Below are 121896 nucleotides of genomic sequence, written 5' to 3'. Positions count from 1 at the left end.
TCTGTATCAAAGTCAAGGTAGTGTGATCCAAATGCAGATTGGATTTCTGCCAAGTATTAAGTGGATGAAAACTGCTAATTCTTGGGAATAAGCTGATATTGTTTACGAGAAACAACAGTAAATAGTATATATATTGAGAGGTCAATGTCAGAATACCCAGACTAGTGAACAGGTGTCTACAAGAGGTTCGCGAACTTACACCACTTATCACACAAACTGCCCATTTCTGAGCCAAAAATATCCTTTGAAAATGGGAAGAGTTATCCCAAAATATAATACCATACGACATAAGCGAATGAAAATACGCAAAGTAGGCTACTTTATGTGTCGAACAATCACTTACTTCAAACATTATTAGAATAGTAAAAAATGGCAGCACTAAGTCTTTGAACAAGATCCAAAACGTAGGCTTTCCACTACAGTTTTCTATTTGAACACCTAGAAATTTGAACTGTTCAGTTTCACTAACCATACGCCCATTCTGTGAAATTAAAACGTCCAGTTTTGTTGAATTGTGTGTTAGAAACTGTAAAAACTGAGTCTTACTGTGATTTAGCATTAGTTTATTTTCTGCAAGCCATGAACTTGGGTCATGAACTGCACTATTTGAAACAGTGCCAATGTGGAACACAACATCTTTACTATCAGTCTTGTGTCAGCAGCAAACAGAAATATTTTGGAATTACATGTAACACTGGAGGGCATATCATTAGCATAAATAAAGAACAGGAGTGGCCCCAGCACTGATCCCTCTGGCACTCCCCCTCCCCCCCCCCCTCCCAGCCCATTTGACAGTGTCCTACTCAGACCCCACGTCACAGCTATACTCAACACTGTGAATAATTATCTTTTCCTGTCTGCTGTTAAAGTTAGAGGTGAACCAGTTGTGAGCTACTCCCTGTATTCCATAAAGGCCCAATTTCTGGAGCAATAATTTGTGATCAACACAATCAAATGCCCTAGTTAAATAAAAAATGCCTGGCGTTCGAAACCTTTTGTTTAATCCACCCAGTACCCCACAGAGAAAAGAGAAGATAGTATTTTCAGTCGTTAAACCACTTCTAAAGCCGAACTGTACATTTGATAGCAAATTATGGAATATTAAATGATCAATTATCTGTACATACAAAGACTTTTCAGTAACTGTAGCAAACACTGATGGCATAGAAATAGGTCTAAAATTGCCCGCATTATCCCTCTCTCCTTCTTATAAAGCAGATTTACTACTGAGTACTTTACTCGTTCAGGAAATTGACCCTTCCTAAAGGAAAAATTACAAATATGGCTAAGTACTGGACTATGATGAGCAGCACAGTACTTTGATATTCTGATAAGCATGCCATCATATCTATAAGAGTCCGTAGTCTTCAGTGATTTAATTATTGACTCAATCTCCCTCTTGTCACTATCACAAAGGAATATTTCAAGCAACAATCTTGGAAAGGCATTTTCTAGGGGAGTTATATGATTTCCTGTAGAAACTAAGTTTTTATTTAATTCAGCAGCAATGCTCAAAAATGATTGTTAAATATATCTGACTTATCAGTAACAGAAATATTTTTACTACAAATTGACTTTATATCATCGAACTTATGCTGCTTACAAGACACTTCCTTCAAAACTGATCATATGGTTTTAATTTTATCTGGTGAAGTATCTATGCTATTTGCGTACCTCATACCCTTTGCTTTCCTAATAATATTTTTAAACATCTTACAATACTGTTTGTAATGGGTTACTGTATGTTGATAGTGCCTACTTCTAACATTTTGATATAATTCCCACTTTGATCTACGTTATATCCTTATCTCATTAGTCAGCCACAGAGACAGCATTTTACTGCTAGTACCCTGTTTAGAACTTTCTAATGGAAAGCGACTCTTAAAGAGCATGAGAAATTTGTTAAGGAAAGCATTATCTTTGTCATCTATGTTATCGGTAATGTAAATAGCCTGCCATTTTGTTCACTATGTTCGGTGTGATGTAAGAGGAAGGAAACCATCCATAATGAAACTCAGGAGGTCTTCATAGTGCGACTACCATTTAAAGCCTTGATACTATTTGGATCCTAATTTTGGCCTCAGAGAGTTTTTAGAGGTTACTGCTAAGCTGACTTGTATGACACTTGGCTGTGAAAGTTGTGTCTCTTTAACAAAACTAGTCTCTGACAAAGCACTGTATTAGGTTTGTTTGAGCAGTTACCAGAAAACACCAGACAACAGGCTGTACTGCGCATGCGCAGCTACGATGAAGTAGGCAGCCTGTGCTTGGTGCTTGCTCTGCTCATACGCTTTTCGTCGTATTTCTGGTGGGGTATCACGTGACCATGTGTAGCCATGCCACCTATCTGGCATGTTGTTGAGAGGACATACCAACATACTGAGTTGTACTTGGAGCAATTGTTTCATCATATCCCACACGGATAAAGGATGCAAATAAGGAGGCAGTTCTTGGAAAAATGTCATTTCAAAATTAGACTCCACAGCTCAAAGTACCATAAAATTTTGCTAAGGGGTGACTGACAGATTTTCTTTTTAAATTCGTACTCTGCTATATTGTTATGTAGCATTTCCAACAGGTTTACATCTATACAGAACTGCAAAAAGCTACTAGGATGGAATACAAATTACTTGTAACAAAAAAAGAGACAGTTTGTTGTGTAGCTTACACCAGAATAAAGGACAATAAATTTCATGACTATTTCAAAATGTGAAAAAATTAACATGGTTCTCTGTGAGGCAAAGAAACTGTACAACTGACAGTTTATATTCTACTCTAGGAATAAATATGAAGCCCCATAGTGCTCAGAGCCACTTTTTTTTTAATAACTCAGATTGCTCTGCGCATGCGCAAATCTGGCAGCTTGGGCGCGCCAGGAAATTTTTTCCGGATAGCTTCTGGCTACTTGCTGCTACTGCTCTTACACCAAACAGCCACGTTCCAAGTAGCCAGAAGCGGGAGGAAGGCACTGCTCATACGGGAATTCGGCTCTGCGCATGCGCACGAGCCCGCTAGCAACTGCTCATACGAAGCTATTCTGTCGTTACATCGTAGCATCACTATCGATCACCAAAAGGCACGGAAAGTTACGTTGATGTTGGACACACTGAAGATACAATCCTACTGCTCATACCCGCAGTGAGCCTCGACCATTTATTCTTCGCCTGCTATTTGTCTTAAAATAGCTGGGTTTACAGTAGCAAGTCGCTTGCAGAAGTTGTTGCTGCAAGCTATTGCGAGCAGCTTGCAGCTGTGTTTACACATCAGCACAAGAATCAAGCAAGATTTTTCCGCAAGTTCTTTGGCAAGGAACTTGCGTCAACAACTTGCTGATTCTGTTTACATACGCTTTCAGTACCACTACGAGTGTCAGCCGAAGTATAAAATGACAAATAGGCGGGTGAGATACGCTGTAGCTCTTGTAATTGTAATGAAAAACGTAAAAACGAAAAAGAGAAGTATTTGGGTTAGAGAGTGGATAATGATAAGATCGCAAAATGATGCCTATAATAAACTTTTGCAAGAACTTACCACTGAGAGCATGGATAGTTTTGAAAACTCTTGCAGAATGTCCTCAAATGACGTGGAGTGTTTGTTGACGTTAATAGCGCCCGTCATATCAAAACGAGACACAAACTTCCGTACTGCTACTTCAACAAAGGAACGTTTGCTAGTCACTCTACGATATAGCTGTAGGTGAGCTACGAATAAAACAGGTCTTTTCATTTATTTATGTGAAACATACAACCAAAAAAATTTGAATTTTGAAATCTTTTCTTTGTAGGAGACTCATACACGTCCCTAATGTACTTGTTCCCTAATGTACTTGTTTTACATTCCCGTCAGCACGATTTCTCTGCCCATACCCGATGTATGTAGAGCCATTTTTGAGGTCTTTAAAAGGGAAAATTATTTGAAGGTATGTGAAAACACAACAATGAAATTAAATTTTTATTGAAATAAACTGCATTTTCCAGAATGATATGCTTATAAAAATGTTTTTTTTCTAATGCTCATAAAATGAAAAGTGACAAGCTAATTAAATAGAACATGTAATAATTACACATCGTCTTTTTCTAGACTCCTAAAACAACAAGCTAGTGGATGAAGGTGGCAAAGGGGATTTGTTTTCAAGTTATGCTACTTTCTCTGTACTTCTCTCACAGATGTGTTGAATGTCGACGTGATTTCATTTAGCGCTCATCTTCTTCACTCTGTCCTTTAAGCCCCAGTTATGCACTATCCATATTTCGGGATAGCTCTCCAAGGCTTCAATAAAATGTTCTGTATCCTACTTCATCCATTCCTGTTTCTCCTCCATTTCTGAAATTTGTTTGCATATAATACGTAAGATGGTTGCATAAAATTAAGTCACCACGTTAAGTAAAATGTTAAATATGAGTGTTATGCAGACGACATACTTACTATAACTTGCGCTTCCTACTTGCAGGAAATAGAAATAAATCCTAAAAGCTGCAAGTTACTTGTAGATACTTCTTTCGTGGTGTTCACACTGGAAGCGGAGATCGTACAGCAAGTCACTTCCGCAATAAATTGCTACTGTCGCAAGTCCACTTGGTGATATGTTTACACTAGCAACTCGCGCGGCAAGTTCCTCCACGGAAGTAAATTTAACTTGCTGGTGTAAACCGAGTATTATAGTACAATTTAAGGATTACTGATCGACTTATGAATCATCTAAAATGCAGCTAGGTGTTGTACTATACAGCTAAACTGGACGGCAACACTAATGAAGCTGCATAGCAATCAGTATCTGCTCCATGTAAAGATGACTGATCTTTACAATCCGCATTAGACTTCATTTCATTACTGAACCAGGTCTGACTTCCATGGTTCCCCAATGTTGCCATTATATAACAACATGGGACCTGAACACACACAACACTCGTGAAACCTCATCAGTCGTGCTTGTTCGGTCTGACTTGTTTATCCCTTCAGATATTATCATAAAACACGTCTTACATTACGACAATGAACATGTACTTGCTAGCCTGATGCCTCGCAAAGCGAGTTCGTGAAGTGTCCATACTATTGTGGACACATAGATTAATATCAGTGGGATCGAAAATCAAGTCAGTAGAACTCAGAAAGGTTCCAGGACTCGATAAAGCGTCTGCTAGGTTTTATACAAGAATTTGTTAATGAATCAGGTTTAGATCATAATGATTTGGTCAGTGTATACACAAACCACAATCACAAAAAGAATCGAGTAGTGGATACTACCGATGCCTGCTATAGGATATACGTTTTTACGGAACATCTATCGAAGTTTGAGATTGTACTGTGGTCAGCTTAATCGACAGAACGTTGCATGTAATACTGAACATAGAAGTAGTTTGAATGCTGGCGAAGAAACTGTGACATGGCCATTTCTGTTCATATCAAATATTTACTTAATGGATAATGTTATTTGTAAAGACTTTTCATGGAAACACTTTAGACTTTAGTGAGATATCTGATAGTTGACCAGCCACACCGATAGTTACCCATGGTTGGTACATACTGAAGAAGAGCAGATATGAAGTGGAATATCATGTAATCAACTTCGCGTCAGGTACCTGTGTGACACACGGTAGAAACACAAGACCAGATTTACGTGTGTGGAAAAGGGAATGGCGTACTTTGATTACTTGGTGGGGTACTGAGAAACAGCAGCAAGTCTACTGCAGAAAACGGCCCGTGGACAATGTCACCCAAAAAAAGGAGGGGGGTGGGGTGGGGTTACGGTATAATCTTCCGTCGACGATGAGGGAACGAGGGGATAAGCTGTACGAAAACAAGAACAGGGATGGAAATCTGTCGTGTGCTTTCCAAAGGCATCAAGGCGGCTTTAAAATGAGTGGTCGACGCTGGTGGATGCTCAAACTCTCCTCCCGAATGCCTAGGTCAACGAATACAATAAGATTCTAAAGCCGAGGAAGAGTGGCGTGTCTGCGGATGATATTTACATGCCAGCTGTTGGTTAGTTTGTAATAGCAGACAACATTTCTTCTTCGAACTTCGAGTATAATTTCTTCTGTAAATATGTTTATAGTCATTGATTTATTCCTGTGCGAAATCATTTTCGGGTGTAACCTTTGGGTTTCGTCTTCCTCGTATTTAACTCTTGTCGCAGCTCTATTGCCACAACCTGCATTATAATACTCACCCATAGGATTTCAGTTGACGCCACGATGAAATCTGTGGCGACATGTGCAAGGTGACACTACCGAAAGCCACCGTTAGCTGTAGCGTAAAGTTAGTTACGTGTGTGAACTCGGCTTAAAACAACAGCAACTGAAATTTAATGAACGACTGTTGCTCTATACAAAACCATTTTACTGGTAAGGTTCGAACGAAATTGATTACAGAGGAACAAATCTCTGCTTGTAGTTGGCTGTCTCCATAGATGATACGTGATACAAAGATGTTTATGTTTCCTTGAAGAATGGTGGTTTTATATGAAAGGATGATGCTATTGTGTATACACAAATTGATATAACACCAATAAATTTTTGGCGCGAAACCACGTGTTTTGTGACCAAGCTGCTTGAATTCAGGTTATCACTCTTTTTAGAAGACATGTAGCCGTAGCGCATAAACATTTAATCTATGTATGCATCTACGATCGGTTTAACGCGCTACACGTAGTCGGAGCTTTTTGATTTTTCTTGATTTTGTGTTAGCCTTTGTGTTTAATAAATGGCCGAAAACGTTACGGCCAATAAACTTTCATCGACAATGAAAGAAAACAACCCTGAAAATACCGATTGCCAGGCTAATAAGCCGACAAGCAGTTCAGATGTGACGGTATGTATAAAGAGAGTAACAAAATTTACAAGTCCTAAATTCCTTAATTGATGAGTTTATTCCATTATATAGCCTCCAAATGGGGGCGCAGGAGAGGCATCAAATGCAGCGTCGCCCTCAGATTTGTCGACTAAAGCCCGCGAAGCAGATGACAAGGGACATGGTTCTGTTGTAGCAGCTCATTACAATACACTTGAAGACAAGGGGCTTGAGGCTCGCTGCAAGAGCCGTATTTTCTACCTGCGTAACTTTAACAACTGGATCAAGAGCATGCTTATAAGTACGTACTCAGAAAGAAAATAAATGTATTTATCTACAAATGATTTAATTGGATAGTACATAATCCATGTAAGTGCATTTATTAAGCATCTTGTGGAGTGGTGCCTCCAGATTTTACTGTGTTCGCATCGGCTTGCGTTTCGTTTATTCCCACTTGTAAGAAATTTGTTTTTTTTCTGGTAACATATGGGAGAAATAACCCAGCAGTATGCTGGCCGCTATAGCACCTTGCGTAGTCATGTGATAATAATAATTAGGTAGATTTTCTGCTATTGGTGCTATGTTAGAGTAGAACATAGAAACGTATGCACTTCTACCTGCTGTTAAGTGTAAATTTTAATCACAAATTAATGATTTATATTTTGCTTTGTTGCTATTAGTATTTTTACTGGCATATCAAAGAATGAGACATGTGATCCTGCAAGGAAACATTAATTTAACTGGTGCAGTTAAAGGAAAATAGTCAAAAACGGTTATCCGGATGCATTCCATTTTATGTGCGTGTCACTAAATATACTGCTGTTCATGTGCAAGATTTGAGATAAAGAGGGATATTAGATACTAGTCGTTGGCTTTGACCAGTGATGTGGGAAACATATGAAAAACTTCGTAAACAATGTGGCAGTTATAGTGACATATCAGCACCATTTTTTCTTTATTTATTTTTTTTAGCTAGGGGCCTACACTTCAGTCTGTCATGAGAACTAGGTTTGTTGCTTTCACACTTAGTGGCATTGCCAACTAACATCCAAATCGGAAAAATGTGCACCAAAGGAGGAGTTTACAGTAGCTATTAACATTACATCACTGGTCAAAGCTACAACTAGTATCAAACATTCCCCTTGACACATTTAATGTAACACACATTACATTTTAATGTGATTGTAAGATATTTAGTTATGTATTCAAGATATCAATTTCATATATCATTGTTATTGTGGTTCAGAGGAATGCTTTCATTGTGACTTGTGCAAATGGGTGACCATAGCCATATAATAAGTATGTATTTAATATGGAGCTGTTTTGTGCATAAGCCACCATACTAAATAATCCATATACACTGCCATCACATTTAGTTCTACCAGCAGTTCGAAAAGCTGCTTGTTTTAAACTTTTTTGGAAATGCTCCTATAGAATCATTTTTAAAAATTTCCTACCCCCTGCCCCTCTTGAAGCTATTGGTTCATTTGCATAGGACATTTATTAAATACACTAGCCACAGTAATTCGTGAGCTTTAATGCTCAAACCAGCGTGGAAGCAATGCATGTAGAGAAACTATATATAATTGACACTAGAACCATTGTCTGCCTGAGGTAACTGCCACAAATCAGTGTTAATACTAAATCCTAGTGTATAGATGAAGGCATGCTGCTTACTTTCTCCCTTTGCTGTTTCAGTAGAGAAGGAGCAGGATCCCATGCAAAATTCACACAAAACACCATCCCTATTATTGAAATATACCAGTTTTAGATGAATTACTCCAGGCATTTTTGGATAAGTTATTCAAACATATTGCATTGGTTGACAAGAAATTAATTAGGTGATGTTGGCAGTGATAAAGACAAACACTGGAAACAGTATCCGAGGGATTTTATTCTTTGGCTCACAACAGTTTGACATTATCTCCACTTCAAGCAGTAATGAATGAAGAATTTTGTGGGATGGTTTGAGGATTCTATTTCTCTGCAAACATTTTAGCTGCGTTCAAAAATAAGAAGGAAACACTCATTTGTGCCCTTTTGTATCTCTTAACTTGCTGTAGAACCATTGATTCGGTAATCCATTCCCCTCCCCCAGCTACATTCCCCCCCCCCCCCCCAAAAAAAAAAAAAAAAAAAAAAAAAAAACCACTGTGAAGAATTATGATTGGTAAACAATCACATTTGAGACATAGTATTTTATTCATTCTGTAGATATCAAGATCTCAACCTTCTGGACCAAATCAGTGTGTATGTTAACAAAAGACAACAAACCCATATAAATTTAATCTGTGAACTATGTTGACGATAAACTACCACTGTACTGCTTAATAATAATAATTGTGCTTATGTCAGAAAATCTAACATATTTAATAAGAATGAAAGCTGCTACTTCAAGAAAATAGAGCTTCGTGCTGTTTCTTTTGTATTGGTAAATTAAGATTTGATTGGGCATTTAGGTGTATTTCAAAGAAAGTAGTCACCTACATCTGAAAAACGCAGAATTGCTAAGCAGGAATGGCTAGAAAACAAATATAAGACTACAAACATCCATGGTCAAGGCAAATATAGACAACACGTATAGGAAAATTTGAGACCTTGGAAGAAAAGAAAAGCAACTGTATGAATATCAAGAGCTAAAACAGTGGGTTAATACCAAACAAAGAACGTGGAAGGAATATATAGTGGGTCTGTATATGGGAAGCAAACTTAAGGCCATTATTATAGAAAGAGAAGAGTAAGTAGATGAGATGAGAGATATGCCACTGAAAGAATAATTTGACAAAGCATTGAAACACCTAAGTGGAAACAAGACTCGTGGAATAGATGACACTTCCTCAGAATTACTGAGTTCCTTGGGGGGAGCCAATCTTGGCAAAACATTTCCATCTGGTGTGTACGAGACTGGTGAAACACTGTGATATTGATACCAGGAAGGGCACCAGGCCACTCTACCAACAACATTGCAAAATGCAGATTAATGTGCTGACCTCATGAAGACATGGGACAAGGCCAGGAAACAAAACAAATACCATCATACTTCCGGAAGAAAGTAATAACTCTAATTTCAAAGAAGCTTATGATGTGTGTACTATGTAACCATCAGTTTAATGAGTCGTTGTTGTGAGATATTGACAAATTATTTGTAGGTGAAAGTATAAACTGATAGAAACCAACCTTGGAGTAGATCGGTTTGGATTCCGGAGAAATGTAGGAACGTGGGGCAATGCTGACGCAACAACGTACCTTAGAGGATAGGTTGAAGAAAGGTAAACCTACATTTATAGCATTTCCAGATTTACGGTAAGTTTTTCGCATTGTTGACTGGAATACAATCTTTGAAATTTTGAAGGTACCAGTGACAAAAGTACAGGGGGTGAAAGGTTATTTACAACTTGTACAGAAACCAGACTGCAGTTATGAGAGTCGAAACACATAAAAGGGAAGCTGCAATTAGAAGGGAGTGAGACATGGCTGTGGCCTATCGTTAACGTTATTTAATCTGTACATTGAGCTAGTGTATAGGAAGCTGAGGAGACATTTTCAAAGGAAATTAAAGTTTAGGGAGAAGAAATAAGAACTTTGAGGTTTGCTGATACCATTGCAATGTGGAAGAACAAGTGAATGAAATGGGTATTGTCATGAAAGGAGATTATAAAATGATCAGTAACAAGATGCATTTCGCTATTGATGATGGCCGAAGTAGATAGGAAATAAGAGAGAAGCATTGCTGGGGAATAAAAAGAAGAAAAAAAATTGTTAACACCTACCGTATTGGCCCAATAATAGGTCACCACTTCATATAAGCTGCACCTCTAAATTTGATGAAATAATATATAAAAAAATTATGCAAAAATAGGCCACACACTGATTTAGAGGGGAAAAGTTACCAGATATTTACTTTTAGTTACATATAAGACATAGGTATGTACTGCAAACATTTGTTCTGACATAATACATCGCATTCTGACATAATACATCGCATAGTCATCTAATGTACTGGTACCATATTCTGAGTTTGTCTTATTCACCCTCATTACTATCAGTACTGGTCTTCACTTCATATCTCTCTCTCCCTCTCCCTCTCCCTCCCTCTCCCCAGTAGATCATTCATGCTGCCCTCTAATGCATTCAATACAGAGCATTTCTTAAACTTCTTGATGATGGTCTCTGATAATATGGAGGCCCATGAAGCATGAATCCACTCACACACAAGGATGGCTGATGGTTTCTTAATCTTACCAAACATGTAAGAACATGGTCTACTTCCAGGAGTGGATCTGAATACAGTTTTAGGAGGTTGTCCTCAAAAAGCTTGTTTTTTTTTTTTTTCCACATCTAGCACCCGTAGCCTTAAAATCATTCATCTGGGTATTACGACAAGGTCTGTCTTTTGTGCAGCAAGTTTATCTTGTACTTCAGCAGTTAGATGTCCCTTAAAAGAATCCAAAATTAGCATGGCTCCATAGCAATTAATGCCCCAGGTCTTCAATTCCAAACAGTAAACAGCCAGCCAACAATCAATTGCATTGTCATCCAGCTTTATTCTTATCAGTGAATCACTAAGCCCTAGGGAAGATTTCCTTGGGTGGAGCTTTTCTCTTCAGAATGACATAAGGGATAACTTATCCTGGTGTTCCATTCCTGGTTTGTCTTTAAGAGAATACTCTTTGCCCCTTTTCATGTCTACTATTGTATTACTCAGTACGTCAAAAAAATACCGGTGTTACGTCAGCATTGCCAGTATGATGAAAAGGGTGCAAACGACACTTTAGCAACTGGATGACATACTGCTGGAAGTTAATTAGTTTTGATTCCATACAGAACCATTGTGCACAGCAACTGTGCATTATTATAAGGAAGAATAGGAGCACAACAGTCAGTTGCATCCCATTGTTTTTTATTTATTTTTTATTGGTCTTGCATATCCAGATTTCTGCTATAAATAGCCATCTTCAGTGCATTTTTAATCCAACAAACTCTCATATTATCTTACTGGATTACAGGCACAAGGAAACTGCCTTCCCCTTGTACATCAGTAAAGTCATATAATGATATGTACTGCTGGGAGTTTGTTGGATTATAACTCACTCTAATGCACTGCAGATTTATAACTGAAATCTGGATAGGCAAAAATAATGAAAGTGTACTGGGATTGTGATTGATTGCTGTGTTAACCAGTTTTTCCTCGAAACCTGCTTGAGGTCTCTGTGATCTACTGGCATTATCCATGTTAGTATAGTACTTTGTCATAGAACAAGGCCATTTCTCTGTGTAAACCAACAACACAAACCAATACTCACATGCAATTCTCCTTGTGGGCCTTTTTAAGACAGTTGCAATTTCCAGGACCTTCAGTTTCATTATTTCTTGTGAGATAGGCAACCCATCTGTCATCTTTATCTTGCACATAGGAAGTAGCCTTTGCTTCAGGTTCAGTACATTTGCCTTATTCCACTTTTTTCTTCGTGCGACCCAACATCACACATTAGATGCATCTAGTCCGTACTTCCTTGCGGCCTTATGGTCTTGTCATCACACACAACTGTAAGTTTTAGGAAGTATTTACCAAAGATATTTGTTTGGAGTGTAGCTATGTATGAAAGTGAAATGTGGTGATAACTAGCTCAGACAAGAGGTGAATGGAAGCTCTTATAATGCGGTCTTGTAGTAGATTGCTGAAGATTAGATGGGTAGATTAACAAATGAGGAGGTACTGAATGAAATTTGGCAAAACAAGAAATGTGTGGTACAACTTCACTAAAAGAAGGGATCAGGTGATAGGACGCATCCTGAGGTATTAATGAATAGTCAGTTTGGTAATGGTAATGAAGGGGGGGGGGGGATAATAATTTGCTGAGGTAGACCTTTGTTCGGCCATGACAAGTTGAGAATTCATGTAGTGGCAGTCGGGAATGTTTGGAGCTGTCCCTTGCCCTTGCCCTGCGGCAGAAGTGCCGAAGGTGTATGTATTTAATTCTCTATTTTATAAAGATTTTTAATATTGCTCTAAATGCCATTATTGGGGCTAGAATGTCTTTACAAAGGTGCAAATGTAGAGTGTCAGACTGGATTACTAAATATGAAGTCGTTGATGTCTGGTCAGATATCCAATTCATCCAAAACATCTTGGTGGGCATGAAGAACAGCCAAGTTGTTCAATTGTTTCTGTTCCATTGTTGATCGGAAATATGACTTAAGACATCTAAGGGCACTAAATGACACTTCTGCTGTTGCTGTTGTGATTGGAACTACTTGGAGAAGCTTAATGCACTTCACTACTTTACATAACTTTTCTCCAACTGTAGGTTCTTGTGTAATGTACTTTCTTACATCACACATGGTGTTATGACTACTTGGTTTTTATTATTAGTGATATCGGCTAACATATTCAAGTCTAAGTGCAGTCTCTCAATGTTTAGGTCATTTTTAAAAAACTCAGTTGATTTTTCGAAATTTGTTTCACCTCTGTTTACTAAAAGCAAGCACTCTTGTTCAACTGCAATGACCTGTGTGAGTCCAGTTGAAGTGAACCACTCAGTAATGCAAGATGTCACTGTTTCACAAACTTCAACGTAAATAACTGTGTAGTATTCCTTTAGAGTTCTGAAAGTGTGCGGTGAGCTGGGTTTGTAGTTTTCATACTTTTTGGCACACTTAGATTCCAAGCAAGTGCAGGATCATCAGCTTGTGAAGGTTTTTCTTTTAAACACAATTCCCAAAAGTGTTCAAAACTATCACTCCTTCCATTCAATATACAAATCAAGCCCTCAACAATTTTTGCCAGATCAGCAACACTTAGATGAGGACATTGAATGTTTTTCATTGACATCCTCTACTCGGTTCATTGCATGACAATAAAGATGTAAAAAGAAATAAGTCTTGGATTGTAACATTGGCTCAAGGTAGCCTGCAAATTTGTAACCTGTCTCTGTTTTGTCCTCTGCAGAAAATATTTCAAAATAACTCTAGAAGTTCTTCAAAGTTTTTCAATATTCTCAAGATACTAGAAGCTTGAATTGTCCATTGAGTTGGGCAAAGGGGTCGTAGACCAGCTCGCTCATTGGCGCTCTCACAGCATATGCTTTTGAAAAGTCCTATCCTTTTGTTGGATTCCCTTACAGTGTTTATTAAGTCCTTGGCTAAAGACATAATATCCCTCATAGATGTCTGCAACTGCCAAGTCTAAACTGTGAGCAGAGCAGTGCAAATAACGTGCTTTTTGATGTATATCCAAAACTAACTTTTTTTAGTCCTTTGAACTTACCTCTCATATTCAAGGCACCATCATAGATAGCACTGTTCTCTTAAGTTATCCTTTGACAAATCAAGACGAGCAAAAACATCTTTTAAAATACTAAACAGAGATGGTGATTAAGTGTTGGGGATCTCATATAAGCCAACAAAGTCTTTGTTGATGATTAAGGAATCATAGACAGTACGAATACAAAATGACACTGGTTCGAGAATCGAAGAATCACTTGTTTCATCAGCCATAATAGAAAAATGTAGTCTTTTTGATTGAAGCCAATACCTTTCTCAACACAGACTCTCCTAGTAGATCAATAATCTCATTTTGAATATTGTGGGGTGTCCACTTATACCCTGAACGCCCTAACCAATCTTTAAACTCAGGTATGTCATTCTTTTGGAGTTCCAACAGTTGAAAAAAATTTGAGTTTACATCTTCGTGCCTCTAATTGCTAGTCCTTGTCGGCATAGAAATTGCACGGTAGTAAAAATTGTCTCAAGGGCTAAACAGCCTTTCTTCATATCACGACACAATAATTGTTGGAGGTTGACTTACAGTATCAGCAACTTGCAAGTGTGCCTTTGTGGTAACAAATTTATCCATTGCAAACTTAATTCACAATACACTAAGAGACTAAAGTAAACAAATAAAATATAGCCATATAAAATATTCCACTAGACACTAAAGTCTGAAAACTAAACACGCCTGCAGCATGCACTGAATGAAACTATCCACACTGAACGACTGCGATAGGAGGGTGGGCTACATATAGCCGTGGCTTCGTAATGTCTCGAAACATCAAGACGACGTGAGGTGGAGGGTTCCAGGTACTTCTGCTCCAGTCCTTTTGATGTCGCTGCGGCCGCAGTGCTGGCGACACCAGACTTTACCTGAAGGTTCGCGCACTGGGACAAACTCTGTAAGTGTGCCTCCAACACCATAACACAATCCTGATTCATACCACTCGTTTTCAGTTAACCTGCTTACTAACATAATAATTATTTGTTTTAACTCATTACTGAATGTAGTTTGAAAGGTAACTATCATCAAACAAGGAAAATAAAAAAACCCAACATAATTTTGTGATTTTACTAATCATAATGTAACTAATAATTTTCTTAAATTAATGGGAGGGTTAAGGCCCCCCCCCCCCCCCCCAACGAATTTCTGAGGGGGCTCGGGCCCCTTCAGGCCCCATGGGTTCGGCGGCTGTGTACATTTAGCATACAACATTATCCTAACCCAATGCCCTACCACTCTCCTTCCTCCTCCCCCCCCCCCCCCTCCTCCCATGGATCCCTTCCTTCCCCCCCCCCCCCCCCCCCCATGGATCTCTGTTCGCACTAGACATATATAAATATAAGTAACAACCCACACCCATCATTGTATTTCCATCTCCACCAGTATACTAAGTTGAAGCTACCATCCACATGAGGGTGCTACAAGTGCTTTACTAGGCATGGCTGAATTGGAGTTGGTTTGCTGCTGACTTCCTCTGATGTTTGAACTGAATAACCCAGCCAGTTATAAAGTGAACGAAGTGATACGTGAGAGGTAAAATCCTAGGGCTGGACAGGTATTGAATGTGTTACCTTTTGGTCTATAATGTGGCTGTTTTATCGCTGAGATTGTCGAGCCACAGTATGGTAAAATGAAATTAATTCCATTCATGATTAAATCAGCCAGCACTTTCTTGAGGAAAAGTGCACAGAAGAAGAGAGGCTCATAATAGAAGAAATAATAATCATAATAAAGCGACATTTTAAATTCATGTTTAATTATTTTTTAAAAATCAGAAAAGGAAAAGTAGATGAGATCCAAAAAGTAACAAATCACTGATGCCTCTCTCTCTCTCTCTCTCTCTCTCTCTCTCTCTCTCTCTCATGCATCAAGTAGGCCTGATCTCCTTATTGCCAATAAAATAAACCACAAGCACTAAAAACAATGAAATATTAAGATTCCTCACAAGAAATGTAACAGAAAACACAGCATTCAAAAATAATTAAAAAAACGTTCATTCACACATGCATTCCCCCTCCCGCACACACACACACACACACACACACACACACACACACACACACACACACACACACACATTTGCAGAGTAGCTTTTGATTTATACCCCTGTTAACAGTTCCATTGGTATCAAATAATCCTCTTTTTGTATTGGTACATGCTCCAGTTGTAAAATTTTTAAACTCCGCATGGTTTTTAACATCAACATGCTCATTATTTAAAACTTCCATAAGCGGTCCATCTATCAGAATAAGTAATACTTTCCTCCTCTATATTTTCTTTAGTAATATTGACTGGAGTTCGAGCAAATTAGCCAAGCCCCCCTAATTCTTACCCAAAACAACAGATCCAAAAATGTAAACCACAGCTGTAGGCTTGCCTGGGTGATACCTTTCCAAAGCAAGCCCTTCTCCACAGTTTTTCCCCTCACTGATTACAGCACTAGAAACTTTCCAAGAAAAAGAAAACCAGTCAGTCACAGACATCCCATTGGCACTCACCTCATGACATGCAAATACATGGCCCCGTCACATTAATGTGGCCACCTGTCAAAACCCTGAATTACAGAGCACAGCAGCATAGAGTTAGTCAGATTCTGGACGATACCAACAGGTATTTGGAGCCATGGTAACTCCAGTGCTGTGGACAGCTGCGCTATGTTTCTCAGTAAAGACTCCGTGGCATGAACGGCCCAATCGAGCCGGTCCCACAGGTTCTCGATCGGATTTAAATCTGGGGAGTTTGACAGTCAGGGGAGTATGGTAAACTCGTTCTGCTGCTCTTTCGAACCATACACGTACAAAGCAAGCTGTGTGACACATTGCGTTAGCCTGCTGGTAGATGCTAATACACCAAGGAAAAGTCAAACTGCAGATAGGGAGGGGCATGGTCCCCAAGGACAGATATATACTTATGTTGATCCATTGTGCCTTCTTGAATGACGAGATTACCCATGGAGTGCCATAAAAACATTCCCCAGATCATAACACTCCCTTCTCCGGCCTGGATCTTCCGAATTCTTGCAGTGCCTTACACGCCAATGGCCAGTTGTCCGAGCGAATATAAAACGTGAGTCATCTGAAAAGGCCACCTTGTACTACTCACGGGATGTTTGGTTGCAGTAGAGGCATGCAAATTCTAGCCTTCGTCGCTGACGAAGAACAGTCGGAATGGGTGCATGAACCAGGCGCCTGCTGCAGAGGCCCATACGCAGCAACGGTCGCGTAACAGTCATTGAGGTGACACTGGTAGCCCCTTGGCTTGTATGGGCAATTAGTTGCTCAGCAGTTGCACATAAATTAGCCCATACACATCACCATAGCCGTTGTTAGGCCTTATCATGTACGGCCCATGGTGCACCACTGTTGCCCGGCGTTGGTTTTGGATAGCACCATTTTGCCATGCACAGTATACTTCAGCCTCGGCAGCACACAAACAGTTTGTAAACTTAACCATTTCAGAAATACTTTCAACCTTGTTTCTAATGTCAATGATATGCCCTTTTGGAAGTCAAATAAATTGCTTCGCTTCCGCATTATGCCAATGACTGCACTGTTTTCCATGTCTCCCACCTCTCCTCCCCTAACACGCTTTACATATCGTCCATTGCAAGTGCTGCCACATGCTTTCTGTGAATGGTTATTGCTTGTTGACATCGAACCTTGGCAGTGATCACATTAATGTAATTGGATCATGTAATACTCAGCCTTAAAGCATAAATGAAGAATTTTATCAAAACAAATTTTGGATCTTTCAAACAACATATATACATTTCAGAGTTGACTCCCACATGATATCATGCCAGTAATGCATCATAAACATTTCCCTTGTCCTAGTGGTAGATATATGTTAGGTCAATTGAATTACCACTTTTAACACATCTCATTTTTACCCGATGAGCCTGTGTTGTTAAAAAGAAAAAATCTTTCTTGTCATTAAATGGACTGTTCACGGAGACAGTGTTCATTGAAATGTGGAAGTCAACAGGGAACCAGCAAGAGGATCTCCACTAGTACCAGCAATAGGCACCATAACAATAGTAACTCCAACAAATTTTACATGCTACCATATATGAAACCAACAAATCAAATATAAGCCACACAAGTCAAACGCACACAAATGTGCCTCACATCCAAGAATTAGACATTGTAAATGAAACACACAGATGTTAATTATGATGTTTCACCTACTGTTCCAAATAGTGGCGAACATTTCCTGTGAGAATAATATTGGTGAATTACCTGGCCAGTTGAAGTGTGATAGATGCTGAGTGATTTTTAAATCAGGGACATACATGTAAAGCCCTGCAGACATCGCTTTCATCATCACGTATGGTGGGATTTTCTGAAGGATACTCACTATGCAAAGTAGAAGAAAGGAAAACACTTGGTCACTGAGAATATTAAAATAAACATCCCACCAAGGATGTTGAAATAAATGTCCTGCTTCATGTTCAGTGTTACTAAATGAGTGGACCCAAGTCATGATACAAAAAACACCCGCCCCCCCCTCCCTCCAAAAACATCACAGATCAAACTCCCTTCAGGCACTACAGGTTAAATGCCTCATTGGGCCATTGGCGGACTTTTACATGTTGCATCATTTGAAAGGAGTAAAAACAGCTAGTACTCTTACTACACTACTTGCTCCCAGTCAGCTGCTTCTGCTATGGCAGCACACAAACAGTTTATAAACTTAACCATTTATTTCTGTGTTGTATGGCTCACTGAGGATATGCCACTGTGAGCACACGCATAGTTGCAATCTCCAGCACGGTAGCAGCATATTTACTATAAACAACTCCTCTTGTGTATCATATTTGTAAGCTGTTATGTTGTGATGTAAAGAAAATGCGTGTTTGCTGCTTATGATTTACTCCAATTCTTGAATACTACTTTTTTTCCCACAGCATATACATGCAGTCATTAAAAGTATCTGTGGGTTAACTACAAACATTTTAAGCATTTTAGTCTCAGAGTATTTTGCCTTTTCTGTGAATCCTATGGCATATATGAACAGGAAAATATTTTTACTGTAGCCTCGTATGTAGTGAGGATACAGTAAAAATATTTTTCTGTTCGTTTACACATTCCTTATTGTGTAAATTTCGAAAAACTCTTCCATATTATAGTGTAAGAAAGGCCTACTGGATGTTAAGTCATTGTCTTTCTCAGTCTCTTGTACATCAGTCCTCTGACAGCTGAAACAGGACAATAGGGTTTCTACAGAAACATGGCTGGGAACATTGACAGCAATAGAAAGTGTACTTCATATGCTTCAGAAAACAGCAGGTGAATTCAGAATGAAACAGCTTGCCGCCTAAATCTTTATACATATTATGACTATACTGTGTAATATAATCTGTTTACGTTGATCATACAGTGCAGGATTTTACAGCCAGTATTTACATCCTTGGTGATTTCCGGTTTATGATTATTCCGACATTGTCTAATGACTATTGAAATGCTTGAGATATCCTCAGAAGATTTAAAGATGTAGTTACTTGATTTACAAACTTAAACAAGTTTAGCAACAGCAAACAGTTTACCTTTATGTGCTTTTTTAATTTTGAAAATCAGCTAACTATGCATTTATAGCTTCTGAGGATCTCTTTAGCATTAGGAGATGAGACATTAGTTCCCGAAAAATGCTTTAGACCAAGGTCTAATGCCCACTAAATAGAAATCACCAATCCATCAGTTTAAAATTGTGTTACATCAGGGTGAAGGAGTGATGTCTGAACCACTAACATTGAGGCCAATAACTATTTTGTGTTTCAGATGAGTATCTAAGCAAAATATGGCAAAAAAACCAACGCGGTTCACCATTGCGTGTGCTTGATATGTGCTGTGGGAAAGGTGGTGATCTGCTTAAATGGAGAAGAGGCAATATTACGCATTTAATTTGTGCGGACATAGCTTCGACATCTGTTGAGCAATGCGAAAACCGATACAAGGAGCTACAGAACCGCAATCGCTCGGATCTAGGTTTTGGACCTGTATTCACTGCTGAATTTATTTCAGCAGATTGTACTAAGGTAATAGTTTGTCATTATCTCTTAAAGGAAATGTACACAGAAACAAAGAAATTTTTTTTTCTTACTTAAATTATTTCCCTGGTAGCCTCTGCTTCTTCCTGTTCTCTCTCTCTCTCTCTCTCTCTCTCTCTCTCTCTCTCTCTCTCTCTCTCTCTCTCTGCCTCCTTCCTTCCCTCCCTCTCCCTCTCCTTTCTTGCCTCGCTCTCTCCACCCACCTATTCTCTCCCCTCTTCAACCTCCCCCCAATCTCTCCTTTTCAGAATTTATGATGCTAACTGCTTTCATTTTTCTGCATGTGTGCCTATTTCAATTTTGTACTTCATACCACAATTTACTTTGTCATTGTTTTTTAGTTCACTGTTGCTTTACATGTGATGATAATTGTCACATCCTAGCATTCGAGGAAGCTACAGCTGCACTTGGATGGTATCAGATGGTTAGCAACTAAGGAAGTTCAGTCAACGATAGTGGGTTTGGAGTCATGAAACCTGGGGCTCCATTGTGGTACTTGATTTACCATCATCAGTCGTCTTTTTACCTTAAGCTTTAGACCTAATTAGGGGGAATCATTGGGTGTGATTGTGGAATGTGTATTTCAGAAAGTAGGGATTTAGACTAACAGTGTAGATCAGGAAGATGATAGAAATGTTATGGAAAGAAAAAAGAAGTTGCTGCCTGCCATAATGTTTTTGGTCAACAAAACAATCTGTGACATGTTATCTTAGAGGCATCTGCTGCAGTAAATTTGTATTAGATTTTGGATGTATGCTGTGGTGGACAGTACAGTTCCTGCCCTTTATGTATCATCTAAATTAATAATTTTGTCTTTAATCATTGTGCCAAGAAACACCTTCATTTCTTACAATTCGTGAGTGCCAATGTATGTTTAGTTGGTGGAGTCGAGCTCCGTATTTTCTTTGGTGGATACCCATCTATTTTGGTCACAACTTTGAGAATAAGTTCATCCAGGGAGGGGGATTGAGCTGGTAATTTTGGCATTCCAGTTTTTGACCACACTTTGAGGAAGCATGAATCCCTGTTTTAGAGTATGAGATAGTGATGGGAACAACCAAATGAAAATGATCAATTTATTTGATTGTTGGAAAACGGTTGACTCATTCAGTTTGTTTTATGTATGGTTGAATTCATTCTTTTGAGTGAAACCAATCATCTCAGTTGGTTGGTGTTTTTTTTTTTTTTTTTTTTTTTTTTTTTTTTTTTTTTTTTTTTTTTTATGTCATTTGGGTGTCAGATCACTTTCCCGACTTGTGGCCCGAGGCAATTTTAATTCCTCTTTTAAAACCTTGGGACGACCATACCTGCCTGAGTAGTTATTGTAATGTTGCCCTTAATAGCTGCTTGGGAAAGACCTTGGGGCTCATGGTTAAGTGCCGCCTTGTCTGGATCTTAGAATCCAGGCAGCTCCTTAGTCGTTTTCAGCGTGGTTTCAGGTGGTGTCGCTCCATATTTGATAAACTGGTCCTGTTGGAGGCAAATATACAGCAGGCTTTCCTGTGCTGGCACCACCTTCTATTTTTTGACATCAAGAAGGCCTACGATACTTCTTGGAGGCATCTTACTCTCAAGCAGCTTCATGAATGGAGCTTCCATGGTTGTCTTTCCATTTTTATTCGGTCCTTTCTCTCGCCATGGTATTTTTGATACCAAATCAGTGGTGTCCTGTCTGATCGCTTTGAGCTGGAGAACAGTTTCCTGCAAGACAGTGTTTTAAGTGTGCCTCACATCAGTCATGTCAGTAGTGAAAATCCCTGTCCAGTGTTCTTTGTTTGTGGATGACTTCTCTGTGTTTTGCTCTTCTTCAAGCCTCGCAACAACAACGACATGTCAGTTGCAACTAGCTCTTCAATGTTTGGATGAATGGGTGCATGGATGCAGAAGAGTAGTTTTAAGTTTTCAACTGGGAAGTCTGTGTGTTCTTTTTAACCCTTCTCGTTCTGTTTTAAACTTTCCTGATTTGAGGATGAGGGACGCTGTTCTTAATTTTAAAGACACAGTGAGGTTTCTGTGCCTCACATTTGACTGTGAACTTCTGTGGTTGCCGCATCTTAAGGAAATGGAAAGACAGTCTCATAAGGCTCTAAGATTTTAAAATGTCTTTGCCAGAGTACATGGGGAGCAGACAGGACTTGTCTGCTCCAGTTCTACAGGGCATTTGTGTAATCTCGGCTAGGGGAGCACGATGTATGGGTCTGCGAGACATTCATATTTAAAGATGTTGAATTTGGTGTGCCACGAAGGGATTCGGATTGGCACTGGTGCATTCAGAACAAGCTCCATACCATGCCTCTGTGCAGAGGCTGGCAAACCATCACTTCCCATGAGGCGATGGCTACTTATTGTATACCAGGCATATAAAACACTGTCCATATCATACACGCCCACATACCGTACTGTTGCCTGGCCTCCAGTGGAAAATCTTTTCCGTAACCAGCAACGGACAATGAGCCCTATGGGATTCGTGCACAGGATTGCCCTTCAGGGATGGGTGTGGCCAGTCTTAATGTTTTACGTTGTTTTTGGCACAGATTTCCACCTTGGCTCCTCTGGAGGCCCAGATTTATTTTAGACTTGACCAGTTTTAAGAAAGATAGTATGACAGATTTTACATTTCAGTCTCTGTTTTTTAACATTTTAGATGCGCATCACGGTTTCACAGTAGTGTACACTGATGGCTCCAAACAAGGGAATGCCCTTGGCTGCTCGGTCATGTTCCCTGACCGTGTCACCAGGGCTCACTTCCGAGGCAAGTGTACTGTTTTCTCGGAGAAGCTCCTCGCGATCCTGAAGGCACTGGAGCAGATGCGTTGTGTTCAGGTCAAACTGTTTCTCACGTGCAACGATTCCATTAGTGCCTTACAATTGTTACAGAATGTGTACCTAGCTGAGAAGTTGACACGGCCGATATATGACAACTATACTTGCTCCAATGGCAGGGAAAGAAGGTGTCATTCTGCTGGGTGTCAGGTCATTGAGGGATATGGGGCAGTGAACAGGCCGATCGGGCTACAGAGGTGGCTTGCCGATCTGGCTGTCAGGAAGACAGGAGACAAGATGTGGCACAATGGCTTGGGCTTGGCTTGTAAAAGACCAAAACTGGTCACCAAATGAAATAAACAACATTCTGTGATCAAGATTGTTTTGTTGAAACAATTTTAATATAAGTGTACTGATCGCTGTTTTTCCTTAGGATAATGTCCAAAAAAATTTTTAAGGGTAGCACTCGGCCTATCATTTCTAAAAGTCACACATACTCGCACTTAGTAGTTCACAAACTATCCCTCATTTCCAACATTGTTTTTAGCAAAACAGGGCGCCACTGTGCTGGAATGCTGCATACTCACCATTTATTGTAGTTGTGCTACATCAACCATCTCCGGAGATTGTGATTAAAGTTGTTGTCCATTTCACACGTTGCCAGTTTTAAATGTCCTGCCCCATTGCTTCATTTAATTGTTACCTACCCATCTCTGTATTGATGATAGATTGTTTCTGATAGATTGTTTCATCGCTGTTATTATTGAATGATTGGATGAGTAAGTCCATTAATCACAATGGATTGATCTGTCACTTTGAATTTATCATACTCTTTATTGAAAGTTGTTATTGAATCATAGTAATAAAAGCATTCAAAGAGATTCAATAAAACATCAACTTTCATGAATGACTCAATCTTGAACAATATTCACTATATGCAAATTAATGCTCCATAGTTTTACAACATGTGCACTCCAACTATAGTGCACTACTTGGCTTTCTCCAAACAGAAATTTGCAACCAATTACACCCGAAGACTACTCATTAACAATTGCCATACCGACATGTACTAAAAAATGAGCTACTGTAAGACTCATTGATGAGCCCAGAGATGCTTAGTCTCACATTTTCGTACTTCACAGAGGTTGCATTTGCTATCATATCAATCGAGATTTGACATTGATATCCTCACAACAGTAAATCGTGCCAATTCTGAAATGATATCAACAACTGGACAGCTGATCACCTGATAAGTGTTTGCTGTAGGAGTGCAAACAAAACAGTACAAACTTTTTTTACACTTTTTGATTCTTCTCAAAAATGTTGACATATGTGAGCCACTTGGTACTGTTCAGAGAGTTTGTGGTTATCTTCATTCACCTTGGAACTGATTGCCTGCATCAAATCTATGGATGGATCTTCCTCTGACAGTGCATTGTGATAGCCCCTACTCTGTATCTACCTCAAGCTGTTGGACTTGCATATAAATTTTATTGTGACTTGATGAGGGTTTAGTTGACTACACCCTTGGAATAAATGCAGCCATATTCCTTCCCCCCAAAAACATCACTCTCTAAAATACAATCTACACCAATCCAGGCACTACAAGAAAAGCTTTTTCTACTGTAGCACTGCATATCCCTATATCTTAACAAACCTGAACTTTTACAGGCTGCTTCCACACTCCAACTATGCCTACCACATTTATACCACATACCATACGTTAAAACTTTCTGATGTTCCTTGATTTTGCCACAGCCCCAGAGAAAAAGACACTAAGCTGTGTACCCATAACAGCTACTGCTTCCGCAAAGATCCCCCCCAACAAGAATAGAAACTGATGATCGATATACAACTGCTTCAGTTCAACTTTAGGTTTGCAAACCATTTGATTGACAAGTTTGTCACCATGTTGGTAGTGCATTAATGGCACATATTCGCTATTGCATCTTGCCACACCACCTACCAGTCATTTAGGATGCTTATTAGCCATCTTTAGTTTTTCTACTTCATTCTTACTCTGCCAGATCAGTCTGTTACCATTCTCCATGTTCTGTCTATATGTGTTTTCCAGTCCAGATCATTGGCATGTCTATCATCACTTGCAGCTCGATAGGTGGGGTCATGATGGTTATTCCACTTTTGCTGCCTGTGACTATATTGCGTTTGAACTTGGCCAGTATTATGTCTCCAGTTTATGGGACCACATTTCATCTTGGTTATGTAACTTGGTGTCCATCATATGTGTGTTTTTTGGTTGCTGATCGATCATTTGTCTTCCTGTACAAAGTCCTGCTTGCTGATTGCAGCAAGAAACTCTTTGAAATCATGGTCACACATAGTCAAAAGCTTTTCACAGAATTCTGTTGCTAGGTTATTCCACAGTGTGTTGCCAGTGTCTGTCTCAGTACTATGCTACATTTAATCACTTTTCAGAGTACCAGCACATGCTACTGATCCTGCAGAAATAAATATCTGAGTTGAGACCTTCATTACATTACTGCATTTGAATGTGAGTGACCATATTTTGTGAGGATGTCGCACTCAGAACTCACATAATCCATTAACTTTCCAGCAGTGTATGCCACTCATAATGTGGTATTTGTGGGTAAGTGATCAGCAGTTTGGTGTCACTGGGTGGATTTCTGTGAGCACAATTCATAAATTTTGTACTTCACTTTTTCACCTTCCTGAACACGTAGTTTTGGAGTGTTAACTTCTATCTGAATAGCTTGAAGCTCACTCTATACCTTGGCTTGGGTCTTCGAAGCTTCAGATTTTTCTAGCTCTATTTTTACCAATGTGGCAGTCAACTTCTTTTCAGTCAAATTATGCATTTTGTCATGCTGTTCAAAAAACATATCAAATGGCTTAAAAAAGAAAAAAAAAATCTTGTTGATTTTTTACATCAATGGTCAAATTTTTTACTCTTTTTCTCTATTCATTGGATTTTGTTTTTAAAATGTTTGCAGTGTTTTTATCTCATTACTCACTCCATTTAACAGGTTATTATATTGTCTTTTCCCCTTATTCTTGAACTTTTTGTTTTAGTGGTTCTGCCTGATTAACAGATAAGCTGTTCTTTGTGCTAATACTGTTTGCACATCTGCGATAGCCTCTACAGATGTCTTCTTCTCCTCAGATGTAGAGATTTTTTTACTTATGGCCCTTTGTGAAGCTATAATTTCATTTATTGTCATGACTTTTTCACTTACGCCGGAAAGAATCTTGAGACAACCTCTAAAGCTTACTACCTTAGTAGTGTGGTCTCATTGTCTTCAATTTATTAGCTTGGTGGAAATGTATGTAAATAATTTTTTATTATCTTACATTGTTGATGTTTTATGTTTTGAGTTATATCTGTAGTCTGCCTTTGAGTCGATGAAGATGATCTTAAAAAGCTAAGATCCATAAAAGTGAAGATGTAATGGACATTTTTTCTCTCTTTAGGTCCGTTTAAGAGAACGGTACAAAGATCCATCAATTGAATTGGACGTGGTAAACTGCCAGTTTGCATTCCACTATTGCTTTGAAAGTTTACCTCAAGCAGAGTGCATGATACGCAATGCTGCAGAGTGTTTAAGAATAGGTGGCTTCTTCATAGGTACTATACCAGATGCATATGAAGTCATGTGAGTACATTTTGTGTAATGATGTATGCAGGTAATTGTAGTTTTAGACTTAAATTAAAAATATTTTATACTTAAAAATATTTTATAGTTTTAATATAGTACAATATTAAGTAAAACACAGTAAAATACAACAAATAACTGTAGTTAGTGGAATCATTGGATATAGATGAACTATTTAAGAAAGCTGGTGCTGAAGAGGTTCCAATGGAAAGAATAACTCTCTAAATACCATGGGTGTAGAAAATAAAAGTGTAAGAGGAATGTTTCCAATTCTATTCTTGATGATTGTGTAAAATTGAAAAGAGGTTGTAGGGAAGCTCATGGCCACACTTTTTAATTGCGATCAGTATGCGAAGACACATTCAGAGTATCAGGTAGAAGGACTGGTGGCACGTGTAAACATGTTCAGAGCACCCAGAGACAGGTACAATGGCGTGCGTGTTAACGCATCCAGAGCAGTTCAAGGGTTAATGAAGTGGAGAAGTTGAAGGTAGCTCGCATGTTTCTTTGCACGTGAAAATTATGCGTGCTGAACACATTGTATGAGAGTGAACAAAAAATTAAGGTGTACAGTGTTCTTTTGTGCGTGGGAGGGGAGGAGGGAATGTACCAAAATTAATGCTAATGTAAGAAGCATTGGATGGGTCACAGTAAACGGTTTATTCACATGCATAGGTCAGTTAAAAAGATTATGCTACTGGAGTATAGAGAAAGAAATTGAATGTAGAAACATTTTATAAATTTGAATACAGATGCCAGTAGGAAATATTAAGGAATTGTGCTATTTCAGTCAGCAAAGAAACTGCCAGGATATTGTTTGTTAGTAAAATCTTGTAAGTGAGGCTGTTGTATGATAGTTGTGTAGAATGTGCAGAAATTGACAAATGCGCGCATCCCTAACAGGGAAAAAGCCAACCTGCAGCTTGTTAATCACATTTTTCATAAAATTATACAGAAGTTCATGAACATCACCGATTCCACATAGCAGACTTTGAACCATTTCCTTCACTGTTTCATGTGAAATGAGAGTTGGAATTGAGTTTCCAAAAGTTTTGACATTGTTGGGTATAAAAACTACTCTAGAATATAACTTTCTGCTTTGATCTTGCTACGACTTTCTTTAATAAATAAAAACATTTCTGGGTAATTATGTTTTGGTTGTAGGTTGTACACATCAATTAACCCATACAAGTTCTGACCGATATTTCTCTGTGTCATTTCCATTATAAATTCAATAGTTGCTATTGTTGGTGTAGTTTGAAGAGAGGCAAGGCGTTATTGATAAAAACTTATTCATTCTGGATGTCAGTGAAACATCACGTAAAAGATTGAGAGATGGTGAAGTTTTCACGCTAGGCAGAATTTCTACTAAACAACACCTCACCCATCTGCCAAAAAGTCTAAATATATTGCTAGCATTATGCAGCTATCAAGGGTATTAGCATTTATGAATGGTCAAAACAAAATTTGTAATGGAATTTCTTATCAAAGGTCACATGGTGGATTCAGCATAGTGCTCAGAACTGAACGAATAAGGAAAATAACAAATTATGAAAAGAATTGCTGCCCAATAAGTACCTTCGGGAAACAAAGCTTATTTCTAAGGGAGGAAAGAGTAATGGGTTGAGGAGGGTTGGAAAGGAAGGGCATGTCATCCATGCCTCTGGGTGAGCAGAATTTGCCTGTCTTGAGAACATGGTTAAAATATTGTATTCTTTTTGTGACAACAACATTTATTCACCCTGGAGCAAATACAAATAAAAAGAACATTGATATTTAGAAAGCAGTAAGCATTGACATTTTGCCTCATTTCTGCATCTTGTTTCCTTTCTAATTCTCATAAAACATAATTTCCATTAGTGGCCAAAACTGTATTGTTGTTGAGACAATTTTCATAATAAAAAGCTTTGTAGTACTTCTATTTATGTCTCATTTATGCACAGTGTAAACTTTTTTGTTATCTGTGTATTGTTAAACATAAACAATTTTTCACTGTTAAGAGAAAGCAAACTTCAATGTATGAAAGGGGGTAGGACATCAAACGGGCTGACTTGGAGCAGGAGAGGCACCACAGAACATTTTATTTTCTACTGTCTATACTTTTACAAATAAATTCATAAAACTTTGTCAGCATGACCAGGAAGGATTCAGGATTCACACTCAAAGCAGTGGAAGTGCAAAAACATAACAAAATAAATTTTTTTAGGTATGAAATCTCATCATTAATTCACTTACTGTTGGCTGCATTTGTTCCTACAGGTACATTTTTCTTAAAAAGTGAGAGAGACTGTTCGATGAATTTTGCACAGCATACAAACCATACTTACAGGTGTATGAAACTCTAGGATTTGCCAAATCTATTAAAAACTGTGGTAAAAATTGAGATAATTAACATAAAGTTTAAAACATAACAGCTCATTCATTTTTTCATAAATTAAATAGATTCTAGAGTTTCAGACGCCTGTAAGTTTGGTTTGTATGCTGTGCAAAATTCATCGAACAGTCTCTCTTACTTATGAAGAAAAGTGTACCTATAGCTACAAATGCAGCCAATAGTAAGTGAAAAAATTATGAAATTTCACATGTAAAAAAAATTATTTTGTTATGTTTTTGAACATCCGCTGCTACGAGTGTGAATCCTGAATCCTTCCTGGTCATGCTGACAAAGTTTTGTGAATTTACTTGTAAAAGTATAGACAGTGGAAATTAAAATGTCCTGTGGTGCCTCTCCTGCTCCAAGTCAGCCCGTTTGACATCCTACCCCCTTAAGACCACAGGTTATGTCAAAAAACAAAACATTATTATAAAATAGTAAATTTTCCAATGTGTCAGTGTGGACTGAGGATGGGTCAGAATTGGGGGGGGGGGGGGGGATGTCACCAAGGAAAGGATATGGGGCAGAAAAACAGATGTGAATTAGATGGGGGGGGGGGGGGGGGAGGGAGGAGAGTAGGAAAATAGGCAGAGGATGGCAAGTGGGGGGGGGGGGGGGGAGCTGAGGAAGAAGAGAAGGCTGAAGGGATGGAGGGGAAAGAAGAAGAAAAGGGAGGGTTGATGTTACTTCAATCGTATGTTTTCACTAAATTTTATATAATAAAGATAATGATATTTATTTATTTTTTCAGTAGATTATTCTCATTTAAAGTAGATCATTAAGCTGAAATCTCATGAATATGTTTATAAAATGTTAGTGTCACAGAGCATATTACTGGGAGGGGAAGGGGGGAGAAGAGGAAGGGAGAATGGAAAATGCAATATGCGACTATGATATATTATTCAAGTACATGTCAGGAAGAGGAAACATTGTGTGCATAATCCACATATAATAGAAAAGAAATGTACACCTCTTTCAGTTTGGCATAAAATTTAAAATTAATTATGAAGGTGAAACCTTTTGAGCCCACAGATGGGCCTTGTCTAAAAGAGAAAACATCTTGAATAAGAAATTTTCTTAACATCTTAGGGTGAACTGGGATAGACAGACAGAGGAGGAAGGGAGGGCACTAAGGGCAGGGAATGGGGTAGATGAGATAGATGTTGAATTAGTTGATTGGGGGGGGGGGGAGTAGGAAAGTAGGCAAGGGAGGGGTAAATGTGTAAATTTTGCCACAGGCATCTGATGGCTATTACTCGAAACACGTCGTAAATGAAGTATTTAGTGACAAAGACGTTCCCATGGAATTAGTACATGCCAGTTCAACAATCATAGTTGCTGGTGAGTGGTGGCATGTGAATCTCTCGGCAACCCACAGGATGTTGTTTTCAGTGGTTGAAAGATACGGAAAACATCCCAATCAGGGCAATAGTTGGAACACCCTCAATATTGAGATAGGTCAGGACTGCACAGGCAGTGTGTTTTATTGTATTATCTCATTGAAAGATACTGTCATGGAGACTTTGAAGATACAGAACTGGCACTGGTCTTAACACATTGAAAGTATAAAGATTGCTGTCGAAGTTACTGGCTACTAGAAACAGAGTGGGTCATGTTGTATATCAAATGGCATACTATTACATTAGGTGCTGGGCCCATATGGTGATGAGAAATACACTACTGGCCATTAAAATTGCTACACCAAGAAGGAATGCAGATGATAAATGGGTATTCATTGGACAAATGTATTATGCTAGAACTGACAAGTGATTACATTTTCACGCAATTTGGGTGCATAGATTCTGAGAAATCAGTACCCAGAACAACCACCTCTGGCCGTAACAACGGCTTTGATACACCTGGGCATTGAGTCAAACAGAGCTTGGATGGCGTTTACAGGTACAGCTGCCCATGCAGCTTCAACACGATACCACAGTTCATCCAGAGTAGTGACTGGCGTATTGTGACGATCCAGTTGCTCGGCCACCATTGACCAGACATTGTCAGTTGGTGAGAGATCTGGAGAATGTGCTGGCCAGGGCAGCAGTCGGAACATTTTTTGTATCCAGAAAGGCCTGTACAGGACCTGCAACATGCGGTCGCGCATTATGCTGCTGAAATGTAGGGTTTCGCAGGGATCAACTGAAGGGTAGAGCCACGGGTTGTAACACATCGGAAATGTAACGTCCACTGTTCAAAGTGCCGTAAATGCGAACAAGTGGTGACAGAGATGTGTTGCCAATGGCACCCCATACCATCCTGCCGGGTGATACGCCAGTATGGCGATGACGAATACACTCTTCCAATGTGCGTTCACCACGATGTCGCCAAACACAGATGCGACAGTCATGATGCTGTCAACAGAACCTGGATTCATCCGAAAAAATGACGTTTTGCCATTCATGCACCCAGGTTCGTCGTTCAGTATACCATCGCAAACGCTCCGGTCTGTAATGCAGCGTCAAGGGTAACCGCAGCCATGGTCTCCGAGCTGATAGTCCATGCTGCTGTAAACGTCATCGAACTGTTTGTGCAGATGGTTGTTGTCTTGCAAACGTCCCCATCTGTTGACTCAGGGATTGAGGCATGGCCGCACAATCTGTCACAGCCATGCGGATAAGGTGCCTGCATCTCGACTGCTAGTGATACGAAGGCATTGGGATACAGCATGGCATTCCATATTACCCTCCTGAACCCACCGATTCCATGTTCTGCTAATGGTCATTGGATCTCTACCAATGCGAGCAGCAGTGTCGTGATTCAATAAACCGCAATCGCAATAGGCTACAATCCGACCTTTATCAAAGTCGGAAACGCGATGGTACTCATTGCTCCTCCTTACACGACGCATCACAACAACGTTTCACCAGGCAACGCTGGTCAACTGCTATTTGTGTATGAAAAATCAGTTGGAAAGTTTCCTCATGTCAGCACGTTGTAGGTGTTACCATCGGCGCCAACCTTGTGTGAATGCTTTGAAAAGCTAATCATTTGCATATCACAGCGTCTTGTTCCTGTTGGTTAAATTTCGTGTCTATAGCATGTCATCTTCGTGGTGTAGCAATTTTAATGGCCAGTAGTGTACATTCTGACAAAATTTGTTCTGGTTGGAGCCTCTTCACATGGATATGTTTATTGTGATGCTGCATGCAGAACCGGAACTGATGTTAAAGGAGACTTGGTGCTACTATTATGTCTAGTGTTGTCTTTGCTCATACCACTGTCAGTGCGCCTATCTCTGCTGCCACGTGCAGGGAAGCCACAACAAAGTTAATTTTGTTGACAGTCTGTGGTACTCCAAACATCATCACACTCTCCGTGTGGATACTTGTCTTACTGTAAACGAGACATTTACTGACTCAAGGTATGTGACATCACTGTAGAATCTTACACGGCTGAACAAGCAACACGCCTGCCCTCTCTGACACTAACTGTGTGAGTCTGTTGAGTATAGTCTTCCTGAATCCATTGATTTCTTATTCACATGTCAGTTGTGGTATCCCAGTCGACAAATCGGCAGTATCGCTGAACGATAAAACTGCAGTCTTGGTAGACTAAGATACTGCTGATGTCAAATTACAACACTTGCTGGTAGACTTTTCTTCTTCTTGCAGAAAACCTTAATTCAAATGCAGTTTTTGAATGAAATTACCACTGTGCATGTATCCTTAAATGAGTCATTCCATGTCAAATCAACACATCTATTTTACCTCACCCTCTTAGATTTTGCTGAAAGTTGGTATACTTACAGTGGGTGCTGAAACTAAGAAAAATACCAAATTTCAATTTTTTACCTCAAACCATTCCTGAAATATGGTCATGTAAACTTTTTGAAAACTGGCCAAAAATGTGTGAACGAACTTTTTTTAAAATTGCCCTAGGAGCTGCCATAATTGAGCTAGAGAACTGGGTAAGGTGTCATTTTGCAGCATTTTTCATGCTCTTTCCAGTGATAGACAAAAAAAAAAAAACATAGCTTCTACTTAATAACCTTTTTCAAAATGGTAATTAATATTTTGATTTAATTTTTTTACAAAAAGTATATAATTGAAAATTTTCAAAATATTTCCATAACTACTTCATACTATCGTAAATCACATGGCAAAATATAAATGTGGGATGATGATGGGTTCATTGTTAAAAAAAATTATTCCGGACTCTTGTTTTTCACAAACGGCCGTAGTTTGACCAAATTGACTTTTAGCAAACAGGAATTTCTTTAAAATATACTAAAAGGTAAGTAAAAAAAGCATTAGAAATATCAAAACATCACCTTATTAAACCAAAACTAATCAGCATATTTTATAATTAAGTTGACTGCTTATTTTAATTTCATTCAACTTCACTAACAGTATATTAACCGATATAACAAAAACAAGAAATTGAGCATTTAACTACAAACTGAAATAAAGTATGAATAAGTAAAAGTATTTACATAATAGTTCTGCTCCATGATGATTGAAATGGAACTATGAAACAAATTAAATATGTAATGCTTGTTTTTGAGTAACAGTAGGTACTAACAATAATTTTGAAACAACTTTCTACAAAATAGACATTAACACTAAACTGAGACAAAAATTAAGTTTTGAGTTAAAAGCAGTTTCCCAATAAGTTGTCTTGGAACTTCATATATTACATTTTAATAAAGCTGACTGGGTTTGGTTTACATCACTTTCATTAAGAATGTATGTTCTCCCTGTCTCTCCATGTACAGGATAAGAGAATGACTTAGCTGGTCGACATGGATGAAGAAAAGCTATTTTCACTTCATCAAGTTCTTCGTTTTTTTTTCTAAAATGTACCCAAGCCACCAGTTTCTGCCATATACAGTGGTGACATAGCCTGATACATCTTGTAACTTCAGTTTCTCTGGTGATGTAGTTACTTCCCTCTCCCAACTCTGCATATCACCTGAGAAGTATTTGACTGTTAATTTTGATGTAGTGTTGGGAATGAAAGTGTGAAATTGCTGTGTTCCTTTGATTGTCAATGCCTCTTCAATCGTTTTTTTAAGAATATTTCTGAAGCAGCGTAGCCTTCTTGAGTGGAATATGCAAAATCAACATTTGTGATATTACCTACTGCCCACTCAAATAGATCTTGTGCGGTTTGGATCTGATTTTGGTATGGCCTTTGCAAACTTGCACGAGCTGCCAGTCTCTTTACTGAACCCCCTACTCCATTACAAGGCCCTTTCCCATGTGCTGTGGCTGAAAAGTGCCACTCAGCTTTTATGTTGAAGTCTTCCTCATGAAGGCAAAAGTTCAGGAAGTTTTTCTTATTTTTATACTGAGCGGCAGAACCGTCAGAATAATAGTATATCTTTTTCGGAATCATTTGAAATTTATTTGTTAGATATGAAATTAGCTTCTGTTGAAAGGTGTAAACCACAGTTGTATTGTACTCCAGGCAATCAGAAACAATGACAAAGCTCATATGCTCAATTTTGTCTTCCAGTTCGTAATACGTAACAAAAGGATGAATGGTAATCTGTTTGTATTGTCCAGTGGAAACTCTGAGCTTCATCCTGTAGAACTATACTATAATTTTCTGAAAAATCACATATGACAACAAACTCAGATTCCATAAGGTTTTCTCTTGTGAAGTTAAGGAATGTTCGTTGTTGCTTGGCAATGAAATCATCCCGAATCAAAGTTGACATCTTACTACAAAATAAATCTATGGATTCTTCAGAAGTTTTCTGAACAATTTCCAGATTACATCAGTCAGCTGACATCTACTGTCGGAACTGAACTTGTTCAATTAAGTTTTCATGAAAAGAGTCTTTTAAAATTTTACGTACGACAGTTTCTCCTGGGCAGTATTCACAGTTTCCCATGTTGCAATTAACTAATGATGGGTTGCAAAGCATTCTTGCAATGCACTGCTTATAATTGTTTAAGCTGCTGTTTGTTACTGCATTTACTTTGGCATTTTCTATCATTAATTTTATGTTTTGGTGAGTTGTTCACACGCAGACAGTGTGTGTTGTACTCCGGCCAGCTAATACATAATGTTTTGGTCTCAACTCAGCAAATTTAGAGAAACCTATTTTTATGTTACGAAACTTGTCTTTAAAATGCTTGTAAGCTTCTTTAAGGTTACACTAAATAAGTCTCTTTGATATTTTTGTTTTATTTCCAAATGTTTCTGTAATTGTCACACAATCTTTAATACCTGGCATTGCCCTGAAAACTTCATCAATTTCATAAAATGAATGTACAGTTTTGACAGTTTCTGTTAGTAAACACTTCTCCGGTTTTAGGTTTGGACCTTCCATGAATCCTTTCTCTTTCCAATTTTTTTTGGACTGCCGAACAATGTAATTAGGAGCATTAAATTCCCTCATTATTTTCCTGACTCCACTTTTCAGGTAAACGTGTAAGAATCATTAGGTTTTTCCTCTACTTATAGAATTTTTAAAGTTTCTTTTAAAATTTTCAAGAATGGATTCATCAGTATCTGACGAAGAAGTTTCAGCAGAAACAAAAAAATTTTTTGTCATTGATGAGATTTTCTTCACTTTTGATTTGGTGTAATGCCTAGATGTTAGTTTTCTCTTGTCAATTGGGGACTCACCTAGTTCTTGAAGTGTTGTGTTAAATGTTTTAACAGCTACTGAAATTGGAGTGAAGTTAGGGTCTTCGTCTCGGATGATTATCTCTGATCCAGAAGATTCTTCTTCAACACTTTCATCACTGATGGGCCCCTGGTGTCTTTTTCAATTTGGTTACATCTTTCCTACATTTATCACAAATCTTGGCACCACTTGGTATTTGAGGAAATAATTTGGTCATCCATATTCTGACATTTCTCAGTTTTTTCTGTCTCTAATAAAATGATTTGACTTCTTCAATAGATTGCAACACTTTACTCTTACCGCACTGCACTTTTTACTTAGTTCCATATTTATACAAAAACCATTTATAAACTGTCCTTCAATGTATAGATTTACTTGAAAATGAACTATTAAATATAATAGATACAGACTGGTCAACACAGAGGTACCAATTGATTTGCACTAAAACCACAGTGCACAATAATGCTGTAGCCACACAAAGCCTTAGAAGGTAACAATGCAGACTACATTATCTCAACAATGGTTCCAGTCTCTGAATTATTGTACAAACATCAAGCCCTATGTATACAGTCCTCTACTGACGTACAGGACTGACGTAAAGGACAGTTTGGTCAAACTAGAGCCGTTAGTGAAAAACATTTTGCCATGTGATTTATGATAGTATGAAGTAGTTATGGAAATATTTTGAAAATTTTCAATTATGTACTTTTTGTATAAAAAATTAAATCAAAATATTAATTACCATTTTGAAAAAGGTTATTAATTAGAAGCTATGTTTTTTGTCTATCACTGGAAAGAGCAAGAAAAATACTGCAGAATGACACCTTTCCCAGTTCTCTAGCTCAGTTAGGGCAGCTCCTGGGCAATTTTAAAAAAGTCTGTTCACACATTTTTGGCCAGTTTTTGAAAAGTTTACATGACCGTATTTCAGGAATGGTTTGAGGTAAAAAATTGAAATTTCGTATTTTTCTTAGTTTGAGCACCACCATAAGTATACCAACTTTCAGCAAAATCTAAGAGGGTGAGGTAAAATTTTTATTTAAAGTGTGTTGATTTGACATGGAATGACTCATGTACAGAACATACGTAGTGCTACAACTACCCACTTTGTGCTGAAATGCTTCTCATTTGCATGCACAAACATCTTAAACACTTCACGCCAATTTGACATTTGTTGCCTGCCGCATTTATGATTTGGCAATTTTAACCATCAGCAGTATAAATTATAGTGTGTTCTTTCTGTTGTGACATTTCATTTGAATTAAGCATAAGGCACTTACTGAGGAGAATTATTGCAAAATGTTAATTCCAATGTGTTAGTGTGTTTAATGACAGCTCTCACCATGTTCCTACTTACTCAACTTCTTAAGCATTCCTAATAGAGGAATGGTTCTATCATTTGTTGGACAGCCTGAACATGTGTCAACTACCACCTTGTTCTGTTATAACAAGTTTTCTCAAGTTTAGTTGGATGGGTAGCTAAAACTAGTGTTTAAGAATAATTACAGTTTCAGATACAGCTGTGTTCAGTGCCAGTTTCAGCCCACTCAGCATGTGTCTTACAGATTGGCCCGCCACATCTTTGATCTCAGTGCAGCTTGCCACACCACAAATACCAGATATCCACTCCGCAGCATGCTACACTGTCCACACTACTTGCATGTTCACCACTTCAGCCCACTGCCTGTGCTGTGGTGCACCTTATATGTGTTTGCTACCTTTTATAACTGACGGGAAAAAATATTACTTTGAAGGCGTGTATTGATGGAGTTCTGCTGTGTGTCAGTATACTATTACATGTGATTATCAACAAAGCCACTGCAAGAGTGCAATGCCTTCCGTTCTGTTAGATATGTGCTTGATTTGCACTATTTGGAAATTAAGATTCAATCGAGAGGAAAGATATTTTGAAATTGTTGTTGTTGTCACATAAACTTTTCCAGTAATAATAATTAAACACCAGTGTGCATTTTGTAACTGGCTGGGGGTGAAAAATAAACTGGCATCACTGTGAAGCATGCATGGTCAGACTTTTGTTGAAACCACTGCCTATGTGCCCCTGAAAATGTAATTGAGAAAATAATAAATGAACATTAGCAGAGGGCTTTGCTAATAGATACAGAACATAATGCACCAGAGGCAATAGGCTGGTCTGGTTGGCAGCCTCACCGAGCAAAATGAGGGCTGCCGAGGCTTGTCAGCACGGTCTGATTAGCTTAGCAAGTCGTGTTTTGCTGCAGAGTCTCATGAGCCGGACGGGCTAGCCTGTGATCCATACAAGTTAGGCAATGAGATGCGCATTGAGTGGACTAAAACTGGTATAGTCCTGGGTGCCACAACTTTCTGTAGAAGGGACTTAAGCATCTGTTTAGGCAGTATGATCCACTACATAGTCTGACAGTATGCTCTCAGAATACAACTGTATTATTCAGTTATACAAGAAACTTAATAAGTTTTGTGTAAGTGTATCTGTTCATTGAATAAACGGGAAGTCAATAGGTTTTACTGGTTTTCTTGTGGTTTTTGCATTTGCTAGTTAGCTGCATCAGTCCAGAGGCTCGATGAAACCCAACAAACCTTAATTACTTTCTTTTTCATATTAGCATCTTTCTTTTAGTTTCAAAGTATTTTTGTCATTAATTGAAGGTTCTTTTAACAATTCTGAGTAGAAAACAGGATTCTGTTTCAAGGTTATTTATTAACATATCAATTACATTTGTTGTTGTAAAGGCAGAGACAGCTTTCATTCATTGATAATATACATGAAAGTAGTCCATATCATTGAATAGTATTTCTGTTCAGTAGATTTAATATTTTTCACTTAAATGTCAATCCAGTAATTTCAAGTTCAGGGGTGGAAGTTATTTAATGCTCTTAATTGCCCGACATTTTTTGTCCAGTAAATGTTCTTGTTTCACTTTTTGTTGAATGCTTGATACATTAATAGATTTTACTTTGACTATATACAGTATAAATAATGTAATTATGAACAGATTGTGCCTGTCTTCAATCATATTTCAGAATAAACTGCCCATGTGAATTGCATTAATTATGTAGTGTGACTGTATGTTTCTATATTTCATTTATTATGGTATTATTATTATTATTATTATTATTATTATTATTATTATTATTATTTATTAATATCATTTAGTGCAGTGAGGCACTTAACAAGGCTGAGTCCATCATCTAGCGATCACTCGCAGTTGGCTAAAACGTGGCAGCAACCAACAGTGATACTGCGAAATTTTGCATCAGTAGAGAAGTATGATACCACTTTGTCATAATCTTGTAAACTCCATACAACAAAACAAAGAAATTGAATTGCATAAGTATTTTTAAATAAAGCTTCTATGAATACATTGATTTATATATGTTTACCTCGCACTGCTCAGGCTAGAAAGATGTAAGTGCTTTCATCAGTATCTGACTCTAAAAGTTAATTAATGACTTGAATACAACTAAATAAAAATTTCAGTTACAAAGCTTGAATTGTCGAAGGGAGGACAACATTTTCTTTGAAAATGGCAGCAAAAAGATTGCAGGGATATCAGTAATATGACAAGAAGTAAGTCTTTGGGATATGAGCTGGTGCTGTTCAGTTTGGGTGAGTGACAGGAAGTAACATGGGTAGCCATGGTTGAGTTTTGGGGAACACTATTCATTCAGACTGTTTTTAAAGATACGGAGTGTGACATACAAAACACACAGTTTTGAAATATGCACAACTTAGTTTACTTGCAGTATACTACATACACAGAAAACAACGTATGCCAATACAATTGAACTCGTGAATTCTCAAAGTTGTGTATTGAAGACAGTATCCAGACGATGCTATCCATCAGTTTGGACACAAGTACTTGACAAATTGCATCATTTAAGTCTTGTGTTGTATGTTGTTTCTCTGCATACACCCTGGCTTCAGTTATTATAATAAGCCAAAATCACAGTATGATAAACTGGTAATTCTTGGGGTAACACATCATCACTGAAAGCACGTATTGGGTGGAACTTAGCTTTCATGCTTGTCATAGACGTTTCTGCTACGTATGCTGTTGCCCAATCCTGTTGAAATAGTATTCTCGCAGGAAATCCAAGCCTTATCAGCCCAGTTTGCACAAAGTTATGTTGCCACTGCTCCCTGCGTATCGTACATCTCTCATGGCTTGTAGATACCATTGGTGGAGCTGTTGTGGAAGTTGCCCAGTATACACAGTTCTGTATATTCCTTGCTCCAGTTGAACAGACACATAATTTGTCACTCACTGTTGCTAACGGTATTGGCATAGTCGATGAAATTGATGGGCATTTCCTGCAGAGGGTTCCATATTGCATGAAATCTGTGCCTTTCAGCTTATGCAAAATCATATTTTATTTGTTCACTTTGATGTGAAGAATATATATTAGGGATTTTCTCAACACCATTTACATAGGATGTAGGTGCATAAGTAAGGATTTGGACATGTAGTCATATTAAGAACTTGAAATAATTGAGCACACATTTTCATCCCACCCCCACCCTTCCCCCCCCTCTCTCTCTCTCTCTCTCTCTCTCTCTCTCTCTCTCTCTCTCTCTCTCTCTCTCACACACACACACACACACACACACACACACACATATGGGGGCGCACGCGCATGCGCTCACACACACACACACACACACACACACACACACACACACACACACACACACACACACACACACACAAGCTAAAGGGATGTTTTAGAATAAAAAAAAAAAGTAGGAATAATTGTGCCATTAAATATTTCAGGGTCTTGTGAAAGTGTTTAATGTGCTGAGAGATGTGTTTGCAGTACTTGATTTCAGCATTCTTCTTATGTTGTGTAACTTACATTTACTTGTATGTTGCTTCAGAGGAATAGTTTTATATATCTGATCAAATTTATTTTCAGGTACCGTCTACAAAAATCGGGAAAGACGTCTTTTGGTAATGAAATATATTTTGTAGATTTTGAAGGACGTGTGCCCCCATACCCATTGTTTGGTACAAAATACAATTTTCACCTGGAAGGTGTAGTTGACTGTCCAGAATTTTTGGTTCATTTTCCAACATTTGTCAAGTAAGTATTATTTGGTGGTATTTTCTCTCCCTTTTTCTAGTGGAAGGGATGACTGATCGACTGATGAAAAGAGTATGGTATAGACTTCACTGTGGAACACAATATTAATGTGCAAAGGTTCACTTGCAGGGATAAATCTCAAACTGTTTTTATTTTAGAAGTTTCCCTTTATTCAAATATTATATGCCATTGATTCCATCCTCTATCAAAAGTTTTCATTACTGAAAATATTATAGATCAAAAGAAAAATTCACAAGAGGAAACAACAAAATTACAAGGAGACAAATGCTGGACCAATCCTTATCTTTAGGAAATGAAATTTCAGTACTGCCAATGTTGTTGTTGTTGGCGGTGGCGGTGGCGGTAGATGTCGGCGTCGTTGTCTTCGGTCGGAAGATTCGTTTGATGCAGCTTTCCATGCTAATCTATCTTGTGCAAGACTCTTTATCTCAGCGTAACTATTGTAACCTATATCCACTTGAACCTGCCTACAATAATCAAGCCTTGCTATCTCTACAATTTAACCTCCATAGTTATCTCAATTACCTTGTTCCTTGAAGCCTCAGAGTGTGCCTTATCAGTGATTCCTCCTTTTAGTCCTCCCAACCACCACACCCCACCCCACACCCCTTTCCCCCACCCTCAGGGGACTTGTGGCTCTTTCATGAGTTGGTGCATGGCGCACATAAGGCGCTGAGCTATTGTGGCCCTTGCTTCCTTCCTGGGCTGCGTTCCCTTACCCATGCCCCTCCCTCTCTCCCTGTCCTCACTCCTTCCCTCTGTCACTTTCTTCCCCTCTTGGGTTTGAGCTCCTCTTTTAAATTTTGTCAGCACAGTGCAAGCCAATTGGGGAAGTACACCTTACTTAGTCATTGGCGTGTGGCCTTACCAACTTTTTCATTCTTTCCTTGTCATCATCCTTTTAACATTCTACAGCCAGCAGGGTAATCAGTTCTTGTAGTGGGGTCATTATGCACTCTTTTGATTGAGCCCCCTCACAACCACTTCTGATACCTGGGCTGCTACCTGCCCATGTAATCCTAGGAGTGGTTATTTGTCATCCTGGCAATGGACACTATGCCAGATGGCCCTTCCTGTGATTGACTGATGCCCATGTGGACAACCCCTGATCGAAGTGAGGATATCGGGGTGGACACTTTGCTTGTGAAACATATTAATCCACAAAAAAAGAAACTAGCTGTTGTTCTACAGCCATCTCTTTAGTTGGGCATGGATCCTTTAATGCTCATTCTTATGTCTCTGCAGCCTTCCCTTCCCTCACTATCCGCTAGGAGGAGGGCCAAGCTCACCGGCTTGGGGTGGAAGCCTTTCCCTGCCGTGTGGTCTGCACCAGGTCTGACGGGGATACTTCCACCACCACCAAGCTGTTATTTTTGTGGAAGCTATCAAAGACAAGTTTTGCAAAGTATGCTCTGTAAGTGAGATATGGTTAGGTTTGCCGTAGATCAGAACTACTTCTGTGGCCCTTTGTGCCCATGACCATCTTGGTCACAACCCAATGTCAGTTGCTTCTCACCAGTCTTTGAATATTGTTCAGGGTGTCATTTTTCACAGGGAACTTGTCCTTTAAACTGATAAGGAATTTCAGACTAATCAGGAACTGCAGGACATTAATTTTGTTCAGAAAGACCACAAGGCCACTTGCAATGATGCCTGTGCCTTTGGCATTTGAGGTGGTTACCATACTGCAGAAGGTCAAGGTTGTGGTTTATCAGATGCTTACAGTGTTTGCGGACCTCTGTGCGGTGAATGTGGATGCCCACACCATGAAGAGAGATCATGTGTTCTGCCACCTATGCATGTTATGACGACCATCAATCTCTACACTCTCGGGATTGCTCGATTTATAAGAAGAGAAATAAGATACAGGAGTGTAAGTCAGCACAGTGCAAGCCAATTTCATCAGAAATACGAACATTATCACCAGGTGTGTATGACAGTTAACTTTACCTCTGTTGCATCTCTTGCCCCTCCTCCTTCTTTCTTATCCCAGTCTCACCCCATTTCCTCTCCTCCTCCCTTCTCCCTAAGGTGTCGCTCCCCCACCCCAGCCGGAGAAGTGTGCCCCTTCTTCAGCATCTGCTGTTGATTGAGACCCCAGCATCTGCCCGACTGCAGACTTGCTGCCAAATGTCAGCTGCACAACCCTCAGCTCGTGCGCTCCAAGGTCACTTGCTCACTCTTCAGTTCCAGATCTCACTGGAGTCTGTTTGCTGTCTGCCCTGCTTTCCTTGACATGCAAAAGAGAATAAGAAGAAACATAGGTCCCAGCACAAGCCCCTAAGGTGCCTCCCGGTAGTGCAGACTGCCCCCTCGCAACCTGAGTCGGACTTCTCATTTTTTGTTTATTCATGTCACCCCGTCCTTGTTTGTGGAGGATGGTGACCCAGTGGTGTGACCAGCTTTGGTCCATTTGCCTCCCAGTTGGATTCCTGTTCCATGCTTATTCAAAGCATTTATACTGGATACTATCATCACCTTCAGGAATTGCAATCCCTTATTTCGTTCTACTCTGCAGCTTTTGTTACTCTCCAGGAATCTCATTTTACTGATGCTCACTCACCACCCTTCATGGATTCTGTGCATTCTTTTGAAATCAGGTCAGTCGATCGTGTTTGCAAGTTGGTCCATATGGACGTTGTTAGTATGTGGATCCCTGCTTTGTCAGTGATGTGTCTCCCTCCTTACAGGCCACCTACATCCACTGCCCTAACTGCCCTCCCTTCCTCCTCGTGGAGGCTGCATGTTCTCGGGAAAACTACGGCTGTAGTTTCCCCTTGCTTTCAGCCGTTCGCAGTACGAGCACAGCAAGGCCGTTTTGGTTAGTGTTACAGGAAGAGATCAGTCAATCATCCAGACTGTTGCTCCTGCAACTACTGAAAAGGCTGCTGCCCCTCTTCAGGAACCACACGTTTGCCTGGCCTTTCAACAAATACCCCTCCGTTGTGGTTGCACCTATGGTACGGTTATCTGTATCGTTGAGGCACTCAAGCCTCCCCACTGACGGCAATGTCTATGTTTCATGGGAGGAGGGGGGGGGGGGGCGGCACCTTTAAAACCTATCAAGGTCCAAAATTCTGGTTGTTATTCTATGGCTGTCTCTGAGTGGTAACAGATCACTGAATGCTACTTCTTATGACCCTGTGGCCTTCCATTCTCTGCTACATACTGGGAGGAAGGTTAGGCTGGCTGGCTTGTGGTGAAACACTTTCTGTACTAGGACGGACAGGGACACATTCTCTGTCACAAAGCCATTATTTTCTGTGGAATATGTCAAACATAAGTTTAGTGAAGTGGAATTTCTCAGTGAGATGTGGTCGGGTTCCCTACTGATTACAAAACTACTTCTGTCACCCAGTCTGCAGATCTTTGTGCGTGTGATCATCTTGACACCGTCCCAGTATCTATTGCATCTCACCAGTCTCAGATTATGGTCCTGGTAGTCATTTTTCATAGAGACCTCATCCTTCAAACTGATGAGGAACTCTCTGGGCCAATCTGGAATGATGGGGCATACATTTTGTTTGACGTGTGCCAATCACACTGATAACAACGCCTTTATTCTGGCATTTTAGGCAGATACCCTCCCAGAGATGCTCAAGGTTATTTGTTATCAGTGTGACATGAAGCCGTATATTCCACCATCCATGAGGTGCTTCCAGAACTTACGTTTTGCGTACATCTTTCCACTGTATGGCAGACCCTCTGTGGTGACTGTGGACACCCTCTCCGTGAGGGGAGCCCCTGTGTTCCACCATCTGTGATTGTTAATTGTCACTACCATCACTCTGTGTGCTCACCAGATTGCCCGGAATATAAGAAAGTAAAGAAGATACAAGAATAGAAGGCCCTGGATTGTTTGTCTCACACTGGGGCTTGTCAGAAATTTAGCTGACTTCATCCTGTGTCAGTGACTTCTGTTTTTGCCTCTGTTACATCCTTTCCCCTCCACCCCCTTCCTTACTGCAGTCCCACCCCCCTCTCCTCTCCCCATCCCCTGTGGTTCCCATGCCCTTCCCTCCAAGTGCCACTCGCTCCTCGGCTGAACGGTGCCCCCATTCTTTGGCACCCCCCAGTGATGGAACTCCCTTCTAGGGCTCCTCCTCTCAGCGTCTCTCTGGCCGAAGCCCTGCTACCACAACTCGACCATGAGACACACTGTCTGTGTGCCCCAAGGTGGGCCGCCTTCTTCTGGTTTCAGAACTTGTAGAAGCCTGCTCTTCCTCTGTACCCTGCCCCCCTCAACCTGTGGAGGAGGAGGAGGAGGAGAAACAAAGTCCTAGGAGAAGTGACCCCAGCCTCCTACACCCCACCCTCATGCCTCCAGAGGTGATATCTCCCCCCTTGCAACAAGAGTCTGACTTTTATTTAAGTATCCTGTTCTCTTTAGTGTTGGATGGTGACCCAGCAGCATGATTGGCTCCAGCTTGTTTGCCTCCAACTTGGATATCCACTCCGTGTGTGTTCAGTGGAACTGAAATAAATATTGGCATCACCTCCCAGAGTTGCATTTTACTTGGCTGCTTTTGTTGTTCTCCTGAAATATTTTACTGACACTCACTCACTAACTCTTTGTTGATTCTGTGCTTTCTGTCGGAACCTGGCCAGTCCTTTGAGGGCTTCTGGTAGTGTCTGCATGTTGGTCTGTATGGATATCGTTAGTACATGGATCTAACCTTGTTCCTCATTGAAAGCAGTTGCCGTCTGTGTCCATTTCGACTCTGTAGTCACAGTTTGCTATATTTCCCTCCTGACAGGCCACCTAAATCTGCTGCCCTAACTGCCCTCCTACAGCAACAGCCCCCCCTCCCTTCCTCCTCCTCCTCCAAGATTTTAATGCCCATCACCCTTGGTGGGGCAATGCTTTTTCATCCAATTGGGAGCTTTTCATTGACCAATTTCTTGTGGACCATGATCTGTGCCTTATTAATGATGGTTCCCCTACTCATTTTAGTGCTGCATATGGCACTTTCTCTGCCATTGATCTTTTGCTTTCTTTCCATCCCCTTCTTCCTTCCATACACTGGTTGCCACACGATGACCTTTGTGATAGTGACCACGTCCCGTTGATGATCTCATTCTCTTCCCATTTCCTGATGACAAGGTTATCTCGCTGGGCTTCCCATCATCTTGATTGGCCTCTATATACCTCCCTGTTTTTTTTTTTTTTTTTTTCCTTTTTTTCCCACCATCTTTGTCAAGTTGTATTCAAGTCATTTGTGATCTGTCTGATAAGATAATTCGCACTGCTGGTGTTGCTGTTCCCTGCTTGACAGGCCCCACTCACTGTCAGCCATTTCCATGCTGGAGCACGGCCAGTCGCTGTTATCTGTGATTGTCTTCGCGCCTTGCAACATTTTAAGCGGCACCTACCCACTGCCGGTCTTGTTACCTTTAAACGTCTTGGTGTCAAAGCCCACTACTTAATCAAACAGAGCAAACGGATGTGTTGGAAATGCTTTGTGTCCTCTCTAGGTTCTTGTGTCCCCATTGTCATGGGTGTGGGCTACACTCCGCATCCCCCAAGGTGGCCAGCAGCAGTCTTCCATTCCAGGACTTGCCTTTTCTGGTGGTCCTTGTACAGATCCATCAGTTGTTGCAGAACACCTTGCAACCCATTTTGCGATGTCAACAGCTTCAGCCTTATGTCCAGCTGCCTGATGTGTGGAAATAGTGAGCTGAAGCTTCCTGCTTATGTTTTACCCCTTGTCAGGCGGAAACCTACAATGAACCGGTTACTGAATAGGAGCTGCTTCTGGCTCTAACTTCTTCCCAAAATTCAGCTCCTGGCCATGATTACATCCATAACCAATTGCTTCAACATCTCAATCCTTCACAATGACAATATCTCATCCAGGTGTTCAACCTTATCACTAGTTTCAATTTAGTGGTCCCAGCTCATGGTTTCCTATGCCATTACCATCCTCTCTTCCCCTGCTCACTGCTCCTATTCTCTTCTTTTTGCAACTTTGGGCCATCTCCCGCCCACTGCCCACCCTCGGTTGGGCCTACTGGTTTTGTTTTGTTTTGCTTTGCCTTGCTTCTCTCTGTCATGACTTTAATCTCCCCTCCTTGTCTTCTTCCCCATGTTCTTTCCTGACCGCCCTCCCCTTGGTTAGTTCGTCAGCCCCAGATTCAGATGGATCTCTTCCGCAGGGTCCGAAAGCTTCGTTGCTCTAATGGTTTTGTGTAGTGTGTTCCAAATGCTCTTATGGGAGTTGCAGGATGCCATTGTTTTTGACACAGATGGCTCTAAATCTGCCAATCATTTGGGACATGCCTTCACGTCTTCTGTCGGCATGAAACACCATCTCTTGGTGTGTCACATGTGGGGTGTTTACCGCATAATTAATAGTCGCGTGTCAGCGTCTCTGCTTCATTAAACAGTTCTCTTTCACCCGAGTTTTGTTAGCTAGGGACTCAATGAGTGGCCTTCAGGTATTGCTCGAAGTTTTTCCCTGCCATGCCTGGATCTCTGCCGTTCACGACTTTCTTGCTGATCTTGGTGGCTCTACTGCTTGTTTGGTTGATTTCCTTTGGGGTCCTGACCATGTAGGTATACCAGGTAATGAATTTACTGATAGTCTGGTTGGGGTTCAGACCCCTCCAGGGGTGGATTTATGACTTTACATCAAATCTCTTTTTACTCAATTGCATGCCAGCTGTTGAGAGGCTACTCCCTGGTCTTATAAACTTTGCACAGTCAAGGAGACTTGCATTACATGACGTTCTTCCCCCTGCCTCTCCCGGCAGGAATCTTCCATCCTTTTTCTACTCCGCAGTGAGGCCCCCCCCCCCCCCCCCCCCCTTCCCCTTTCATAGTTTCCGGGGTCCCCTCACAGTGATCAGTGATTCTTATTTTGCTGGACTGCCCCCACCTTGTGGTCCTTCATAGTAAATATCTCCTTCCACCTTCCTTGTTTAGGCTATTATCGAACAGCCCCCACATCGTTATGTCTTTCCTCAGTTTTCTTCATGAAAGTGCTTTGTCCTCTCAGGTGTAGGTCCTTGAATTTTCCTCTGGGATTTGAGTCCCTCAGTGTAGGCATTGGTTATGGAGGCCTTGACCTTACCTCCACACCAGCCAGATTCTCCTCTACGTTTCCCAACATTTTGTGTGATCTGTGGTGCTGCTTTGTTTCCCCTTTTCTTTTCCTGGTGTTTTCATCTTTTATCATGAGAATGGTATATTGTTGGTGTCAGGATGTGTTGGTGGTGGTGGTGGCGGCGGCACCACACCACATATATCGTTTCTAGGGCACCCCTGCTCTCACCATTTCCACCCACCCCCCTCCTGTTCTTTCTTCTTCCTGCTGCCCTGTCATTCCTTTTTTTCTTTTTGTTTGCATTGTATCCGTTTTTCCTTGACAGGGCTGTGCTGTCTGTGTTGTTCCTCCCTTGATTAGATCATGGCAGCGATAACCTCGCTGTTTGTCCCCCTCCCCTCCCCTCCTCCCTCCCTCCCTCCCACCATCCAACCAACCAACCATCAAGTACCTCCTCAATTTGCCTCACAACGGCTAAGTGTACTCTGCTTGCCAACAGCACTCGGCAGACTGGATGGTATGAAGGAAACCGGTATTACCAACGTGGCAGGGCTATTGGCTTCGCGTGCAATCACGTGGTTATAATTAAACTGACAGTGTTAATATTGCTGCAGTGTGGTCTGTATTCAAAACAGGTTGCTGAAACATCGTAGGTATGTTCATTTAAGCAGTCGGAATGTGGTGTGGATGCAAGAAAAGGGGAGGAACGACCAAACATATGATAATGATGGTTCTGGCCTATTTATTAGGATATGGTCACAAGTTAAAACGTGTTCAGTATGGTCTCCTGACTCGGCAACATTTTGCATCTGTAACACAGTATGAACGACAGTTGCTCACAGCATGTTCCGTGTAATCAGAGCTATATGTCATCACATGCTATCTGTGAGGTTAGGAAAAGTCTAGAGACATCCCTTGTAGACACGACTTTTTAGATATTGGCACAACCAGAAGTCACTTGGATTTGATTACTGGGATCTGAAAGTCACAAGTCTCGAAATTACGTAGAGATGATGCGGTTGTTGACGCAGGTTTCTCGAAACAAAACTTTCACCAGGCAAGCAAAATGTGGTGTCATCCCATCTTGCATGAAACTAGTGGTGTGGACACAGTAACATTCCTGCAAAGCATGAATCACGTGCTGCAGAAAGATGTGCTTATGACGTGCAGATGTAATTGTACACTTAACAGACCTGCAAGGTGCCATCTCCTCGAAGAAAAACAGACTGTGAAGGAGCTTGTGAAGTCACACCACAGAGTCACATAAGCTGAATGCAGTGGTTGTGCCTGCACAATATTTGGTGGAGTAGAACCTCATATGTGAAACTTCCGGCATCTATAGAGTAAGAAGTGCCTCATCCATCCAAAGAAGGTTCCCCAGCGGCATGTCATCCATTTAAATGTGAACAAAAAACTGAAGAGCAAAGCCATGGCATTGTAGTCCATCTTGAGGCTTCATTTGACACACATTCTGAAACTTGTAGCGATACTGTTGTGAAATGCACTGCAAAATCTTTTTAACTATTGACCAGGGGAGAGAGAATTCCTGTGCCACTGCTTGAGCGCTGGCTTCAGAATTGAAGACGTGTGCTGCACGGTCCACTATAGCTACAGCAAATTGATCAGAAACTGTCATGGGAGTGAGCTGCCTCCCTAGCTCTGCTTCATTACCTAATTTACTTGTTTCTTCAAATTTCTTTATCATATTCTTTAGCCTTTTTACTGATGTAGCACCTCTTCGCAGTTGTTGCTGTCAACTATTCCTGCAATGAGGTGCTGCTATTGCTGGCATTCTTTTAACAGAAATTCAGTAACAGTGCACAGTCATTCTTCTCAATAGCTATTGTGTATCATGGAGAAAATTTAAACTTTCTTAACCCTTTACACCAACATTCGCTTCACAAAAGAAATAAACATCTGTTACCAAGAAACAAAAAGCATACTGGTGTCAGAACACAAAATATTTCATATACCAACTGCTTAATGTGCCGTATTTTCACCTGATGGCAGAAAGTGGAGTTATTATTTTTTCAGCATACTCTTGTGAGCGCACCAATTAATGACCATACGTAAACTGTTCCTGTGTCGTGCAACATATACAGTCCGTACTGAAGCACTCCGAACACCATCAGTTTAATTACAACCACCCAACACATTTGCTGCATTTTTTATGTTTTCATTAATTAAATTCAGAATCTCTTGTGTTATCCAATGATTTATGCTTGACTTAGTGTGTTTGCCTGTTTGAGTCATTGTTGTCTTCACTATTTTATCCCCCAAAGGTACGTATTTGTCCTCTGTTGTATTCTGTGTCCCTAATTCAATCAGTTGTTGCCTAATGGTCCCTTTGAAGTTACCGACAGTCTCTGATGCTTTCAGTTTATTCAGGTCCCATCTCCTCACTTTCCAGCTTTCTGTGATGTCTTCCATTTTAATTTGCATTTCATAACCAGTAAATAATGGTCAGAATCCACATCTGCCTATGGAAATATTCAGCAGTTTAAAATTGGGTTCTGAAATCCCTGTCTTATCATATAATTAATCAGAAACTTTTCAGTGTCGCGAGATCTTTTTTACATAGGCAGTATTTCTGTTGTTCATACACCTGGTTTCTAATCATGCCTGCATCTCCAGCTTTCCATTTCTCGTGTAGCTGTGTCTGCTTTGCCAATTGACACAGTAGAAGCAACCTGTACTACCTTCCATTCACCAAAAAGCAGAAGTGTTGCATTGTCAAAGGCATACACAAAAGAAAGAAAACTTGTTAGCACTCAAGAGCTATCCTTTGATGAGTTAGAGTAACACACACACACACACACACACACACACACACACACACACACACACACACATGTGCGTGCGCGTGCACACATTATTGTCCCTACATGGTGCAGGCTGGACAGCCGATACCATTTAGGGGCGTAAGTGTGTGCTTCTGCTTTTGTTGAGTGGTCTCTAATCCAAAAGTATTTACATTATACAAGAATTGTCGTATGGCTTTTGGACTGCTTTCTCAGCGAGGTTGAGAAAAGTGGAAAGGAGGGATCTGGCTGTTGTGGGGATGAGGGGAGACAACCCATGCATCTTTCATACCTGAGAAAAGAACTAACAGTTTTTCTAAAAAAAGAGGATAGTTGTCTACTTTTAGAGTGTCTGTCAGCAGTACCGCAATTTCACCTCCTGAAAGTAAGTAGGCCTACTGACTATTTGTATAGAAATATATCTGGATTTTTTCTTAATTTGATTTACAGTTACAGTTTATTGTGCATTTCAAGTTCAATTAAATGTGAAAAAAAGTGTTACATATAGACATTCAATTTTGATTCCTGAGGAACTTTTAGAAGTACACTTCAAAGCATGTGTGTGAGACCAGTAGAAACATTGTTACAGCCAAGAAGAAACATACATACAGATATTTTAATATTTTAATTTTCCATCTTGATCCCTGAATGTTGTTAATGCCCATAAATAACAATTTAGCCATGTGTATGTAAAGTAAAGTATGCAATGACTGTTTCACGAGGTCCTGCAAAAGTGATGCTGGTTGATTTTTTCTTGTACCTTTTCTTGTAAAAACAGTACAGCTATGAAATTTTGATAGTTATGTCAAGATGGGGACTAAAATTACCTCTGTTTTTTCTGTTATCTGTGTTACTTTGTAATTTAGTTATCACAGTGATATATTTGTTGCTGATATTTTGCATATTTTGACTAGGCTTGCCGAAAAATATGGTCTGCAGTTAGTAGCCAAGGAAAGGTTTGGTGAATTTTACAGCCGGCATAAACCAGAAGGGAAATCATTACTTCAAAAGATGCAAGCCCTTGAGGTAATCAAAAGTGTACAACTACTTCATAAAATGTTCTTATTTAGTACTTTTACAAACTGATAAAATTATTCATACTGAATGATGCAGAGCTTCACTAACTGTGTATAGTGATCATTGCTAGCAGGGTATAGGAAATCCATGAATTCTTTTCAATATATAGACAACACACCTTCAGGTATGAGGAACAACTGAGGACATAAATTAACAAAGTGAAGCGACTGTTAGAAACTGTAGTAATTAAGCTCTTGTGAAGTATTTGTACACTGCAAAGCTAAGTTTTATGTAAGAAAATCAGCAGGGAAGTTGTACTTCAGTGAAAACAAAACAGATACAGTTTATCTCATGTCACTAGTTTAATATGCACGTTACAACATTGATCTTTCTCTTAGAATCATTGTTACCTTTGTGTACCATAGAAATAACAACATTGCTACTTACAATGCAGCCAACAGGAATCTTCAATTCTTGAATATATGTAATCATATAATTTACAGAAGGAAAGAGCAGTAAGATACTTTTTTAATTTGTAGAAACTTCCAGTGTCTTGCTTTGTCAGACGGGAGCATGTTGAAAAACAGTTGGAGCAGTATACTGTGCCACACTGAACCATAGAGGAGGACATAAAATCGAAATGGAAATCAGTTTTCGTATTGTGTTGTTACAAATCTCAGTGCAATTGGAGCTGATTTGTATTATTAGCAGTAAATACCAATAAGGAGGAAATATTCTGCGAAGTGTGGGTACAGTTAACAGTAACATTCATAGGTCTCAGCAAGATGTACAGTAGTCTGTTTTGCTTAGTATTCGTACTTTTATCTATTGTTGAATCTAGCTTAGTTTCATTTCTCTGGAAGATAATTCTATAAGATAAAGCGTATTGAAAGTATGGAAAATAAGTTAGCATTTTATCTTAGTCATCACAGTGGGAGAAGCAACGCATGTTGAGCTGAGCTTCTTAATTAATTTATCTATGTGTTGACAGCAATTGAGGTATCAGAAGGTTAAGAGATGTGACACTTTTTAAATTCTGAAAAAATTAAAGTCAAAGTTTACAGGTTATAATTGGTTCTGGATAAATTTTTTGTTCTACAACTTTGTTTCTTTTATCACTAAGATGGTTCAGCTCTTTGCAAAAATGTAACAGTATTCAACCAATGATATTGTTATTTTTGCCACATTTTTGATAAGGTGTTGCACTTACCTCCATTGGCCTCCAACTAAAGAGTTGACTTGAAAAGGAAATATTCAGCTCATAAATGTGTTTTAGAAAATTCTTACTATATTATTAAAATAATAAAACAAGAACGGAAAGGTATTGTCACAGTAATATATTTTTAAAAAATATCTAAAATTTTAGTATATCATAAACAAAAATGTTTATTTTGCTACTTATCAGAAAGTATTTTATTCGTGATCACAGTCCGTTAAATAAATTTGACTAAATTATGCATTAAATTTCAGTGAACCCTCAAAGTTGCAATATTAATTTCCTTTATTACTTGATGACTGGTTTCAAGCCTAAGCTCATTAACAAATCATTTAGTAAGCTGTGCAGTAACATACATTATGACAGCCACATGAATTTTCATTGTAGTTACACATATCTGTAGTATAACTACAATGAAAATTAATAAGGCTGTTGTAATGTATGTTACTGCATAGTTATTGGATGAATTGGTAATGAACTTAGGCTCAAAACTAATCATCAAGTAACAAAGTAAATTAATATAGCAACTTCAGTGGTTCACTGCAATTTTATTGCATAATTTGGTTAACCAGAATAACTTGCTGCTGTCGTGCCTTCCATAATTCTGGAAATTAGTGAAAATAAATTTGATCTGATTCCTAACAGTCTAGCTTTTCTTTCTCTCCATTTCCTTTTTTCGTGTGTCTGCTATATATTTAAGGTCATTGTAAAATTTGTTGTGAATGGGTGGGATGCAATCCATAATCTTTTGAAGATCACTGTGATCTGCTAATTTGGTAGAATTCAAAAGCCAAGGGTGCACAGAAAGTCTTTAAAAACTAAAGTAAAAGGGTCTTTGTTTTCCAGTTGAAACCTTGTCATCTTTTCTATTCCTGGTACCTTTGATACAAGATACTTGTCTAAAGAGGGACAATTCTTTGCCATTGTTCTGGGACAAACACCTCCTTTTGACGTGTTTCTTTGCATTTTCAGTGACAGCAAAATCCTGATCACATTCCATAAACAAATGACGGGGGGGAAGGGGGGGGGAGCACGGGAAGGAAATACCATTATCATCTCACTCAGTCTGGGCTTTGGCTACAACTTAAGATGAAAACCTAATGATTATAACATTCTTATTGTGTCCTCCTCAGTATGCAATTTCCTAGCTGCCTTGCCCCGCATGACCTTCATGCCGCATAAACTTGTGCCAGTAGAACTTTTTAAACCATGGACGCAAAAATTGTATGTCCACAACTGTCTGCAATAAAACGCTTGAGTGCTATAGTTGGCAGAGTCTTATATAAATCAAAACATCTAACTGCAGTGGTCTCATAATCTCTAAAATGAGCAACAACATTAGCTTTTGTCTGCTTTCCTCAGATGAGTCTCCTTTTGAACTTTGAGTGCATTAACATTTTCACTGCCACCATTTTATCAGGTTTTCCAGTCTGTCAAAAGACGTACGTATATCAGTGTGAGGTGGTTTTCGAACTTGAGGTTAAAATATTTTGCAAATATCTATAAGTTCCCTAATATTTAGATTTGAAGAAAGAAACTTCGTGGTTGGATTCCTTGCTCTGGTATAGTGATCATATACTTAGGGACACTGTTGATGTGTTCTTTTAGTAAATCATTTCTTTCTTGTGGAGTTTGTTGGTTGGCTCTTTCTTCAATCTCTAATCTTTGGATGAAACAATGGTATATGTCTTTGACTTTTTTCAGTAATACATTGTCAATTCTCTTTTTAGGTTCAGCCAAAGTTAAGCCAAACAATTCTTTTCAAACTCTTGCACTACATAGGCTGTACCCTGAACTTAATTTTGTCTTTTACTTTGTCTCATTTTTTAATGCTCTTTGGGTCTTTCAGTGTGACTGAAGAATATATAAAAGAAGTTTCTAATTCCCAGTAAGCAGTTAACCTCCAAAAAGCAAATTGTCTTATGGAGTAAGCAATAGAGACAGAACTGCACAACATGTTGAACTACAGAAAATGTGTTGTGACTTCTAGTCATCTCTTTGACATTCCCAAAGAAGAACTGAAAAATGAGTGTGCCCAAGAATGTATTTTTGATGTACAAAATATAATGAAAAGGCTGTATGGTGATCTAGTAAAATTGGACCCTCTTTTACTTGCACTCAACAGCATGAAACTTCCAGAGCATATCAAGGCACATTTCCTTCACCTCAGTATGTGGCCTTGTTTCCCGAAGCCAATGTGCTGTTCTGAGTGCCAGTACTTTGGGCACACTGCTATCAGATAAGGGAGAAGCCACTGGGCATATGTGGGAAGGCTGTTCATGAAGGAGTCAATTGTTCATATGCTGTGTAGTGTGTCAACTGCTATGGTGATCACCCTGCCTGGAGTAGGGACTTCAGTGTCTTCCTTGAAGAAACAAAGAAACAGGAAATAAAACCAACAAAACATATCTTCTATGGAGAAACCAAAAAGATCTACAATGTTGTGCAGCCCCTGATATTTGCTACCTCCTGCATCTGTTCTTAAACAGCCAGTCCCTCATACTGATGCTGCTATACAAATAGAAGTTGCCAGTGTCAGCACTAGTATCTGCATCTGCCAATGCACTTGTTCTGCTGCAGTTATTTTGATGCTGCAGCTATTTCGAAGCCCATACCTCCATCCAGGGCTTCCGACAAGGCTGTGGTTGCTGCTGTTGGGGAGCTCCCTGCTCAGACTGGGGCATGCATCTTGCGCCAAAGCTGAGCCTCTTCATACGGTGGCTCCTCTCCCAGGCTGAAAGACAGGGTGAAAGTGAAGCCCCCTTGATAAATGGCTCATGTCCTCCAGTGGAATGTTAATGTGTTGAGGACACATGAGGAGGAACTGAAGCTCCTAGCACAGTGGGCATCTGTATGCAGGAAACACATTTTAAAGTGTCTGATGCCCCTGTCCTATGGGACTATACAATCTATTGCAAGGATGTCCTGACTGGGGAAAGAGCCAAGGGAGATGATGTGCTGTATTTGTAAATAAAGTGCACACCTCCTCTGCTCTTCCCTCGGCTACTGACCTGCAAGCAGTTGCAGTTGAAATTCACACGTGTCAGAGAATCACAGTTTGTTCACTGTGTTTACCTCCCTCTAATGCATTAGACTCTGAGACTAATCTTGTGGAACAACTCCCCCGCCTGTTTCTCCTCTCGGGAGACTTCGGTGCTCATCATTTCTTGTGGGGCTCGGTCTCCACTTGCCCTAGGGGTCGGGTTTGGGAGGGCCTCTTGACATTCCACAAGCTGTGCATCCTAAACACTGGTACTCCCAATCATTTCTGTGCTGCTACTGGATTATTCTCAGCCTCAAACTCTCGCTGTGCCCATTAACCTACTGTATGGAGGATTGCTTCAACAGAACCCACCAAAGTGGGTGGTCAGCAGGGTTAACTGATGCAATTCAGAGAGCTGGCTGTGTTTAACATCACAACAGCATCCAGAAATGGGTGGACCACATCACATGAGTGATCCATAATGTTGCTGACTTATCCATTCCAGAGTCCTCTGATCATCTTAGGAGACGACATGTACCTTGGTGGACAGATGAGTGCAGTTCAGCAATCTGGGACAGGCATGCAGTTCTATGATGATTTAAATATCGACTGACAGCAGACAATCTCATATCCTTCAATCTCAAGACCCAAGGCCTGATGCATAATTAAGGAGTACAAGAAAAGGTCATGGCAAGCTTTCCTGGACTCTGTAAACCAATCCAATTGCTTTACGAAAATATGGAAGCCATCTGAAGTATTTCCAGTAAACACAGTTGCCTACCAATAACAGCAGTACTGAAACAGGTTTCTCCAAACAATGTCGGTGATATTACTCAAATGCTGGCAGAGCATTTTGCAAAAACTACTGCCAATGCGAGCCAGGATCCGGAATTTCATCGCTACCATGCGACCAAGTTGGACTTCAAATTCAACAGTTCTGAGTCCTGGGAGCCGGAATCGGCACTGTCAGAGGATCTTGATACTGCACCTTGTCACGACCAAGTCTGGTACTGCATGCTGTGACATTTTCCATGGTGTCAAAGGAAATCCCTCTCAAATGTTTTAATCTTTTATTGCAAACAGGCAACTTCCCGAATCATGGGGAGAGGCAATTCTGATACTTCTCAAACTAGGGAAAGAGTGCACATCTCCCAGTAGTTACAGGAGTACTACCTTGACAAGCTGTATAGGAAAGGCCTTGGAGCAAATGGTTAACCATCATCTGGTCTGGTTGTTAGAGACCAGGCAACTCCTTAACCATTCTGAGTGTGGATTCTGGAGATTTTGGTCCACTGTCAACAACCTGACCCTGCTACAGGTGGCTATTTAGCAGTCTGTCCTATGTAAACATCACTGTATGGGCATCTTCTTTGATATCAGTAAGGCATATAACACTACTTGCAGGCACAGTATTCTCACGCAACTGCATTAATGGAGCATTTGTGGCCACCTCCTCAACTCCTTAAAGTATTTCCTGTCTCAGCGGTTGATTAAGACTCGATTTGGTGACACTCTGTCAGGTCGATATGAGCAGGAGAATGGTGTTGCTCAAGGCAATGTTGTAAGTGTTACCTTCTTTGCCAAAGCCATAAACAGTACCGCGTCTATGGTAAAGAATTCTGTACAGCACTCCCTTTTTGAGCAGTGTTGCAACAGTGAGCCGTTTGTTGCAGCTTGCATTTCAGAAGTTAGAGGAGTGGGCTGCGAAGATGGGATTTGAGTTTTCTGCAGATAAGTTGTGTGTGTGTGTGTGTGTGTGTGTGTGTGTGTGTGTTTTCATTCATTTTAATTGTCCTCACCATATATTTAATTTACCTGACTTGTGTATGAGGTACACTATCCTATATTTTAGAGACTTGGCTGAGGTTTCTGAGTCTCATTTTTGAGTCCAAATTGTCGTGGTTGCCACACCTGAGGGATCCAAAAGCCAGCCACATCGTTTCTTGCTGTGGCATTTTCTGAGACATTTGGACACAACAGATAAGGTAGTAAAGAATATCCAGGATGCCCTCCTCCAACTATGACGACTGGGGAAGGAGGTGTTTTTGTGGTGGTTTCCAGGGCACATGGGACTGGCAGGGAATGAAAGGGTGGATCTGGTGCAAAGGAGGGGTGTCCTGATCCTCAGGTATTTCAATGTGCCATGCCTTGTGTGCAATAACCTTGCTGTTGAGCTAAAGAGTCTTGCGTCGGTGAGAGGATGAGCGGCTGGAAATGACAGACAATAAGCTTCATCTAGTAAAGCCATAATGTGGCTGTGGCATACCTCCCGTGACATCGATGGGACGAGGTCCTCTGTACTTGTCTTCGCATAGGCCCAGCCCTATGACACATGGTTTCTTGCTGCGGCAAGAGGACCCTCCAGTATGTGGTGCTTGTGGCATGCAAATCACTGTGTGCCACATTTTATTGGATTGTGTTGTATTGTCCAACCAGCAGGCCGCGTTGGATTTGCGGATGGACCTGCCCTCTCTTTTAAGTGAGTGTTAACAGAGTATGTGGCTCACCCACATTCCTTGTAAGTAGTCAGCCAGTGACATTTGCATGTGCCTTTCTTTGACCTCCCTTGCTGTTTTACTTGTGTTTTAATCACATACAGCTACTTTCACTCTTTCTCCGTTGTTTTAGAGCATGTAAGAGAGAGTGATGGTGTGATTGATTAGAGTGTATGAATGTAAGGGCTCCGATGAAATTGCCATTGAGTCCCCACAAACTCCAAACATAATCATGCGCAGGTGCCAACCTCACTGTAAATTAAACATCATACATTTTCATGTGTGTTTATAAATTTCCTAAGACAGAAAGTGTGGAATAAACACACACATCTCAATTCATTGTTTAACTCCTCCATCTGTTAATACACCATTATCAGTAATTTTTATAGTGTTACACTTGGGTAATTATTACACTGTCTTGCCACGTTCTTCCTTTCTCTCAACTATGATCTGCTAGTCTGATTGAAATTGGTCATCATTAATAAAAATATAATGACCCAGTTGGTGTTTTTCATTTATTATCAGTGTGACACTTTTGTCTCTTACGAACTTATCAAGTCAGCACAATCTCTCCAATACCATGCTAGGTGCAATTCAGTTACATTTCATTGCCAAAAATTATGGTCCTATTATGCAGAAACACATTAACAGGTTGCATATATTCAATAACAGTGCTTTCTCTATAACACTATATAAAGACAAGTCATAAGTTTCTCACTGTTACGAGAAATTTTGAGACATTAATGACCGATTTACTTCAGACTTTTACATAATTTTCTCATAAATGTTCTGACAGATATAGGCCACACTTTTTAAATACAATGCTGGCAAAAAAAAATGCGACACCAAGGAGGAGTTGTACAGTATAAGCGAAAGTTGTTAGGTATGTTTCTACATGTGAAAGATAGTGTCTCTTTAAATTTCATACCTTTTGCATAAGAGTAGTTCTAGTAGCACCACTATGGGGATGCAAATCAGCTTTACTTTAATACTCGCTCTAATGGTTGTGAGCATTAGTTACCTTTGAGATCTGATGTGGCAAGCTGATGTTCGTCAAGAATGTCTAGAAGGTGACAAAGACGCCATTATTAGAACCTCACTGAGTTTCAGCAATGTCATGTAATAGGACTACAAGAAGCTGGCTATTCCTTCTGCGATACTGAAGAAAGACTTTGCAGTAATGTAGACACTGTACACGATTGCTGGCAGCAGTGGTCACGAGAATGCCGCAAGAAGACAGGGCTCCTGGCAGCCAGATGGCTCTACTGAGAGGGGAGACCATCATGTTCGACGTGTGGATCTGCCTATCATACTGCATCTGCAGCAGCTATTTTAGCACCTGTTGGCACCACACACAAGAAACTGTTACAGATCGATTACTTCAAGGACTGCTCTGAACCAGATGCCCTGTTGCGTACATTCCACTGATCCCGAAGCACCGCCATTTGCGACTTCTGTGGTGTCAAGAGAAATTTCAGTGGAGGGTGGGAGGAGATCTATTGTGTTTTCTGATGAGAGCTGGTTCTGCATTGGTGCCAGTAATGGCTGTGTGTTTAGGAGGCCAGTTGAGTGCCTGCAACCAACCTGTCTGTGTGCTAGACATGCTGGACCTGCACCTGGAGTTAAGGTCTGGGGTGCAATTGCATATGACAGCAGGAGTGATCCATGGCTATCCCATGCACCCAAACTGCAGATTTTAACATCATTCTGATGATTCAGTCTCTTGTGCTGCCATCTGTGAATGGCATTCCAGGGGTGTTCTGCAACAGGATAGCACTCACCGTCACGCTGTTGTTGTAACTCAATGATATCCCAACATGTCTCCAATCAAGCACAAGGGACATAATTGGATGAGAACTTCAGAGTCATCCGTAAACAGCTGTATATGTCCCTGTATTGACCGACCAAGTGTAGCAGGGATGGAACTTAATTATCACAAACTGACGTCTGGCACCTGTACAAAATATTGCATGCACATTTGCGTGCTTATATTCAACATTCTTGCAGTTCCTGATCATTAATATACCAGCATTTCACATTTCACATTTACAACGGTTTATCTCGCACTCACTGTAAACTAATCTTGCAATATTAATCACTTCTGTATGTTACCTAGACAAATGTATTTCCAAAGTTTTGGCACTCTACATTAATTATGTCTTGCTGTTGTGATTTTTTCCCCATCAGTGTATATATGGTATAGAAGTACATATATATAAGGGGTGTTCAAAAAGAAACAAGCTGGAGTCTGGAATGCAAAACCAGTGACAGGATGGTAATATTGTGGCAAGCGTAACAAAGTGTGGTTCCAACCAGTGTGTGGAAGTTCACAGCCTGTCGCTAGAGGACAAATGTGCATGTCACGTGACTATACAGAGCTAGCAGCAGCATGCGTCAATCGTCCAATGCTGCCAGTCACATTGCAAACAGTGACATGGTGGCGCCAAAAGAAGAGCAGAGAAGTGGTGTTCATTTTCTGACAGTGGAAGGAGGAGGAACAGACATTCAGCAATGAGTGTTAAAAGTGTACGGTGCACTCTTCATGTCCTTTGCAAGGGTCAAAGCATGGCACAAGTGCTTCAAGGAAGAACAGGAGTCGTTAGCTGATTATGCACGGTCTGGAGCACCACACTGCATTACCGATGGCATTGTCCAGCTGGTGGATGCACTCATTACCTAGGACTGCCAAGTGACAGTGAAAGCCATAGCCGCCGCAGCCAGATTGAGTATCAGAAGTGTTCACACCGTTATGAAGGAACGACTGCACATGTGCAAAGTGGGTGCCCCACAGTCTTCAACCACACCAGGAAGCATGTTGAATGGCCCACTGTCTTGCTCATATGCAACGCTATGCTCTGGAAGGGAATGCGTTCCTGGCCTGAGTGGTGTCATCTCTTCAAACCAGAATCATAACGACAGAGTCTCCAATGGAAGCATCCAGGGTCACCACCACCAAAAAAAGCCAAGGCTATCCACACGAGTGCAGGAAAGGTTATGCTGACATTCTTCTTTGACCAAGATGGCCCCCTTCTGATTAACTTCCTTCAGCAGGGGACAACAGTGAATGCCCAGCGTTACTCGCAAACCATGACCACACTTTGCCAAGCAATCAAATCAAAATGACCAGGCAATCTCACCAATGGGATCATTCTGTTCTACGACAACGCAAAGCCTCATACAGCCATCAAAGTCACGGCACTCTTGCAGAAATTCAAATGGGAGGTTCTTGGCCACCCTCCATACAGTCTGTACCTCTCTCCCTGTGATTATGCCATTTTTGTTCCCCTTAAAAAGGCCCTGAAGGGCAAACGATTCACCTAGATGACGACGTCCAGCTGTACATGTGGAGCTGGTTAACATTGCAGCCCCGGGAATTTTATGAGACAGCCGTTCATGACCCTGTGTCACAGAGGGACGAGTGTCTCCAACAGCCAGGGTCAATACTTCTCACATATAGGTTCTGGCTTCTGTAATAATGTCTCTGGCTAGTTTATTTTCGAATGCCCCTTATATTATACAAATGGGAAAGATTGCTAGCAAAAATCTCAAAGTTCTTCAGTGATTTATTTCATTTCTTTTGTTTAGACGCAGATAGGCTTCAATATGAAACTTCCACATGGGAAAAATATATTAAAAACAAAGATTCCAAGACTTACCAAGCGGGAAAGTGCCGGCAGACAGGCACATGAACAAAACACACAAACACACACACACAGAATTACTAGCTTTCGCAACCGATGGTTGCTTCTTCAGGAAGGAGAGGGAAAGACGAAAGGATGTGGGTTTTAAGGGAGAGGGTAAGGAGTCATTCCAATCCCGGGAGCGGAAAGACTTCCCTTAGGGGAAAAAAAGGACAGGTGTACACTCGCGCACACACACATATCCATCCGCACATACACAGACACAAGCAGACATATTTAAAGGCAAAGAGTAAGGGCAGAGATGTCAGTCGAGGCGGAAGTACAGAGGCAAAGAAGTTGTTGAAAGACAGGTGAGGTATGAGCGGCGGTAACTTGAAATTAGCGGAGGTTGAGGCCTGGCGGATATCAAGAAGAGAGGATATACTGAAGGGCGAGTTCCCATCTCCAGAGTTCGGATAGGTTGGTGTTGGTGGGAAGTATCCAGATAACTCGGACGGTGTAACACTGTGCCAAGATGTGCTGGCCGTGCATCAAGGCATGTTTAGCCTCAGGGTGATCCTCATTACCAACAAACACTGTCTGCCTGTGTCCATTCATGCGAATGGACAGTTTGTTGCTGGTCATTCCCACATAGAAAGCGTCACAGTGCAGGCAGGTCAGTTGGTAAATCACGTGGGTGCTTTCACACGTGGCTCTCCCTTTGATCGTGTACACCTTCCGGGTTACAGGACTGGAGTAGGTGGTGGTGGGAGGGTGCATAGGACAGGTTTTACACCGGGGGCGGTTGCAAGGGTAGGAGCCAGAGGGTAGGGAAGGTGGTTTGGGGATTTCATAGGGATGAACCAAGAGGTTACGAAGGTTAGGTGGATGGCAGAAAGACACTCTTGGTGGAGTGGGGAGGATTTCATGAAGGATGGATCTCATTTCGGGGCAGGATTTTAGGAAGTCGTATCCCTGCTGGAGAGCCACATTCAAGGTCTGATCCAGTCCCGGGAAGTATTGTCACAAGTGGGGCACTTTTGGGGTTCTTCTGTGAGAGGTTCTGGGTTTGAGGGGATGAGGAAGTGGCTCTGGTTATCTGCTTCTGTACCAGGTTGGGAGGGTAGTTGCGGGATATATATATATATATATATATATATATATATATATATATATATATATATATATATATATATATATATATATATATAGTCAACTGACAAATGTCTGCTTGTCTCTGTGTATGTGCGGATGGATAGGTGTAGGGGGGAGGGGGCACGAGAGTGTATACCTGTCCTTTTTCCCCCTTAAGGTAAGTCTTTCCGCTCCCGGGATTGGAATGACTCCTTACACTCTCCCTTAAAACCCACATCCTTTCGTCTTTCCCTCTTTCATGAAGAAGCAACCGTTGGTTGCGAAAGCTAGAAATTTTTGTGTGTGTTTGTGTGTTATTTTATTGTGCCAGTCTACCGGCGCTTTCCCGCTTGGTAAGTCTTGGAATCTTTGTTTTTAATATATTTTTCCCATGTGGAAGTTTCTTTTGGTCTTCAGTCCTGAGACTGGTTTGATGCAGCTCTCCATGCTACTCTATCCTGTGCAAGCTTCTTCATCTCCCAATACGTACTGCAGCCTACATCCTTCTGAATCTGTTTAGTGTATTCATCTCTTGGTCTCCCTCTACGGTTTTTACCCTCCACGCTGCCCTCCAATACTAAATTTGTGATCCCTAGATGCCTCGAACATGTCCTACCAACCGATCCCTTCTTCTTGTCAAGTTGTGCCACAAACTCTTCTTCTCTCCAATTCTATTCAATACCTCCTCATTAGTTATGTGATCTACCCATCTAATCTTCAGCATTCTTCTGTAGCACCACATTTCAAAAGCTTCTATTCTCTTCTTGTCCAAACTATTTATCGTTCATGTTTCACTTCCATACATGGCTACACTCCATACAAATACTTTCAGAAGTGACTTCCTGACACTTAAATCTATACTCAATGTTAACAAATTTCTCTTCTTCAGAAACACTTTCCTTGCCATTGCCAGTCTACATTTTATATCCTCTCTACTTCGACCATCATCCGTTATTTTGCTCCCCAAATAGCAAAACTCCTTTACTACTTTAAGTGTCTCATTTCCTAATCTAAATCCCTCAGCATCACTCGACTTAATTCGACTACACTCCATTATCCTGGTTTTGATTTTGTTGATGTTCATCTTATATCCTCCTTTAAAGATACTATCCATTCCGTTCAACTGCTCTTCCAAGTCCTTTGCAGTCTCTGACAGAATTACGATGTCTTCGGCGAACCTCAACATTTTTATTTCTTCTCCATGGATTTTAATACCTACTCCGAACTTTTCTTTCGTTTCCTTTACTGCTTGCTCAATATACAGATTGAATAACATCGGGGAGAAGCTACAACCCTTTCTTACTCCCTTCCCAACCACTGCTTCCCTTTCATGCCCCTCAACTCTTATAACTGCCATCTGGTTTCTGTACAAATTGTAAATAGCCTTTCGCTCCCTGTATTTTACCCGTGCCACCTTCAGAATTTGAAAGAGAGTATTCCAGTCAACATTGTCAAAAGCTTTCTCCAAGTCTACAAATGCTAGAAACGAAGGTGTGCCTTTTCTTAATCGAGCTTCTAAGATGAGTCGTAGAGTCAGTATTGCCTCATGTGTTCCCATATTTCTACGGAATCTAAACTGATCTTCCCCGAGGTCGGCTTCTACCAGTTTTTCCATTTGTCTGTACACAGACACAAGCAGACATAAACAAAGATTCCAGGACTTACCAAGCGGGAAAGCGCCGGCAGACAGGCACAATGAACAAAACACACACACACACACACACACACACACACACACACACACACACACACACACACAGAATTACTAGCTTTCGCAACCGATGGTTGCTTCTTCAGGAAAGAGGGAAGGAGAGGGAAAGACGGAAGTATGTGGGTTTTAAGGGAGAGGGTAAGGAGTCATTCCAATCCCGGGAGTGGTAAGACTTCCCTTAGGGGGAAAAAAGGACAGGTGTACACTCGCGTACACACACACATATCCATCCGCACATACACAGACACAAGCAAACCGAGTCTGTGTATGTGCGGATGGATATGTGTGTGTGTGTGCGAGTGTACACCTGTCCTTTTTTCCCCCTAAGGGAAGTCTTTCCGCTCCTGGGATTGGAATGACTCCTTACCCTCTCCCTTAAAACCCACATCCTTCCGTCTTTCCCTCTCCTTCCCTCTTTCCTGAAGAAGCAACCATCGGTTGCGAAAGCTAGTAATTCTGTGTGTGTGTTTGTGTGTTTTCATTGTGCCTGCCTGCCAGCGCTTTCCCACTTGGTAAGTCTTGGAATCTTTGTTTTTAATATATTTTTCTCATGTGGAAGTTTATTTCTGTTTTATTTACATCATCATATATATGAGATAAAATTGTATAGTAGATTACGGTAAAATGGCGAAGGTGAATACAAAGTGAAACTACTGGCAAAAACAAAGAGAAAATAAGATGACAGAAAAGATTTCGAAATGCAACAGTGACAATAACAAACGTAATTGTTGGGTTCAGATTAATGATATGAATATAATAGACAACATTTTTGTGTTTGTTCGTGTGTCTATCGACCTGCCAGCGCTTTTGTTTGGTAAGTCACATCATCTTTGTGTTTAGATATATTTTTCCCACGTGGAATGTTTCCCTCTATTATATTCATATCATTAATTTGACCCAACAATTACGTTTGTTATTGTCACTGTTGCATTTCGAAATCTTTTCTGTCGTCTTATATTCTCTTTGTTTTTGCCAGTCGTTTCACTTTGTATTACCTTCTCCTTTTTACCGTAATCTACTACACAAAAATGACATTTTAACAAGTCTAATTTTCAAAAACATCCTCTGGTTTCTCCCAAATCAAGCACTGTGTGTGTGTGTGTGTGTGTGTGTGTGTGTGTGTGTGTGTGTGTGTGTGTGTGTGTGTGTTTTGGCTGACTTAGTTCAGTTTTTTGTACAACACTCTAATAAACTTTCAGATGAAGCTACTATCTCAGGTCCAGCAGCAGAAGAGCTCTCTCTCATACCTTGTATATCAGTGATCCCAACCAATTTACCTAGGAAGGTGAATGACCGTAGAGGAAGAAGCTGCAGATGGCCAGAGAGAAGAAGGGGTGGAGAGATATAGATGGAAGAGGAGGGATAAACAAAGATAGGGGAGAGGAGGAGATGGACAGAGAGATCAGGGAGGAGTACTTTAGGGTAGAGGGGTGGGGGAGGGGGGTATGATAATAGCAACTATCTCTGTATATAAAAGGAAATGTCCTGTCTGCTTCTCTCATCTACGCTCAGTCCAAACTGATAAGGATAGAAATTTGAAATTTGGTGAAGGTGTTGACCTGATACTGTAAGCATCTTTTAAGAAGAGATTTTTCAGAATTTCATACCTAAGGAAGTGAAAGAGTACTTGAAAGATTATTTTTCCCCCTTTTTTAAAAATAATAAGTCGTCATTAAAGAACTACTAAAGCATTTTTAAAGCTGCTTGTATGAAACTTGGCGTTTGATTCTCAGTTGGCAGGCAATAAGTGTTTTAGCAAATTCAGCCAGTAAAGGGATGAAATAAGATGAAAAGTTTTATGAACATATTTATTATGAAAATGTTGAGTCGCAGACAGGCACAACGAAAAGACTAATAAAGCAAGTAAGCTCATACACACATCTACTGTCTCTGGCTGCCAAAGCCAGCCAGAGATAGTGGTTATGTGATAAGTTGCGTTTGGTTGTGTGTTTAGACTGGAAGGTTACATGTTTAGCCGTCTTTTTGTTGTGTCTATCTGCGACTCCATATCTCCACTGTATGGTGAGTAGCACTCTATCCTTTTCGTAATATTGTCATTATTCCATCCAGTATATTCTGTTGTTTTATTACGAAAGCATTTTTAGAGTTAAATCAATGAAAATTTTTATTTGACTTCTCAGTTATAAATAAAAAGAAGTACCTGATTCAGTGTTTTTGAAAATTCAGCCCCTGTGGGTGTGTTTCATGAAAATATTTCATTTACATTATAATATTTTAAAGCTACACCTATAAAAATTGGTGTTTATCTTCTTGGTTAGAAATAAAGAAATGTGTGTTAGGGTATGAAAGTTTCTATGGAATCACACCAAAAACTCAAAAGGCGGAATTAACAATAACCTACTCCTTCTCCAGCTACCAGAAATGTTCTTTGGTCCGAATTAAATTTGGAAAAGATCATGGTTCTGTGGCCTTAATTTGCGTGAAAAGCTTAGAAGGTGTTGCAATTTGTGAACTAAACCAAAGAAAGCTATATAGCAGTCACAACGACAAGTCCTTTGTCAGAATTGCTTAGAAAAAGAGACAGAACTTTAATACATTAATTTTCCAGTAGGCCTAATATATGGTTATAAAATAATTTTTGTTGTAATTACTACTCAAATTAATCATTACTGATGATGAAATAGATACAGTCATCAAATGGGATGCCATGTACTGAAATATCCGCTTGAGATAACCAGGTACACTGTATCTAAATTGTCGGATTTGCACATGAACAATGTATGTAAGAATATATAAATTCTGTTAAATTCATAAAAAGTTTGCAAATCCTATATGAAGAATTAAACAATAGAAAATCCAGGATGGAATGTAACAAAACCAGAGAAGGAAAGTTAATACTCACCATATAGTGGAGATGCTGAGTCACGATAGGCACAACAAAAAGATTCACACAATTGTAGCTTTCAGACATAAAAGCCTTCGTTAGCAGTACACACACACACACACACACACACACACACACACACACACACACACACACACACACACAACTCGCACACATGTCTGCAGCTGGAACCACACTGCAAGCAGCAGCACCAGTACATGATGGGAGTGGCGACTGGGTGGGGGTAAGGAGGAGGCTGGGGTAGGGGGGAGGGGAGGGAGGGATAGTATGGTGGGAGTAGCGGACAGTTTAGTGTTGCAGTTTAGACGGAGGGCAGGAGAGAAGGTGCGGAGCGGGGAGGGGGTAAGTAGCGGAAAGGAGGGAAATAAAAAGAACTAACGAACTTCGTTAGTCACAGTCCTCATCCATCCAGCCCCCTCCCTGTTCCCATTCCAGCACTACACAGCTGTCATTTCACCGCCACACCCAGTCTTTTAATTTCTCTCCTTTCCACTACTTACCCTCTCCCCCCTCTGCACCTTCTCTCCTGCTCTCCATCTAAACTGCAACACTTCACTGTCTGCTACTCCCACCATACTATCCCTCCCCCTTCCCACCCCAGCCTCCTCCTTACCCCCACCTAAGTCGCCGCTCCTGTCATGCACTGGTGCTGCTGCTTGCAATGTGGTTTCAGCTCTCTGAGAGTGCAGATGCATGTGCAAGTTGTGTTTGCTTGAGTGTGTGTGTGTGTGTGCACGCGTGTGTACTGCTGGACAAAGGCCTTTATGGCCAAAAGCTACAATTGTGTGAATCTTTATGTTGTGCCTATTGCGACTCAGCAGCTCCGCTATATGGTGAGTAGCAACTTTTCTTCCCTGGTATTGCTATATGAAGAACTGATTTATTAAATTTTAATACCATGTCTGCAGCTTAGTTTGTATAGACTAAATACACTGTTTTGCGCAGTGGGTAGATTTACACAGGAGCAATGGTTGTTACAATATACAAATTCAATTAAAGAAAAGCAAAAACAAAACAAAAGTCAGTGCAGGTCATACAATCCACACTAGCAAAGCAGCAGATCGTAAGCTAGTTGTTCATACATAATTAAGAAACAAAATATATTGGAAATAAAATATTAAAAAACTTGGAATAAAAAGACAAAATTTAAAGACCTAAGTGACTATTTCTCAACTTAAATTACTCAGTTGTTACCGGCTGCCACTTCAGATCTCAAGGTTTGCTGAATAACTTCAACATAAACTGTTCTGCATTGCCCCACTAGTATGTGCCTGCTGCAGGAAGCCTCGAGTTTACACATACTCGTGGGTGGCCAATGCAAGCTTGCAAAATTTTTTATATTCTCATTTTATTTTATTTTTATAATTCCTCTCAGTTACATTTCAGTTGTGACTAACATTCTCTTCTATAGGGGAAACACTTCATAGTCATCACCTACTTTGCTCTTCAGATACACACACACACTAGTCTGACGTTCAGGGTGTCCACTTGGTCTTAGAGAGTAAAAGTTGATGTGCAATTAAATTAACTTGTAGTCCATAGATTTCAGTCTTTTAAAATTGTTTTGCAAATGACAGTCTGCATTTCATCTTTGCCTTTGAATGGGGCAACTGAAAGACAAGTTCTGTGGAATCTTGCTCTTCACATCCACACATAGGTGTGTTACTATAATTGGAAATGGGCTGTACACATACCTTAAATGGCTGCTAGTGTTCCAATCAGATTGTCATTTCTCTAATTTCCAAGCTCTTGGGTGCCTATAATTATAAAATGTGAGATCTTGTGATCTATGAGTCACTGCCCTGTAATGTACGTTGATAACTAGAAACCGGATTATATGCATCATGGAAATCTTAAAATATGCATGAAAAGTGTCGAAATATGCAACATCAAATAATAAAAAAACATGGTAGTTACTGCGTGCATTATGTCTGTCGAACCCGTGGATATCAATTACAAGGAAGAGCACCCTCCACGCGAAAAATTGGCATTTAGAATGCTGATATTTTCGGAATACTCTCTGGTAGAGGTTAGGAAGGGGGCCTTCGGGGATATTGTCTAAACATTTTCAAAATGGGGACACATACCGTGTTCAAGAATTGTTCCTTCTTTGCTATTGTTGTCGGTAACAAGCAGATTCAATGCGAGTGAGATCCAGCGATACAATTGATATATACAGGACCAACTTTAAGATATATTGCACACAGAGAGGCATGCTCAAAAAATCCATAATATTTTATTTAAAAAACAATGTACAATCATGAGTTTTTTTTGAACAGCATTAATTACTTTTATTATTACTATTGTACCAAAGCATCATTTACAATTTATTTTACATTTTTCTACTGTTGTAAACATAAACGACCAAGTCCTGTTCCAAATTTTTAGTAGTAAGATTCTGTCTTCGGTCACTCAAAATATTTTTGTAAGCAGAAAATGTCAGTTCTACAAGAACTGAGGTAATTGGACAGTATTTGAATTTGGATGCTATGTTGGCACTTATTGCTTCTGGTAAAAGTTCACATGTCCCATTAATAAAACTATCAATTTGGCACAAGGGTTGAAAGCCTGGGTCATTGTTTAAAATGTTTTCAAACTTTTCTTTAAGTTTTATTTGGAATACGTCGAGCAATGAGGAGTTCACTAGAATAATTTTATTCATTAACTGACTGGATTCATTCAACACCAAACCTTGAGTTTCAAACTATTTAATACTTGCAGTTATACACTATCGAAGTCATTTACTACCCCACCAATCATTGTAAAACAACACAGCTTCAACCCACGTAGTACAGTGAGTTACCACTGGTTCAGTTCATAAAGGCACATATGGTAGTTTTCTTTGTAGGTCTTGATGTGAGCAGGAGCCTTTAGAAACACTTCTTTTGTGGATAAAATCAGTTTATTTACATTCACAAACATGGAACGTACTTCTTCAGCAAGGTGATGGACTCCATGAGCAAAGCATGTCACATGAATCAAATTGGAAGAAACTACTCTGAGGGCTTTTCCTGCTTTGACTATATAGGGAGCAGCTTCTGAAGTAAACACAATCACCCTTTCATCTGCAGAAGATTCTGGACATATTTTTCTAATAACCTCACTCACAAATCTGGTGATTGTAGAATGATTTACTTTTTCCAGTTCTTTTCAGGATGATGATAGGAAAAAGTCTATTCTTTTAAAGCACCAACAATTAAGTTTTCAATGTAACAGCCACAAGTGTCTGCATTTGGATCAACTGAAATCCAGATAATGCTGTTCCTTGCTACTGGAACTTTCTGTTGTCAGAAGTTCTTGGTGTGGTCCTTTCTTCTGCATTCCTGCGATATGAAGATTTGTCTTGACATGCTGGTGCATTTGAAACTCTCTCTCTCTCTCTCTCTCTCTCTCTCTCTCTCTCTCTCTCTCTCTCTCTCTCTCTCTCCTGCTGAAGCTGGATGGCACCTGTGGGGAGGGCTCCTGGTCGGAGTAGGTGGCGTCAGAGCAAATGACACGCCATGAAGCGCACTACGTCATCTCTTGCTGGTGGTCCAACACCAACAGTTTCTAAGCAGTCGAGGTCTAACTTTAATGTAATGAAGTATGACCCCGAATCGTTACCTTCCCTGGCCACACCATGGGAGGAACGCCAGGCTAAGGATGGCAGCGAACCTTATTTGACCAGGTATCTCATATGTACAAGAGCTGATGGGGAATCTTTCGTGTCAAGAAGCCCCAGTTTTTTGTGGAGTATTTAGAGGACAAGTTTGGGGAGATGGAGGGATTGTCCAAAATGCAATCTGGGTCAGTCTCGATAAAAACAGCATCCTCTGCCCAGTCACGAGCATCACTCGCCTCTGACAAGCTGGGGGAGGTTTCTGTTTCCATCACACCCCATAACATCTTAAATATGGTCCAGGGTATTATATTCCACAGGGACCTTCTTTTGCAGTCTGATGATGATCTGCACGCCAACATAGAGTGACGAGGTGTTCAAAGAAAACTTGAATCTCATTACAAATAAGTACCCCACTCATACAGTTATAATTGGTGGAGACTTCAATCTACCCTCGATTTGTTGGCAAAAATACATATTCAAAGCTGGTGGTAGGCAGAAAACATCTTCCGAAATTGTACTAAATGCTTTCTCTGAGAATTACTTTGAACAATTAGTTCATGAGCCCACACAAATTGTAAATGGTTGCGAAAACACGCTTGACCTCTTAGCCACAAATAATCCCGATGTAATAGAGCACGTCATGACAGCTACAGGATTAGTGAACACAAGATTGTTGTAGCGAGGCTGAAAACCATATCAACCAAAACCACTAAAAATAAATGCAAAATATATCTATTTAAAACAACAGATAAAAATTCGCTTGATGCCTCCCTAAGAGTGAGTCTCCATCCTTCCAAGCTAATTATGTAAGTGTAGACCAGATATGGCCCAAATTCAAAGATACAGTATCAGCAGCAGTAGATGGAGTCATACCGCATAAGTTAATAAGAGATGGGACTGATCCACCATGGTACACAAAACGTGTCAGAACACTTGCAGAAGCAACGAAAAAGCATGACAAATTCAGAAAAACGCAAAATCCCCAAGACTGGCCAAGTTTCACAGAAGCTCGAAATTTAGTGTGGACGTCAATGCAAGATGCTTTTAATAGTTTCCACAATGAAATATTGTCTCAAAATATGGTAGAAAATCCAGAGAGATTCTGGTCGTATGTAAAGTACACTAATGGCAAAAAAAAAAAACAGTCAATACTGTCACTGCGTGATATCGATGGAAATGTTACCGATGATGGTACCACTAAAGTAGAGTTACTAAATACAGTTTTCCATAATTCCTTCACGAAAGAAGATGAAGTAAATATTCCTGAATTCGAAACCAGAACAGCTGTTAGCATGAGTAACATAAAAGTAGATACCTTAGGTGTTGTGAAACAACTCAAATCACTTAAGAAAGGCAAGTATTCGATCCAGATGGTATACCAGTCAGGTTCCTCTCAGAGTATGCAGGCACAATAGCGCCTTTCTTAGCAATCATATACAACCACTCACTTGACGAAAGGTCTGTTCCTAAAGACTGGAAAGTAGCACAGGTTACACCAATATTCAAGAAAGGAAATAGGAGTAACCCATTGAATTACAAACCCATATCATATTTGAAGTAGGATTTTGGAGCATATACTGTACTCGAACATTATGAATCACCTTGAAGAAAATGACTTATTGATACATAAACAACACAGATTCAGAAAATATTGTTCTTGTGCAACACAGCCAGCTCTGTATTCCCATGAAGTAATGAGTGCTGGCGACAAGGGATCTCTTATCAATTCCATATTGCTAGATTTCCAGAAGGCTTTCTTGATACCGTTCCTCACAAGCGACTATTAATCAAATTGCGTACATATGGAGTATCATCTCAATTGTGTGACTGGATTTGTGATTCCTCTCAGAGAGGCCACAGTTCGTAGTGATAGACGGTAAATCATCGAGTAGAACAGAAGTGATATCTGGCGTTCCGTAAGGTAGTGTCATAGGCCCTCTGCTGTTCCTGATTTATATAAATAATCTTAAGTGATAATCTGAGCAGTCCCCTTAGATTGTTTGCAGATGATGCTGTAATTTAACATCTTGTAAAATCATCAGACGATCACTTCCAGTTACAAAATGATCTAGAGAGAATTTCTGTATTGTGCAGAAAGTGGCAATTAGCACTAAAGAAAGAAAAGTGTGACATCATCCACTTGGGTACTAAAAGAAATCCGATACATTTTGGGTATACAATAAATAGCACAAATCTAAGGGCTGTAAATTCGACTAAATACCTAGCAATTACAATTACAAGCAACTTAAATTGGAAAGACCACATAGATAACATTGTGGGGAAGGTGAAACAAAGACTGCGCTTTGTTGACAGAACACTTATAAGATGTGACAAACCCACTAAAGGGACAGCCTACATTACACTTGCCTGTTCTCTGCAGGAATATTGCTGCACAGTATGGGATCTTTACCAAGTAGGATTGACAGAGGACGTTGAAAAAGTGCAAAGAAGGGCAGCTCGTTTCGTGTTATCGCGCAATAGGGGTGAGAGTGTCACTGATATGACACGCGAGTTGCGGTAGCAGTCACTGAAACAAAGGCGGTTTTCTTTGTCGCAAGATCTGTTTACGAAAATTCAATCACCATCTTTCTCTTCCGAATTCGTAAATATTTTGTTGACACCCACCTACATAGGGAGACATGATCATCATAATAAAATAAGAGAAATCAGAGTTCGAACAGAAAGATTTAGGTGTTGCTTTTTCCCACCCATCATTCGAGAGGGGAATGGTAGAGAAAGAGTATGAAAATGGTTCGTTGAACCGTCTGCCAGGCACTTAAGTGTGAATTGCAGAGTAACGATATAGATGTAGATGCAGATGATGGGAGCCCCCTTACCATGCAGGGGTTGGAGCCTGAGCTGGAAACTCCCCACACAAGCCAAAACGTATGTGTCCATCATGGCTGGGGCATAGTGATTCTAGGCAGTGCTGTACTGGCCAGATACCGTATTTACTCGAATCTAAGCCATACCTGAAATTTGAGACTTGAAATTCAAGGGGGGAGAAAAGTTTTAGGCTGCACCTCCAAATCGAAACAAAGTTTGTCCATTGTAATATGAGACACAATTTAGGTCGAATGAATGACGATACAGCTACAGTAGTTTGGTTAGTCGTAAGCTTAGCAGTTATGCTTTAACAGGTAGCCATTGCTATGCATCAGGCGCTCCGTCCATATTTTTACGAGTACCCTTCCTTTTTCACATGTTTCGTCTGGTTTGAATTGATTGCTGATTTTTCTTTGATCTGATAAGTGCCATTCTCTTTGTTATAGGTGTTTGTCACTCTAAGCTGAAAATGCATTATTGTACTGTGTCACGCATTGTTTGTCGCATTTTGATAATGAGGGTTACTAACCTGTCGCCGCTCGCGACATGGCTTGCTTTTGTGCGCGCTACCGCCGCTTCCAATTTTTAAAAAAAAGAGGGATCGTCTCATTAGCAAAACAATGGCAAGTGACTGTTATTTGTTGTTACTTACACTGCTGCTTTCTTCGATAATAATCAACAAGAAACAAATAATAGACTGCATGTGATAGATGTTGTGAAGGCGAGTTTAGCAAAAATTTTTCTCCGTTTGAAAATGTTAGCAGACATCTCTTTAGTACATTACATTCTGCACAGAAATTAGTCATCTTAGATTTAAAAATCTAGACAGTTGTCGTGCTTCATTTCTGACTGAATCACTATTCGGCGTAATAATAATACGAATATAAACATGGCATAATATGTATATTCTTCCGCGTTTGCTGTTGTGTCACTCTAGTTTCGTAGTTTATAGGCAGGCAGGATTTAAATGAGATAGCAGCAAACACGAAAGAATACATGGCAAAATGTTTATATTCATATTATTCTTATGGTAAGAGAATACTGTATGTGATTCACAATTCATAAAAGTTCCTATTAGCAACCATCTCTTGTCACAGGTAGGAAAAAATACAGAACGTAGAGTTGGCCATATTGACAAATATCCCAAACAGTCTTGCCAGTCGTTTTTTCGTAGTACATTGAAAGGCTGCTACATTCGAAGATGAACAATACGGAATTTGTATTTACGTCGTTGGATAATGTATGAAAATGCATTGGTTGAAACTCTGGGCAGAGAAAAAAAATCTTGTCTTCCACCATTTTTTTAAATTTATTTTCTGACGCAGAGGTTTCGGCGCCAGTATTTATCTTTGTGGCTGCAAATCATGCCTCTGTAGAGCTACATATATTCGACGGCAGAAGTTAGTTGTGGCGGCACCTACCAACATTTTACAGAAGTTCCACTTACGTTGCACTCGATTCTAAGCCACAGGCGGTTTTTTGGATTACAAAAACCGGAAAAAAAGTGCAGCTTAGATTCGAGTAAATACGGTAACCATTGCTGCGGTTGGTTGGCTCCCTTGAGAAAAGCCGCTGTTCTGATTGGGTGGTGCTGTGGTAGAAGATTCGTATGTGAAGTGAATTAAACTTTCATCCACAGGTGTCTGTAATGCCCCAGCTGTCTCTTCAGGTGGGAAAGATTATAATAATGCAGAGAGATATGACCACACTGTTTCCTCCCATGGCTATACTGTGGGAAGAGGGACAAGCCAGGTGTCTGGATCACCCCATGAAGGTAGTCCTTGTGAACATCCACCTTTTTGTGCCAACTGTGCAGAACATCACCCTCCACGTTTGCCAGTTTGGCCTTCAGGAAAGAACGGAATATCTAGCAATACAAAACTATTGACCGACTCCAATATAGTGAGGCACAGAAGGAATATGTACACTTACATCCTGAGGATATGGCGATCAATAAGTTACGCTTAGATCATGACCATCCTCCATAGCACCTTTTCAGCTGTTGATCTAGCAGTTTCTTCCCCTCATCTTGTAGCTTCACTACTTTAGTCGCTACATGATTACCTTTGTGACAGTGACCACTTTCCGGTGATCATGTTGTTTCCTTGCCACTGCCAGACAGACTGACTACCACGTGAGGCACTTTTTATGCCTCTGTTGTTACATTTGCCACCCCTCTGTCAGATTTTATTGATGAGATTGTGCAAAGAATCCAGCGTGAACATCCACACTGCTGGAACTGCTATTCCCCTTTCCAAAGGTCCCTCCCTCCTGCCCCCTCCCATGCCCTCTTGAAGCTTAATGTTCTCAGCTTCCTTGCCCACACACCTTGGAGTGTGGTTCGTGTTACTATTTATCTGTATTTACCAGACCCTGGTTTTGTCCTGACTGGACTACGGTTACCAGGTTTGTGGCTTGGCAGCTCCCTCCACTTTAAAGTCCCAGTCCACCATCATGGTGTGCATCTGGTCACTCGTGCCTTTTGGACTAGTCCCTTAGACACTATCCTTGCCAAAGCAAGGTTCCTCCCCATTCAGTTTCAGTGATACCAGCTCTTGGTCTCCTTCACAATCGCCATTTGACAATTACCTGTTAATATCATGTATCCATTCTCTTTACACGTGGGGGTGTCATCCTCCTGACACCTGCCCATGGGTGAACCTACCAGTTGGAATACGCCTTTCTTCCCTCTGCCAAAACTTTCATCTCTTCCCTGAATTTTGCTCCATGTGTTTTCTCCTACACTCATCCTCGGATGGTTCATTGGCCACGGAGTAGGACTGATCTCTTCCAAGATCCTAAAATCTTGTTTGTCTCCATGATCTTGTGGCATCTGTCACATCCAGTTCTCCAAGAGTTCCAGGATGCTGCCATCTTTTACACTGACAGCTTTAAAACTATTGATCAGACAGGATATGCTTTTACATCGTGCTGGTATGGAATGCCATTCACTAACAGGAACGTATAGTGTGTTTATGGCAGAGCTGACAGCCTTTATCAGAGCCCTCCATTTTACTAAACAGCATCCCTTGACTGGGTTTTAGTATGTACTGACTCAGTGAGCAGTCACCAAGCTATTGTCTGATACTTTTCTTGCCACACTTTGATGTCCACTATTCATGACATTCTCACTGACCTTTGTTGTGCTGCCTGCTTAGTTGTCTTTCTTTGCATCCTAAGTCATGAGGGTATCTCAGGAAATAAACTGTCAGACCGTTTGGTGAGAGAAGCATTTACTTGCTCCCTGTTCACATTGCTAACTGGAGGTGTGGATGTGAGGATGTACACAAGATCTCTGCTCGGTCTGGTGTCCTACTGCCCCATCTAGTCAACTCCGCATTATCAAGGAGACCACTGCAGCACAATATTCTTCCTTCTGCTTCTCCTAGAAGGAAGCCATAGTCCTATGTTGTCTCCTCATCAGTCATACCAGGTTAATCCAAAGTTTTCTTTTGTGTAATGAACTGCCCTCACTTTGTGGTTATAGAACCATACAGAGACTAACTCATATCTTGGTGGAATGACCTCTCCTGTGTGTGTGTGTGTGTGTGTGTGTGTGTGTGTGTGTGTGTTTTTGAGGTTTACAGGCGCTAAACAGCGTGGTCATCATCACCCAATGACCTCTCCTTTTCCCCACCATGTTAAGTATGTACTCTTGGAAGCCTTGTTTCTAATATTGGCAGATGATTCGTGATGGTTGAACTGGTTCTCTCTTTTTTCCACAAAAGTTGTTTTTATTCTCAGTTACAAGGTTTTACTCTACCTCCAGAACAGGGTGGGGGTGGTTGGGGTTGGGGTGTCTCCCTCTGTTTGCTAGGTCTGGGGATCCCTGGCCATACCTCCTTGATCAGGCTATTCTTTCATCCCTCTTTTACTTTGTTTTAATTGCTCTTAGCTTTGGTTTGTCGCCTTTCTTCTGTCCCCAATTTTCTATTTTGGGTATTGCTCTTTGTTGAATAGTGGGCGTTCTTGACCTTAATGGGTCAGCGGTGCAACAGCTATGGGTGGGACATTTCCTGTTGGGTGCAGAGCTCCAAGGATACACACCTTCTTCTTGGTTTTATTATTGATAGTCAAAAAATATTCATTAATTTTTCAGCCTTCTCGCTTTTACTGTTATCAATCTCCAGACTAGATCAGAAAACATTCTCGGTGGAAGTTATACTTCTGGATGCACCTCTCTTGTATCAGTGGACTGATTACAGTGAAACCTCTATATAACGTTTTTCAAGGGACCACAAATCTGAACACTGTATAGAGGAAAACACTATAAAGAGGAAGGCTTCCAAATAATAATTATAGGGAATTACTGAAGATCAGGATACCACTAATCAGCTTTAACAAATGGTGACATAGATGACATTTTAAATTTTCACAACATATGATATTCATTGCAAATGATCAATGTATCAACTGATTAGTTTTTTTAATTAAAACATGGGGCTCGGTAGGTGGATGGGTGAAAGCAAAAGGATCAGTTTGTACAGTAAAAAGTTATAACAGATTCTTAAGATTGACATCATTCTCCAAAGCTGACAGGTGATATCCCATTCTTCAGTTGACCCAATTATAGAATATGAGCCAAATTTTGTTTATGATATACTAAACATATTACATAAAAACACAGTAAATGGCACAGATTAAAAAAGAATTAGTTATAAAAAAATTACTTCATTAATTAAATTATCAAATGGAACTTAAATTTGCACAAAACTCTAGGAACCTAAGCAATCTGAAACTAACATACTTATGATTTTTTAAAATATTCAAGCAGGCTTGCTTGTTTTCTGTTTCTCCTAGACACTATGGCAATCATTTCTTGCTCCAAATGAGCAAGTTGAACTGCTATTCTGTCCTCAAGTCTGTGGGGCATCATGTATCTCCTGAATGTTTCAGAGGCTTCAGCTGCCTTAGTATATGAGGGCACAGGGTCATCTTCCTTGCCACTGTCACTTTCACTACCACTATTACTCTCCAAGCTTCTCTCTGCAGTCAGCTCCTCAATACTTTGCACTCCTGTGGTTGCCACGTTGTCATCCACTGCCACAAAGTCCTTAAAAGTGACAGAATCACTGCCTATTAATTGGTGAAACTCTTGCAAATCACTTGCAACTTCTTCCACAGGAGCTGCCATCTCATTATCACAAAATCCCACTTTTGTAAAACAGTTTTTAATAGTTTCAGCACTTACTTCCCTCCATGAGTACATAATTAAATTTATTGCCTGTAAAATGTTCAGTTTCAGTTGGGAGCTTTTCTGGCTTCCCGTTTTTCTTTGGTCCATCAAATTCAAGGCCTTTTTTACAAGGGCTATCCTATATTTAACCTTAAGGGCATATATTACGCCCACGTCCAATGGTTGCAGACGGTTGGTGCAGTTGGGTGGCAGGAAAATTACTTTAACATTTCTCAGAAAGGGTACGTCTGGTGGATGTGCCACACATCTATCCACAAACAGCAGCACTTTTCTTGCAGCACTCCCCATTTTGGCGTCAAATTCTCTTAGAAAACGTAAAAATATTTCACTCGTCATCCATGCCTTGGCATTGTTTGTATATTTGCACGGAAACGTGGAAATGTTTTTGAAGCACCTCTGATTTTTTGGCTTGCCAATAACCAAAGGTTTCAGTTTTTCACTCCCATCAGCGTTTGTACACAACAAAACGGTAAGACGTTCCTTGCTCTTCTTACCGCCATGGCAATTTTCCCCACTCAAAGTAAATGTCTTATCCGGCATTCAATTGAAAAACATACTAGTTTCGTCAGCGTTATAAATGTCACGCAGTTTGTAGCCGTGTGTCAGATTAGGGAGAATCTGCATCCACTGAGCTACAGTTGGTTCGTCCACACTTTTACTTTCTCCACATTCTGATTTGTACACAACACCATGACACTGTCGAAATTTATCAATCCATCCATTGGACGCCTTGAAATTGTCCATTCCTAACTGCAGTGATATTTGAAGCACCTTCTCCTTCAAAATAGTTCTGTTTATAGGAATGTTCGCAGCACGTGCTTGCTGAAACCAAGTTAATAAAACTTTCTCCATTTCGTCGTAAGTCGATTGTTTCAAACTCATACGCTTCAAATTTCCACAATTCTCAAACCCTTCCATTATCGACAATCTGTTTTTCATAATAGTGTTGAGTGTTGAAGGGACCAGTCCCAATTGCTTCGCTAGCTCCACGCAACTCACGCCAGGAGATGCCTCCACTTTTTTAATAATAGAAACCTTCTCTTCCAGAGAAATATTCTTCCGCTTTTCACTCATGTCCACTGATGAAAGCTTTAAAAAAACGTTATATCAAAGACGCACACTTACTAGGCACACAAACTGTTTGCTGCTCAGCTCACACAACATGCTACTAAATACTAATACAAAGCATCGACTGAAATGGCGCCAAAAAGATCGCAAGCAGAATGTGCGTCACATGTCACGTGACCGGGTTTTGCCATGACATATGAAATAAGCTGAGCGCAGGCTTTCCAAGACGGTGCAAACTGTGAAACCACAGAACGGAAAACGATGCATCTACATCCAGTCACTTAAATGTTATAAAGAGGTAAATAATTGACCAGGGTTCCAAAAATATGGGTGTTACGTGGAGGAAACTGTAATATAGAGGAAACACAGTAAAGAGGAAAATTTAACATTGTTTATATGGGCTTTTAGTTGGGACCGAAAAAACGGACGTAACATAGAGGAAAACATAATATGAAGGAGCATTATAAAGAGGTTGCACTGTACTTTTTGTTGTTTGGTCCCTTACCCCCAACCTCCGCAATCACCAATCAGTCCTGGGCATTGGCCAAGGTACTTAATGAGCAAGTGAGTAAGAACTTGCCTGTGATGCCAGAACTTTATCCTTTCCTTTCATAATCATTACTGCCCAAGCTGTTTTCCAAATCACTGATATCCTACTTTAGCACACTCATTGCAGGAGGGGGGGGGGGGGGGGGAGAGAGCTGTGAGAAAGGATGGTACGAGTGGGTGGTGAAGGCCGAATGGGAGCCGAGGAGACTACAGAGAAAGGCATATGCAAAGGTAACAAGTTGTTCTTCTATGTAGTATATTGGATCAATGGCTGGTGCCCGGTTGGGCTCTGAACTGTGCTGGGTTGTTTGCTTGCTTGGCCTGCAGTGCTGTCACAGAGTCTCTGCTGTGCACCAGTGGCCTTATTGTGTAAGCTGTAGTGCACGTGTGCATGCGGAACAACCACTGTCTGCTGGGCAGGAGTTGACAGTGCTGCTTAAGTACACCTTGAATGGCCTGCTATGCTGTGACACTAAGTTTAGGAGGGACTTAATGCGTAGAGCTGTTGTCTTGCCATGGCCTTCAACAGTAATTTCTGCTGGCAGATCCATGTGATAACCTCATCCAGTACAACCTGTTTGTCCTGGTAGAGCTGCAAGCCAGAGAATCATTTTAAATCTGTTACAAAATGTCCAATATAGTCAGCTTGTTGTGCATATGCACCAGTACTAGTCTGTAACGTAAAACACCACTGTTAATGTAGAAAATTGCCTCATATCTTGTTGCACGAATATGTGCATTATCACTGAGCCCACTGTTGCAGCAAGACAGCCTGCCTCACAACATTGCTTTGGCCTTATTGAATTATTTCAGCTACAACATCCTGCATCACCTACTGTCAGTGTTGCTGCAATACACTGCTCAGGCTCACACTGCTATGTCCCTATGTGGTTGGTATGCTACACTATGTATTTGCAATCCCTTGTTCAGTAATTGTGTCTAATAAGGTACTACCAAAGGGCCAACCATCTTTCAAATCCTGAGAGTAGACACCACATCAACATGGTCTCTTTCTAGTTTTGAACTTGGAAATTTTGATAAAACTTGTTCCTGAGCAAAAGTTAACACCAAAATCCAGTTGTCATAATTGTTATGTAGTTTGCTTCAAAAATGTGCATATGTTTCAATATCTGTCTTCATGTTCTCATCAGGAAGAAGCGCTGTTAGTAGGTATTCTCTTGACTCTCTCGATCTAACCATCATTGAGCCATCCTATCTACGAGTTGCAGACAAGACAGTGGCCCCCTTAACCTTCACTGTCAATGAATTACATGGTCTTCTCCCATTCGTCAGATTACTTTTGCCTTGAAAGGTATTACTGGAGTGTATTTGTCTGTTTTCCTGAAGTAATGTTTTATAATAGAGGCATCACCTTAACCTCTCAATGATGGCTACAGTGTCAGCCAGAGTATAAATCAATGCAGGGGTCCTCAGCATTATGCCACTGTATACCACAGTTCAAAACAAAAAGTTATTTGAAGTAGTTTAGTCAAGAGTTCACATCATCTAAGAGCATGAACACAGAGTTTCTCTGTGTTGACAGCACATGGCAGGGAACACACATTGAGTAATCATTGTTTAAGAATGCAGTGTTGCAAAGAGCAGCCATTTGCTGTTACCACTGTATTCTGTATTATTCAGGCACGCTAGCGTTTTTGTTAGGGATGAAAATACACACACACACACACACACACACACACACACACACACACACACACACACCTCAAGATTTTTGCTGCCCCTGTGGGAAAGTAACTACCATACTTTATGGACTGTAAGATGCACTTTTATCTATGGTAAATTACGTCCAGAATTCAGGTGCGTCTTATACTTGAAATTAATGTAAAAATGTCCAGTATTTGATTTTAATTTTCGCCAGTCTTAAAAATGGCCATATGTTTGATGCCATGGGAAACTTATCTCTATTTGGCAACATTGGAGTCGGCTGACAGCAGCAGTGCACCAATGTGACAAATGTGAGTTGTGGGGGATTCGCAAGCTTGCTAACACTGCCCCCCCCCCCCCCCCCCCAAAAAAAAAAAAAAAAAGGAGGCACGTCGTTGCAGTTTACGGTGCCAGTAACCTTTGATTGAAAGTGATTTGTGTTATTGGTAAAAATACAGTATTTTTGTTAGTAGCTGGTTTTGTAATGGAAAAAAAATAAAAGATTTTGATGTGGGCTATAAATTGAAAGTAATAGCTGATGCCGAACAACATGGAAATGGAGCAGTTGAGTGGCATTTCGACCCTCTACCAACAGGAAAAGCCATTCATGATTGGCGGGCTCGTAACGAAGAACTGAAAACACAATAAAGACTAAATGTGCAAATAGAGGACTGAATGAAAAATGGCCCAAACTAGATGATGGTGTATTGAAATAGATTCAAGGACACTGTCAAAATGGCATTGGAATTAACACAAAAATGATTCAAATACACACTCTTAAGTTAGTGCTGTGGTGGAACTTAACAGACCTTAAGGGTGGAGTTGGGTGGTGCCGCAGGTTTATGAAGCATCATGGACTTAGCTTGTGAATCAGAACCAAAACATCTCAGAAAATGCCGCGAGAGAGTGAAGAAAGATTATCATCTTTCCAACACTTTATTATTCAGTATCAAAAGAAAACCAGTGTGAAAATAAGCCAAATAGCGAATATGGACAAAACTCCTCTGACATTTGGCTTACTGAGTAACAGAACTATTGCCATAATAGGTGCTAAAACGGTGCCTTCAAAAACGGGTGGATGTGAAAAAATGAACTATGCTGTTGTACCGACGGTACTAAACTTAATCCAATGATGTGGCAAGAGTTGAATGGATGAGGCTGGTATGAAATTATGGATTAACAGAATGTAGGAGAGAACAAAAGGTGCTTTATTGAAGAAGCTATTCTGCTAGATCAGTTTAGTAGACATTTGAAAAATTCTGTGAAAGAGAAATAGAGATATGGAAATACAAAGCTTGCTGTTATTCCGGGAAGACTTATTTTACAATTGCAACCTCTTTGTCTCAATGAATAAAACATTTAAAGTGCAAATGCGAGAGGAATGGAACAAATGGATGATGAATGGAACCCAACATGAATACATGCAGAAGGGTGCTTTAAAATGATCTACAATCAAACAAGTGTGTCAGTGGATAAAACAATTGTGGTCTAGAGTGAGAGAAGACATTATTGTTACTCCTTTCAAGAAGTGGGTCATAAGTAACACACTCAATGTAATGAAGACTATCTTATACATGAAGAGGGAGAAGAAGAAGAAAGTTCCGATGACGTTTTCAGCTATATTAAAGGTCAGTTGGTTTTATAAACTAACCATTTTTTTAATCTGGCTTTGCAATTAGTAATAAAAATGATAAAAATGTTATTTTTTTAAAATAACTTCAAAATTGGGGTGCATCTTATAGTCTGTAAAATATGGTATTGACATTGATGGCAGATAATTTAATTGTGTTATTTCTGGAATAGATATTATGTAGCACAACAATTTCATTTGCCTAATGCTTTGTGTGTTTAGGTGTAAAGGTAACAAATCACTGACTAGTAAAGTTGTTTAGTTGTCTGTAGGCATATAAACAAGACTGAAACCTTCACTAACTTTCAGATGAATGTTTTTTGAGCAAAACTGCCTGCCCCATCTACACACACACACACACACACACACACACACACACACACACACACACACACACACAGTTTATTGTGCTGGCATGAATACACACTGCTGGAACTTTGTGTGTTCAGTTGGCTCAATGTAGATAGGCATGCATGTATGTGTGGACTAGCTAAAAAATGGATTTGTCCGAAAGCTAGTGAAGGTTTCATCCGGGTAACATTACATTGCGCTGCCCCACTTGTTCCTGACATACAAGGACCTTTGTACTGGCTTTCTGTACCAGCTTTCACATCTTGTAACGTCCTTGTGAAGTTTCGCGTTTCAATTCTTCCCACCTTAAATTTTATTTAAAGTGGTGATGGTGTTTTCCAGCCATTTACTGCTTCATATGGTGGTGAAGGCTGTGTACTTTTGTGGATCTTAGAACTATAAGCTGGGACTGTACATGGCAACAGTGTATCCCAATCATTGTAATGGATATTTGCATTTTTCCTATTGTCTGCTGCATCCTCTCTGTTCTTCTGTAAGCCTGCAGATGCAACACGTTCATCCTTAACTTATGAATTTGCGATAGATGTCACAACTGTTTCGTTAATTCTGACACCAAATTGGTGCCCCGATCTATAAATAACACCACAGTCTCACCCTACTGACTCATAGTGTGAAAAATTAACTCTTATGGTCAGAATGTAGCAGTTTTTAACCAGCTTTTTCTAAAAAGGTCCTAAAATGTCCATCCTAGTCATTCGAAAAGGGTTACCAGTTTCCAGTAATCTTTGCAGTTGAAAATTCTGATGGCTCAACTTCCTCTGTGTGTACATGGTTCACAGTTTTACAAATATTGCTCCATATCCTTTTTATGTGTATGACATGAGTAAGCTTCATGCCATTCTGTGGTTCTTGGACACCCCCCCCCCCCCCCCCAAATCACCAGATAACACATATTTATGTGCTTCTTTTAATTGTTTAAATACTTGTTCCCGTAACAATGAAACATTGTACCACTTTCGTATCTTTTTTATTCTGAGCTCAACGCTTTTTGAGAATTTGTTTTCATTATCTAGTACAATATTCACATAAGTATTTTGTATGATGTTTGCAAGTGTGTTGTTCTGCCTCTTTTGCAATAGATTTTTTGTGTTTCTGCCTACAAAAATCTGCGCAGAAATCCATTCATTTGCAAACAATCACTCACGTTGTTTGTTTTTTGAAATCAAAATATGTTAAAAAAAATATTATGACAGTGTGGCTTCACAAAGTGTTTGGACACAGTAATAGGTGCTACATTTATGTGGATTATATTATTTATTTGAAGTTGTCACTTATAAATATTACCTTGGCAGAACTCAATTTTAAATTATTGATTATCCTTTACATTCTATTTTGTTGCAGATATTGCTTAGAGTGTATGAAGAGGTGAAGATATTTATGGAATTTGCTATAGTTATTATTTATTGAAGAAATGTTTGAAAAAGTTGACTTGATTCACTCTCTAATTTGGCATAGAGAATTTTTCCCCCATTGTTTTTTGTGATGATCAAAATTTCCAGCTCCTCCATTAAATTCATCATATGTACATCATTTAGTGTCTTAAGATCTTCTTATATGTTTTTAAATGTGTGTCCAGTGTTGGTTTGTTCATGTGTGTGTGTTAACACATCAATCGGTAACCCCCACAAAAATGCATCTGACTTCCTTTGCTTCTTGTGAAGGACCCAGTTTGTATCACCACTTTAGTACAGTATGTGCACAAATGTGATAACACTGCAGAAACATCCTGTTGGCACAAAAATAACTGTACTAGCTGACATTGGGTGAGCTAAAATCTGAGAAGAGGAAACGAGCTGCATCCATTCCGGTGTCCACTGGTGGGGATATTAAAACAACTCTCCATTAACTTGACATTGAGTTTACTTATGCTGTCTATGAAACTTTTAATGAAATTGCCCTGTGTTTGTGACACCTTTTAATTGCTCCCAATAATACCCACAACTTTTTGCCTTCTATATCACTGCTCTAAGCCTTTCTTCAGCACTTGAAATGTTAGAGCCTCTTTCAGAGGCCTTTGCAAGTCTATATTATGTGCCCTCATCTGAACTACTTGGTCCAGCAAAGACTTAACCGTTTCCAAAATAGCAACCATGTGTTTCTCTGATTTACTCATTGTAAAGCCTGTATCTATACTAGGAGGACAAAATATAATAGCAAAACAATATGGAAATACTTAATATTATCAACAGTACTTACTCTCTGCACCTGAGGACCAACCACATGCACTCATTGCATTCTCTGGCATAATGCACAGACCTTCTACATTTAAAACAAATTACAGATGACAGTTGAGTTCAGTGCGCACTATGCACCCAGGAGGTAACATGGTATACACCTAACTGGGCACATTATGGCATAGGTCTCTGGTGTTCCCTCTGAATTTGCTGAGATCTGTACCTGAGTCAACTCAAGGAACCACACTTTAAAATCAGCTCTCCAGTCTGGCATTGAAACCCACATGGGTGGAAAGCAGGAAAAAAAAGTCTTCACTCATCATGCAGCAATGATGATGGTGTATGCTGAGCCTTGATTGTGCTGAATATCAGTGGCTACTTATGACACCAGTTTTTATGGCACCAGACTGCTCCATTGGCCATTGACACTGTTCATTGCCAGGATGCTGACTCAGGATGATGAACAGGGCATTGGGTGCAAAGAACAAATTCCCTGGCAGCTGTGCAATCAGAAATATGTTGATATCAGCCTCATCTTTATTTAGGATGAACTCGCACAGTCTCTACAGGTGACGTTCAGTGGCATGTAAGGACACCAGGTAGCAGAGACTGCCTCAGCAAAACTCGAGGCAGCATCTTTGGCAGTTGGTGCAGGAACACAGGCAGTCATGTCATTCCAGCATGTGGCTGTGTAAGACGTTAACACAGAACCCCTTGGAGATGCCCAGTGTCCAGTTGACAACTTGGTAGAGACCACAGCTAGTGCCTATTCAGACACTCGCAGAATCAGGTCTAGAAGCTGCCCATAAACCAGCAGCTATCTGAGGCAGAGGCTAGTTGTAGTGACCCACATCGGGGTGACAGCTAGCGTGGAGTAGTTCTCGGCATAGGCAGCAGTCGAAGACTGATACTGCTAGGTCCAAGCAGTGAGTATTTATAGCAAATTTTCTCAGGTTTGTTGTGACTGCGACATGCCTCTGGACACGCAGGGGGCTTAGAGGGTGCAGTGCGAGGTAACTTGCACTCACCATTGCTATGGGTTGGTATCTTGCACCATGCCGCCTCAGCGTTATTGCGGCCCTGACAACAGAATTTCACAGGGAGCATGCTAGCTTGCAAGGCAGCGGGGGTGTGGATTTGGCTAGGAAGGCTGCTGGTGCAACAGTGTCTTTTAAAGACCCTAGACTGATGATCGGTATTAGAGTTGGGGGAACAAGGGTTTTGTAAGTAGTGCCTCTTGCTGTTGCATTATTCAGGGTGGTCCATTGTTCGTGACTGGGCCAAACAGCTCATGAAATAAGCGTCAAACGAACAAAACTACAAAGAACGAAACTTGTCTAGCTTTACGGGGGAAACCAGATGGCACTCTGCTTGGCCCGCTAGATGGTGCTGCCATAGGTCAGACAGACATCAATAGCATTTTTAAAAATAGGAACCCCCATTTTTTATTACATATTCGTGTAGTTCATAAAGAAATATGAATGTTTTAGGTGGACCACTTTTTTCGCTTTGTGATTGATGGCGCTGTAATAGTCACAAACATATGGCTCCCAATTTTAAACGAACAGTTGGTAACAGGTAGTTTTTTTTTAAATTAAAATACAGAACGTAGGTACGTTCGAACATTTTATTTTAGTTGTTCCAATGTGATACATGCACCTTTGTGAACTTATCATTTCTGAGAATGCATGCTCTTACAGCATAATTACCTGTAAATACCACATTAAAGCAATAAATGCTCAAAATGATGTCCGTCAACGTCAATGCATTTGGCAATACGTGTAATGACATTCCTCTCAACAGCGATTAGTTCGCCTTCCATAATGTTCGCACATGCATTGACAATGCGCTGACGCCCGTACAAGAAACGATTGAGATCATTGAGAACAATCTCCTCACTCATGGTAAATTGGCATTGGGGCAAGTGATTGAACTAGTGGAAATGTTGGAACAAGTTTTGTCGTTCAATGGTAAAATTTATCAACAGAAAGACGGGTTGGCAATGGGGAACAGTTTAGCTGGGATGTTGGCTGAAATTTTTGTAAATCACTTGGAAAACGAATTCTTTGATGAAAATCATAATATCGCTGAGAAAATTGTATATTACAGGAGATATGTTGACAACTCTATTTTATTATACAAAGGAGATAAAAATGATATTGAAAACTTAGCCCAAAAATGAGCTCTCAACACCCGAAAATTAGATTCACCATGGAATTTGAGGAAGACAACCATATAGATTACTTAGATTTAACCCAAAGATGAGAAACGTGAATTTAGCATATTCAGAAAACCTACGTGTACAGATTTAGTTATCAATCAGCACTCTTGTCACTCACCATGATACAAATGGGCATATTTTACTTCGATGGTATACTGGCTACTAAGATTGCCACTAAGCCTACAGAAAATAGAAAAGGAGCTAAGTATTTTAAAACAAGTGGCATTAGCGAACGGATATATGTGCAAGCAGGTGATGAAGATTTATAGGAAGATAAAGAAGAGGCACATGAAACAAATAGAAAGAAGTCAAGTCGCAGTTAAGAGGAACAACAAGAAAAAATATGTGGCTCTCACTTACAGTGGAAGAATTACAGATAAGATTGAAAGATGCTTTCATAAATCCGACGTTAAAATAGGGTTCCGAACAAATAACACGTGAAAATTGAAGCTCTGGCACAAAACATGTAATAGTAGGAATAAATTTCAGGATTCAGGTGTATATAAGATCAAATGTTATGACTGCTGTAAACAATATATAGGACAGACTGGTAGGAGCTTAGAGACGAGATTCAGGGAGCACACCTACTCTCAAAACAAAACAGCTTTTGGGGCGCATATGGCTGCCTCAAAGCACTCAGTCACGAACATTGAAAACGATTTAGACATCCTGCATAGAGCTCATAAGGGACGGTTTCTTAACATTTTGGAAGAAATTGAAATATACACCCACAAAAATAAAGATACGGATTTAATCCTCAACGAGCAAAGCGAGTTCAATCATAACGCCTATTTTAGCATTTATGATGACTTACTAAGATGACAACTGTTGTGTGTGGAAGTCCAGGCCGAGGGATCAGAGATGGTGTGTGATGGAGTAGCTGGAAGATGCGTGCAGAATGTGATAAACACCCAGCTTTCAGTGACCTAGATCATCCTTAACATTAGAAAGAATATTTTTTATCTTAGTTGAAGGAAATGAAATACAGTGGATGTGATATTTCCATAGGAGTCTACTGACCTTTCTGGATACTGGGACAGCATAAGGTAGATACGCAATTTTTGGCTTTTCCCTCTTGGTCTGTCTCTGCCTCTTTCTCAGGTGTTCTTGATTTTGACTGCAATGACCATTTAATTTGATGATCTGCATACCCATTTCTTCAGAACACAATTGGCAGGTTTGCAATTCCTTGATGAGGCTGTCCTTGGTCAAAAGTGTTCATAAACGCCTGAGAACGGTTGAAACAGAGACCAAGGAAGAGAAGCAAAAAATCACTTATCTACCTTATGTTGATCTGGTATCTGGAAAGACTGGTAGGCTCCTACAGAAACGTGGCATCTAGTATATTTAATATCCTTCAACAAAGATAAGAAATATTCTTTTTGATTTTAAAGACTACCTAGGTCTCCAAAAGACAGGTGTGTATTGCATCTCAACACAAATGTGGCATACATTATGTGGGGCAGACTATCAGAACGTCGAAGAGAGATGCGACGAACATTGGTGACTCACCTGATTAAAACAATCAAGCAAGTCAGCTGACACCAAGCAGTGCCTCAAATATAATCTTGAAATGAAATGCAATGAGACCATTATTGTGGTGCAAACATGAAGTTTCTGGTGTATCATACTTAAGGAGCCTATCGAAATAAAGATGTCAGGAAACCTAATGAAGAGAAATGAAGATTTAAATGTAAGTAACACTCTGGGTCCGGCACTTAACTGGTTAACATCTCACCAGCCATTACATCTATTCAAGTTGGAAAACACATAGGGAATTTGCATTTCACGGAATATCAGTGTGAGCTCTGAAACCAAGCGCATCAAAGGACATAGTGGGTGCCGTGAATGAAAACCGGCTACAAATAGTGATGTGAGACCAACAGTAGTTCATAGTCTATTAGGTTCCAGGCAGTGAGTACACAAACAGCAAAACTCACAGCATCTAAAAAGATGGCTGGATCAGTCAATGAAATACTGTGCATAATGTGGAAACAACTTGACAGAGCACCTGGAAGCACACTACTGACTAAACATATTATTCACGAAATAAAACTATTTGAGTACGCATCTTCTTAGTGGCCTTTCTGCCAATTTTGCAAAAACAGACATAATGTCTGATGGGATAGCAGCAATCAGTGATTGTATAATGTTACTTATGATCCGTCTTGATTGCAATTTTTTTTTAATTCATATGACCAGTTTCAGTTCATTCAGAACCGTCTTCAGATCTGTAACAATAATGATACTAATTTATGATTTCATGAAAGCAAATCTTTTTCATCCTATCTAATCAACATCAAATGTACCAGAACATATCTGATATTTCAGTTACAGGAGTAACCAGTCCAAATCCAGCAACTTTCACATGCTGCATCACATAAAATTGGTTGGCAGAATGCACGTCATTTATATTAATTATCACACTATTACCGACAGGTGGCGTCTGGTACATTTGTTACATTCCATTTGCACATATTGTTTTCAGTAGATTTTTTTTATTAACTTTTATCTCCAAAAATACTTAATTAAAATCAGTAGTTGTCAAGGTTAAAATCTGTACTTATCAAAATTAAAAAACTGTAAAAGTATCATTGTTATATGATCTAAAAAACATGGGGCGATTTCTATATCTATGGTGCTGGTGTAGACTTGTTTTCCTCTACAGTCTGCTTACCTTGGGGGAATGGATGTGTGTGTGTGTGTGTGTGTGTGTGTGTGTGTGTGTGTACGCGCGCGGAGTGTATAGCAGTCCATTTTTCCCCCCAACGTAAGTCTTTCCACTCCCGGGATTGTTTGGAATGACTCCTTACCTCTCCCTTAAAACCCACATCCTTTCGTCTTTCCCTCACCTTCCCTCTTTTTCTGATGAAGTAACCGTGGGTTGTGAAAGCTTGAAATTTATGTGTGCGTTTGTGTTTGTTATTGCCTCTATCAACGTACCAACACTTTCGTTTGGTAAGTTACAGCATTGTTGTTTTTAGATATATTTTTCCCAAGTGGAATGTTTCCCTCTATTATATTCATAATAAGTGTACTTTCTATTTTTGCAATATTTCTTCTAATATTTTAGTACCTTTTATTACATTATCTTAGTTTTATCGGTTATTTCGTATGCTGTGATGAACTTCCATTTTCTTGTTCTAGACATATCCACCCTTCCATGATGCACCTTTGTTAGGTAATGATCCAGATGATTATGAACATGTCCAGCAATATATGCAGAAATCAACAGGACACAGGAAAGTTGGTACGCTTTCAAAGTCGGAATGGGAAGCTGCTTGTAAGTAATCAGTAAAATTTGGCTACTAATCCTGTGTTGCTTTTTGTTCTTGTGTTGGAGGAAAGGTGTGGGGAAGGTTGCACACATGGGGGTGGGTGCGTTCGAATGTTCATGGGGGAGCGAGGAGGGGAGCACGGGGGCCACTAAAGTTAAAATATATGTTGTATGTTGTGAACTGATATTTTAATCAAAATACTGACTTTACTGTTAGTTGATATTGGAAGAAATCTGCTGGGAAATAACCATTTCTTCAATACAAGTTTTATTTGTCTTCATCACAAAGTATAGTACAGATTACCAGTTTCAGTTGTTACCCAATCATCTTCAGCTCTAGAAAGGATAGGAGATGTGTAGAATATATAAAAGAATTAAAAGTGAACATGTCATTAAAAAAAAACTTTGAAACTACAGACAACTCATCTTGTGCATTGTATGCAAATGCTATGTCACAGCAGCAGCTTGCATACCTATCCTCTATTGTTAAAAGAAGCCAGCCAGTCATCTACTTGAGTATGCAAAGACTCTAGCAGAGTTACAACATTGAATTAATTGTGTAACAGAATTGTGTATGTTTGTGTGTCACTTTGGAATAGAATGATGAAAAATTAGTTGAAGGCGATGAAAGGAATCAAATTATTCTCATATAAGACAAGAGTTTCAAGGAAAGTAAGATAGAGTAAGACGTAGCCTAAGTCACCAAGCGGACACATTTATTTGATATGTTAACAGCATGCAATTGAAGATGTAAATCGTTAATCAACAAAACAATATTAAAATAAGAGGTGTGTGATACGGGGCTACTATAAATGATTCATTCATTTCAGAGCTCTATATTTTCAAGAGTACTACATGTACAAATATGAGTGATGGATGAATAGAACCATAAATTCACAAAGTTTGCATTTTGCACTATGCAAATGTTGTACAAGTACAACTGTGATCCCATTACACACATCCAAGTGGTCATCAGGTTTGTTCCATACCTAATGTAGCAGCATCCTGTCAGTGGTCATTGAGCATCATTGATGCATTCTGTGAGCTTTTCCAGTGTTTTTGGTGTTGGGTGTACATAAACATGGCTCTTAATGTACCCCCAAGTGATGTGGAAGTTCATCATGTTGCTATTAATGAACATAGAGGCTCTAATGAAAGGGGGGGGAGGGTCCTGTCTTCTTAGAAGATAAAATTCTCGAAAACAATTGTCGGTTGCCCAAATAACCACAGCTGCAGCATATCACAAGGTAAGAGGTAGCCATAACAGTCTTCTCACAGAAGGAAAACAGCTCATACAGCTTTGTCTGTGATACACCACAGAAAACATTAACCTTTGGTGAATCTCATTGCACCACAATTCCATGAAGGTTTTCAGTGTCCCACTCTCTCACATTGCGGCTGAAATTTCCGATTTATCTCAAGTTAACTGTGTTTTTGTAGATGTTACAATTTGTTCGAAAGACTCATCTTCATTTTTGGCAAACTCCGACGATGCAGTGGCTGTAGAAGAATTGTGAGTATCTGCTCCACCAAATCTGCTGCAACTTCCTGAGCTCTTAACGAGGTAGCTAATGATTTGTTATGCCAAGAGATATTTCAAGTAATCAGATTGTCACAGAGTTTCACTTTTAAAATTGCACATCTATTGCTTTGACTGGTGCTGGTTTTACGCAAAAAACTGTTACAAAACTGGCTCTCTCATGACTCATTCATCACTGCTTATATATCTTTTCAGTAATTACAGGTGATGTCATCCATTATTAGACTGAAAATTTGAGGATTTGCAATGAAAATCATGTTCGCATTCACATTGAGTTTTGGTTGGTTCTTAGTACTGAAATTTGACAATATGCGTCCACAAACCGTGCCTTTTATATAACCACTTATATCATAAAAATTATTGGTTGGAAAATGTTCCTAACATGTGCATAAGTTCTTTATGTAAATACTAACTAAAAGCTAGTTTCACTTGTTGTGAAAAGTATTCTAGGATTACAAAATGAATATTTTTTATGGTGTATTTTTAAGTATCAAATAGTAGCAGTCAAACCAGAGCAGAGATGTTTTTGCACTTGATAAAATTGAAATGAAAGTAATGAAAATATGAAGCAGTATAATAAATTGAGTAAAAGATATATTAAATAAGAATATTCTAAAATTTATGTGCTTATTCTAACGATAGTATGTTGGTGTGCTTCGTGGTGATTAATCTTTCCAGGTAAACTGAAGTTTGCTTCGGCACTGAATATTACCTTGAAAGCCAAATGTTCATACTCAAGTGCTTCCCGTATTGTGAAGCAAAATTGATGGAGCCAGAAATAATGTACTGGTTTCAATTGTTGCATAAACCGCAGACAGTTGGGTTTGAAACATATTTGCTATCACAAAATCTTCTATACAGTTTGCTGCATTATCCGAAGTTTGTGGCTTGCACAGATTGTTTAGTTTTTTGGACTGCATACAAAACTTTCCCTCAATCTCTCCGTGGCTGCATTTCACACACTTGGTCAGTGGGTTCTTTCCTGTTTACAGACACAATCAGAGTCCATAAATTGTCAACACCAACACACATGGCAACTCTCTTCCATAATACCTCCTAAGTGCAAACTGCACTGTTGTAACAGGTACTCCATCACACAAAAATTCTTTTCCTTTTGTCGCCATTGTCTCAGGGCACTGCACTCGTAACACAAACTTGGGAGCACAGTGCAAACTCGGTGAGTTTCACATATCAGTCATATTTGTACATGTAATGCTTCGGAAAGTATTTTGCTGTTGTCGTTGTGGTGGTCTTCAGTCCAGAGATTGGTTTGATGCAGCTCTCCATGTTACTCTATTCTGTGTAAGCTGCTTCATCTCCCAGTACCTACTGCAACCTACATCCTTCTGAGTCTTCTTAGTGTAGTCATCTCTTGGTGACCCTCTATGATTTTTACTCTCCACGCTGCTCTCCAGTACTAAATTGGTGATCCCTTGATGCCTCAGAACATGTCCTACCAACCGATCCCTTCTTCTAGTCAAGATGTGCAACAAATTTCTCTTCTCTCCAGTTCTATTCACTACCTCCTCGTTAGTTACGTGATCTACCCATCTAATCTTCAGCATTCTTCTGTAGCACCACATTTGGAAAGCGTCTATTCTCTTCTTTTCTAAATCTATACTCGATGTTGTCAAATTTCTCTTCTTTAGAAACGCTTTCCTTGCCATTGCCAGTCTACATTTTATATCCTCTGTGCTTCAACCATCATCAGTTCTTTTGCTCCCCAAATACCGAAACTACTTTAAGTGTCTCATTTCCTAATCTAATTCCCTCAGCATCACCCGACTTAATTCGAGTACAATCCATTATCCTTGTTTTGCTTTTGTTGATGCTCATCTTGTTTCCTCCTTTCAAGACACTGTACATTCCGTCCAACTGCTCTTCGTTGATGCTCATCTTGTTTCCTCCTTTCAAGACACTGTACATTCCGTCCAACTGCTCTTCCAGGTCCTTTGCTGTCTCTGACAGAATTACAATGTCATCGGCAAACCTCAAAGTTCTTATTCCTTCTTCATGTATTTTAATTCCTATTCAGAATTTTTCGTTTCTTTCTTTACTGCTTGCTCAATATACTGATTGAATAACATCGGGGTTAGGCTACAACCCTGTCTCACTCCCTTCCCAACCACTGCTTCCTTTTCATACTCCTCGACTCTTATAACTGTGATCTGGTTCGGAAAGTATAGACCATGAAATTGAATAAATCATTTATAGTACCCCTGTATAACAGAAAACAATCTGTGGAATTGCAGCATACACCGAAAGGTTGTTACAGTCATCAGGAGTCACTTTTGTAGAGCATGCTCTAATTTCTTGTTGTCTTGTTCAGTTGATGCATTCATTATTGAGAGTAAATGCGCCATGAGAAAACAGTCTCACTGTCTATTCCATCATTGTGGGGAACTGCAATCATGTCTGAATAAGAAAGCAGTAGCATTGATGAAATAAAAGACTTAGCACTGAAAATACTTTTATTACAGGCACCAACATAGACAAATAGAACTGACCTCCTGTGCAGAGAATGCTGCTATTTCTATATACGCAGAGATTTCAGAAACGATAAATACTGAATAACAAATAATTGCCGATTGTAAGGTTTGAACTGGCAACCTGCAGCAAGTTGGCCAGCAATGCTGACCACTACGCCACACTACATGCAGCACATGTTGTGGCATTTCTCCCACTCGTGGAGAAACAGTGACCTACTGTTCAAGAGTTCTCATTGGAGCTGACTATAGCACCCTGGTTTAGATCTAGTTAGTGATCCTCTGTATGGCAGCTCTGTTAGTTCCTCGCACATATCATCTTCACTTTGGTGAACATTGGAGGTAGCCCCGGCCGTCAAAGCTCTGCTATCTTTGAGCGGGTCTAAAGTTTCTTTGGAAAGGAATTCCCCAAATTGATCTGTATATCAGCACTGCAGTAGGGCTTCATAAGGAGGACATGGAGGCTATGTCTATGCTTTTGTCTTGTCGATGAAGGATCACAAAACTCTTGACTCCATATGTGACATCTGACAATGAACAAATGATATAATGTAGCCCAAAGTAGTGCTTTAGTAATTTCTCCAGTAGTCCTACTTTCCACACCAGTGTAAAAATCTCCCAGATTGTATCTGATTGGCCAGTGCTTGGGATTATAGCGGTTCCATATCATCTGAGTATTGTCCTGTTGAAATGGGAACAATGTATCCATTGTCATTTAAGGAAGTCTTTAGTGTCTTACTTCGCTGTGTTATATACAGGGGTCACGACAGTTGGTATTGAATCTTAATATCTCTGTTCGACATCAATATAGATAGAGAGCAAATCTGCATTGCATTCAGTGGTGATAGGCAGCTGTTATTGTAGTGTGTAATTGTCTTCAATACTTGTCTTGGCTAACTTGTCTACGATAAGAGATCATTACTTGGGGTGCTCTGTCCTTCAAAATGATATCTTCTTTAGCTGGCGACAGTAATCATTATACATTATAGAAAAAGGAGCCCGAGTTGACTAGTGGCCAGACATTTCCTGATATCTGGGTAACTGTTGTCCTTGAAAGTGGCAGCTCACTTCTCCAGATAGTCACCTCGCCAAGTTTCCCAAATTCAGTGGCAAGTGCTTCTGTACAGCATCAGGTCATTCGATGGCATTTTGAGGAACAGCCATTGTCCAGGGTATGGTTCCAATCTTTGAACCACAGGTGGATTATAGTCGTCAGTGGTTGCCTGCCATAAATAGAACTGCTGTGAAGACTGGTGTCTGGCATCTTAATCGTAACACTCATCTTCTTCTCTGCAGTAGCGTACTGTGTGTCCAGGGCATCCACAGTGGAAGCATGCCAGCATTTTATCCCCTGTCCTCCGAATATCTGTCCTTCTGTAGAGCATTACACTTGGCAGGAGAGTTGTTTGTACCTGTTTTGGTCAAATGCTGGGTTATTGTTCGACAGCTGTGGCATAAATCTGAGTTCGTGGAGTCCATTCCTTCTGCCATGTTTGACTGGTGATGAAGATTGGTGCTAAAGATACACACACCTCCTATTCAATGTTCCCTATTACTTCTTGATGTATGGGGTTGACATTTGTGGTCATCATCTACTGATTGCTTTGTCCATCAGTTCTGGGTGTCATAAACAGCTGTATCTCATTATATAGGGAGGCAGTCCCAGATACAAAGCTACTTTTATTACAAGTAATGCGATTCGTTTGGTGTTAAGGCTTTCACGGATTTTTTCCTAACCTCTTTTTAATAATGTTTTGTACTTACTAGCAGTTCTCCACCTTTTGTTCCAAGCTTAACATCTGGATAAAAAAATCTGGGGAAGCCTTAGCCAGGCAAAATGCATTATTTGTAATAAAAATAAATTTGTAGCTGAGGCTGTCCCTATATATAATTATGAAAATCAGGTGCTGTACCAATCAGCCTATCATGGAATGGAATAAGGTCAGTAAGCTGTATCTCTTCTCTTACAACCTGAGAGGCAAGGTCATGATGATCTTCTGTATCTGTCATAGTGGCCACATTCGGTAGCCAGTCGTACTTCTTTCATCCAACTCTTTTCTCTTGCATTTTCCTGATGTGCTAGCATCACTTCATGAATTCTTTAGTTGTTGCAACATCCTTTACTAGAAGAATAGTAATGAATTAAGTATGGGTGCATCTTTTTTCAAGTACGGAACTTACTGTTTTCTTTTAACATCCACACATGGACTGAAGAGAGGAAGAAGAAAAACAATGAATTAATGAGAGGTTGTGAAGAAGATGGAGGTAGAAAAAACACCGTGAAAATTTATTCAGCCCCCTCCTTATGGGGGAATTATTGGTGGTGGTGGTGGTGGTGGTGGTGGTGGTGGTGGTGGTGGTGGTGAGGATAATAATTAGGTGGCCAGGTTTCACCTGGTGACCTGTAGCACGCAGATCAGCAACACTAATTGGTATGCCACACTTTATCCAGCACAGGACATGGCAATATGCACCATAATCTCTTTTGTTTCTGTATATTAATGCACTACATTTCACTAAATAGTCAAGACGTCCCAGCACGAAAGTAACTCTTGCAAACTCATTATTACTTTCATATTTCCAAACTTGTACTGTTCATTTAATGTCTGATTTGAAATACTTTATCAGAAAAATGTTCCATTTTTTGAAGCAAGTCAAGTAATCTTCCTCCAGGTGCTAGGTGTAACATTTTCATGTTCTATTGTAAGTTTGTCGCAGAATGTTTACTTTAGCATTGAGCTTACCAAAATCTGTTTTAATTTGATAATATGTATGCTCTTTAAATTGTGTTTCAAATGAACACATTATCTGACCTGTATAGTACTGAACACAGTTTTGTTTTGGAAACACAGATACACTTTCTTTTTATTCTACACTCCTGGAAAGGGAAAAAAGGACACATTGACACCGGTGTGTCAGACCCACCATACTTGCTCCGGACACTGCGAGAGGGCTGTACAAGCAATGATCACACGCACGGCACAGCGGACACATCAGGAACCGCGGTGTTGGCCGTCGAATGGCGCTAGCTCCGCAGCATTTGTGCACCGCCGCCGTCAGTGTCAGCCAGTTTGCCGTGGCATGCGGAGCTCCATCGCAGTCTTTAACACTGGTAGCATGACGCGACAGCGTGGACGTGAACCGTATGTGCAGTTGACGGACTTTGAGCGAGGGCGTATAGTGGGCATGCGGGAGGCTGGGTGGACGTACCGCCGAATTGCTCAACACGTGGGGCGTGAGGTTTCCACAGTACATCGATGTTGTTGCCAGTGGTCGGCGGAAGGTGCACATGCCCGTCGACCTGGGACCGGACCGCAGCGAAGCACGGATGCACGCCAAGACCGTAGGATCCTACGCAGTGCCGTAGGGGACCGCACCGCCACTTCCCAGCAAATTAGGGACACTGTTGCTCCTGGGGTATCGGCGAGGACCATTCGCAACCGTCTCCATGAAGCTGGGCTACGGTCCCGCACACCGTTAGGCCGTCTTCCGCTCACACCCCAACATCGTGCAGCCCGCCTCTAGTGGTGTCGCGACAGGCATGAATAGAGGGACGCATGGAGACGTGTCGTCTTCAGCGATGAGAGTCGCTTCTGCCTTGGTGCCAATGATGGTCGTATGCGTGTTTTGCGCCGTGCAGGTGAGCGCAACAATCAGGACTGCATACGACCGAGGCACACAGGGCCAACACTCGGCATCGTGGTGTGGGGAGCGATCTCCTACACTGGCCGTACACCTCTGGTGATCGTCGAGGGGACACTGAATAGTGCATGGTACGTCCAAACCGTCATCGAACCCATCGTTCTACCATTCCTAGACCGGCAAGGGAACTTGCTGTTCCAACAGGACAATGCACGTCCGCATGTATCCCATGCCACCCAACGTGCTCTAGAAGGTGTAAGTCCACTACCCTGGCCAGCAAGATCTCCGGATCTGTCCCCTGTTGATCATGTTTGGGACTGGATGAAGCGTCGTCTCACGCGGTCTGCACGTCCAGCACGAACGCTGGTCCAACTGAGGCGCCAGGTGGAAATATCATGGCAAGCCGTTCCACAGGACTACATCCAGCATCTCTATGATCGTCTCCATGGGAGAATAGCAGCCTGCATTGCTGCGAAAGGTGGATATACACTATACTAGTGCCGACATTGTGCATGCTCTGTTGCCTGTGTCTATGTGCCTGTTTTTCTGTCAATGTGATCATGTGATGTATCTGACCCCAGGAATGTGTCAATAAAGTTTCCCCTTCCTGGGACAATGAATTCACGGTGTTCTTATTTCAATTTCCAGGAGTGTATTTATGTAGACTTGTTTGTTTCCTCACACAGAGTACTTAAAGTAATGTCTGGGTTGCAGACCCATTCTCATGCACTCGTTCATGTATACAGCCAAGCTGTTGAGCTGGATTCAAAGAAAACTAGTTGCCAAACGTGAAATATAAATGTATAATAGAGACCATCATGGGTGCTTGGTTTTTCACCCCTTCTATTCTGGAAAGTTTTGCCTACTTTAGTGTGCTATAACTTATTTGTTTTTAACTTTTTGTGTAAGTGTTAATGACATTGAAAGCTGTTTGCTACAGCAGTCTGTTTCAGTTTATCAAGCACCCTGTTTATTTCATTTTGTTGCAGTGGCAGGCATATTAAAAGATAAACCATAGAGTAAAAAATACTTCACTGCAGATGACATGAATGGGCATTTAATATCTGTGCATATCAGTTTTCTGTAAATTCTAAATACATACTTATTTTATTTTCCTGTAGTCATAAAGTACATGTATTTTATATTTTAATTTTTTGAAAAGGGAAGTTGCTACTCACTATATAGCAGAGATGTTGAGTCACAGATAGGCACAACAAAAAGACTGTCTCCGCTATCTGATGAGTAGCAACTATCCTTTCCACAATATTGTTATATTCCATCCTGGGTTTTCCATTGTTTTATATTTTATGTTCAGCGTTTTTACAGATTTATGCCTGAAACGTATGTTTTACATGTCAAACAATTGTACGAGCTCAGTTCGAAACATTCTGGAACTTTAAATTTTTCTACTCTCACCTTTTGCATATTGTGCAGGATCTCTTTCAAAATACTCTCCTCCACAATTGATACACTACTCCCAACCTCATTTCCACTTGCGGAAGCAGTCTTTACACTTCTTGCTGGATTGTGCGAAGTGACATGTGCAAATTTTCTTTTATCTTGGCTATTGTTGCAAGTCTTTATCCTTCCAACGTGGTTTTCAACCTTGTAAATGAAAAAATGTATGGAGAGTAAGGAGGGTAAGGCAGCAAAGTGATTCCATTTTTTGTGCGATAGTCACGCACCAACAGGGATGACACTGTGGGGACGTTATCATGACGCAAGAGCCGTGAATTGTCTCAACGCATTTCAGGCCATTTTCTTCTCACATTTCCTTGGAAGCATCTCATCACCAGTTATGATTCTCTTAACCCTTTGACTGCTGGGGATCCACCATCTGCTTGGAGCGCTGAGGCGCTGCGGTCTTCAGCGTAATCCAGCTACTTGCGCTAAGTGCCTGTTCCTCGAGCCACCTCAGGGGCCAGAGCGGCCCACAGTGCCTCACCTGCCCTGTGCTGAATATTTCTGGAGTGACTAAAACTCCAGGCAAAGCACTGTGCCCTCTCACGGCTGATGCAGAATAAATGCTCTCACTACATAGCTTCTCTGCAGATGAATTACTGCAGAATCAAACTATTTTCCACCACTAAGAATTATATCTTGCTTGTAGTTTTTTACACAGTTTTTGTAGCTTATGCTGAAAGTGATGTGATTCATTAGATTTACCTCAGTAGTTCACTGTTCTTTCTAGCATAGCCATCTACAACATCTGCATTTCTCTGTGGGTTCCTCACTGTGATAACTCAAAAACGAATGAAATAATACATTACAGATAACTATACGTTGTTTCTGTACTTCAAAATGTCGTATTACATTGTTTGTAGGAGAAAGATCATCATTCACATTGCTCTATGACATCGCAATTTACTGTGAGCAACGATAAGAACAGTTTAACTTCACTTTGATTAGTTGGTTTTGTGATGTGTTTGGAAATTTCACATGGCCTGCTATTTGTTTCTGAGAGTACAACAGAGTGCTTAGACGTCCGCCGTCAGATTCTTTACCTGTGATAGGTACACTGTGTAAAGTGTTCCAACCATGCGCAGATGCAGCCATCCTTTGCAGATGGTAATCAATGCTGTTATAATTTGGAATCGTCAGAAATGACTGATTGTCTGGTACGGATATTTTTTCGTGTGCTATACATTGTTGCACATGAGTAATCAACAGATTTTCCAACATTTGAAATCAGTGAAATCTCTTTTTGTTAGTACATTAAATTCAGTTATATACAAGCTTCAACGTCATGCACTGTAAACTTAAGATTCCCTTTACACTTTGTGAATGTATATTCCATCCTTCTTTTTGATCTGAGCTTTGAACCAGCACTGACAAAGTATATTAAAAACAAAGATTCCAAGACTTACCAAGCGGGAAAGTGCCGGCAGACAGGCACATGAACAAAACACACACACAGAATTACGAGCTTTCGCAACTATGTGGGTTTTAAGGGAGAGGGTAAGGAGTCATTCCAATCCCGGGAGCAGAAAGACTTCCCTTAGGGGAAAAAAGGACAGGTGTACACTCGCGCGCGCGCGCGCGCGCGCACACACACACACACACACACACACACACACACACACACACACACACACACACACACACACACACATATCCATCCGCACATACACAGACACAAGCAGACATATTTAAAGGCAAAGAGTAAGGGCAGAGATGTCAGTCGAGGCGGAAGTACAGAGGCAAAGAAGTTGTTGAAAGACAGGTGAGGTATGAGCGGCGGCAACTTGAAATTAGCGGAGGTTGAGGCCTGGCGGATATCGAGAAGAGAGGATATACTGAAGGGCGAGTTCCCATCTCCGGAGTTCGGATAGGTTGGTGTTGGTGGGAAGTATCCAGATAACTCGGACGGTGTAACACTGTGCCAAGATGTGCTGGCCGTGCATCAAGGCATGTTTAGCCACAGGGTGATCCTCATTACCAACAAACACTGTCTGCCTGTGTCCATTCATGCGAATGGACAGTTTGTTGCTGGTCATTCCCACATAGAAAGCATCACAGTGCAGGCAGGTCAGTTGGTAAATCACGTGGGTGTTTTCACATGTGGCTCTCCCTTTGATCGTGTACACCTTCCGGGTTACAGGACTGGAGTAGGTGGTGGTGGGAGGGTGCATAGGACAGGTTTTACACCGGGGGCGGTTGCAAGGGTAGGAGCCAGAGGGTAGGGGAGGTGGTTTGGGGATTTCATAGGGATGAACCAAGAGGTTCCGAAGGTTAGGTGTACGGCGGAAAGACACTCTTGGTGGAGTGGGGAGGATTTCATGAAGGATGGATCTCATTTCAGGGCAGGATTTTAGGAAGTCGTATCCCTGCTGGAGAGCCACATTCAAGGTCTGATCCAGTCACGGGAAGTATTCTGTTACAAGTGGGGCCCTTTTGGGGTTCTTCTGTGAGAGGTTCTGGGTTTGAGGGGATGAGGAAGTGGCTCTGGTTATCTGCTTCTGTACCAGGTTGGGAGGGTAGTTGCGGGATGCGAAAGCTGTTTTCAGGTTGTTGGTGTAATGGTCGAGGGATTCAGGACTGGAGCAGATTCGTTCGCCACGAAGGCCTAGGCTGTAGGGAAGGGACCGTTTGGTATGGAATGGGTGGCAGCTGTCATAATGGAGGTACTGTTGCTTGTTGGTGGGTTTGATGTGGACGGATGTGTGCAGCTGGCCATTGGACAGATGGAGGTCAACGTCTAGGAAAGTGGCATGGGATTTGGAGTAGGACCAGGTGAATCTGATGGAACCAAAGGAGTTGAGGTTGGAGAGGAAATTCTGGAGTTGTTCTTCACTGTGAGTCCAGATCATGAAGATGTCATCAATAAATCTGTACCAAACTTTGGGTTGGCAGGCTTGGGTAACCAAGAAGGCTTCCTCTAAGCGACCCATAAATAGGTTGGCATACGAGGGGGCCATCCTGGTACCCATGGCTGTTCCCTTTAATTGTTGGTATGTCTGGCCTTCAAAAGTGAAGAAGTTGTGGGTCAGGATGAAGCTGGCTAAGGTGACGAGGAAAGAGGTTTTAGGTAGGGTGGCAGGTGATCGGCGTGAAAGGAAGTGCTCCATTGCAGCGAGGCCCTGGACGTGCGGGATATTTGTGTATAGGGAAGTGGCATCAATGGTTACAAGGATGGTTTCCGGGGGTAACAGACTGGGTACAGATTCCAGGCGTTCGAGAAAGTGGTTGGTGTCTTTGATGAAGGATGGGAGACTGCATGTAATGGGTTGAAGGTGTTGATCTACGTAGGCAGAGATACGTTCTGTGGGGGCTTGGTAACCAGCTACAATGGGGCGGCCAGGATGTTTGGGTTTGTGAATTTTAGGAAGTAGGTAGAAGGTAGGAGTGCGAGGTGTTGGTGGGGTGAGGAGTTTGATGGAGTCAGGTGAAAGGTTTTGTAGGGGGCCTAAGGTTCTGAGGATTCCTTGAAGCTCCGCTTGGACATCAGGAATGGGATTACTTCGGCAAACTTTGTATGTAGAGTTGTCTGAAAGCTGACGCAGTCCCTCAGCCACATACTCCCGACGATCAAGTACCACGGTCGTGGAACCCTTGTCAGCCGGAAGAATGATGATGGATCGGTCAGCTTTCAGATCACGGATAGCCTGGGATTCGGCTGTGGTGATGTTGGGAGTAGGATTAAGGTTTTTCAAGAAAGATTGAGAGGCAAGGCTGGAAGTGAGAAATTCCTGGAAGGTTTGGAGAGGGTGATTTTGAGGAAGAGGGGGTGGGTCCCGCTGTGATGGAGGACGGAACTGTTGCAGGCAGGGTTCAATTTGGATAGTGTTTTGGGGAGTTGGATCATTAGGAGTGGGATCAGGATTGTTTTTCTTCGTGGCAAAGTGATATTTCCAGCAGAGATTACGAGTGTAGGACAGTAAATCCTTGACAAGGGCAGTTTGGTTGAACCTGGGAGTGGGGCTGAAGGTGAGGCCTTTGGATAGGACAGAGGTTTCGGATTGGGAGAGGGGTTTGGAGGAAAGGTTAACTACTGAATTGGGGTGTTGTGGTTCCAGATTGTGTTGACTAGAATTTTGAGGTGTTGGGGGGAGTGGAGCTGGAAGTGGGAGATTGAGTAGATGGGAGAGACTGGGTCTGTGTGCAATGAGAGGAGGTTGAGGTTTGTTGGAAAGGTTGTGGAGGGTGAGTGAGTTGCCTTTCCGGAGGTGGGAAACCAGTAGATTGGATAGTTTTTTGAGGTGGAGGGTGGCATGTTGTTCTAATTTTCGGTTGGCCTGTAGGAGGATGCTATGTACAGCCGGTGTGGATGCGGGAGAGGAAATATTGAGGACTTTGATTTGGGATAGGAGTTGACGGGTGTGTTCATTGGCCGAGTCGATGTATAGGTGAAGGATTAGGCGGGTGAGGGCTATGGATTGTGCTGTTTGGAACTGGTATAAGGACTGATGGAAAGAAGGATTGCAGCCAGAGATGGGAACTTTAAGTGTGAGGCCTTTGGGAGTAATGCCAAATGTCAGACAAGCCTGAGTAAATAAAATATGGGAGCGTAATCTGGCTAGGGTGAAGGCATGTTTGCGGAGGGAATGTAAATAAAATTTAATGGGGTGGTCGTAGGGATGTTGTGAGGTTGACATGGTATTAGTAGGTGGAAAGGGCAATATGAGGTTAAAGTGAAAGTAAAGAGAGATTTATATAGGGAGAGATAAAGGTGTGAAAAAAGTCGAAAAAGTGTTGGTTTGAGATGAGCTATGTCGATCATGTGCTGAACTTAGGTTGGTGAACAACAATGGGTGCAAGGGTTGGGTCGTTATGTTGTCTCCAGATCACGTTAAAGGGTGGGGAAATTCAAGAAAATTTCGAAAAAAAAAAATTCGAAAAAATAATTTGCGAAAAAATAAAATTCGAAAAAAATTTTCGAATAAAATCTCGAAGAATATGTGTGTAAATGTATTCAAAGGACTGGTTATGTACTGGCAGGTTATGATAATGAAGCTAACAATTGTTTGATGAAGAAATAATAACGTGTAAACCTGTGGGAAGCTGCTAAAAAATGATCGGTTTTGTGGGAAAAACGGGAATGGAAATAAAACGAAAGTTGTTGGAAAAAAACTGAGATGGTTGTGTAATGGGTGAAAGGAACTGAAGCTGTGAAATAGTATTCACGAGTTTACACGAAATGTTTGTAAACTTGGGACAATGGATTTTATAGCAGCGGTTATGTTGAAAGCGTTGAAAATTTTAGGTTATGGTTTGGAAGTAAATTACGTATTATTGAGTATAATTAGGCAGGATAAAATGTATGGTAGATTACGGAAAAATGGAAGATGAATACAAAGTGAAACTTCTTGTACAAACGAAAAGAGAAAGTAAGACGATAGAGAAGATTTCGAAATGCAACAGAGACAATAACAAACGTAATTGTTGGGTTCAAATTAATGATGATGTAAATAAAATAGAAAGAAACTTCCACATGGGAAAAATATATTAAAAACAAAGATTCCAAGACTTACCAAGCGGGAAAACGCCGGCAGACAGGCACATGAACAAAACACACACACACACACACACACACACACACACACACAGAATTACTAGCTTTTGCAACCGATGGTTGCTTCTTCAGGAAGGAGAGGGAAAGACGAAAGGATGTGGGTTTTAAGGGAGAGGGTAAGGAGTCATTCCAAACCCGGGAGCGGAAAGACTTCCCTTAGGGGAAAAAAAGGACAGGTGTACACTCGCACATACACACACATATCCATCCGCACATACACAGACACAAGCAGACATATTTAAAGGCAAAGAGTAAGGGCAGAGATGTCAGTCGAGGCGGAAGTACAGAGGCAAAGAAGTTGTTGAAAGACAGGTGAGGTATGAGCGGCGGCAACTTGAAATTAGCGGAGGTTGAGGCCTGGCGGATATCGAGAAGAGAGGATATACTGAAGGGCGAGTTCCCATCTCCGGAGTTCGGATAGGTTGGTGTTGGTGGGAAGTATCCAGATAACTCGGACGGTGTAACACTGTGCCAAGATGTGCTGGCCATGCACCAAGGCATGTTTAGCCACAGGGTGATCCTCATTACCAACAAACACTGTCTGCCTGTGTCCATTCATGCGAATGGACAGTTTGTTGCTGGTCATTCCCACATAGAAAGCGTCACAGTGCAGGCAGGTCAGTTGGTAAATCACGTGGGTGCTTTCACACGTGGCTCTCCCTTTGATTGTGTACACCTTCCGGGTTACAGGACTGGAGTAGGTGGTGGTGGGAGGGTGCATAGGACAGGTTTTACACCGGGGGCGGTTGCAAGGGTAGGAGCCAGAGGGTAGGGGAGGTGGTTTGGGGATTTCATAGGGATGAACCAAGAGGTTCCGAAGGTTAGGTGTATGGCGGAAAGACACTCTTGGTGGAGTGGGGAGGATTTCATGAAGGATGGATCTCATTTCGGGGCAGGATTTTAGGAAGTCGTATCCCTGCTGGAGAGCCACATTCAAGGTCTGATCCAGTCCCGGGAAGTATTCTGTTACAAGTGGGGCACTTTTGGGGTTCTTCTGTGAGAGGTTCTGGGTTTGAGGGGATGAGGAAGTGGCTCTGGTTATCTGCTTCTGTACCAGGTTGGGAGGGTAGTTGCGGGATGCGAAAGCTGTTTTCAGGTTGTTGGTGTAATGGTCGAGGGATTCAGGACTGGAGCAGATTCGTTTGCCACGAAGGCCTAGGCTGTAGGGAAGGGACCGTTTGATATGGAATGGGTGGCAGTCCTGTAACCCGGAAGGTGTACATGATCAAAGGCAGAGCCACGTGTGAAAGCACACATTATTTACCAACTGACCTGCCTACACTGTGAAGCTTTCTATGTGGGAATGACCAGCAACAAACTGTCCATTTGCATGAATGGACACAGGCAGACAGTGTTTGTTGGAAATGAGGATCACCCTGTGGCTAAACATGCCTTGGTGCATGGCCAGCACATCTTGGCACAGTGTTACACCGTCCGGGTTATCTGGATACTTCCCACTAACACCAACCTGTCAGAACTCCGGAGATGGGAACTTGCCCTTCAGTATATCCTCTCTTCTTGTTGTCCGCCAGGCCTCAACCTCCGCTAATTTCAAGTTGCCATCGCTCATACCTCACCTGTCTTTCAACAACATCTTTGCCTGTGTACTTCCGCCTCGACTGACATCTCTGCCCTTAACTCTTTGCCTTTAAATATGTCTGCTTGTGACTGCGTATGTGCGGATGGATATGTGTGTGTGTGCACGAGTGTATACCTGTCCTGTTTTCCCCTTAAGGTAAGTCTTTCTGCTCCCGGTACTGGAATGACTCCTTACCCTCTCCCCTAAAACCCACATCCTTTCGTCTTTCCCTCTCCTTCCCTCTTTCCTGAAGAAGCAACCATTGGTTGCGAAAGCTTAAATTTTGTGTGTATGTTTGTGTTTATTTGTGTATCTATCGACCTGTTTTGTTTGGTTTTGTTTGGTTTACAATTTTTTTCTGGTGCAATTGTTGTATTTGTTCTGTGATGTGATTAGCAATTTTTCATTTGGTAATTTTCAAAACAGGATACGACACACAGTGGTACCTAGCAAGTTTAACATCCGTACCTGCTTTCTCAAGGCACTTTCTGTGTCAGCAAACAATGTATCAATGTGTTACTGTACTGTACTTTTCCTGGAATGCTCACTTGTTATAATGTTTGGAAAGTGCCTTCACACTAACCTTAGAGGATTATCATCAGAAGGGATTCCCCTGCCAGCTTTTCTGTGCTGTGATGTGTACGTTTCTGCGAGTTCCCTTACTAGCGACAGGTGAAACTCTGCTATGGGCATTTTACGACCTATTAGTGACCTGTGTAGGCCATGAGAATTTAAAACACACAGATTGACAGTGTGAAAATCAAACTTATTATACCACTTTATTGTTTTTCGTAAACATCCAACAGAGCTAAGCAGCATATCAGAATGGTCAACTGCTCCCATATTCAAGTTATAATCTTCAATGCTCTGTGGTTTCTTAATTTTCTATCCAGTATTCCTGTCAGTCTTTCCGGTGTCAACCATTTCTTTGGTGGTCAGCATCCACCCTCCTGTTGTCGCATCACTCTATAGCAAACATTATGTTAGTGCACATAAATTGAATATCTCCTCGTTCCAGTTTTTTCTGAAGTTTCAGCATGTTGCATCTGTTTTTACAGGCAGTAGCATGTGCATTTGTCCCATGACTGTGAAACCAGGTAAATAAGTCTGGGCTTGAGCACCAGTTACCAAGGCAAAGTGTATGTCCATGTTCTAAATAGTGCTTTATTAGTGTAGACCATACGTCACCACTTTTACCCAAATTGCAAAACTCGATTTCTGTTGATGTCTCTGTTTGAAGAATGAAATCTAAGACACAGCCATTCATACAAATGTTTTTATTCTGAATGAATTCCATTTTGATGGAATTAATTGCCTGAAAGATAAGCGTCCCTTGAATAATAACAAACTTTCATCAATGCAGTGTTTCTGGTGTGGATTAAATGCACAATGTAAAGATGTACAAAGTTTATTAAGAATATTCCTAATTTTGAATAATGTCTCTCCTCCAGTATTGGCAGAGCTGCCATTGAATTTAACATTCTCATAAGTTACAAAAAGCAGTCTCTTGACATCAGTTCACTAAAAATTGGAGTATTTAGAACGACATCTCTGGTCCAATATTCGGAAAGTTTCACTTTTTTCATGCGAGTCTTCAGAAGACAAATAGCTATGAAACAACACATTTCTTCAAATTCAGTATCTTTCCACTTTGATATTTGAGAATGCACTGAATCTGTAGTATTCTCTTTGGTGAATAAATAAAACCAATTCGTTTTGTCAGTTCTATATTTCATCAGTTGTTCTGTAAAGAATAACATGAAAACTGACAGAATACTTGCCTCATTTTGAGTCTTCAGATTCAAAACAACTAACATCTCTTTTTGAAAGACGAGACTGCATTGACACCCCTGCTGATGTGGACAGTTTATGACTACAGCTTTCCGATTCTGTGGAAAAGCTATCACTTCCGTCAAGATCAAGCAATTCATCCTCACAGTTGCTCCTAGTAAGAATCCCTACGATTTCTTCCTCAATGCTACCACAACATCTTGCCATTTTCTTTGTAAAATACAGTACGCGAAAAACACTGAAGTAAATTCTGATAAACAGTGAACTGTAGTGTGAAGGCTAGGCACACAACAGACAGAGAATCAGACGACAAGCTTGTGGCAGAACTGCAAAATGCTACTGAGACATGGGGCGTGAATTCCGCTGTGCGAGTTATCCTGTCATCAGCACTCAGGTAGCGGCAGTACTCGTCATCAGCACTCAGGTAGTGGCAGTACTCGTCATCAGCACTCAGGTAGCGGCAGTACTCGTCATCAGCACTCAGGTAGCGGCAGTACTCGTCATCAGCACTCAGGTAGCGGCAGTACTCGTCATCAGCACTCGGGTAGCGGCAGTACTCGTCATCAGCACTCGGGTAGCGGCAGTACTCGTCATCAGCACTCGGGTAGCGGCAGTACTCGTCATCAGCACTCGGGTAGCGGCAGTACTCGTCATCAGCACTCGGGTAGCGGCAGTACTCGTCATCAGCACTCGGGTAGCGGCAGTACTCGTCATCAGCACTCGGGTAGCGGCAGTACTCGTCATCAGCACTCGGGTAGCGGCAGTACTCGTCATCAGCACTCGGGTAGCGGCAGTACTCGTCATCAGCACTCGGGTAGCGGCAGTACTCGTCATCAGCACTCGGGTAGCGGCAGTACTCGTCATCAGCACTCGGGTAGCGGCAGTACTCGTCATCAGCACTCGGGTAGCGGCAGTACTCGTCATCAGCACTCGGGTAGCGGCAGTACTCGTCATCAGCACTCGGGTAGCGGCAGTACTCGTCATCAGCACTCGGGTAGCGGCAGTACTCGTCATCAGCACTCGGGTAGCGGCAGTACTCGTCATCAGCACTCGGGTAGCGGCAGTACTCGTCATCAGCACTCGGGTAGCGGCAGTACTCGTCATCAGCACTCGGGTAGCGGCAGTACTCGTCATCAGCACTCAGGTAGCGGCAGTACTCGTCATCAGCACTCAGGTAGCGGCAGTACTCGTCATCAGCACTCAGGTAGGGGCAGTACTCGTCATCAGCACTCAGGTAGCGGCAGTACTCGTCATCAGCACTCAGGTAGCGGCAGTACTCGTCATCAGCACTCAGAGTGTGGCAAACGGGTGCGACGTAACTCTTCAACAGCACTCAGTGGAAAACCAGCTGACATGACTGTAATTGTCATCAGCACTCAGGGAGCGGCAACCAACATGATGAGTAAACTCGTCAACAGCAGTAAAATGGTCAAGGAACATCTCATTCTCATTTGCATGATCCAAAAGCTCTTCAGAGGTTTGAGGCGAAGGTCTTTCTGGTCTTGACTCATGATCCATGGGATAAACTTGGTGGCAACAAAAGGCGTTCCAAGAATCTGTGTCAAGATTTCATGACATGATCCATCTGAAATGTTACATTTTTCTGCAATCTCTCGGGCAGTCAGCATTTGATTGCCATGCCTGATTTCATTGACATTCCTGATGTGAACGTCATCGGTAGACGGCATCCTCAGTGAGGGTCCTCTTTAACTTATGCCCGGCCATTTTTAAACCATGTGAACCATTTGAAACACTGAGAACGGGTTGTGCACTAATCATTGTAGGCTTCCTGCATCATTTGGTGTGCCTCTGCAAAGGTTTTCTTGAGTTTCACGCAAAATTTATTGCCGATGCATTGCTCCTCTTAACTGCCGTCTCAAAATTCGCAAACTGTGTGGCACAATGTTCTACTCAGTGCAGCACTGAACAGTAACTAATGGACATACAACAATGAAACTTGCAGCAGTTACACATTAAACACAGGCGTGTGCAAGGATGCCAACCATATATCACCTCAACACACGATTGGCATGAAAGTAAGAATGTTCCTGAATTTTTTGAATGGGCCTCATATTAGTTTGGTTATTAGATTATCTTGTATCGTATCTACTTTCCAGGACAATCTTTTCTTCTTTTTTAGTTGTGTAGAATTTGATTAGTTTAATCACCTGTATTTCGCTTTTTTACCATACCATTCATAAGCCACACACACAACTTTACATTACCTCAGATTTTATGCTATCTTATAGTTGGTTGGTTTCCTTCTTCTAAAGATAGTTTAGAGGCATGCACAGCAGTTGTAATGACTTCATGTATTTATACACTGCTTAAGGTGTGTTATATATTGCTTACTGATTTTTTTTTTTTATGGTGTTTTCGAAGTTGCAGGAGATTAGCGGTTTTCTTTTTATATTAGCCTTATTGGCTGTAGAAATATGAAGAAGTTACTAATGTAAAATGAATTTGCTTGTCTACATTCACATACATTTGATGAAAGTATTTATATTTTTATGTTTTTCTCAAATACTTTCCAATCTAATTTTCTTCAGCATTCACATAGTCCACAAATTTTATCGAAAAATTGTGTTTAAATGTTCAAAGTTCTATAGCTGTAATTTATAAAATTCTGTTTGAAATAAATAGGCAACAGATTTGAGGATCTCAGCAAAAAATTTAATGTTATGAATCAATATTGACTAAGCTTCTGAATTAAAGTGAACTCATGTAGTTACACAGAAGTAACTGTTCCAACATATACTTGCTTGTATCCATAATGAAGTTATATGCATTTACTGTCTTCTGTTTTAGCTCTCTACCTGGTCTTCGCCTTTGAAAAGGTTAAGAAAATATAATAATATATCAAGTGCTTACAATCATTTTACGGAAAAAAGAATGGACTATGGACTCTGCTGTGTGTAAAATCACTGGGAATAGTGATTAACTAAATCACTAAAATGTCATATATGTTGTGTGTCACAAATTGTGAAAGGATCTCAGTAGATTCAGTTTTTAATTTCAGGACTAATGATTTTTATACCTTTTTGTAATATATTTATATGTTTCCAGAACACACTAGGGTTTTTTCTAGTGACGCAAAAAATCTCAATATAAATAATATATATTAGTTGGCAAACTTTTGTGGTGAAATGTACTAAGAAGCAAATCGTGAAGTTTACAGGTATCTTATGATTTTACAAGTTAGACTTTAGCCATGATTAGTATGTTTTGAAACAGATGTGAAAGAATATGTCAGTATTATTCATTTTCGCCAGAATTTGTTTTATTGTAAAAGTAAACTGAATTGAGTCAAATAATAATTCCATTAAATATCCTACAAAAGTTATTTTAAAGATACATTATATTTTTGATGATTCATGTACTCCATCTTATAGTTAGAATCTGATTGTAAGTTAATGTAAAGCAGCCAAGCAATTGTGGTATGGACTTTCCTGTACTATTGCATAAGAACATGATAAGTAGTTGTAATTTGATGGTGTATTGCAGATTTGCCTCCATATAATCTTTCTTACTGCTAGCCATTGTTCTACTGAAGTACTGGATATTACATACAGTAAAAAGAGAAAAATGATGTATACATAATTGAAAGTAAGGTTTTTATTAAAAGGGAGCTTTTATATAACATTAGGTAAACACAGGAAGGTAAAATGGATGTTCTAAATGGCAGCTACTATGCTACTGTTGATGAGAGGTAATTTCATTCACAGTATTTACTATGCAACATGATCACGGATGCTGCAGCATCTGCATTTCTTCATGTAAAAGTGAAAACACAGCAAAAAATTGTACTCTGCTAATGGACTGGAATAAAATGTCTTTGAGGAAAGGAAGATTGTTTCTTTCCATTCTACGATAAACTACACAAAGTTGAGTGCATCTGGAAGGACAGACAGACACACAGTCAGTCTGCTTTAATCGTCTTCTGGTCACCATGTAGAACTGTCTTCAGAGACAGCTGAAGACAAATATGTAAGCGACTTTAGAAAAGAAATGAAGTATGTACACAGTGTAGTAAGCATTCAGAATTAATAACACCAGCAATAATACAGATAGATGTACAGTGCTTTTTATAATATTAATTAACTTCTTGTAAAATGGGACCACAGCACTGAATGAATTGTACAAGGGGCTTCAAGGAGTAAGTTAACATTATTATGACATACCAAATAACTTTCATTGAATGCTTCACTGCTCTTCAAAGTGACACAGATAGAGCACTACTTTTTCAACTAACTTTCTAAGTCTATGGAAACACCTGTCAGAACATTCTATCAATCTTTCAATTCCTCAATGACAGAGGTCCACTCGGTCACAGAGCTATTCGCAAACTGCTGTTTGAACATCCTTATTTCTGGAAAACCTGTAACTGCTACGAATCATTTCCTCGATTGCCCAGACTCTGTTGTTTGTGGTGGACGTCAGTGGCCTTCCTTCCCAATTAGCATCAACCACATCTGTGCGGCCTTGGTCAAATTGTTCACATCATCTTACCGTGGCTGGAAATGACACTATATTTGGTCCATATACCAGCAGAATTGACAGCGAATCTGTGTGCAATTTAGACTTCCTGCCTGTAAGGCTCATGCTGCCACACATACTCAGCTGTAGAGTACATTTCCGGTTGCTGCGCCATTTCATTCACACACTGTGATGTACCTGTCTGCTGTACTGTAGCAGAACTGTGGCTGCAGGGAACCCAGAATATGAACTCTCTTTTGACAATGTGCTGCTCATGTTGCACAATTGTCTTATAGTGGGACAACCTGTACAATTTACTTTTTAAAGTCCTGTTTTATAGCAGGATTTGGCTGTAACAAGGAATTTGTCATTTTTAGTCTAGGTGTTAATATGTTGAAGAAAATGGTTGCATTAGGTGTCTTTCAGCTCCATTCAATTCAAAGTACCCAGATATTCATGCCCTTTTTTTCCACTTTTGACTTGGTGCATTTCTATTTGTGAGTACAAGAGAAAGGAATGTAATATTTGACAAGCTTTAGATGTTGTATCTGTAACACATATTTTCATTCTGTTTGTCCAGTTTCACTACTGGTTCATGTTATTAATCAGTGGAAGAGTGCAGATAAAAATATTTAGGATGGATGATAGAATACTACTACTCAGTAACTGAAACCCCTCCAGAAATTCTGTAAAAGCTTGCTATGCATAATAGAGTTTCAAGTGAGAAAAATACAAAGTTTCATTGAAACGTACACACCCAGATGTGCAATCTGGCAATTGTGTAACATGTTTGAGTGAAAAATGTCAACAGTAAAAAGTTGAAGGAAATATGCGTGTTGTGAAGGTGTATTTTTTATGCCCTTACAAAGTAGAAATAGAAACTACTGATCAAATATAGCTCACTTCATATCCAGGTCGTATGTAGGTTCGAATGCTCTTTTGTAAATTTCACATCTTTCATAATTTCCTCCTATACCAATCTCTACTTTCAATTACATAAAATAAGTGAAAGACAACCACTTACTTATAGGGAGAGAGATATTGATGATTAGTTTATCCTCACAAAGTAAGATTCTGGTTCAGTATGTAACTTGTTGTGTTGCAGCAAAAAACTCTACTTTCTACATTAAGTACTTTTTTCCTTCAGTAACTTCATGGATTATACACTGTTGTTCTGCAACTCCTCCAGGGAACCTCTCAATTGTTCTTACTCCATGTTGCACCATAGAGTGCTAAAAAAAAAAAAAAGACAACTTGCGTTGATGTCAGCAAGCTGAATGGCGGTCCCCAAGTGCCACACAACACCCCAGGAGGACCTCAAACATCACAAAACCAAAAAAATCTACAGAATTGATTAAACAACCTTAACATATAAATTAACAATTTTTTTAAAATAGTTTGTCGACTTTTAACATGCTTGCTCATTTGTGCCCAATTTTGAGGGTACTCCTGTACCCTCACATATGCTGTCCCCATAAGTGAGGAAGCATGGGAACTATTTACCTTCTTAAATATTTGTCACCTGATTTATATCAAGTTACAACATAACTTACTGAACACTAAATATACATAATATCTTGTCAGTCAGTGAACTGCAATAGTGATCTATTATAACAGGAATCTATTTAAAAAGTACTTTGTAGTGTTTCTCTTCTTTGACATTTTAGGAATCCTTAACATAATATAGTCGAAGAGCAGTTGTTCAGTCTCATTCAAACTGCAGTTTCTGGAATGCAACAAGGTTGGCACAGCTGCCAGAATAGATATAAAGAAGTGAGCATTAGAACCATCCAGCAGTATGAGAATAGCTCTTTACTTACTGATCAATGAAAATAATCGATTTTTGAAAATATACTGTAGATGGATAAGTAAAAAAAGCTACTCACCAAGTGGCAGCAGGAGAAAACACATACAAATGTATCGCAATTTGCAAACGTAGGAGCCAATGGCTCCTCCTCCTGGTTGGGATTGAAAGGGGAGGAGGAGGAGGAGGAGGGGGTGAAGGAAAAGGACTGAATGAGGTTTAAGAAATGGGGAGAGTTCGGAAAAGTTGCCAAGAACCCCAGGTCAGGGGAGACTTACCAGATGGGATGAGAAGGTAAAGAAACTGATAAGGTTTTAAGAAGAGAGAAAAATTAAGCCTGGGTGGGGCCCCCAGGTGAAGGGAAACTTACCGTATATGGAATAACAGGGAATAATTAAATAGTAACCTTGTCTCACTTCGTTTAACCCTTTTTACTCTTCTGCCTGCAGATGTCCCTGGTTTCCAAAAACTAGCAATTGTATGTCTTTCAACCTGCCACCATTTGGTGAGTTGATTTTCTCTATCCATATAACAGGTATTATCTGTTAATTCATCACTGCCATAGCTATAAACAGTCCTACATAAAATTGCATACTGTAGGAGAAAACCAACATTTGGCTTGAAGTAGGTTCCCTGAACAATTAATGCTGTACACGCAAAGAAACCACTACAATACCTTTTAGCCCATTTCAAATACTGTTCCTGTGAATAAGGTAAGTCAAAAGCAGTGACCATGAAATGAATAGTAATAAGAAAATAGAAATAATTGTATGAAGTAGATGCTATCAAACATATGTGATTTCAGTTTGTATTTGACATTAATATTATCTGCTGGCTTTTCCCCTGCAGTATCCACTTCCTACTCACCACTTCCTTCCCGCCCCTCCTGCCCCCCCTTCCCCCCCCCTCTCGATACACATCCCTTCCTGCCCCTCTCTAATCCATCTCAACCTTTGCCCAGCTGTGCCCAACCACACATTTAGCTCCTGAAAAACAGGTAAATAAAGCAGGCCGATAATACTCCCACAACACTTTCCTCTTGCTTGGTAACCTAAATGTCAGGAGTCTAAAAACTATCTTTCCCCCTGACACATAGGTTGTCATTCAAGGCAGGCTGATTGAACTCAACACAGCACACCTGTCATGCAGAGCAACTGACATGTCAGATGCTGGAAAACCAATTCTTGCCACTGATGTGAAGGCTGCCCTGCAAAGCAGTTTGATAAGATAGGCCGATAGTTCCACAAATCACATCTGTCGTACACGGGAGCCTTTTAATACAGCTTTGCTCATTTACACATTCAACATTTACATTGGTCTCATCTCCTTCTGTCTGCATCCTCTCCCCTCCCCTCTCTGTCCATTTTCTACTGCCCCTAACACTCTTTCCAGTGCCTCTTGGCCCCCCCACCCCCACCCACCCCCAATTCCCTCACTCCATCCAGTCCACCTACTACTCCCCACCTCTCATTCATCTCCTGCCCATTTCCCAACCGTCTCCTCCTCCACCCCCTCTCAATTCCTCCCCTCCTTCCCCTCTACCCTTCCCTTCCAATCCCCTCTAACAATCTCCTCCTCTCTCTGTCCGTCTGCTCCTCGGTATCCACCACATCCTTTCCCCTCTAATCTATTTGTTCATCTCCTACTCCCACTCTCTCCCTATCCATTCTCTTGTGCCCCCTGTTTCACTGACCATCCCATCCTCATTCCATCTCAACTTGTCCCCAGTCACAGCCATTAGCACACGTAGCTCCAGCATAACTCAATAAAGCAGGCCAATGCTATCCAACACAACATGCCTATCAGTCAGGGCAGCCTACACCTCAGGAGTCGGAAAAATATTTCTTGCTCCTGATGTGTAGACTGCCCTACAAAGCAGATTGATAAAGCAGGCTGATACTATTCCCACAAAACACACCTATTGTCCACAGCAGCATACATCAGGGGCTAAGGTTGGGGGGAGGGGGGGGGGAGGAAAAGAACAAGGCTTGCCTTATTTGCTCCTACTGCAGATAGGAGGTTGTAAACCCCACAGTGCTGATGCTCATGAAATTTGCTCTGTTAGTCTACAAAATTTGACTGAAATCTATCCAGTGGTTTGTGAGGAGATCCCACACTTACAGTCTGCTTTGTTGAGACACACACACAAGCATTTTCTCCACGGCAGTGTGTGTGTGTGTGTGTGTGTGTGTGTGTGTGTGTGTGTGTGTGTGTGTGTGTGTGTGTGTGTGTGTTTTCCACACGTATACTGAACTCATCTCCTCCTCCCCTTCATCCTCCGTTTCTCTCTATATTGTCCACCCCCCCCCCCCCCAAAAAAAAAAAATCTCTGACCACATCCTCCTTCCCCTCTCTCTGTCACCACCTCCCCCACTCTTCCTTTTCCACCTGCCCACTATCCCTCTCCACCTTCAACTTGTCTCTTGCATCTCCCCCTCCTCCCTCTCTCTGTCCATCCGCACCTTTGTCCATCTCCAACTGTCTCCTGCCATGCTCATCAGCCTCTGCAAAACAGTTCAATAAAGCAGGCTGATGCTGCTCCCACGACATGCCTGTCATGAAGAGCAAGCTACACATTAGGGGCTTGATATTTTCCCATGACATACAGGCTGTCACAAAGGCAGGTTGATAAAGCGGATCAGTACAACAACAGAACATGCTTGTCAAGTGGGGTAGCCTATATGACAGGGGTGGAAAACAGCTTTTTGCCTTTATCTCCGTTCCTATTGAAGTTAGGAGGCTATAGACCCCACAGTGCTGATACTCTTGAGGCCTGGCGTTTCTTTGCCAAATTTGGATGAAATCGATCCAGATACGCACTAATGCTCTCTCTCTCTCTCTCTCTCTCGCTGATTACTCAGTGGTGCTCGGTTACTTCCTTTTTATGTCACCCTATTCCCTGCCAGTAGAAGTGAAACATTATCAGGATGTTACAAGTCATCCAAGAATGCTGAATACGGCACTAATATCAGTTATTTTCCATCCAATCACCTCAATGCTAGGCATGTATTACCTCAGTGTTTATCCAGATAATAAGTGATAGGTGTACCAAGTTTGGTTGAAATTGCTCCACACTCTGCCCTTAAGCTGACAACTCAGGTATTTCATCACTTCCATGTCACATACTCATGGCTGAAACAAACCTGTGACCATTTGTGCTGCTGTTTTTTGCATGTGTTAAGTATCTCACATTAGTCCTATTTGGTATTGGTTCCACACACATCAGTGCCCCTTCACACCAAATCCCTTGGAATGGCACATCATCAGAAATGTCAACAGGTAGCTTAACATCATTGAAAACTACGGTTTCAACTCTAATATTAGACATTTTTGTTATTTTTGCATGCAACCTACTTCACATTTCCATCCCCCCATCCTCAGTTTTTTTTCCCCTGATAGTAAATCATATTCACACCAAGTCTGGTTTGTTGTTGACTCTTCCTGTGTCACTCTCGCATATTTTTGTTTGTATTTCCCATACCTTTCCTGTGCCACACAAACTGGTATTCCGTCGTACCAACCCATCCCCACCCCTCATTCCTTCTCCTCTCTGCTCCAGTTCACACCAATTAACTTCACCTAATCTAGTCACATCTGTCATCCCTCTTCTTCACACTTATCCACCCACAGACATGCAACCCGCATTACATTATTTAGTTTTTCTTTGATCTCATTGTCTTCAAGCCAATTTCAGTTAGTTTTCGCCTTTCACTATCAGCCACTTCCTCAGATTTCATCTTGTTTCCCCTTATGTCACATATTTCATCCTTTTTGTGAGATTGTCCCATGTTTGGATGTATTTTTGCCCATTGTTTTGGGTGTAATTATAAGTTTTTTACACGTTTTATCCACCACCACGGATCCTTCCATCTGCATCAAAAGTTTCCTTATCCCTAGCCAGAAACCGTCCCATGTACTGTTCCTGTATTGTCGCTTGCCTCTTGGAAGCCCCCCCCCCCCCCCCAAATGGCCTTGCCATCAGATTACCAATCTCCGGCTGCCACCCTTCCTTCCACAATCTGTTCAGATTCTGCCAGTGCTTAACCCTCACCAATTTAGTCCTGCAAAACCATATCAGTCAAGCCCAAATCACCTTGCAATTCCTTCTCTCCATTCGCAAAATTCTCCTGCTATACAATCCCAGATTTCAATATCCCATAACACACAGTGAAACTCTTTCCCTCCAGGTACTAGAGCAACATGTGCCACACTACCTCAAAAAGCTCTCCACCCTCTTCACTTCTTACTCCAACCTTGGACTACAATTATCCACCACAGCTACAACAACCTCCAAACCTCGCCCATATCCCCTCATAGCTAACAAACCCTGTTTGCAAACCTACCGCATCAAAAACTCAGTCCCACCATCACACGGAATCCAGAATCTAAACAGACATGAAACACAGTCATGAAACTTTCGTTCAAGGCAGAAATATGAGTCCTTTCCAAAGGCCACACCGTTTGCCCTCACACCCAAATTCAATCATGGGTACTTGTTAAAGTCCTTCTCTCCTTCTGCTGGTCCGTACAGTGTGAAGATTTTTGCGCCACCAATTTACCAATCACTCTACCGAAGACCAATGGTGAATCGTGCCTGACTCAGTTTACTCCTCCAGCCAACTGATCCACCGCCACTGCCCTCAAATCACCCCTGTTAACTTTCCAGAATTTCTTAACTGCGAACCTTGCCTCACCTTCATTCCCCAAATCCTTCAACATGCAAACTAACCTTACATCAGCAGAAAGGACTGCAATCGACCACCTAAAAACCGATCCCAACCTTATAAACATACATGCTGACAAAGTCTCCGCCACTGTTGTTTTGAACTGCAGAAGGTTACCTGACAGAAGGACCCTGCCAGTTGTCAAATTCATACACCTACAAACCTTGCCACAGTGACCCCATTCCAGAAATTCAACAGGATCTCCAATCTCTCCTCATACCACTCCCCACACTCCTACCTTCTACGTGCTTCTTAAAGTCCATAAACCCAAACATCCAAGATGCCTTATTATGGGTGGTTACTGGGCCCCCACAGCGAGAATCTCTGCTGTAATAGACCAACACCATAAAAGATAACAAAAATTTCTTCCACTGACTCTCCACCGTCCATGTCCCTTTACCATATCTCCATGGTGCCTCACTCGTCACTATTGATGACACCTCTCTTTACACTAATATCCCAAATGCCCATTACCTTACCGCAATGGAACACTATCTTTCCCAGCATCCAATGGATTCCAATCCAACCACCTCATTCCTAGTCACTTCGACCAACTACGTCCTCACCCGTAAGTTCCTCACATTTGAAGGCATTACCTACAAATAAATCCGGGGTATGGCTACGGGCAACCACATGGCACCATCCTATACCAACTTATTCACATGCCATCTAGAGGAATCCTTCCTAAGCACCCAGAATTTCGAAGCCCTCATCTGGTTCAGATTCATTAATGACATCTTTATGACCTGGATTGAGGATGAGGACAACCTACCCACAGTCCTCCAGAACCTCAAGACCTTGTCCCCCATT

At 40.7% G+C, this 121896-nt stretch overlaps 1 protein-coding gene and 1 long non-coding RNA gene across 6 annotated transcripts; both read left to right on the top strand.

Moving 5' to 3' along the window:
* The first annotated feature begins 6113 nt into the window (after positions 1-6113).
* On the top strand, positions 6114-113930 carry LOC126272216 (mRNA cap guanine-N7 methyltransferase). Its single transcript, XM_049974916.1, has 8 exons — positions 6114-6810; positions 6883-7090; positions 19840-20096; positions 26322-26503; positions 40375-40542; positions 51325-51436; positions 91903-92038; positions 112891-113930. Exons 1-8 carry the CDS (start codon positions 6703-6705, stop codon positions 112932-112934), a joined length of 1215 nt encoding a protein of 404 aa, XP_049830873.1. The 5' UTR covers positions 6114-6702; the 3' UTR covers positions 112935-113930.
* On the top strand, positions 110080-112884 carry LOC126272217 (uncharacterized). 5 transcript variants are annotated; one of them, XR_007549198.1, is made up of 3 exons: positions 110080-110476; positions 110597-111046; positions 111347-112884. It is a non-coding gene; the product is annotated as an uncharacterized LOC126272217 (long non-coding RNA). The 5 variants fall into 5 exon arrangements; XR_007549197.1 differs by having other exon boundaries at positions 110597-111076; XR_007549196.1 differs by having other exon boundaries at positions 110597-111106.
* Positions 113931-121896: the final 7966 nt, after the last annotated feature.

Source organism: Schistocerca gregaria, chromosome 5, assembly GCF_023897955.1.
Source record: "Schistocerca gregaria isolate iqSchGreg1 chromosome 5, iqSchGreg1.2, whole genome shotgun sequence".
NCBI lineage: Eukaryota > Metazoa > Arthropoda > Insecta > Orthoptera > Acrididae > Schistocerca > Schistocerca gregaria.
The sequence above is the reverse complement of the archived record's forward strand: the minus strand, read 5'-3'. Positions and strand labels throughout refer to the sequence as shown.

Excerpts from the sequence above, each read along its gene's own strand:
- LOC126272216 (XM_049974916.1), top strand. The coding sequence starts at position 6,703 with ATGGCCGAAAACGTTACGGCCAATAAACTTTCATCGACAATGAAAGAA. Across the intron at positions 6,811-6,882 it reads CAAGCAGTTCAGATGTGACG|CCTCCAAATGGGGGCGCAGG; the intron begins GTATGTATAAAG and ends TCCATTATATAG. Across the intron at positions 7,091-19,839 it reads GATCAAGAGCATGCTTATAA|ATGAGTATCTAAGCAAAATA; the intron begins GTACGTACTCAG and ends TTTGTGTTTCAG.